The sequence below is a fragment of the Pseudophryne corroboree genome (assembly GCF_028390025.1).
Source record: "Pseudophryne corroboree isolate aPseCor3 chromosome 6 unlocalized genomic scaffold, aPseCor3.hap2 SUPER_6_unloc_4, whole genome shotgun sequence".
NCBI lineage: Eukaryota > Metazoa > Chordata > Amphibia > Anura > Myobatrachidae > Pseudophryne > Pseudophryne corroboree.
The window spans coordinates 329,351-451,246 of record NW_026967605.1 but is presented as its reverse complement, the minus strand read 5'-3'; the positions used below and the strand labels follow the sequence as shown (position 1 = coordinate 451,246).

General features: G+C 48.4%; 1 protein-coding gene and 2 pseudogenes across 3 annotated transcripts; 1 reads left to right on the top strand and 2 right to left on the bottom strand.

Moving 5' to 3' along the window:
* Positions 1 to 530: 530 nt before the first annotated feature.
* Positions 531 to 89,050, bottom strand: ACTL6B (actin like 6B). Of its 3 annotated transcripts, XM_063950441.1 has the most exons (14): positions 26,143 to 26,233; positions 21,837 to 21,913; positions 20,412 to 20,574; positions 18,582 to 18,682; positions 18,069 to 18,166; positions 17,448 to 17,542; positions 17,259 to 17,365; positions 16,858 to 16,947; positions 10,186 to 10,247; positions 8,516 to 8,630; positions 7,881 to 7,961; positions 7,038 to 7,133; positions 1,965 to 2,051; positions 531 to 1,810 (listed from the first exon to the last, which is right to left on the bottom strand). In XM_063950441.1, the coding sequence occupies exons 1-14, from the start codon at positions 26,165 to 26,167 to the stop codon at positions 1,730 to 1,732; spliced, it is 1,278 nt and encodes a 425-aa protein (XP_063806511.1). In that variant the 5' UTR covers positions 26,168 to 26,233; the 3' UTR covers positions 531 to 1,729. The 3 variants fall into 3 exon arrangements, with proteins under 3 accessions (XP_063806511.1, XP_063806510.1, XP_063806512.1); XM_063950440.1 differs by lacking the exons at positions 21,837 to 21,913; positions 26,143 to 26,233 and adding an exon at positions 88,919 to 89,050; XM_063950442.1 differs by lacking the exon at positions 21,837 to 21,913 and having other exon boundaries at positions 26,143 to 26,219.
* Positions 89,051 to 115,900: 26,850 nt separating this feature from the next.
* Positions 115,901 to 116,019, bottom strand: LOC134985625 (5S ribosomal RNA; annotated as a pseudogene).
* Positions 116,020 to 117,568: 1,549 nt separating this feature from the next.
* Positions 117,569 to 117,687, top strand: LOC134985624 (5S ribosomal RNA; annotated as a pseudogene).
* The last annotated feature ends 4,209 nt before the right edge of the window (positions 117,688 to 121,896 follow it).

Below are 121,896 nucleotides of genomic sequence, written 5' to 3'. Positions count from 1 at the left end.
CAGCCAATGTGCTGGTCCCCCTATGCTTGTCTTGTTTAGATCATCTCATGGTTTAGCCTGGATGGCTTAATAGAAATGCATTGAGTCACCTCCCACTGCTCACCGCTGGCCGATCTCTGTGCTAACGCTGCCGAAAGCACGCCCTATCCTCATAGCACAATATCGGGGAGATGTACCAAGCTTTAGAGAAAGTGGAGAAGTCGCCCAAACCGCTTCCAACTGTCACTTATTTGAAATGGCGAAGCTGATTGGATGCTTTGGGCAACTCTCCACTTTCTTTCCAAGGCTTGATACATCCCCCCCTATTGAACGCACTCGGCGCATGCTGTATGAGCATACACTGTCAACAGGAACAGCCCCTGGAAGCGACCGCATTCCAGTTACCACAGGTAGCGGTACACCTGTAAATTCCCGAACACGACTGGACGGTGTCCGCGACAACTGTCGCTCTGTGACCTCCGCACGCCTGCTGAAAGTCCCCCCACTACAGGTCTATTTCTCTGTTCCTTCCCCACAAGAACACACAGCGACAGGTTGCAATGTAAGTTTAATGGCAGAAGACACAGATAATCCTCATACTTCCATCTGCGTTGCATACTGGTGGGAGATCGGCGGTCGGTGCTGCAGGTGGGAGTTACGTTGAAGCTTCTGGTAGATCATAAGTGTGAAGATGAGCGTTGCGGAAGGGAAAGGGGGCTCTAACTTGTGATTGGTAAAGGAAATATATATAAATGAACAACAAAAGGTGACTAATAGCTACTGCAGAGACTACCAGTCATTACATTTGCAGGATAAGCAGATTAGAGGAATTGCTGAGCCTGAATATTGCTCCGTATTGTTACACAATGTACCCTGACACCAGCTCCCAGCCACGGGCTATATCACAGCGGCTTCCATGGAGTTATTTACTTAATGTAAAATGCTCTCACGAGCACCGGGCATAGAGCCACGAAGAGCCTCGTGATAGTGATATAGGTCTACTTATATGGTACCAGCACGATGCAAGTGCAATCATGTGATCATCTACGTAACTGGGACTATAAAAGCCATGGCTGCCGTTTGGAGGGAGGCATATTCTGTGCTGAAGAGCCCCTTGTGTATGTCACCCAGAAATCTTCTAATAAATAACATCGGAGAGGACATTTTCATGTCTGGATGAGAAGGATTTCCATAGCGTGACAGTAAGCGTATTGGAGATATTATATTTGGGGAATGAAGTTAGTTACACAGCAACAATGTATACAAAGGATTGCAAAACGTGTGGAGCTGGGATATCACGGTGGTAGAGCCGGATAGAGTCCTCCGACATCTGATCAGGGGTGGACTTTGAAATGTTAGGTTGTAGCAGAGTCCAGACGGAGCAGGGGTGCTCTATATAGCAAGAAGATCGGCAGGAGGAGAAGAGTAGATGCTGGCTGGAGTAGCGGTGGCTACAAGGCCCTCTGCCGCTAGTCTGGTGTGGCTTCCTACTGGGAGATCGGAAAGTCTGCACAGTACAATGGATGGAAAGGAGGGTGTGGGGTTTGTTCTGAGCAAGTGACGAGTGTTTGGCCCAGCAAGAGACGCCGGAGGACCTTATACAGAACGTATGGCCTTCATTACTATGGAGCAATGTCATATGGGCAGGAGACATCTGGCGGACAGATAGGTGTGATGGTCCTGGTCTTAGCCTCAGGAAACTGGGGTCTATACAGGGTGGCGATGGAGGGGAATGGTGATGGAGAGGGGATTAGGGACACTTCCGCTCCACGCACTGCTTTCCTCCTTCCTCATATTCCTGCTTGGAGATCCACATCTGCTGGAACGTTCCCTAGGAGAAGACAGAGGAACCAGTACTGTATGGACACCACACGTAACAGTTAGTGTGCATCGGACTGTTTGCGTGTTCGGGGCCACCACTCCATAGAGCGGCCAGAGACACATACCCATGCATGTTTATATAGATTTGTATACATGTGACATACCAGGGAGGCCAGAATGGAACCTCCAATCCAGGAGCTGAAACGGCGCTCAATGGTGCTATTACTGGCGATGAGCTTCAGGCGCATACTCTACGGCAGAACACAGAGACCGTGACAGGGCAAATGCTTAATGATAAAAGGAGGAAGAGAGCAGGAGGGTGCGCAGAGATGAGGAGGAGAGAGCACAGAGAGGCGGAGGAGAGAGCAGGAGGGTGCACAGAGATGAGGAGGAGAGAGTAGGAGGGTGCACAGAGATGAGTAGGAGAGAGCAGGAGGTGCACAGTGGCGGAGGAGAGAGCAGGAGGGTGCACAGAGATGAGGAGGAGAGAGTAGGAGGTGCACAGAGATGAGTAGGAGAGAGCAGGAGGTGCACAGTGGCGGAGGAGAGAGCAGGAGAGTGCACAGAGAGGCGGAGGAGAGAGCAGGAGGGTGCACAGAGATGAGGAGAGAGTAGGAGAGTGCACAGAGATTAGTAGGAGAGAGCAGGGTGTGCACAGTGGCGGAGGAGAGAGCAGGAGGGTGCACAGAGATGAGGAGGAGAGAGTAGGAGGGTGCACAGAGAAGAGGAGGAGAGAGCAGGAGGGTGCACAGAGATGAGGAGGAGAGAGCAGGAGGGTGCACAGAGATGAGGAGAAGAGAGCAGGAGGGTGCACAGAGATGAGGAGGAGAGAGCAGGAGGGTGCACAGAGATGAGGAGGAGAGAGTAGGAGGGTGCACAGAGATGAGTAGGAGAGAGCAGGAGGTGCACAGTGGCGGAGGAGAGAGCAGGAGAGTGCACAGAGAGGCGGAGGAGAGAGCAGGAGGGTGCATAGAGATGAGGAGAGAGTAGGAGGGTGCACAGAGATTAGTAGGAGAGAGCAGAGTGTGCACAGTGGCGGAGGAGAGAGCAGGAGGGTGCACAGAGATGAGGAGGAGAGAGCAGGAGGTGCACAGAGGCGGAGAAGAGAGCAGGAGAGTGCACAGAGAGGCGGAGGAGAGAGCAGGAGGGTGCACAGAGAGGCGATGGAGAGAGCAGGAGGGTGCACAGAGATGAGGAGCAGACAGTAGGAGGGTGCGCAGAGATGAGGAGGAGAGAGCAGGAGGTGCACAGAGATGAGGAGGAGAGAGCAGGAGAGTGCACAGAGGTGGAGGAGAGAGCAGGAGAGTGCACAGAGAGGCGGAGGAGAGAGCAGGAGGGTGCACAGAACTAAGGAGGAGAGAGCAGGAGGGTGCGCAGAGGTGAGGAGAGCAGGAGGGTGCATAGAGATGAGGAGGAGACAGTAGGAGGGTGCGCAGAGATGAGGAGGAGAGAGCAGGATGTGCACAGAGATGAGGAGGAGAGAGCAGGAGGTGCACAGAGGCGGAGAAGAGAGCAGGAGAGTGCACAGAGAGGCGGAGGAGAGAGCAGGAGGGTGCACAGAGAGGCGGAGGAGAGAGCAGGAGGGTGCACAGAACTAAGGAGGAGAGAGCAGGAGGGTACATAGAGATGAGGAGGAGACAGTAGGAGGGTGCGCAGAGATAAGGAGGAGAGAGCAGGATGTGCACAGAGATGAGGAGGAGAGAGCAGGAGGTGCACAGAGGCGGAGAAGAGAGCAGGAGAGTGCACAGAGAGGCGGAGGAGAGAGCAGGAGGGTGCACAGAGATGAGGAGGAGAGAGTAGGAGGGTGCACAGAGAAGAGGAGGAGAGAGCAGGAGGGTGCACAGAGATGAGGAAGAGAGAGCAGGAGGGTGCACAGAGATGAGGAGGAGAGAGCAGGAGGGTGCACAGAGATGAGGAGGAGAGAGTAGGAGGGTGCACAGAGATGAGTAGGAGAGAGCAGGAGGTGCACAGTGGCGGAGGAGAGAGCAGGAGAGTGCACAGAGAGGCGGAGGAGAGAGCAGGAGGGTGCATAGAGATGAGGAGAGAGTAGGAGGGTGCACAGAGATTAGTAGGAGAGAGCAGGGTGTGCACAGTGGCGGAGGAGAGAGCAGGAGGGTGCACAGAGATGAGGAGGAGAGAGCAGGAGGTGCACAGAGGCGGAGAAGAGAGCAGGAGAGTGCACAGAGAGGCGGAGGAGAGAGCAGGAGGGTGCACAGAGATGAGGAGGAGAGAGTAGGAGGGTGCACAGAGAAGAGGAGGAGAGAGCAGGAGGGTGCACAGAGATGAGGAAGAGAGAGCAGGAGGGTGCACAGAGATGAGGAGGAGAGAGCAGGAGGGTGCACAGAGATGAGGAGGAGAGAGTAGGAGGGTGCACAGAGATGAGTAGGAGAGAGCAGGAGGTGCACAGTGGCGGAGGAGAGAGCAGGAGAGTGCACAGAGAGGCGGAGGAGAGAGCAGGAGGGTGCATAGAGATGAGGAGAGAGTAGGAGGGTGCACAGAGATTAGTAGGAGAGAGCAGGGTGTGCACAGTGGCGGAGGAGAGAGCAGGAGGGTGCACAGAGATGAGGAGGAGAGAGCAGGAGGTGCACAGAGGCGGAGAAGAGAGCAGGAGAGTGCACAGAGAGGCGGAGGAGAGAGCAGGAGGGTGCACAGAGAGGCGGAGGAGAGAGCAGGAGGGTGCACAGAGCTAAGGAGGAGAGAGCAGGAGGGTGCGCAGAGGTGAGGAGAGCAGGAGGGTGCATAGAGATGAGGAGGAGACAGTAGGAGGGTGCGCAGAGATGAGGAGAGAGTAGGAGGGTGCACAGAGATGAGGAGGAGAGAGCAGGAGGGTGCACAGAGATGAGGAGGAGAGAGCAGGAGGGTGCGCAGAGATGAGGAGGAGAGAGCAGGAGGGTGCGCAGAGGTGAGGAGGAGAGAGCAGGAGGGTGCACAGAGATGAGGAGGAGACAGTAGGAGGGTGCGCAGAGATGAGGAGGCGAGAGCAGGAGGGTGCACAGAGATGAGGAGGAGAGAGCAGGAGGGTGCACAGAGATGAGGAGGAGAGAGCAGGAGGGTGCACAGAGATGAGGAGGAGAGAGCAGGAGGGTGCACAGAGATGAGGAGGAGAGAGCAGGAGGGTGCACAGAGATGAGGAGGATAGAGCAGGAGGGTGCACAGAGAGGCGGAGGAGAGAGCAGGAGGGTGCAAAGAGATAAGGAGGAGAGAGCAGGAGGGTGCGCAAAGATGAGGAGGAGAGAGCAGGAGGGTGCGCAAAGATGAGGAGGAGAGAGCAGGAGGGTGCACAGAGATGAGGAGGAGAGAGCAGGAGGGTGCACAGAGAAGAGGAGGAGAGAGCAGGAGGGTGCACAGAGAAGAGGAGGAGAGAGCAGGAGGGTGCACAGAGAAGAGGAGGAGAGAGCAGGAGGGTGCACAGAGAGGCGGAGGTGAGAGCAGGAGGGTGCACAGAGATGAGGAGGAGAGAGCAGGAGGGTGCACAGAGATGAGGAGGAGAGAGCAGGAGGGTGCACAGAGATGAGGAGGAGAGAGCAGGAGGGTGCACAGAGATGAGGAGAGAGTAGGAGGGTGCGCAGAGATGAGGAGATGAGAGCAGGAGGGTGCGCAGAGAAGAGGAGAGAGCAGGAGGGTGCACAGAGATGAGGAGGAGAGAGCAGGAGGGTGCACAGAGATGAGGAGGAGAGAGCAGGAGGGTGCACAGAGATGAGGAGGAGACAGTAGGAGGGTGCACAGAGATGAGGAGGAGAGAGCAGGAGGGTGCACAGAGATGAGGAGGAGAGAGCAGGAGGGTGCACAGAGATGAGGAGGAGAGAGCAGGAGGGTGCGCAGAGATGAGGAGGAGAGAGCAGGAGGGTGCGCAGAGATGAGGAGGAGAGAGCAGGAGGGTGCACAGAGATGAGGAGGAGACAGTAGGAGGGTGCGCAGAGATGAGGAGGCGAGAGCAGGAGGGTGCACAGAGATGAGGAGGAGAGAGCAGGAGGGTGCACAGAGATGAGGAGGAGAGAGCAGGAGGGTGCACAGAGATGAGGAGGAGAGAGCAGGAGGGTGCACAGAGATGAGGAGGAGAGAGCAGGAGGGTGCACAGATAGGCGGAGGATAGAGCAGGAGGGTGCACAGAGAGGCGGAGGAGAGAGCAGGAGGGTGCAAAGAGATGAGGAGGAGAGAGCAGGAGGGTGCGCAAAGATGAGGAGGAGAGAGCAGGAGGGTGCACAGAGTTGAGGAGGAGAGAGCAGGAGGGTGCATAGAGATGAGGAGGAAAGAGCAGGAGGGTGCATAGAGATGAGGAGGAGAGAGCAGGAGGGTGCACAGAGAAGAGGAGGAGAGAGTAGGAGGGTGCACAGAAAGGCGGAGGTGAGAGCAAGAGGGTGCACAGAGATGAGGAGGAGAGAGCAGGAGGGTGCACAGAGATGAGGAGGAGAGAGCAGGAGGGTGCACAGAGAAGAGGAGGAGGGAGCAGGAGGGTGCACAGAGAAGAGGAGGAGAGAGCAGGAGGGTGCACAGAGAGGCGGAGGTGAGAGCAGGAGGGTGCACAAAGATGAGGAGGAGAGAACAGGAGGGTGCACAGAGATGAGGAGATGAGAGCAGGAGGGTGTGCAGAGAAGAGGAGAGAGCAGGAGCGTGTGCAGAGATCAGGAGGATGCGCAGAGGTGGAGGAAAGAGTAGGAGGGTGCGCAGAGATGAGGAGGAGAGAGCAGGAGGGTGCACAGAGATGAGGAGGAAAGAGCAGGAGGGTGCACAGAGATGAGGAGGAGACAGTAGGAGGGTGCGCAGAGATGAGGAGGAGAGAGCAGGAGGGTGCACAGAGATGAGGAGGAGAGAGCAGGAGGGTGCACAGAGAGGCGGAGGAGAGAGCAGGAGGGTGCGCAGAGATGAGCAGAGAGCAGGAGGGTGCTCAGAGAATAGGAGGAGAGAGCAGGAGGGTGCACAGAGAAGAGGAGGAGAGAGCAGGAGGGTGCACAGAGAGGCAGAGGAGAGAGCAGGAGGGTGCACAGAGATGAGGAGGAGAGAGCAGGAGGGTGCACAGAGATGAGGAGGAGAGAGCAGGAGGGTGCACAGAGAGGCGGCGGAGAGAGCAGGAGGGTGCACAGAGATGAGGAGCAGAGAGCAGGAGGGTGCACAGAGAAGAGGAGGAGAGAGCAGGAGGGTGCACAGAGAGGCGGAGGAGAGAGCAGGAGGGTGCACAGAGAGGCGGAGGAGAGAGCAGGAGAATTTTGGTTATACAGGGTAGATCACTGGGGTCTCACCGGTGGGGTCTTCTGAGACAGCTCGCGATTCAGCCTGTCGTTAAACCCCTGGAGCAGAGTGTTACCTCCTGTGACAATGACACTGCCATACAGGCCCTGTAATGACATATGATAATCAGTCTGAGCTCTGTAAACCCCGGTAACATCACAACGAGCCCTGTGAATTACTCTGCCATAATGGCCGGTGATGTAACTGGGTGACCTGTCCTCACACATGGGTCTCATCTTATGTACCTCCTACCACAGGTTTACATATTGATCTGCCCAACACACTCTGTGCTGCTGTTCCTTAGTCACAAAGGGAGAGATGTACCAAGCCTTGGAGGGAGATAAAGTAGAGCAGTTGCCCAATGCAACCAATCAGCTCTCATGAAATGACAGAAGCTACTTATCCGGCTGCGATACCTGGTCTGTTACCACCATCTCAGGGCAGACACTTCAAACTACAATCTGGGTGGTCCGTTACCTATGTGACCGCTCACTGACCTCTATCGAGATCTTGCCAGTAGTGAGTCATTTTACGTAATGTGAAGGCGATAGTCTAGCACAGGGGTTCTCAACTCCAGTGCTCAGGTACAACCAGCAGGCCATGTTTTCTGGAGGTCTTTAATCAGTAAAGTTAATCTACTTTGCTGGATCAGTAAGGATTCCATCTGAAAACCTGACTTGTTGGGGAAACCGGAGGGTTAAGTAGCCCCAGAGCGGCACCCTGGTGTCGGCTCCTACGCACACCTGTGACAAGCATGTATGTATGGAAGCGTATTAGCCGGGGGCTCAGTAATGTCAGGCACAAGTGGACGGACAGCAGGATATATATATCAGGTAGGTATTACAGATACGTACAGGCCGGATGTCTATGTCACACATCCCAATGCTGCTGGTGACCACGTGTCCCACGCCCAGCATCGTATTACCGGACAGGCCCTAGAAAGAGAAAAAGTATTAACACAGCGCCCCCTACAGGACAGGGTCACAGGGACCAATAGAACAAACACGAGGTGTGAAAAACAACTTTAGAATAAGATCTTCTATACACCTTATGCTGAGAATATGCACCAGTTACCTATGTGAGGTGGAGGCAGCCATTTTGTTACCTCATTGACAGAATGCAGCCACTTGGGAATTACACACAAAATGGCTGCCTCCTCTTCTCATAAGCTTTAAGGGGGAAATAAATTGTTGGTCCTGCAAGCTAAGGCACTGAGTGTATAACACATAGTGACCAATCAGATTCTAGCTATTATTTTCCAGATGGTGCTAGATAAATGATAAGTGGAATCTGATTGGTTGCTATGGGCTACATCTCCACTTATGTACACCCATATGTTAGTAAATATACCCCCTTGGGATTCAGTAAAGAATAGTGGGATATAGAGTGGGGGCTTATAGTAGGACATGTTGTCCCACAATGGCAGCCGGAGCAGTAACGCCTCTGTGTATGGGGAACCTATAGCAGCACCTATATGTACAGGCATCACCTTTACATTGGATGGGTCAAAGAGTCCCTCCGGTATGCGCAGCCTCTCCGCACCGTAGTCTGTGTTGTACCCGTTGGGCATCTCATAATGGACCGTTGGCATCTGAGCAGCCACCCTACAGGGGGAAGTAGACACAGGATGTTCCACCTACGCCTCACAGTTTATACTCGGAGGAATATACCATGTCCTGGGGAATGGGGTGTAACCAGTACAGGAACATACCACATGCCGGGGTGATGGAGGCTATGCCAAATGATCATGTCCAGAGGTTATTACATTGTATGAGGGTAATAACATGTCCCGGAGTATAACAGGCCTGGTGTATAACACATCAGGCTGGTGTATACAGGGTAGTGATATACAGGGTGGTGGTATATAGGGTGGGTGTATACAGGGCAGTGGTATACAGGGTACTGGAGTAAGAGGCAGTGGTAAATAGGGCGGTGGTATAAGGGCTGGTGGTATATGGGGCGGTGGTATATGTGGCGGTGGTAGACAGGGCGGTGGTATATGTGGTGGTGGTATATGTGTCGGTGGTATACAGGGTGGTGGTATATCTGGTAGTGGTATATGGGGCAGTGGTAAATAGGGCGGTGGTATATGGGGCGGTGGTATACAGGGCGGTGGTATATGTGGCGGTGGTATACAGGGTGGTGGTATATGTGGCGGTGGTATACAGGGTGGTGGTATATCTGGTAGTGGTATATAGGGTGATGGTATATGTGGCGGTGGTATATGGGTGGTGGTATATGGAGTGGTGGTATATGGAGTGGTGGTATATGGAGTGGTGGTACATGTGGCAGTGGTATATCTGGCAGTGGTATATGGGGGGGTGGTATACAGAGTGGTGGTATATCTGGCAGTGGTATATAGGGTGGTGGTATATGGAGTGGTGGTACATGTGGCAGTGGTATATGTGACGGTGGTATACAGGGTGGTGGTATATGGGCCGGTGGTATATGGGGCGGTGATATACAGAGTGGTGGTATATGTGGCGGTGGTATATGTGGCAGTGGTATACAGGGTGGTGATTTATCTGGCAGTGGTATATGTGGCAGTGGTATACAGGGTGGTGGTATATCTGGCAGTGGTATATAGGGCGGTGGTATATATGGCAGTGGTATACAGGGTGGTGGTATATCTGGCAGTGGTATATAGGGCGGTGGTATACAGGGTGGTGGTATATGTGACAGTGGTATATGGGGCGGTGGTATACAGGGTGATGGTATATGGGGCAGTGGTATATGGGGCGGTGGTACATGTGGCAGTGGTATATCGGGTGGTGGTATATGTGGCAGTGGTATACAGGCTGGTGGTACATGTGGCGGTGGTATATGGGGCAGTGGTATATGGGGCAGTGGTATATCTGGCAGTGGTATATAGGGCGGTGGTATACAGGCTGGTGGTATATGGGGCAGTGGTATACAGGGTGGTGGTATATGGGGCAGTGGTATATGGGGAAGTGGTATATAGGGCGGTGGTATACGGGGCGGTGGTATACAGGGTGGTGGTATATGGGGCAGTGGTATACAGGGTGGTGGTATATGGGGCAGTGGTATATGGGGCAGTGGTATATGGGGCAGTGGTATATAGGGCGGTGGTATACGGGGCGGTGGTATACAGGGTGGTGGTATACGGGGTGTGCCTGGCAAGACGCGGGATCTGCTTACTGTTCATCATACGGAGAGTCAGACACTTGCAGGACGGAGGCCTGGAAATCCTGGATCACCTCCTGGGAGAAGGAGAGACATACAGGTTATCACATACATGACATCACCCTATAGGTCGCCATCCACATGACGTCAGTTCCTAAACTCTGTACCCGCTTGGTGAAGCCCCTCCCTCTTTGCACATGATATGGCGGATTAGATGTAACCGTATATCAGAATGGGACTGGAAGGGATTTAGTCAGCGCGCTCCTCAGGGGAATGGGCTGGGAATGTGCGTACATCATATCCCACGCTGACACCTCTGTAATCCATGCCAGAGCATCAGGAAGCCATTGTGCCGCTACACCGGGGTGACCTATAATCTGGGTATTCCGGGATTGAGCATCAGGGAGTCATTGTGCCGCTACACCGGGGTGACCTATAATCCGGGTATTCCAGGTCAGAGCATCAGGGAGTCATTGTGCCGCTACACCGGGGTGACCTATAATCCGGGTATTCCAGGACTGAGCATCAGGGAGTCACTGTGCCGCTACACCGGGGTGACCTATAATCCGGGTATTCCGGGACTGAGCATCAGGGAATCATTGTGCCGCTACACCGGGGTGACCTATAATCCGGGTATTCCAGGTCAGAGCATCAGGGAGTCATTGTGCAGCTACACTGGGGTGACCTATAATCCGGGTATTCTGGGAATGAGCATCAGGGAGTCATTATGCCGTTACACCGGGGTGACCTATAATCCGGGTATTCCGGGACTGAGCATCAGGGAGTCATTGTGCCGCTACACCGGGGTGAACTATAATCCGGGTATTCCGGGACTGAGCATCAGGGAGTCATTGTGCCGCTACACTGGGGTGACCTATAATCCGGGTATTCCAGGTCAGAGCATCAGGGAGTCATTGTGCAGCTACATCGGGGTGACCTATAATCCGGGAATTCCGGGACTGAGCATCAGGGAGTCATTGTGCCGCTACACCGGGGTGAACTATAATCCGGGTATTCCGGGATTTAGCATCAGGGAATCATTGTGCCGCTACACCGGGGTGACCTATAATCCGGGTATTCCAGGTCAGAGCATCAGGGAGTCATTGTGCAGCTACACCGGGGTGACCTATAATCCGGGTATTCCAGGACTGAGCCTCAGGGAGTCATTGTGCCGCTACATCGGGGTCACCTATAATCCGGGTATTCCGGGACTGAGCCTCAGGGAGTCATTATGCCGTTACACCGGGGTGACCTATAATCCGGGTATTCCAGGTCAGAGCATCAGGGAGTCATTGTGCCGCTACATCGGGGTCACCTATAATCCGGGTATTCCAGGTCAGAGCATCAGGGAGTCATTGTGCCGCTACATCGGGGTGACCTATAATCCGGGTATTCCGGGACTGAGCATCAGGGAGTCATTATGCCGCTACACCGGGGTGACCTATAATCCGGGTATTCCGGGACTGAGCCTCAGGGAGTCATTATGCCGTTACACCGGGGTGACCTATAATCCGGGTATTCCAGGTCAGAGCATCAGGGAGTCATTGTGCCACTACACTGGGGTGACCTATAATCCGGGTATTCCAGGTCAGAGCATCAGGGAGTCATTGTGCCGCTACACCGGGGTGAGCTATAATCTGGGTATTCCAGGTCAGAGCATCAGGGAGTCATTGTGCCGCTACACCGGGGTGACCTATAATCCGGGTATTCCAGGTCAGAGCATCAGGGTGTCATTGTGCCGCTACATTGGGGTCACCTATAATCCGGGTATTCCAGGTCAGTGCATCAGGGAGTCATTGTGCCACTACACCGGGGTGACCTATAATCCGGGTATTCCAGGTCCGAGCATCAGGGAGTCATTGTGCCGCTACACCGAGGTGACCTATAATCTGGGTATTCCAGGTCAGAGCATCAGGGAGTCATTGTGCCGCTACACCGGGGTGACCTATAATCCGGGTATTCCGGGACTGAGCATCAGGGAGTCATTGTGCCGCTACACCGGGGTGACCTATAATCCGGGTATTCCAGGTCAGAGCATCAGGAAGTCATTGTGCCGCTACACCGGGGTGACCTATAATCCGGGTATTCCGGGACTGAGCATCAGGGAGTCATTGTGCCGCTACACCGGGGTGACCTATAATCCGGATATTCCAGGTCAGAGCATCAGGGAGTCATTGTGCCGCTACATCGGGGTGACCTATAATCCTGGTATTCCAGGTCAGAGCATCAGGGAGTCATTGTGCCGCTACATTGAAGGTTGACCTATAATCCGGGTATTCCGACACTGAGCATCAGGGAGTCATTGTGCCACTACACCGGGGTGACCTATAATCCGGGTATTCCGGGATTGAGCATCAGGGAGTCATTGTGCCGCTACACCGGGGTGACCTATAATCCGGGAATTCAGGTACTGAGCAACAGGGAGTCATTGTGCCGCTACATCGGGGTCACCTATAATCCTGGTATTCCAGGTCAGAGCATCAAGGAGTCATTGTGTCGCTACACCGGGGTGACCTATAATCCGGGTATTCCGGGACTGAGCATCAGGGAGTCAATGTGCCGCTACACCGGGGTGATTTAAATCCGGATATTCCAGGTCAAAGCATCAGGGAGTCATTGTGCCGCTATACCGAGGTGACCTATAATCCGGGTATTCCAGGTCAGAGCATCAGGGAGTCATTGTGCCGTTACACTGGGGTGACCTATAATCCGGGTATTCCGGGATTGAGCATCAGGGAGTCATTGTGCCGCTACACCGGGGTGACCTATAATCCGGGTATTCCGGGACTGAGCATCAGGGAGTCATTGTGCCGCTACACCGGGGTGACCTATAATCCGGGTATTCCAGGTCAGAGCATCAGGGAGTCATTGTGCCGCTACATCGGGGTGACCTATAATCCTGGTATTCCAGGTCAGAGCATCAGGGAGTCATTGTGCCGCTACACCGGGGTGACCTATAATCCGGGTATTCCGGGACTGAGCATCAGGGAGTCATTATGCCGTTACACCGGGGTGACCTATAATCCGGGTATTCCAGGTCAGAGCATCAGGGAATCATTGTGCCGCTACACCAAGGTGACCTATAATCCGGGTATTCCGGGACTGAGCATCAGGGAGCCATTGTGCCGCTACACCGGGGTGACCTATAATCCGGGTATTCCGGTACTGAGCATCAGGGAGTCATTGTGCCGCTACACCGGGGTGACCTATAATCCGGGTATTCCAGGTCAGAGCATCAGGGAGTCATTGTGCAGTTACACTGGGGTGACCTATAATCCGGGTATTCCGGGACTGAGCATCAGGGAGTCATTGTGCCGCTACACCGGGGTGACCTATAATCCGGGTATTCCGGGACTGAGCCTCAGGGAGTCATTGTGCCGCTACACCGGGGTGACCTATAATCCGGGTATTCCGGGACTGAGCATCAGGGAGTCATTGTGCCGCTACACCGGGGTGACCTATAATCCGGGTATTCCAGGTCAGAGCATCAGGGAGTCATTGTGCCGCTACATCGGGGTGACCTTTAATCCTGGTATTCCAGGTCAGAGCATCAGGGAGTCATTGTGCCGCTACACCGGGGTGACCTATAATCCGGGTATTCCGGGACTGAGCATCAGGGAGTCATTATGCCGTTACACCGGGGTGACCTATAATCCGGGTATTCCAGGTCAGAGCATCAGGGAGTCATTGTGCCGCTACACCAAGGTGACCTATAATCCGGGTATTCCGGGACTGAGCATCAGGGAGTCATTGTGCCGCTACACCGGGGTGACCTATAATCCGGGTATTCCGGGACTGAGCATCAGGGAGCCATTGTGTCGCTACACCGGGGTGACCTATAATTCGGGTATTCCGGGACTGAGTATCAGGGAGTCATTGTGCCGCTACACCGGGGTGACCTATAATCTGGGTATTCCGGGACTGAGCATCAGGGAGTCATTGTGCCACTACACCGGGGTGACCTATAATCCGGGTATTCCGGGACTGAGCATCAGGGAGCCATTGTGTCGCTACACCGGGGTGACCTATAATTCGGGTATTCCGGGACTGAGCATCAGGGAGTCATTGTGCCGCTACACCGGGGTGACCTATAATCCGGGTATTCCGGGACTGAGCATCAGGGAGTCATTGTGCCGCTACACCGGGGTGACCTATAATCCGGGTATTCCGGGACTGAGCATCAGGGAGTCATTGTGCCGCTTCACCGGGGTGACCTTTAATCCGGGTATTCCGGGACTGAGCATCAGGGAGTCATTGTGCCACTACACCGGGGTGACCTATAATCCGGGTATTCCAGGACTGAGCATCAGGGAGTCATTGTGCCGCTACACCGGGGTGACCTATAATCCGGGTTTTCCGGGACTGAGCATCAGGGAGTCATTGTGCCGCTACACCGGGGTGACCTATAATCCGGGTATTCCGGGACTGAGCATCAGGGAGCCATTGTGTCGCTACACCAAGGTGACCTATAATCCGGGTATTCCGGGACTGAGCATCAGGGAGTCATTGTGCCGCTACACCGGGGTGACCTATAATCCGGGTATTCCGGGACTGAGCATCAGGGAGCCATTGTGTCGCTACACCGGGTTGACCTATAATTCGGGTATTCCGGGACTGAGTATCAGGGAGTCATTGTGCCGCTACACCGGGGTGACCTATAATCTGGGTATTCCGGGACTGAGCATCAGGGAGTCATTGTGCCACTACACCGGGGTGACCTATAATCCGGGTATTCCAGGACTGAGCATCAGGGAGTCATTGTGCCGCTACACCGGGGTGACCTATAATCCGGGTTTTCCGGGACTGAGCATCAGGGAGTCATTGTGCCGCTACACCGGGGTGACCTATAATCCTGGTATTCCGGGACTGAGCATCAGGGAGTCATTGTGCCGCTACACCGGGGTGACCTATAATCCGGGTATTCCGGGACTGAGCATCAGGGAGTCATTGTGCCGCTTCACCGGGGTGACCTTTAATCCGGGTATTCCGGGACTGAGCATCAGGGAGTCATTGTGCCGCTACATTGGGGTGACCTATAATCCTGGTATTCCAGGTCAGAGCATCAGGGAGTCATTGTGCCGCTACACCGGGGTGACCTATAATCCTGGTATTCCGGGACTGAGCATCAGGGAGTCATTGTGCCGCTACACCGGGGTGACCTATAATCTGGGTATTCCGGGACTGAGCATCAGGGAGTCATTGTACCGCTACATCGGGGTGACCTATAATCCTGGTATTCCAGGTCAGAGCATCAGGGAGTCATTGTGCCGCTACACCGGGGTGACCTATAATCCTGGTATTCCGGGACTGAGCATCAGGGAGTCATTGTGCCGCTACACCGGGGTGACCTATAATCCGGGTATTCTGGGACTGAGCATCAGGGAGTCATTGTGCCGCTACACCGGGGTGACCTATAATCCTGGTATTCCGGGACTGAGCATCAGGGAGTCATTGTGCCGCTACATCGGGGTGACCTATAATCCTGGTATTCCAGGTCAGAGCATCAGGGAGTCATTGTGCCGCTACACCGGGGTGACCTATAATCCTGGTATTCCAGGTCAGAGCATCAGGGAGTCATTGTGCCGCTACACCGGGGTGACCTATAATCCGGGTATTCCGGTACGGAGCATCAGGGAGTCATTGTGCCGCTACACCGGGGTGACCTATAATCCGGGTATTCCGGGACTGAGCATCAGGGAGTCATTGTGCCGCTACACCGGGGTGACCTATAATCCGGGTATTCCGGGACTGAGCATCAGGGAGTCATTGTGACGTTATACTGGGGTGACCTATAATCCGGGTATTCCGGGATTGAGCATCGGGGAGTCATTTTGCCGCTACACCGGGGTGACCTATAATCCGGGTATTCCAGGTCAGAGCATCAGGGAGTCATTGTGCAGCTACACCGGGGTGACCTATAATCCGGGTATTCCAGGACTGAGCCTCAGGGAGTCATTGTGCCGCTACATCGGGGTCACCTATAATCCGGGTATTCCGGGACTGAGCATCAGAGCCCTGTACAGCCATCAGCTGATGTCTCCTATAAAGCCTCAGGAATCAAATGTTCTCTTAGCGTCTGCAGCGTACTTCCACCCCGCTGTGTGCTATTCCTGTAATGTGTACCTCTGCTGATTGCACTGCCAGCGGTGGCCTACGCCTTGCAACCCCGGGTGGTGGCCTCGGATGGTTCCTCCGCGGGCAGGATGTGCTTCACGTGGGTCTTTCCGTACAGGGTATATCATACTACTACACACATGTCAGCTCTCTCATGTATGCACTGGGCCGTTGTATGGCTCATCTCCCACAGTGTAATCTCCGTAGTGCGCCCAACATGGCTGCTGCATCTGGTACGCTTGTGGATGGGATGAAGAATACATGGACCTGACGGTTTTATTGGGATCCAAGGAGACAGGCATTTCCTACAAGATACAGCATCCTATAGACCAGATTCTGCTGGACATCCCTACGCGACGGTCTCTGGCGTACCGTATTTATAAATCAGGTGACTGTTAGCTCTGTTGCCCAGTCACTGTACTCCCTCAGATCACGCCTGGATGTCAAGCAGCCCTCTGGATACCATGTGTGCTAGTTGCCCATCTAGTGGACACAATCTACCACAACTAATACACACCAACCAGGACTATAGCACCACACAGCCTGGCGCACACCGTACACAAAGCGGCTCACATTACTCATGTAATTCTGCCAGGATTTGGTGACCGCCGGTAGTTTGTCTTTCCTCCTCCAGTTTGGGGGCGACCCCTCCCGCACGGGCTCCTGGGGGATAAAGAGCAGAGAGGCGGTAAGTGCCCCTTGTAACCAGGTAATTCTATTTTACCTACCCATAAGAATATCTATATCAGTAGTAATCGCCCACCCACCAGCAATAGAAGGGAGATTAATCACAGGCAGTCAGAGGAGACATTTATTACATCTGAATTATCATCACATCACACTGGGAGGGAATGGAAGAATAAGGAAGAAGATTGGGAGCTGCCACGTATTATGTCGCTGTCACCCGGACTCCCCGACAGAAGAGAGCCCCTAGTGGCCAGATGCTGACACTACTCCCGGCCCTTGCTGCTCACCTTTGATGCGATCATATATGGAGGAACGATTTCCACCCCCATCTCTTGGAATAGTTCCCTGCACTGCATAGTGATGAAGTCTCCAGCCAGGGGGGATTTCACTATACCTAGAGGACAGAGGCAGGCTATAAATACCAGGTAGGTGAGAGGTAGGTGGGAGTCCTGAGGAACCGCGGTGGCATTACTTACCTTGCTGCAGGACGTACCCATCATGCACTGGGAGGGCAGTAGTGTGGGTGGCTCCGCTGTCTAATACTAAACCTGTAGATCGTCCATTAGCAAAACTCCAGAGAACAAAGGGTTAAGGAAACTCCTGAGCAAACTGCAGTGCATTGCACTAACCACCCATAGACTCCAGCACAATATTGCCCCATACACCCCGGTACACCCTGGCACGCCATCACCCAGGCACGCCCTCTCCTTATAAACACTGGTATGTCATCGCCCTGCGGAGCCCATCATCGCCCTATACATCCCAGCACACTATCACACCACTGACTCGAGCAAACCAGCGCCCCATACACCCCAGCATGCCACCGCCCCATACACCCCAGCATGCCACCGCCCCATACACCGCCACCGCCCTATACACCCCAGCATGCCACCGCCCCATACACCCCAGCATGCCACCGCCCCATACACCCCAGCATGCCACCGCCCCATACACCGCCACCGCCCCATACACCCCAGCATGCCACCGCCCCATACACCCCAGCATGCCACCGCCCCATACACCGCCACCGCCCCATACACCCCAGAACACCAGTCTCCCTGTCCAGCCCGGCACACTATCACAATCCGGAAAGATACGCAGTGAGCACAGCTGTCTTACAGAGGAAGAACGCCGGGATATTGTAATGTTCAAACATCAATTCTGTCAGCTTCTCCCGCTTTGCTCTGGCGTTCCACTGAAAGACATAAAGGGAGCAAAGACGTGAGTCACTCCCCCTGCAGGGTGACATCAGTGACACAGACAGAAGGGAGCTGTGAGCTGGCCCCTCCCCCTGCAGGGTGACACAGACAGAAAGGAGCTATGAGCCTCCCCCTGCAGGGTGACAAAGACAAGGGAGCTATGAGCCTGCCCCTCCCCCTGCAGGGTGACACAGACAGAAGGGAGCTATGAGCCTGGCCCCCCCCCCCCCCCCCCTGCAGGGTGACACAGACAGAAGGGAGCTATGAGTCTGTCCCTCCCCCTGCAGGGTGACACAGACAGAAGGGAGGTATGAGCCTGTCCCTCCCCCTGCAGGGTGACACAGACAGAAGGGAGGTATGAGCCTGTCCCTCCCCCTGCAGGGTGACAGACAGAAGGGAGCTGTAACTCACGGGTGCCTCTGACATGAGGATGGGGTGTAAGGCTGGGTCAGACTTCAGGTGCTTGTTGAACGTGTGGTCAAGAATTGCTTGGAAGGAATCCCAATCTTCAACTGTTAAATATGGAGAAACACAGGTGAGAAGAGATGGGGTCACCAACATGGGAGGTAATATGAGGGCACATGGAAGTGGAGCACAGAAAGATGCAAAGATCTACCCATCCCTTGGTATAACCGACTGGACATGGTGCATGGGAGGGGGGTTTCCTGTCGCTTCTGTAGTAGAGATTACTATAAGCAATGGGGGCTCCAGGAATACAACCTAACAGCGCCACCCACAGGGCTATCTCATGGTGGTGGGATACAATGACTGCCCCAACGGGTTTGGGGCACAGCAAGGAAGGATGGTAAAGACATGTCACAGAATCATTATGTGGTGGTAGACTGGTTGGGTAATGCTCTGTGATGGATTCCATACAGATGTCCCTGCAAGGCCAGGAGGTACCAGCAGAAGGTTTGCATGAGCTGCTTTGGTCCCTGTTTTTCTGACAACTGCAATCTCCAGGAGAATGTGACTAAATAGAAGTGGTGTAAAAGGCAACATTATGGCTTAGTTTCTTATTAATCCCTCTCTGGGATGTTGGTGTATGGTGGGAAGTGGAACCACAGAACCTCTTTGCTACAAGCATTCAAACATTGTTGTAGACCATGGATATTCCCTTCCCTATACAATCATCAGAAACATTATGCACCGCCAGGCCAGGGAACCACCAAAACAACAGTCGGAGATTGAACCTTGTCTAGACCAGGTAGCTTCTAGGTGGAGATGTAAGATCCCTATAGGGACGATATGGGGAGCTTTTAAGCATCTCTTGTGTGGTTCTTGGCTCAATATGTGTCTTAGGTCATTAAACAAAGCCTCTATGTATAACGTTGCCCAAGGACGCTAAGCCACAAACAGATCATTTTCATTAGCTGTTGGATCTGTAAGGAAACGTAAAACAGTGAGGGTCCACTTAAGGAGATTCAGGGACTGAAGCCTACACAGGTGGGACTATGATAGCGGTATAGGTAACTGTGTAGTACCCAAATATAATTTGCAGTTAGAAGGAGTAGTGAATGCTTCCTAAAACTGCAACCCTTACCATTCCAGGCTACGAACATCGGTTACAAATGGTCTATATGAAAAATAATGACCTATTATAACCCAAATGGCATCTGATGAGTGGCACAGAGAAAGGAGGACTTCATATTATAAAACTGCCAAGGCTGATGTAGGCATTATATACATTATATACTTTAATACTCAGTCAGACCTCTAATCAGCCAGGATGGATCGTTGTATGTAAGAATGATCGCTCTCAGTAGGAGTGGCAGGAGGTATGGGAGGAATTAAAAAGTTGCAGTCAGCTGATCTCAGCAATTCTCCTATATGGTCAGATGTCAATCTAGCTGTAGCAAGCTTGGAGGTTCTTCTATAAACACAGTCAATAATTCTATCCTACTTAGGTTCTATAAGAGACCACTGTTGCACCGAAACACATGACTGCAGTTACCTGTGGCCACCTCTGGGTGGCAGTTAAGCCCGATGAGCTGAAAGGGCAAAGCTTCAGGTAAGCTTCCCTATCCCATACTGCATATTCTCAAGATGCCCCATCTCTGGGCCAAAATGAAATGAACAAAGGTGTCACACACTACACTCAGTGGATGCTCTCACCAATGACAATGAAGGATTATGGGTAATGGTTGCAGCGTAGCTGTAAAGCACAGGATGGCATATGGTGGGCAGAGATCTGGCACACAACAGACACAGCTTGGCTGAGAGTCGGCACATCAGTCTCACTCATGCCATTCTTCAGGGGGGAGGTGACTTCGGTAAGTGGTCGTGGGACATGTAGGCAGGTTGTGTCTATGTAATACACCCGACTCAGCTTGCGGTCCTTTTCCAGATCGGAGGACAGAGAATCATCAGGAGAAAAAACGCTGAGGGTGGTTGGGAAGTCAGCCTGATGGGGAAAAAGAGAATCATATGAGACAGAACGCAAGACTGAGAAGGTGCACAATGATGGAGCACACGAACAAGGTGATGGGAAGATGATGGACGGAAAAGTGATGGCTTAAAGGTAGAAGATGATGGACAGATACATGATGGCTTACAAGTAGAAGATGATGGATGGACACGAGATAGCTTCCAGGTAGAAGATGATGGATAGATATGTGACTGCTTACAGGCAGAAGATAATGGACAGATACGTGATGGCTTACAAGTAGAAGCTGATGGACAGATATGTCATGGCATACAGGAAGAAGATAACAGATGGACACGTGATAGTTTATAGGTAGAAGATGATATATATGTGATGGCCTACAGTTAGAAGATGATGGACTGATGAATGATGGCTTACAGGTAGAACATGATAGATGGACACGTGATGGCTTACAGGTAAAAGATGATGGATGGACACGCGATAGCTTACAGACAGAAGATGATGGATGGACAGGTGATAGCTTATGGGTAGAAGATGATGGACAGATGTGTGACGGCCTAAAGGTAGAAGAAAACGGTTCAGATACGTGATAGCTAACAGGTAGGAGATGGAGGGTGCGCACGTGATACAGTAGAGGTGAAATATGACAGACACACACATGATGTAGAAGCGGTAGAAGATGATGGACAGATTTGTGATGGCTTACAGACAGAAGATGATGATGGATTTACAGGTGATAGTTTACGGGTAGAAGATGGAGAAATGCGCGACGGCCTACAGGTAGAAGAAAATGGACAGATAGGTGATGGCTTACAGGTAGGAGATTGAAGGTGCACACATGATGCAGTAGAGGTGAAATATGACAGACACATAAATGATGCAGTAGTAGTAGAAGAGGATGGATGCATACATAATAATAATAATAATAATAATAATAATGTTTATTTAAACTGTGATATTCAACAAAATATCTCAAAGTACTCACACCTGCAGTAGAGAAACAATGTTATTACAGAGGCAACCATCTTGGGCGCACATGTGTACCACCCACACGTGTACCAGGTGATTGCATAATGGAGGACAGAAGGTAGATGTATCACTTGAGGCACAAAGTCTGGAGTATGTGGAAATGCACTGCGTTAGTGCATATTCTGCATTACAAGTATATAGCGGTACAGTGTGAGAGAGAGGTGACAGGTGGACAGATAGTAATAGAGAAAGGAGGATATATGAGAGGAACACTGGGCAAGGTGTAAAACATGAATCAGCGCAGAAAGTACCTTGGGACAGTCTTCACCAGCATAACCAGCACGGACTGAATATGATCCAATATCAAATACAAGAGCCCCAACCTCATCTAGGAGAAGATGGACAGAGATAGGTTCAATGGGATAATATAGATGACGTATGGATGGGACGAACAAAAATGAGCAGTAGTGAAATGGATGAGGTGCAGCGAGGACAGGTATAATAGTGAGTAGTGGGGGATGGATGAGGTGTAGTGGGGACAGGTATAATAGTGAGTAGTGGGGGATGGATGAGGGGTAGTGGGGACAGGTATAATAGTGAGTAGTGGGGGATGGATGAGGTGCAATAGGGACAGGTATAATAGTGAGTAGTGGGGGATGGATGAGGTGTAGTGGGGACAGGTATAATAGTGAGTAGTGGGGGATGGATGAGGTGTAGTGGGGACAGGTATAATAGTGAGTATTGGGGGTATGGATGAAGTGTAGTGGGGACAGGTATAATAGTGAGTAGTGGGGGAAGGATGAGGTGTAGTGGGGACAGGTATAATAGTGAGCAGTGGGGGATGGATGAGGTGCAGCGGGGACAGGTATAATAGTGAGTAGTGGGGGATGGATGAGGTGTAGTGGGGACAGGTATAATAGTGAGTAGTGGGGGAAGGATGAGGTGTAGTGGGGACAGGTATAATAGTGAGTAGTGGGAGATGGATGAGGTGTCGTGGGGACAGGTATAATAGTGAGTAGTGGGGGATGGATAAGGTGTGTTAGGGACAGGTATAATAGTGAGTAGTGCGGGGATGGATGAGGTGTAGTGGGGACAGGTATAATAGTGAGTAGTGGGGGATGGATAAGGTGTGTTAGGGACAGGTATAATAGTGAGTAGTGCTTGGATGGATGAGGTGTAGTGGGGACATGTATAATAGTGAGTAGTGGGGGAAGGATGAGGTGTAGTGGGGACAGGTATAATAGTGAGTAGTGGGAGATGGATGAGGTGTCGTGGGGAAAGGTATAATAGTGAGTAGGGGGGGATGGATGAGGTGTCGTGGGGACAAGTATAATAGTGAGCAGTGGGGGGATAGATGAGGTGTAGTGGGGACAGGTATAATAGTGAGCAGTGGGGGATGGATGAGGTGTAGTGGGGACAGGTATAATAGTGAGCAGTGGGGGATGGATGAGGTGTAGTGGGGACAGGTATAATAGTGAGTAGTGGGGGAAGGATGAGGTGTCGTGGGGACAGGTATAATAGTGAGTAGTGGGGGATGAATGAGGTGTAGTGGGGACAGGTATAATAGTGAGTAGTGGGGGTGGATAAGGTGTATTAGGGACAGGTATAATAGTGAGTAGTGTGGGGATGGATGAGGTGTAGTGGGTACAGGTATAATAGTGAGTAGTGGGGGATGGATGAGGTGTAGTGGGGACAGGTATAATAGTGAGTAGTGGGAGAATGGATGAGGTGTAGTGGAGACAGGTATAATAGTGAGCAGTGGGGGATGGATGAGGTGTAGTGGGGACAGGTATAATAGTGAGCAGTGGGGGATGGATGAGGTGTAGTGGGGACAGGTATAATAGTGAGTAGTGGGGAAGGATGAGGTGTAGTGGGGACAGGTATAATAGTGAGTAGTGGGAGATGGATGAGGTGTCGTGGGGACAGGTATAATAGTGAGTAGGGGGAGATGGATGAGGTGTAGTGGGGACAGGTATAATAGTGAGTAGTGGGAGATGGATGAGGTGTAGTGGGGACAGGTATAATAGTGAGTAGTGGGGGAAGGATGAGGTGTAGTGGGGACAGGTATAATAGTGAGTAGTGGGAGATGGATGAGGTGTCGTGGGGACAGGTATAATAGTGAGTAGGGGGGGATGGATGAGGTGTCGTGGGGACAAGTATAATAGTGAGCAGTGGGGGTATAGATGAGGTGTAGTGGGGACAGGTATAATAGTGAGCAGTGGGGGATGGATGAGGTGTAGTGGGGACAGGTATAATAGTGAGCAGTGGGGGATGGATGAGGTGTAGTGGGGACAGGTATAATAGTGAGTAGTGGGGGATGGATAAGGTGTATTAGGGACAGGTATAATAGTGAGTAGTGTGGGGATGGATGAGGTGTAGTGGGGACAGGTATAATAGTGAGTAGTGGGGGATGGATGAGGTGTAGTGGGGACAGGTATAATAGTGAGTAGTGGGAGATGGATGAGGTGTAGTGGGGACAGGTATAATAGTGAGTAGTGGGGGATGGATAAGGTGTATTAGGGACAGGTATAATAGTGAGCAGTGGGGGATGGATGAGGTGTAGTGGGGACAGGTATAATAGTGAGTAGTGGGGGATGGATGAGGTGCAATAGGGACAGGTATAATAGTGAGTAGTGGGGGATGGATGAGGTGTAGTGGGGACAGGTATAATAGTGAGTAGTGGGGGAATGGATGAGGTGTAGTGGGGACAGGTATAATAGTGAGCAGTGGGGGATGGATGAGGTGTAGTGGGGACAGGTATAATAGTGAGTAGTGGGGGAATGGATGAGGTTAGTGGGGACAGGTATAATAGTGAGTAGTGGGGGATGAATGAGGTGTAGGTGGGACAGGTATAATAGTGAGTAGTGGGGGGTGGATAAGGTGTATTAGGGACAGGTATAATAGTGAGTAGTGTGGGGATGGATGAGGTGTAGTGGGGACAGGTATAATAGTGAGTAGTGGGGGATGGATGAGGTGTAGTGGGGACAGGTATAATAGTGAGTAGTGGGAGATGGATGAGGTGTCGTGGGGACAGGTATAATAGTGAGTAGGGGGGGATGGATGAGGTGTCGTGGGGACAGGTATAATAGTGAGCAGTGGGGGAATGGATGAGGTGTAGTGGAGACAGGTATAATAGTGAGCAGTGGGGGAATGGATGAGGTGTAGTGGGGACAGGTATAATAATGAGTAGGGGGGATGGATAAGGTGTATTAGGGACAGGTATAATAGTGAGTAGTGCGGGGATGGATGAGGTGTAGTGGAGACAGGTATAATAGTGAGCAGTGGGGGAATGGATGAGGTGTAGTGGAGACAGGTATAATAGTGAGCAGTGGGGGAATGGATGAGGTGTAGTGGGGACAGGTATAATAATGAGTAGGGGGGATGGATGAGGTGTATTAGGGACAGGTATAATAGTGAGTAGTGCGGGGATGGATGAGGTGTAGTGGGGACAGGTATAATAGTGAGCAGTGGGGGATAGATGAGGTGTAGTGGGGACAGGTATAATAATGAGTAGGGGGGATGGATAAGGTGTATTAGGGACAGGTATAATAGTGAGTAGTGCGGGGATGGATGAGGTGTAGTGGGGACAGGTATAATAGTGAGTAGTGGGGGGATGGATGAGGTGTAGTGGGGACAGGTATAATAGTGAGTAGTGGGGGGATGGATGAGGTGTAGTGGGGACAGGTATAATAGTGAGTAGTGGGGGATGGATGAGGTGTAGTGGGGACAGGTATATTAGTGAGCAGTGGGGGATGGATGAGGTGTAGTGGGGACAGGTATAATAGTGAGCAGTGGGGGATGGATGAGGTGTAGTGGGGACAGGTATAATAGTGAGTAGTGTGGGGATGGATGAGGTGTAGTGGGTACAGGTATAATAGTGAGTAGTGGGGGATGGATGAGGTGCAATAGGGACAGGTATAATAGTGAGTAGTGGGGGATGGATGAGGTGTAGTGGGGACAGGTATAATAGTGAGCAGTGGGGGATGGATGAGGTGTAGTGGGGACAGGTATAATAGTGAGTAGTGGGGAGATGGATGAGGTGTAGTGGGGACAGGTATAATAGTGAGTAGTGGGGGATGGATGAGGTGTAGTGGGGACAGGTATAATAGTGAGTAGTGGGGGATGGATGAGGTGCAATAGGGACAGGTATAATAGTGAGTAGTGGGGGGACAGATGAGGTGTAGTGGGGACAGGTATAATAGTGAGCAGTGGGGGATGGATGAGGTGCAATAGGGACAGGTATAATAGTGAGTAGTGGGGGATGGATGAGGTGTAGTGGGGACAGGTATAATAGTGAGCAGTGGGGGATGGATGAGGTGTAGTGGGGACAGGTATAATAGTGAGTAGTGGGGGATGGATGAGGTGTAGTGGGGACAGGTATAATAGTGAGCAGTGGCGGATGGATGAGGTGCAATAGGGACAGGTATAATAGTGAGTAGTGGGGGATGGATGAGGGGTAGTGGCCACAGCAGACATAACAGAGGGTACAGTGTAAGCATCAGGCAGGTATATGTGATGTGTGCAGTATTTGGGCAGTGTGCAGGGTAATGACTGCATGACATGGAGAGGTGACAGCATGCAGAGAGGGAACAGCAGAGGATGCAGTGCAGCAATTACCTCCCCCATACACTCCTCCACTCATCCTGTCCGTACACCTGAGGACACACTGACTGTATACTGGGGGCACATACAGCCAGCCTGGCCTCACTTCTAGCCATCAGCCAATCGCAGCACAAAAATCTCACACAGACGTGTTCTCATTGGATAATGCTCACATCACTCAAAGATACATTGTATCAGCTAACATTCACCAATAACATTACAGAGGCTCTTAAAGGGACGGATGCCCAATTATGTACTAATGCCGATCACACTGCACTATACAGTGATACTGAGTATGCCCTAATAATGGTAAGGCTGCTTTGTATAATAATACTGAGTATACTCTGATACCGGTCACACCGCTCTGTATAATAATACTGAGTATACGCTGATACCCGTCACACCGCTCTGTATAATAATACTGAGTATACGCTGATACCGGTCACACCGCTCTGTATAATAATACTGAGTATACGCTGATACCAGTCACACCGCTCTGTATAATAACACTGAGTATACGCTGATACCGGTCACACCCCTCTGTATAATAATACTGAGTATACGCTGATACCGGTCACACCGCTCTGTATAATAACACTGAGTATACGCTGATACCGGTCACACCGCTCTGTATAATAATACTGAGTATACGCTGATGCCGGTCACTGTATAATAACACTGAGTATACGCTGATACCGGTCACACCGCTCTGTATAATAATACTGAGTATGCGCTGATACCGGTCACACCGCTCTGTATAATAACACTGAGTATACGCTGATACCGGTCACACCGCTCTGTATAATAATACTGAGTATACGCTGATGCCGGTCACTGTATAATAACACTGAGTATACGCTGATACCGGTCACACCGCTCTGTATAATAATACTGAGTATACGCTGATACCGGTCACACCGCTCTGTATAATAATACTGAGTATACGCTGATACTGGTCACACCGCTCTGTATAATAATACTGAGTATACGCTGATACCGGTCATACCGCTCTGTATAATAATACTGAGTATACGCTGATACCGGTCACACTGCTCTGTATAATAACACTGAGTATACGCTGATACCGATCACACCGCTCTGTATAATAATACTGAGTATACGCTGATACCGGTCACCCCGCTCTGTATAATAACACTGAGTATACGCTGATACCGGTCACCCCGCTCTGTATAATAATACTGAGTATACGCGGATGCCGGTCACACCGCACTGTATAATAATACTGAGTATACGTTGATACCGGTCACACCGCTCTGTATAATAATACTGAGTATACGCTGATACCGGTCACACCGCACTGTATAATAATACTGAGTATACGCTGATACCGGTCACACCGCTCTGTATAATAACACTGAGTATACGCTGATACCGGTCACACCGCTCTGTATAGTAATACTGAGTATACGCAGATTCCGGTCACACCGCTCTGTATAATAATACTGAGTATACGCTGATACCGGTCACACCGCACTGTATAATAACACTGAGTATACGCTGATACCGGTCACACCGCTCTGTATAGTAATACTGAGTATACGCTGATACCGGTCACACCGCTCTGTATAGTAATACTGAGTATACGCTGATACCAGTCACACCGCTCTGTATAGTAATACTGAGTATACGCTGATACCAGTCACACCGCTCTGTATAATAATACTGAGTATACGCTGATGCCGGTCACTGTATAATAACACTGAGTATACGCTGATACCGGTCACACCGCTCTGTATAATAATACTGAGTATGCGCTGATACCGGTCACACCGCTCTGTATAATAACACTGAGTATACGCTGATACCGATCACACCGCTCTGTATAATAACACTGAGTATACGCTGACACCGGTCACACCGCTCTGTATAATAATACTGAGTATACGCTGATACCGGTCACACCGCTCTGTATAATAACACTGAGTATACGCTGATACCGGTCACACCGCTCTGTATAATAATACTGAGTATACGCTGATACCGGTCACACCGCTCTGTATAATAATACTGACTGTACGCTGATACCGGTCACACCGCTCTGTATAATAACACTGAGTATACGCTGATACCGGTCACACTGCTTTGTATAATAATACTGAGTATACGCTGATACTGGTCACACCGCACTGTAAAAATAATACTGAGTATACGCTGATACTGGTCACACCGCTCTGTATAATAACACTGAGTAGACGCTGATACCGGTCACACTGCACTGTATAATAACACTGAGTATACACTGATACCGGTCACACCGCTCTGTATAATAACACTGAGTATACGCTGATACCGGTCACACCGCTCTGTATAATAATACTGTGTATACGCAGATACCGGTTACACCGCTCTGTATAATAACACTGAGTATACGCTGATACCGGTCACACCGCTCTGTATAATAATACTGTGTATACGCAGATACCGGTTACACCGCTCTGTATAATAACACTGAGTATACGCTGATACCGGTCACACCGCTCTGTATAATAATACTGTGTATACGCAGATACCGGTTACACCGCTCTGTATAATAATACTGAGTATACGCTGATACCGGTCACACCGCTCTGTATGATAATACTGAGTATACGCTGATACCGGTCACACCGCACTGTATAATAATACTGAGTATACGCTGATACCGGTCACACCGCTCTGTATAATAATACTGAGTATACGCTGATACCGGTCACACCGCTCTGTATGATAATACTGAGTATACGCTGATACCGGTCACACCGCACTGTATAATAATACTGAGTATACGCTGATACCGGTCACACCGCTCTGTATAATAACACTGAGTATATGCTGATACCGGTCACACCGCTCTGTATAATAACACTGAGTATACGCTGATACCGGTCACACCGCTCTGTATAATAATACTGAGTATACGCTGATACCGGTCACACCGCTCTGTATAATAATACTGAGTATACACTGATACCGGTCACACCGCTCTGTATAATAATACTGAGTATACGCTGATACCGGTCACACCGCTCTGTATAATAACACTGAGTATATGCTGATACCGGTCACACCGCTCTGTATAATAACACTGAGTATACGCTGATACCGGTCACACCGCTCTGTATAATAATACTGAGTATACGCTGATACCGGTCACACCGCTCTGTATAATAACACTGAGTATACGCTGATACCGGTCACACCGCACTGTATAATAATACTGAGTATACCCTGATATCGGTCACACTGCACTGTATAATAACACTGAGTATACGCTGATACCGGTCACACCGCACTGTATAATAATACTGAGTATACGCTGATACCGGTCACACCGCTCTGTATAATAATACTGAGTATACGCTGATACCGGTCACACCGCTCTGTATAATAATACTGAGTATACGCTGATACCAGTCACACCGCTTTGTATAATAATACTGAGTATACGCTGATACCGGTCACACCGCACTGTATAATAACACTGAGTATACGCTGATACCGGTCACACCGCTCTGTATAATAATACTGAGTATACGCTGATACCGGTCAAACCGCTCTGTATAATAATACTGAGTATACGCTGATACCGGTCTCACCGCTCTGTATAATAACACTGAGTATACGCTGATACCGGTCACACCGCTCTGTATAATAATACTGAGTATACGCTGATGCCGGTCACACCGCTCTGTATAATAATACTGAGTATACGCTGATACCGGTCACACCGCTCTGTATAATAATACTGAGTATACGCTGATACCGGTCACACCGCTCTGTATAATAATACTGAGTATACGCTGATACCGGTCACACCTCTCTGTATAATAATACTGAGTATACGCTGATACCGGTCACACCGCTCTGTATAATAATACTGAGTATACGCTGATACCGGTCACACCGCTCTGTATAATAACACTGAGTATACGCTGATACCGGTCACACCGCTCTGTATAATAATACTGAGTATACGCTGATACCGGTCACACCGCTCTGTATAATAATACTGAGTATACGCTGATACCGGTCACACCGCTTTGTATAATAACACTGAGTATACGCTGATACCAGTCACACTGCACTGTATAATAACACTGAGTATACGCTGATACCGGTCACACCGCTCTGTATAATAACACTGAGTATACGCTGATACCGGTCACAACGCTCTGTATAGTAATACTGAGTATACGCTGATACCAGTCACACCGCTCTGTATAATAACACTGAGTATACGCTGATACCGGTCACAACGCTCTGTATAGTAATACTGAGTATACGCTGATACCGGTCACACCGCTCTGTATAATAACACTGAGTATACGCTGATACCGGTCACACCGCTCTGTATAATAACACTGAGTGTACACTGATACCGGTCACACCGCTCTGTATAATAATACTGAGTATACGCTGATACCGGTCACACCGCTCTGTATAATAATACTGAGTATACGCTGATACCGGTCACACCGCTCTGTATAATAACACTGAGTATACGCTGATACCGGTCACACCGCTCTGTATAATAATACTGAGTATACGCTGATACCGGTCACACCGCTCTGTATAATAATACTGAGTATACGCTGATACCGGTCACACCGCTCTGTATAATAACACTGAGTATACGCTGATACCGGTCACACCGCACTGTATAATAATACTGAGTATACGCTGATACCGGTCACACTGCACTGTATAATAACACTGAGTATACGCTGATACCGGTCACACCGCTCTGTATAATAATAATGAGTATACGCTGATACCGGTCACACCGCTCTGTATAATAATACTGAGTATACGCTGATACCGGTCACACTGCACTGTATAATAACACTGAGTATACGCTGATACTGGTCACACCGCTCTGTATAATAATACTGAGTATACGCTGATACCGGTCACACCACTCTGTATAATAATAATGAGTATACGCTGATACCGGTCACACCGCTCTGTATAATAATACTGAGTATACGCTGATACCGGTCACACTGCACTGTATAATAACACTGAGTATACGCTGATACCGGTCACACTGCACTGTATAATAACACTGAGTATACGCTGATACCGGTCACACCGCTCTGTATAATAATACTGAGTATACGCTGATACCGGTCACACCTCTCTGTATAATAATACTGAGTATACACTGATACCGGTCACACCGCTCTGTATAATAATACTGAGTATACGCTGATACCGGTCAGACCGCTCTGTATAATAACACTGAGTATACGCTGATACCGGTCACACCGCTCTGTATAATAACACTGAGTATACGCTGATACCGGTCACACCGCTCTGTATAGTAATACTGAGTATACGCAGATTCCGGTCACACCGCTCTGTATAATAATACTGAGTATACGCTGATACCGGTCACACCGCACTGTATAATAACACTGAGTATACGCTGATACCGGTCACACCGCTCTGTATAGTAATACTGAGTATACGCTGATACCGGTCACACCGCTCTGTATAGTAATACTGAGTATATGCTGATACCGGTCACACCGCTCTGTATAATAATACTGAGTATACGCTGATACCAGTCACACCGCTCTGTATAGTAATACTGAGTATACGCTGATACCAGTCACACCGCTCTGTATAATAATACTGAGTATACGCTGATGCCGGTCACTGTATAATAACACTGAGTATACGCTGATACAGGTCACACCGCTCTGTATAATAATACTGAGTATGCGCTGATACCGGTCACACCGCTCTGTATAATAACACTGAGTATACGCTGATACCGATCACACCGCTCTGTATAATAACACTGAGTATACGCTGATACCGGTCACACCGCTCTGTATAATAACACTGAGTATACGCTGATACCGGTCACACCGCTCTGTATAATAATACTGAGTATACGCTGATACCGGTCACACCGCTCTGTATAATAATACTGAGTATACGCTGATACCGGTCACACCGCTCTGTATAATAATACTGAGTATACGCTGATACCGGTCACACTGCTTTGTATAATAATACCGAGTATACGCTGATACTGGTCACACCGCACTGTAAAATAATACTGAGTATACGCTGATACTGGTCACACCGCTCTGTATAATAACACTGAGTAGACGCTGATACCGGTCACACGGCACTGTATAATAACACTGAGTATACACTGATACCGGTCACACCGCTCTGTATAATAATACTGAGTATACGCTGATACCGGTCACACCGCTCTGTATAATAATACTGAGTATACGCTGATACCGGTCACACCGCTCTGTATAATAATACTGAGTATACGCAGATACCGGTTACACCGCTCTGTATAGTAACACTGAGTATACGCTGATACCGGTCACACCGCTCTGTATAATAATACTGAGTATACGCTGATACCGGTCACACCGCTCTGTATGATAATACTGAGTATACGCTGATACCGGTCACACCGCACTGTATAATAATACTGAGTATACGCTGATACCGGTCACACCGCTCTGTATAATAATACTGAGTATACGCTGATACCGGTCCCACCGCTCTGTATGATAATACTGAGTATACGCTGATACCGGTCACACCGCACTGTATAATAATACTGAGTATACGCTGATACCGGTCACACCGCTCTGTATAATAATACTGAGTATACGCTGATACCGGTCACACCGCTCTGTATAATAACACTGAGTATATGCTGATACCGGTCACACCGCTCTGTATAATAATACTGAGTATACGCTGATACCGGTCACACCGCTCTGTATAATAATACTGAGTATACGCTGATACCGGTCACACCGCTCTGTATAATAATACTGAGTATACGCTGATACCGGTCACACCGCTCTGTATAATAACACTGAGTATACGCTGATACCGGTCACACCGCTCTGTATAATAATACTGAGTATACGCTGATACCGGTCACACCACTCTGTATAATAACACTGAGTATACGCTGATACCGGTCACACCGCTCTGTATAATAACACTGAGTATACGCTGATACCGGTCACACCGCTCTGTATAATAATACTGAGTATACGCTGATACCGGTCACACCGCTCTGTATAATAATACTGAGTATACACTGATACCGGTCATACCGCTCTGTATAATAATACTGAGTATACGCTGATACCGGTCACACCGCTCTGTATAATAACACTGAGTATACGCTGATACCGATCACACCGCTCTGTATAATAACACTGAGTATACGCTGATACCGGTCACACTGCTCTGTATAATAACACTGAGTATACGCTGATACCGGTCACACCGCTCTGTATAATAATACTGAGTATACGCTGATACCGGACACACCGCTCTGTATAATAATACTAAGTATACACTGATACCGGTCACACCGCTCTGTATAATAATACTGAGTATACGCTGATACCGGTCACACCGCTCTGTATAATAATACTGAGTATACGCTGATACCGGTCACACCGCTCTGTATAATAACACTGAGTATACACTGATACCGGTCACACCGCTCTGTATAATAATACTGAGTATACGCTGATACCGGTCACACCGCTCTGTATAATAATACTGAGTATACGCTGATACCGGTCACACCGCTCTGTATAATAATACTGAGTATACGCAGATACCGGTTACACCGCTCTGTATAGTAACACTGAGTATACGCTGATACCGGTCACACCACTCTGTATAATAATACTGAGTATACGCTGATACCGGTCACACCGCTCTGTATGATAATACTGAGTATACGCTGATACCGGTCACACCGCACTGTATAATAATACTGAGTATACGCTGATACCGGTCACACCGCTCTGTATAATAATACTGAGTATACGCTGATACCGGTCACACCGCTCTGTATGATAATACTGAGTATACGCTGATACCGGTCACACCGCACTGTATGATAATACTGAGTATACGCTGATACCGGTCACACCGCTCTGTATAATAATACTGAGTATACGCTGATACCGGTCACACCGCTCTGTATAATAACACTGAGTATATGCTGATACCGGTCACACCGCTCTGTATAATAATACTGAGTATACGCTGATACCGGTCACACCGCTCTGTATAATAATACTGAGTATACGCTGATACCGGTCACACCGCTCTGTATAATAATACTGAGTATACGCTGATACCGGTCACACCGCTCTGTATAATAACACTGAGTATACGCTGATACCGGTCACACCGCTCTGTATAATAATACTGAGTATACGCTGATACCGGTCACACCACTCTGTATAATAACACTGAGTATACGCTGATACCGGTCACACCGCTCTGTATAATAACACTGAGTATACGCTGATACCGGTCACACCGCTCTGTATAATAATACTGAGTATACGCTGATACCGGTCACACCGCTCTGTATAATAATACTGAGTATACACTGATACCGGTCATACCGCTCTGTATAATAATACTGAGTATACGCTGATACCGGTCACACCGCTCTGTATAATAACACTGAGTATACGCTGATACCGATCACACCGCTCTGTATAATAACACTGAGTATACGCTGATACCGGTCACACTGCTCTGTATAATAACACTGAGTATACGCTGATACCGGTCACACCGCTCTGTATAATAATACTGAGTATACGCTGATACCGGACACACCGCTCTGTATAATAATACTAAGTATACACTGATACCGGTCACACCGCTCTGTATAATAACACTGAGTATACGCTGATACCGGTCACACCGCTCTGTATAATAACACTGAGTATACGCTGATACCGGTCACACCGCACTGTATAATAACACTGAGTATACGCTGATACCGATCACACCGCTCTGTATAATAATACTGAGTATACGCTGATACCGGTCATACCGCTCTGTATAATAATACTGAGTATACGCTGATACCGGTCACACCGCTCTGTATAATAACACTGAGTATACGCTGATACCGATCACACCGCTCTGTATAATAATACTGAGTATACGCTGATACCGGTCTCACCGCACTGTATAATAACACTGAGTATACGCTGATACCGATCACACCGCTCTGTATAATAATACTGAGTATACGCTGATACCGGTCACACCGCTCTGTATAATAATACTGAGTATACGCTGATACCGGTCACACCGCTCTGTATAATAACACTGAGTATACGCTGATACCGGTCACACCACTCTGTATAATAATACTGAGTATACGCTGATACCGGTCACACCGCACTGTATAATAATACTGAGTATACGCTGATACCGGTCACACCGCTCTGTATAATAATACTGAGTATACGCTGATACCGGTCACACCGCTCTGTATAATAACACTGAGTATACGCTGATACCGATCACACCGCTCTGTATAATAATACTGAGTATACCCTGATACCGGTCACACCGCTCTGTATAATAACACTGAGTATACGCTGATACCGATCACACCGCTCTGTATAATAATACTGAGTATACCCTGATACCGGTCACACCGCACTGTATAATAACAGTGAGTATGCGCTGATACAGGTCACACAGATACCGGTCACACCGCTCTGTATAATAATACGGAGAGAGAATTGACAGCATAGGAAAGGAATGAGTTAAACATCTTGTGAGGGGTGGACCTAGCTGGAAGGAAAGTACAGCCCTTTGGGAAAAGGGGAGGGCTAGTATATATAGGGAAGGATAGACATCTTGTCTCTCTCTTGTTGGTGAAATTGCCTTGAGTGGGTGAGTGCTGCATAGCAGGCTTACCAACTTCTACTGTGTTTCCCCTGGGGCTCATTAACTTTGGTCCCCTCCTCTGCATTCCCCCCCCCCTCCCTTTTTGACTCTACAGTTCGGCTGGCCTCCACGGGCTCGAGCGGGGCCGAGGTGCGGCAGCCCGGGTCAGCTTGTTGCTGAGTTCCAGGCCGGCTTTGCCGGAGGGGCTTGGGCAGCGGGGTGGGCCAGCGGTGCGTCCCGGCCGCCCGGAGGTGGAAGGGCGGCTGCCCCCACCTCCGAGCGCGGCGGGTGATTAGTGGCGGGTGACCGCGGGCGACCGCGGGCGACCGCATGCGCGCCGCTGTGGGCGCCCGTCCGTGGAGCCACACGGGGCTCATGTGCAGCTCCCTGGGCACTGTACAGGATGGCGGGGCCAGGACGGAGTCGGCTGCTAGCCGCGCGAGGTCTGTCACTGGGCCTCGCGCGGCGGATCTGCAGGGGGATGCGGCCGGCCGGGAAGCAGTGGGACGCGTGCACGAGGTGCGCGCGCACCCACGCTCGCTTCCGGCGTCGCCGTGCGCGCACGGGGGCGCGCAGCGGCGTCGCCAGCCTCACGGTCTCCCCAGCTTGCTCCCCTGCAGCCGGAGTCCGGCGGGGGGCAGGGGGGGGGAGGAGAGGTACGAGGGTGGTTCCCTCAGAAGAGTATAAGCAGGGCTCTGCAGGGAGGGACGACCAGGGGGAACACGGGGGGTTAGAGGCACCAGGAGTCGTAATCACGGCAGGCGGCGCCGTTTGCGCGCGCAGCAGCGCCGCACGTCTCTCTGTCTCCCCAACTCGCTCCCCTGGAGCCAGATGCCAGTGGCTCGCGGGAGAGGGGGGGGCAGGGAAGGGGTGGGGGGGCCGCGGGGCTGCTGCGGGCGCTAACCGGCCTCACCGCAGGTCCCTCCTAGCGGGCGGAGTTGGCTCCGATCTGCGGGGTGTTCGGAGAGCGACAGCAGCGTTGGCGCCGACGGCCAGTCCCTCGGTAGAGACGGGCGCCCCCTCCCCCTTTTTTCCCGCCAAGGCAGACGGGTCGGCAGACGTCGGCCCCCGGGTGACGCCGTCGGGCGTCATGCGGGTAGGCGCGCGGGGGCCCCGGCTGGGGGCACCGGGGAGCCGGCGCCGTGGTTCGGGCCAGTAAGGGCCCCTCCGGAACTCTGGCGTTAGCTCTGGCCAAGGTGGGCGCGGCATTACGGCTGCTGGCTGCGGCTGCATCACCGGGGGTAGCGGCAAGCTCCGACGCGGCCGCGATGGAAGGCGGGTCCGGAAGACGGTCAGCTTCAGCGGCGCGGCGAATTGCCACGCCTGCAGGGAGCTCGGAGAGGCCGCCGCAGACCTGGAACACTGTCCGTAACAGGACGGGCAGGGACGCGCTGCGGGGACAACCCCCTCACGAGTGGCTCGGCAGGCGCCGCAGTTGTTTTCCTGTGTCTTTCGCCCCCCTTTTTCTCTCCTGCAGGGGATCGCGGCGAAGTGGAGATGGTGGAGTACGGGTAAGAAGACGTCGGTTCTGCCACGCCGGAGGATTCCGTGTCGGTGCAGTCGACGGGTTCAGGTGAGGTGTTACAGTCGGTAGCGGGCTCATCCACGAGTCCCAGTTCTCGCAACTTTTCCTCTTCCTCCTTTTCCTCTGCTCTGTCGTCGCAGGCGTCCGAAGTCAGTAGCGCGACTAGGGCGAAGAATCAGGCAACTAAATTCGCCAAAAGGGCGGCGGGGCAGCTGGGAGCTCGAAGAGGCGTAAGCGGATTAGGGAGGATGCTCGCAGGGCCAAGAAACGCAGCGATTTGCACGGGTGGGTGCGCTGCGACTACACTGCAGTGATGCGGGGCCTGCGGGATAGCGGCCGTAGGAAGATTCGTAGTGGGACTTCGTACATGTGTTCGTCTGTACGAAGGAAGCGAAGAAGGAGTATAGATCGGCGGCTGCAAAGAGGGACATCGGGGCCGAGGCCTTCCGTACCTTCGATAACTGGCTGGCCGGTTTTGGGTCTTCACGGCGTGCTACCTGGAAGATAGGCCGGTCGAGCACAGGAACGTGATTCGGTACATGCTTCTCATACATGACTTGCAGCGCACTTCTTCGGGATCGGAATGGCGTAGGTAGAAGCAGGATGGTTAGCGGGTCATGGACTTTGGGTTCAAGGACGTCTAGGTCTGGCTCAAAGTCACTCGGGCTTCGCAGCAGACGGAGGAGCCCCGGAAGCCAGGGGCGGACGGGCACCACCGCGCAGGGTCGTCCGCCCAAGGGTAAGGCGTGGACGGCGGATCGGCCAAATCCAGCTCCTCCTGCTTCAAAGGCAGTCGTCAAGGTACCCGGGGTAAGCAAACTTATCCCAGGCAGGCCGCGGGCGGGAGCGCTCCACAGAGCTCCAACGCCAATTGCTTTAGAAACGATGGGCAAGGGGTTAAATTGGTATCCAAAGAGGGCGGATGCAAAATTTCTGTTTTCCGGTTTTAGTTTTGTTTTCGCGTGCCTGTTGCGAGCGAGGTGTCGGTTCGGGCCCAGTGGATACGGAGGTCATCTCTCCAGTGGGGGCGGTTCCGAAGAAGACTCCGGGCGCTTTTCGGCTTATTCAACATCTTTCTTACCCATCGGGGACTGCGGTCAATGACTTGAGGCCGCCGGATCATGGTTCGGTGGTTTATCAGTCGTTTGACGAGGCATTGGCGCTGGTCCGCAGTTACGGGACTGGAGCACTCAACTCATGGCTAAGATTGAGGTTGAGTCCGCTTTTCGGTTGCTGCCATTACATCCGAACTCATTCCGTTTTTATGGGGTTTCGGATCAGAGCGGGGTATTTCATCGGCAACAGTTTGCCGAGGGGGTGTTCCGTTTCATGCTCGTTTTTCGAACGGTTTAGCACGTTTCTACACTGGTTCGTGGAGTCTTCGCCAAGGGTCATGGGGTCGCCCATTACCTCAATGACTTCCTGTGTGCGGGGCGGCACATTCAGCACGGTGCGGCGACTTGCTGGTCAGCATCCGAGCCCTGTTTTTCTACACTTCGGCGTTTCAGTGGATGAGGAGAAAACTGAGGGACCGTCCTCCTGTTTGTCCTTTTGAGGATCGATTTCGACACAGCGGCAGGATCGGGTCGGCTGCATCGGGACAAGGTGGTGAAGCTCCTCGAAGCTATGGGCCGGTTCGAAGGGTCGCGTACGATCACACTGCCGGAAGCTGAAAAGGGCGACTGCGGGGTGTGCCAGACCACATCATTTCGTGCGATGATCCTCCGAGATTAAAGGGGTTGGAGCAATATGGGCCTCATTCCTGGAGGATCTCAGCGGGGTGTGCATATGGCAGGCTCCAACGGTGGTCAGCGCTAGGATGCAGTTGTTCACCGACGCGGCTGGGGCCTCTGTATACGGATGTTATCGGGAGGGATCTTGGTGCGCGGCTTCGTGGACGGCATCGCGAAGGCGTAACCAGGGACCTTTGGCTTCTGGGGTTTTTCCCCATTATGGGGGCGCTGGAGGTTTGGGGCGAACGGCTGGCTCCTCGCAGCATCTTGTTTAGATGTGACAATCTGGGCGTTGGCGCATGCGATAAATAACAAGGGGGCGAAGTCGCTGTCATGCTGCGGGTGCTGGGACAGTTGCTGTAGACATGCCTACGTCGGAGCGTGTGGTTCCGCGCGCAACAGGTGCCGGGGCTGGAGAACGGAATTGCCGACGCTCTGTCACGAGGGCAGTGGGAAAGTTTTTTTTGTTTGTTGGCACCGGAGGCCGACGAACATGGTGTTTCAGTTTCCCGGGTTATGTTGGGAGGTGATCGGGACGGATTGGAGGGTCTTGCGTTGCGGTCAGTCGCGCCAGCCACGCTTAAGCCGCAAGCTTGGAGCGAGTAGGAGGAGTTTGTTTAAGGACGAATTCAGCAAGGTAAGAGCAGGTATCGGAGGATGCTTTCTTTTATTTGGCAGCTGTAGGTTTCGGGTAGGTCCAGAGCGGTGGTATCCCGGTACTTGGCCAGGATTTCGTTTTTCAGCGGAATAAAGGGCATCCCCGACGTGGCTAAGGGCGGGATTCTGTTGAAGGCGATGAAAGGAGGGGCGCGAGTCGCGCCGACGCCGCCTGACAGGAGGAGGCCCATTAATGCGGCCTTGTTGCTGGAGGCCATCAGGGCGGTTAGAGGTGTCGCGTTGTCCATGTTTTGAATTGCGGTTGTTCTTCAGGTTGGCGTGCTCAATGGCTTGCCACGGGGCTTTTAGGGTTTCGGAACTGGTAGCGCCTTCTAAGCGAGCAGATTCGCGCATGCTGGTCGGGGACGTGGTGGTGGGTGAGAAGTCCCTGCTTTGCAGATTGCGATGCTCTAAGACGGACCAAGTGGGGAGAGGTCAATGGGTCACCTTGGTTCCGGCTCTTGAGGAGAGCATGTGCCCAGTGAGATTGGCGGTGCAATATGAGGCAGTACGGCCCGACGGTCGGGGGTCATGGCCGCTGCACTATGACGGGCTGCCGGTGACGAAGTATCTATTTCATGGGATGCTGGGCTGCTGTCTTGCGAGCTTGGGCCTTCCACCCGCTGCGTTCGGGACGCATTCCTTCCGCATAGGGGCTGCGACGTCGGCTGCGGCGACGGGATTTTACATGGCTGAGATCCAGGCGGTGGGGCGATGGAAGTCGTCAAGTTACAGACAGTATATGCGCTCCGTTGCATGAGATGTTAGCTCGCGCGTACTTGTGTGTCAATTCCAGTCGTTTAATCATGTTATTACAGTTCAGTACGTTATGGTGTTGTGCGTTTGTTTGTCTTCCCCTTTTTATCCTACTCAGGGATTAGCTACTCGCCGTTGCTGGCATGAGCCGGCAGCGGGGGTCTGGAGTTATTTTGAAATTTTTTGCCTGACTTGACGGACTGAATTCTAATCCACAATTTGGCTAATCTGTTCTAATCAGAGTCCCTCAGCAGGTCTTTATGCTTTCACCTCCAGCTGAGTTATTACATGTTTTACCCCTTCTCCCCCCCCCCTCCCCCCTTTGTTATTTTCATCTTTCCCATTTGTGTGTTCATATTAGGCTTCAAAATGGCTGATTGCTCGTGCAGATCGGCTAGGCTGAGACTGCTGCAATATACGACAGCAAAAATTTTTCTTTTTGGCAGATCCTTCAGGTTAATGCAGTAAATTAAACAATGGTATAGATGATCAGGTTGGTTGGAAGATGATTTGCCTATTTTGGTGGTTGGCCACTCTTATGTGTATTGGGCCGCCCAGTGTTGGCCTCGCAGGGGGCACAGATGTTTCCTAGGGCTCGAGAAGTTCGTTGGCTTGGTTGGCAAGGGATGATGTGGACGGAGTGGAGAAGTAGACTAGTGAGTCAGGCCAGCAAGCAGGGCCGGTGCTAGGGTGTTCGGCGCCCCCCTGCAAACTATAAATTTGCGCCCTCCCATATTCCTTTGGCGCGCGTCGGGAAAAGGGGTGTGGTCTCACAAGTAAGGGGGATGGCCACACAATAGTACCCCCATTTAAAATTACGCCACAATGTAGCACAATCTTATTAATCTTATACGTAATGCCCCACCCATAGTAGTAGCGTCCTTATACATAATGCCCCCCAGTAGTAGTAGTGTCCTTATACATAATGCCCCCCCAGTAGTAGTAGCGTCCTTATACATAATGCCCCCCAGTAGTAGTAGTGTCCTTATACATAATGCCCCCCAGTAGTAGTAGTGTCCTTATACATAATGCCCCCCCAGTAGTAGTAGCATCCTTACACATAATCCCCCCAGTAGTAGTAGCATCCTTATACATAATGCCCCCCCCGTAGTAGTAGTGTCCTTATACATAATGCCCCCCCAGTAGTAGTAGCATCCTTATACATAATGCCCCCCAGTAGTAGTAGCATCCTTATACATAATGCCCCCCCGTAGTAGTAGTAGTGTCCTTATACATAATGCCCCCCCAGTAGTAGTAGCATCCTTATACATAATGCCCCCAGTAGTAGTAGCGTCCTTATACGTAGTGCACCCCCAGTAGTAGACGCGTCCTTATACGTAATACCCCCCAGTAGTAGAAGCGTCCTTATACGTAATTCCCCCCTAGAAGTAGTAGCGTCCTTATACGTAATGCCCCCCCAGTAGTAGTAGCGTCCTTATACGTAGTGCACCCCTGTAGTAATAGCGTCCTTATACGTAATGCCCCCCACAGTAGTAGTAGCGTCCTTATACGTAATGCCCCCCCAGTAGTAGTAGCGTTCTTACATGTAATGCCCCCCCAGTAGTAGCGTCGTTATACGTAATGCCCCCCAGTAGTAGCGTCAATAAAGCGTGCGCACAGACATACCTCACACATACACACACACACAATTCACACATATATACACACACATACACACCCACCATATACACACACACACACACACTTCTCTCTCACCCTCCACTTACCTAAGCCAGTCTCCCTCTGTACAGCAGCCTGGTCCGTATAGCTCCGCCCCTTCTGACCCGTTTAGCCACGCCCCTTCCGTACCGTGTAGCTCCGCCCCCTTCTGTCCCGTTCTCGGCGCTGTCACACAGCACAGGTGAGGGGAGGGCGGAGGCTTTTCATGCTGCAGTTGCCCGCTGCCAGTGCCTGTCATACAGTGACAGACACAGCACTGGCAGCAGCAGGGGGGACAGGACGGCGCAGCAGGGAAGGAATGCAGAGCAGGGGGAGCGCCTATCCGTCCCAGCGCCTCCCTGCACTGCATCCCTTCGCTGAGCGGGTAGCGCCGGGCCTGCCAGCAAGCATGTTAGCCCTAGGGTGTTGGTTGTCCATTTAGGTGGCAACGACCTGGGGAAGAGGACTTATTTGGAGATACGGTGGGCCATGATACAGGATCTGGCAAGTTTGGCCGCAGCAATGGACCAATAGTATATTGGTGTTCTCCTTGATGGTGCCAAGGTTGAGTTGGCAAGGTGTGGCGGACGGTCGCGAAATTGAGGAGGCCACGCAGAAGGGGAATGGACCACTTGTATATTGGTGTTTCTTCTTGATGGTGCCAAGGTTGAGTTGGCAAGGTGGCGGACGGTCGCGAAATTGAGGAGGCCACGCAGAAGGAGAATGGACCACTTGTATATTGGTGTTCTCCTTGATGTGCCAAGGTTGAGTTGGCAAGGCGTAACGGACGGTCGCGAAATTGAGGAGGCCAGGCAGAAGGCGAATGGGGCGGTGGCGAAGTGGGTTGTCCCACGGAGGCCAAGTGGTTCGCCACCCTAGGATTCAGTCAGAGACAAAGTCACCTTCTTCGGCCTGATGGTGTGCATCTATCCAATGAGGGGATGATGTTTTTTCCTGGAGGATCTGTTCCTAGGGTTGCTGGAGTTAGGGTGAGGTTATGGTGGCGGTGCGAAGACTCTGGGAAGGAGTCTTTCGCTGTTGGCGGAAAAGAACGGCAGTTGGTGGTTGTATGGTAAGCTGTAGTGATTTACAGTTTGATTTGGTTTAGGTGCACTCACCTCCATCGACTTATTGGCCGCTTGACCACCCGTCCGGGAAGGCAGCGGCAGGGCACCCAGGAGCGGTGGGTAGTTACTGTGGGGGTGGAGTTGTCACCTATTACCGGTTTTTGATAGTTGTAGTAAAATTAGGATGGTTTCGAATTTTTAGTATTTTACGGTTAATTTAGGTTAGTAGAGCCGTTCTTTTTGCTGCCACCATATGCCGGCTGTATCGGCATCTTAACAAAGTTTTCATTTACAGGTTTGCTATGGTTAGGGTCAAATAAATAGCTAGCAATTTTTCTGCCAAATTCAAGTCTTCGTGTCTTTATTTATTGGGTTTAGAGGTAACGAATGCTTTACTTGGAATGAACGGGTCCACCAAATGTCACTAGGATGTTTAGGAGAGAGAATTGACAGCATAGGAAAGGAATGAGTTAAACATCTTGTGAGGGGTGGACCTAGCTGGAAGGAAAGTACAGCCCTTTGGGAAAAGGGGAGGGTTAGTATATATAGGGAAGGATAGACATCTTGTCTCTCTCTTGTTGGTGAAATTGCCTTCCCGCTCTCCCGCCCTGTTGGTAAAGGTTTTTGGCACGGAGTGCCTTGGCATTGAATTGTTGGCTGGTTTTATCGTTGGCTATTTATTGGCGGAAAAGAACGGCAGTTGGTGGTTGTATGGTAAGCTGTAGTGATTTACAGTTTGATTTGGTTTAGGTGCACTCACCTCCATCGACTTATTGGCCGCTTGACCACCCGTCCGGGAAGGCAGCGGCAGGGCACCCAGGAGCGGTGGGTAGTCACTGTGGGGGTGGAGTTGTCACCTATTACCGGTTTTTGATAGTTGTAGTAAAATTAGGATGGTTTCGAATTTTTAGTATTTTACGGTTAATTTAGGTTAGTAGAGCCGTTCTTTTTGCTGCCACCATATGCCGGCTGTATCGGCATCTTAACAAAGTTTTCATTTACAGGTTTGCTATGGTTAGGGTCAAATAAATAGCTAGCAATTTTTCTGCCAAATTCAAGTCTCCGTGTCTTTATTTATTGGGTTTAGAGGTAACGAATGCTTTACTTGGAATGAACGGGTCCACCAAATGTCACTAGGATGTTTATGAGTATACGCTGATACCGGTCACACCGCTCTGTATAATAACACTGAGTATACGCTGATACCGGTCACACCGCTCTGTATAATAACACTGAGTATACGCTGATACCGGTCACACCGCTCTGTATAATAACACTGAGTATACGCTGATACCGGTCACACCGCTCTGTATAATAATACTGAGTATACGCTGATACCGGTCACACCGCACTGTATAATAATACTGAGTATACCCTGATACCGGTCACACTGCACTGTATAATAACACTGAGTATACGCTGATACCGGTCACACCGCTCTGTATAATAACACTGAGTATACGCTGATACCGGTCACACCGCTCTGTATAATAATACTGAGTATACGCTGATACCGGTCACACTGCACTGTATAATAACACGGAGTATACGCTGATACCGGTCACACCGCTCTGTATAATAATAATGAGTATACGCTGATACCGGTCACACCGCTCTGTATAATAATACTGAGTATACGCTGATACCGGTCACACTGCACTGTATAATAACACTGAGTATACGCTGATACCGGTCACACCGCTCTGTATAATAATAATAATGAGTATACGCTGATACCGGTCACACCGCTCTGTATAATAATACTGAGTATACGCTGATACCGGTCACACCTCTCTGTGTAATAATACTGAGTATACACTGATACCGGTCACACCGCTCTGTATAATAATACTGAGTATACACTGATACCGGTCACAACGCTCTGTATAATAATACTGAGTATACGCTGATACCGGTCACACCGCTCTGTATAATAACACTGAGTATACGCTGATGCCGGTCACACCGCTCTGTATAATAATACTGAGTATACACTGATACCGGTCACAACGCTCTGTATAATAATACTGAGTATACGCTGATACCGGTCACACCGCTCTGTATAATAACACTGAGTATACGCTGATGCCGGTCACACCGCTCTGTATAATAATACTGAGTATACACTGATACCGGTCACAACGCTCTGTATAATAATACTGAGTATACGCTGATACCGGTCACACCGCTCTGTATAATAACACTGAGTATACGCTGATGCCGGTCACACCGCTCTGTATAATAATACTGAGTATACACTGATACCGGTCACAACGCTCTGTATAATAATACTGAGTATACGCTGATACCGGTCACACCGCTCTGTATAATAATACTGAGTATACGCTGATACCGGTCACACCGCTCTGTATAATAATACTGAGTATACGCTGATACTGGTCACACCACTCTGTATAATAATACTGAGTATACGCTTATACCGGTCACACCGCACTGTATAATAATACTGAGTATACGCTGATACCGGTCACACCGCTCTGTATAATAACACTGAGTATACGCTGATACCGGTCACACCGCTCTGTATAATAACACTGAGTATACGCTGATACCGATCACACCGCTCTGTATAATAATACTGAGTATACGCTGATACCGGTCACACCGCTCTGTATAATAATACTGAGTATATGCTGATACCGGTCACACCGCTCTGTATAATAACAGTGAGTATGCGCTGATACAGGTCACACTGATACCGGTCACACCACTCCGTATAATAATACTGAGTATACGCTGATACCGGTCACACTGCTCTGTATAATAACACTGAGTATACGCTGATACCGGTCACACCGCTCTGTATAATAACACTGAGTATACGCTGATACCGGTCACACCGCTCTGTATAATAACACTGAGTATACGCTGATACCGGTCACACCGCTCTGTATAATAATACTGAGTATACGCTGATACCGGTCACACCGCACTGTATAATAATACTGAGTATACCCTGATATCGGTCACACTGCACTGTATAATAACACTGAGTATACGCTGATACCGGTCACACCGCACTGTATAATAATACTGAGTATACGCTGATACCGGTCACACCGCTCTGTATAATAATACTGAGTATACGCTGATACCGGTCACACCGCTCTGTATAATAATACTGAGTATACGCTGATACCGGTCAAACCGCTCTGTATAATAATACTGAGAGTATACGCTGATACCGGTCACACCGCTCTGTATAATAACACTGAGTATACGCTGATACCGGTCACACCGCTCTGTATAATAATACTGAGTATACGCTGATACCGGTCACACTGCACTGTATAATAACACTGAGTATACGCTGATACCGGTCACACCGCTCTGTATAATAATACTGAGTATACGCTGATACCGGTCACACCGCTCTGTATAATAATACTGAGTATACGCTGATACCGGTCACACTGCACTGTATAATAACACTGAGTATACGCTGATACCGGTCACACCGCTCTGTATAATAATAATGAGTATACGCTGATACCGGTCACACCGCTCTGTATAATAATACTGAGTATACGCTGATACCGGTCACACCTCTCTGTATAATAATACTGAGTATACACTGATACCGGTCACACCGCTCTGTATAATAATACTGAGTATACGCTGATACCGGTCACAACGCTCTGTATAATAATACTGAGTATACGCTGATACCGGTCACACCGCTCTGTATAATAATACTGAGTATACACTGATACCGGTCACACCGCTCTGTATAATAATACTGAGTATACACTGATACCGGTCACACCGCTCTGTATAATAATACTGAGTATACACTGATACCGGTCACAACGCTCTGTATAATAATACTGAGTATACGCTGATACCGGTCACACCCCACTGTATAGTAATACTGAGTATACGCTGATACCGGTCACACCGCACTATATAATAATACTGAGTATACGCTGATACCGGTCACACCGCTCTGTATAATAACACTGAGTATACGCTGATACCGGTCACACCGCTCTGTAAAGTAATACTGAGTATACGCTGATACCGGTCACACCGCTCTGTATAATAATACTGAGTATACGCTGATACCGGTCACACCGCTCTGTATAATAATACTGAGTATACGCTGATACTGGTCACACCACTCTGTATAATAATACTGAGTATACGCTGATACCGGTCACACCGCTCTGTATAATAATACTGAGTATACGCTGATACCGGTCACACCGCTCTGTATAATAATACTGAGTATACGCTGATACCGGTCACACCACTCTGTATAATAATACTGAGTATACGCTGATACCGGTCACACCGCTCTGTATAATAATACTGAGTATACGCTGATACCGGTCACACCGCTCTGTATAATAATACTGAGTATACGCTGATACCGGTCACACCGCTCTGTATAATAATACTGAGTATACGCTGATACCGGTCACACCGCTCTGTATAATAACACTGAGTATACGCTGATACCGGTCACACCGCTCTGTATAATAATACTGAGTATACGCTGATACCGGTCACACCGCACTGTATAATAATACTGAGTATACCCTGATATCGGTCACACTGCACTGTATAATAACACTGAGTATACGCTGATACCGGTCACACCGCACTGTATAATAATACTGAGTATACGCTGATACCGGTCACACCGCTCTGTATAATAATACTGAGTATACGCTGATACCGGTCACACCGCTCTGTATAATAATACTGAGTATACGCTGATACCGGTCAAACCGCTCTGTATAATAATACTGAGTATACACTGATACCGGTCACAACGCTCTGTATAATAATACTGAGTATACGCTGATACCGGTCACACCGCTCTGTATAATAACACTGAGTATACGCTGATGCCGGTCACACCGCTCTGTATAATAATACTGAGTATACACTGATACCGGTCACAACGCTCTGTATAATAATACTGAGTATACGCTGATACCGGTCACACCGCTCTGTATAATAACACTGAGTATACGCTGATGCCGGTCACACCGCTCTGTATAATAATACTGAGTATACACTGATACCGGTCACAACGCTCTGTATAATAATACTGAGTATACGCTGATACCGGTCACACCGCTCTGTATAATAATACTGAGTATACGCTGATACCGGTCACACCGCTCTGTATAATAATACTGAGTATACGCTGATACTGGTCACACCACTCTGTATAATAATACTGAGTATACGCTTATACCGGTCACACCGCACTGTATAATAATACTGAGTATACGCTGATACCGGTCACACCGCTCTGTATAATAACACTGAGTATACGCTGATACCGGTCACACCGCTCTGTATAATAACACTGAGTATACGCTGATACCGATCACACCGCTCTGTATAATAATACTGAGTATACGCTGATACCGGTCACACCGCTCTGTATAATAATACTGAGTATATGCTGATACCGGTCACACCGCTCTGTATAATAACAGTGAGTATGCGCTGATACAGGTCACACTGATACCGGTCACACCACTCCGTATAATAATACTGAGTATACGCTGATACCGGTCACACTGCTCTGTATAATAACACTGAGTATACGCTGATACCGGTCACACCGCTCTGTATAATAACACTGAGTATACGCTGATACCGGTCACACCGCTCTGTATAATAACACTGAGTATACGCTGATACCGGTCACACCGCTCTGTATAATAATACTGAGTATACGCTGATACCGGTCACACCGCACTGTATAATAATACTGAGTATACCCTGATATCGGTCACACTGCACTGTATAATAACACTGAGTATACGCTGATACCGGTCACACCGCACTGTATAATAATACTGAGTATACGCTGATACCGGTCACACCGCTCTGTATAATAATACTGAGTATACGCTGATACCGGTCACACCGCTCTGTATAATAATACTGAGTATACGCTGATACCGGTCAAACCGCTCTGTATAATAATACTGAGAGTATACGCTGATACCGGTCACACCGCTCTGTATAATAACACTGAGTATACGCTGATACCGGTCACACCGCTCTGTATAATAATACTGAGTATACGCTGATACCGGTCACACTGCACTGTATAATAACACTGAGTATACGCTGATACCGGTCACACCGCTCTGTATAATAATACTGAGTATACGCTGATACCGGTCACACCGCTCTGTATAATAATACTGAGTATACGCTGATACCGGTCACACTGCACTGTATAATAACACTGAGTATACGCTGATACCGGTCACACCGCTCTGTATAATAATAATGAGTATACGCTGATACCGGTCACACCGCTCTGTATAATAATACTGAGTATACGCTGATACCGGTCACACCTCTCTGTATAATAATACTGAGTATACACTGATACCGGTCACACCGCTCTGTATAATAATACTGAGTATACGCTGATACCGGTCACAACGCTCTGTATAATAATACTGAGTATACGCTGATACCGGTCACACCGCTCTGTATAATAATACTGAGTATACACTGATACCGGTCACACCGCTCTGTATAATAATACTGAGTATACACTGATACCGGTCACACCGCTCTGTATAATAATACTGAGTATACACTGATACCGGTCACAACGCTCTGTATAATAATACTGAGTATACGCTGATACCGGTCACACCCCACTGTATAGTAATACTGAGTATACGCTGATACCGGTCACACCGCACTATATAATAATACTGAGTATACGCTGATACCGGTCACACCGCTCTGTATAATAACACTGAGTATACGCTGATACCGGTCACACCGCTCTGTAAAGTAATACTGAGTATACGCTGATACCGGTCACACCGCTCTGTATAATAATACTGAGTATACGCTGATACCGGTCACACCGCTCTGTATAATAATACTGAGTATACGCTGATACTGGTCACACCACTCTGTATAATAATACTGAGTATACGCTGATACCGGTCACACCGCTCTGTATAATAATACTGAGTATACGCTGATACCGGTCACACCGCTCTGTATAATAATACTGAGTATACGCTGATACCGGTCACACCACTCTGTATAATAATACTGAGTATACGCTGATACCGGTCACACCGCTCTGTATAATAATACTGAGTATACGCTGATACCGGTCACACCGCTCTGTATAATAATACTGAGTATACGCTGATACCGGTCACACCGCTCTGTATAATAATACTGAGTATACGCTGATACCGGTCACACCGCTCTGTATAATAACACTGAGTATACGCTGATACCGGTCACACCGCTCTGTATAATAATACTGAGTATACGCTGATACCGGTCACACCGCACTGTATAATAATACTGAGTATACCCTGATATCGGTCACACTGCACTGTATAATAACACTGAGTATACGCTGATACCGGTCACACCGCACTGTATAATAATACTGAGTATACGCTGATACCGGTCACACCGCTCTGTATAATAATACTGAGTATACGCTGATACCGGTCACACCGCTCTGTATAATAATACTGAGTATACGCTGATACCGGTCAAACCGCTCTGTATAATAATACTGAGTATACGCTGATACCGGTCACACCGCTCTGTATAATAACACTGAGTATACGCTGATACCGGTCACACCGCTCTGTATAATAATACTGAGTATACGCTGATACCGGTCACACTGCACTGTATAATAACACTGAGTATACGCTGATACCGGTCACACCGCTCTGTATAATAATACTGAGTATACGCTGATACCGGTCACACTGCACTGTATAATAACACTGAGTATACGCTGATACCGGTCACACCGCTCTGTATAATAATAATGAGTATACGCTGATACTGGTCACACCTCTCTGTATAATAATACTGAGTATACACTGATACCGGTCACACCGCTCTGTATAATAATACTGAGTATACGCTGATACCGGTCACACCGCTCTGTATAATAATACTGAGTATACGCTGATACCGGTCACAACGCTCTGTATAATAATACTGAGTATACGCTGATACCGGTCACACCGCTCTGTATAATAATACTGAGTATACACTGATACCGGTCACACCGCTCTGTATAATAATACTGAGTACACACTGATACCGGTCACACCGCTCTGTATAATAATACTGAGTATACGCTGATACCGGTCACACCGCTCTGTATAATAACACTGAGTATACGCTGATACCGGTCACACTGCTTTGTATAATAATACTGAGTATACGCTGATACCGGTCACACCGCACTGTATAATAATACTGAGTATACGCTGATACCGGTCACACCGCTCTGTATAATAACACTGAGTATACGCTGATACCGGTCACACTGCTTTGTATAATAATACTGAGTATACGCTGATACCGGTCACACCACCCTGTATAGTAATACTGAGTATACGCTGATACCGGTCACACCGCATTATATAATAATACTGAGTATACGCTGATACCGGTCACACCGCTCTGTATAATAACACTGAGTATACGCTGATACCGGTCACACCGCTCTGTAAAGTAATACTGAGTATACGCTGATACCGGTCACACCGCTCTGTATAATAATACTGAGTATACGCTGATACCGGTCACACCGCTCTGTATAATAATACTGAGTATACGCTGATACTGGTCACACCACTCTGTATAATAATACTGAGTATACGCTGATACCGGTCACACCGCTCTGTATAATAATACTGAGTATACGCTGATACCGGTCACACCTCTCTGTATAATAATACTGAGTATACGCTGATACCGGTCACACCGCACTGTATAATAACACTGAGTATACGCTGATACCGGTCACACCGCTCTGTATAATAATACTGAGTATACGCTGATACTGGTCACACCACTCTGTATAATAATACTGAGTATACGCTGATACCGGTCACACCGCTCTGTATAATAATACTGAGTATACGCTGATACCGGTCACACCTCTCTGTATAATAATACTGAGTATACGCTGATACCGGTCACACCGCACTGTATAATAACACTGAGTATACGCTGATACCGGTCACACCGCTCTGTATAATAACACTGAGTATACGCTGATACCGGTCACACCGCTCTGTATAATAATACTGAGTATACGCGGATCGTGTGGTTTTATTCTGTGCACACAACGCTACGCAAGCTTGCGTAATTACGCAAGCGTGCGTAGCTCTATGCCACGTGTGCGGCCTTGCCCCACGTGCACGTTTTGTGTACGCTGTCCTCACGTTCCGTACCACGTGTACTTATGTGCGGACGCAATAAAACAACTCACACAATTTCTATAAATGTGAGCAATATTAACTATAATCGCTCACTTAACACGCCACACAGTTTCTTTTCTGTATAAACCCTTATAATTAGGCCAGACTGCGTTTGTGTTTTACACTTACTTCCTTAATATTTATATTATGAAGCTAGCAATTAGTCCTATGGCAACAATGTGAGCGGGTGTACAGAGAGTATGGGTGTACAAAGAGTATGGGTGTACAAAGAGTATGGGTGTACAAAGAGTATGGGTGTACGCTTTTGTTGCATAAATTCACAGATTTTAAATAGCTTTTTTTCTGTTTACCTTACGAGTTCTACCAGCATCCCTACAAACCATACAGAGCAGACGTTGTCTAATCAGCAAATAAATAGGGTTTCTCAGTGCATCCACCGACCAAGAAAAGGATACGTAGGATACCTGTCCACCCTTTTGCTGATAGGTTAAGTCTGCTGTGACCTGTTAGGCTGTGGATATGTGGAAAACCGGACGATGCCCTCAATTGATAAAGCTGATTATCTTACAGGAAAGAAAGCTATACCTTAAACACACCTTAAATACACTTTAAACCTTTAGCCGCTGCGGCCGCTATACTTAATACACATGCTACGTACTTTATACACTGTTTGCGTACGGAGTCCCGTATCACTGTACGGACTTAGCGTACAAACGCCGCGCTGGGGGTACAAAGTACACACAGCGCGCACACACCCAGAGATACACTTTAAACCTTATACAGCAATGCGACGCATTACTAATACACTCTTAAACCTTAGCAGGAAAAGGAAGACAACACCGATTTGTAGTTAAACCACTGGGTTCCGACACCACAGCGTAATATTTGCTGAAAGAGGGTTTACAATACAAATCATACACTACAATACAAGACAATATAACAGAATAATGGCTACAGTCAATGTACATACGTGATTGGAATCGCTTGCGCAACCCGGTCAGTCCCCGGTCATCTGATAGATAACGTTGTGAGTCTTGTGTGTGGCCAGGCTGCAGCAGGCTTTATGTATACAATTCTTCCAAAAGCAATACAATGGATACTGTAATCCCTTTGTCCATTGGACACGGGAATGCACTTTTACAGTACAGGAGAGGTCATAGGTTGATTTGAAAAGGTGGGCGATGTCTTTCTCAACTGCTCTTGTGGGTGGTCTCCTCTGGATTCCCGCCGCATACATAATATACAGTAAATACAGTTTAAACCTATATTCTGCTTCTGCACATAACTATCCGCAGGAACATGCGATCTTCCGCAGACCAACACCGGAATGTTACCCTTAAAATACCCTACAGCTGGATACCAGACACCACCTTATAACCTTAGTCTGTCCCCTCCTATGCTGTAAAGGTGAATCCTTTAAACAGCTATAACTTACTGATGTGGTGCAGGGAGACTATGTGTACATTGTGCACTATTTGGATTAAATATGTAATGTGTTCTGATGGCCCTCCATGCGTACACAAACTCTGCCATAAATACCCATACCACGCGCCGATGCGCAGGACCGCGGGAGCGACCATACGCAAAGTGCGTACATGTGCATGCACGGCAGAACAAGTGCTCGCGCAGTGGGCATGTGTGTGCAGTTTGTACGTGATGTGTGTTCTGTAATATTTTTCGACTTTGACAAGTCAGACGTGGATCCTTGGGCAATGGAAATTGTGTCCCAAGGCTACAAGCTGGAATTCGAAGACGTGCCTCCTCGCCGATTCTTCAAATCGGCTTTACCAGCTTCTCCCCCAGAGAGGGAGATAGTTTTAGCTGCAATTCAAAAGCTGTGTCAACAGCAAGTGATTATCAAGGTTCTCCTAATACAACAGGGAAAAGGGTACTATTCAACCCTGTTTGTGGTCCCGAAACCGGATGGCTCGGTCAGACCCATTCTAAATTTAAAATCCCTAAACCTGTACTTAAAAAAGTTCAAGTTCAAGATGGAATCGCTCAGGGCAGTTATCTCCAGCCTGGAAGCGGGGGATTTTATGGTGTCACTAGACATAAAGGATGCATACCTTCACGTCCCCATATATCCTCCTCATCAGGCGTACCTGAGATTCGCTGTACAGGACTGTCATTACCAGTTTCAGACGTTGCCGTTTGGGCTTTCCACGACTCCTAGGGTTTTCACCAAGGTAATGGCGGAGATGATGGTGCTCCTGCGCAGGCAAGGAGTCACAATTATCCCGTACTTGGACGATCTTGTCATTTATTTTGTACGCTCTGGACATGGCTACTAATAACAAATGCACAGACAAAATTCTTAAAGCTATGTCTGCAAATGCTAAGAGCTTAGGAGACAAAATTCCAGAGCTAATTGCGATAATGACAAGGGATAACCTGGATTTTGTGGCAATTACAGAGTCTTGGTGCAATGAGAATCATGACTGGGACTTAGCTATACCAGGATACAATTTATTTAGGAAGGATAGAATAGGAAGAATAGGAGGAGGGGTAGCAATGTATGTGAAAAAAAGCATAAATACTACTTTAATACAAAATATTGAAGCCAAAACTGAGGCCCTTTGGGTCACCATAGAAACTGGGAAGAAGGACATTATTCGCATTGGGGTGATCTATAGACCACCAGGCCAGGGGCAGGATTTGGACAGGAATCTATTGTTGGACATCTCTAAAATGGCTTTAAAGGGAGAAGTCATAATCATGGGAGACTTTAATTTACCTGATGTAAATTGGGAGGGGTCTTTTGCAAGTTCAGCTACAAGTGGCAAATTTCTACATTCCTTACAGGGAGCATCTCTCAAGCAATTGGTGAGGGAGCCCACTCGCAAAGACTCAATATTGGATCTAATTCTTACAAATGGTGATAGGATATCTGATATATATGTGGGTGAGCACCTGGGATCCAGTGATCATCAAGCAGTATAGTTTAGTATAAAGACAGGATCCAACTCCTGTCACACAAAAACAAAGGTGTTGGATTTTAGAAATGCTGACCTTGCAAAAATGGGGAGATGTTTAAGTGATTAATTGGCAGACTGGAGGAACTTGGAAGGAGTGCAGGAGAGGTGGAAAAAACTGAAAAGTGCAATACTAAGTGCAACAGACCTTTGTATCAAAATGGTTAGGAAAAGCACCAGGAAAAGGAAGCCAGTGTGGTTCACAAAAGAAGTATCAACTAGTGTGAAAGCAAAAAAGATGGCTTTTAGGAAATACAAACAGACTCAAAATAATAACGACAAAGAGGTGTATCTGGACAGACGGAAGGATGCTAAGAAAGTGATCAGACTTGCAAAGGCAGAAGCTGAGAAGAAAATGGCCCAGTCAGTAGATAAAGGGGGCAAAACTTTTTTTAAGTATATAAGTGAAAGGAGAAAATCAAATGGAGGAATAATAAGACTTAAGACAGAGAGTGAGCATTTGGTGGAGGGAGACAAGGCAATAGCAGATCACCTAAATAATTATTTTTGCTCAGTATTACTATAGAAGAAGGGATGGGGCCACAGTTAAATTGCAAGGACATTCATAAAAATAAGGTAGATGAAAATACATTTACAGAGGAGAAGGTCCTAACAGAACTTTCAAAACTAAAAGTGGATAAATCAATGGGACCAGATGGGATACACCCAGGGATACTCAAAGAGCTAAAAGATGTGCTGGTTACACCTTTAACAGAATTATTTAACCAGTCACTAAATACAGGTGCTATTCCAGAGGACTGGAAAAGAGCAAATGTAGTTCCACTGCACAAAAGTGGAAGCAAGGAAGAAGCAAGTAACTACAGACCAGTAAGCCTTACATCAGTAGTAGGGAAAGTAATGGAAAAACTATTAAAAGAAAGAGTAGTGGAATATCTTAAATCAAACAATTTACAGGATCCAAAACAGCATGGATTTACTGGTGGGAGATCATGCCAAACAAAGCTTATTGACTTTTTTGACTCTGTGACGAAAATAATAGATCAAGGGGGAGCTGTAGATGTAGCATATCTAGACTTTAGTAAGGCATTTGACACTGTCCCACATCGCAGACTGCTAAATAAACTTGAAAGCCTGGGGGGTGGATTATAAATCAGTTAAATGGATAAGAACCTGGTTGCAGGATAGGAAACAGACAGTCGTAGTTAATGGAGTGCAATCTATGGAGGGAAATGTTACCAGTGGAGTACCCCAGGGATCTGTACTTGGTCCAGTTCTCTTTAATATCTTTGTTGGTGACATTGCAGATGGTATTGAAGGGAAGATATGCCTTTTTGCAGATGATACAAAGATATGCAACAGGGTAGACACACCGGGAGGGGTCAAACAAATGATTAATGACCTAGGTAGGCTTGAGAAATGGTCAAGAACGTGGCAACTACAGTTTAATGATAAAAAATGCAAAATCATGCACTTGGGTCTCAAAAACCCAAAGGCTAAGTATAGTATCAAGGGTACTATAATGAAAACTACCGAGGAGGAAAGAGATTTAGGAGTCACTATTTCAAGTTACTTGAAGGCAGGAAAGCAATGCAACAAAGCAATGAGAAAGGCAAGTCAGATGCTTGGTTGCATAGGGAGAGGAATCAGTAGCAGGAAAAAAGAAGTGATAATGCCACTGTATAGGCCATTGGTACGGCCCCATCTGGAATACTGTGTCCAGTTCTGGAGACCCTATCTCCAGAAGGATATAAATACATTAGAGAGTGTACAAAGAAGGGCAACTAAAATGGTGCATGGCCTACATCACAAAACTTACCCGGAAAGGCTAAAAGATCTTAACATGTATAGTTTGGAGGAGAGAAGGGAAAGGGGGGACATGATATAAACTTTCAAATATATCAAGGGTCTTAACAAAGTTCAGGAGGGAAACATTCTTCAAAGGAAAATAACTATTAGAACTCGAGGGCATACATTGAGACTGGAGGGGGGGAGGTTCAGGGGAAATTTAAGGAAAAATTACTTCACAGAAAGGGTAGTGGATAAGTGGAAAAGCCTCCCATCAGAGGTGGTAGAGGCTAAGACTGTAGGGCAATTTAAACATGCTTGGGACAGGCATATGAATATCCTTACAAAGAATTAAGGTTAAAAAAGGGTTGAGATTGCCTAAAGGATAAAATAAAAAAGGGGCAGACTAGATCGGCCAAGTGGTTCTTATCTGCCGTCAAATTCTATGTTTCTATGATCTCCTGATAAAAGCGAGATCAAAGGAACAGTTGCTGAAAAGAGTGCCGCTCTCCCTGAGAGTGCTGCAGCAACATGGCTGGATTCTAAATATACCAAAGTCACAGTTGGTTCCAACGACTCAGCTGTCTTTCTTAGGCATGATTCTGGACACAGAACAAAAGAGGGTTTTTCTCCCGATGGAAAAAGCCCAGGAACTCCAGAACATGGTCAGAGACCTGTTAAAACCGAAAAGAGCGTCAGTCCATCAATGCACTCGAGTACTGGGGAAAATGGTGGCGACCTACGAGGCTATCCCCTTCGGCAGGTTTTCATGTGAGGACTTTTCAGTGGGACCTTCTGGACAAGTGGTCTGGGTCCCATCTTCAAATACATCAGAAAATAACCCTGTCCCCCAGGGCCAGGGTGTCTCTCCTGTGGTGGCTGCACCGTGCTCACCTTCTAGAGGGTCGCAGGTTCGGCATTCAAGACTGGGTTCTGGTGACCACGGACGTGAGCCTCCAAGGATGGGGAGCAGTCACACAAGGAAGGAATTTTCAGGGACTATGGTCAAGCCAGGAGGCTTGTCTACACATCAACATACTGGAATTAAGGGCCATATACAACGGCCTACGACAAGCGGAGAATTTTCTTCGTGACCTACTGGTGCTGATTCAATCAGACAACGTCACAGCCGTGGCTCATGTAAACCGCCAAGGCGGGACAAGGAGCAGAGTGGCAACGGCAGAAGCCACCAGGATTCTACGCTGGGCAGAAAATCATGTGAGCGCTCTGTCAGCGGTATTCATTCCGGGAGTGGACAACTGGGAAGCAGACTTCCTCAGCAGACACGATCTCCATCCAGGAGAGTGGGGACTTCATCAAGAAGTTTTTGCAGAGATAACAAGTCTTTGGGGACTTCCTCAAATAGACATGATGGCGTCACGCCTCAACAAGAAGCTTCGGAGGTATTGTGCCAGGTCAAAGGACCCTCAGGCAGTAGCGGTGGACGCCCTGGTGACACCATGGATGTTTCAGTCGGTCTATGTGATCCCTCCTCTTCCTCTCATCTCAAAAATATTGAGAATCATAAGACAGAAAAGAGTACAGACAATACTCATTGTTCCAGATTGGCTGTGAAGGGCCTGGTACTCAGATCTTCAGGAGATACTCACAGAAGATCCGTGGAGGACCTGTTGCAGCAGGGGCCCTGCGTGTTCCAAGACTTACCGTGGTTACGTTTGACGGCATGGCAGTTGAACACTGAATCCTAGCTGGGAAAGGTATTTCGGAGGAAGTCATCCCAACTCTGATAAAGGCTAGGAAGGAGGTGACGGCGAAACATTATAACCGTATCTGGAGGAAGTATGTATCTTGGTGTGAAGCCAAGAATGCTCCTACGGAAGAGTTCCACTTGGGCCGTTTTCTCCACTTTCTACAGACAGGAGTGGATTTGGGCCTAAAGTTAGGCTCCATTAAGGTACAGATTTTGGCCCTATCTATATTCTTCCAGAAGGAATTGGCTTCTCTCCCAGAAGTCCAGACTTTTGTAAAGGGAGTGCTACACATCCAGCCTCCTTTTGTACCCCCAGTGGCACCATGGGACCTTAACATGGTGTTACAGTTCTTAAAATCTCACTGGTTTGAGCCTCTTCAAACAGTTGAATTAAAATTTCTCACTTGGAAGGTGGTCATGTTGTTGGCCTTGGCATCTGCAAGGCGGGTGTCCGAATTGGCGGCTTTGTCTCATAAGAGCCCCTATCTAATTTTCCATGTGGATAGAGCGGAGTTGAGGACTCGTCCTCAATTTTTGCCTAAGGTGGTTTCATCGTTTCATATGAACCAACCTATTGTGGTGCCTGTTGCTACGGGAGACTTGGAGGATTCCAAGTCCCTGGATGTAGTCAGGGCCTTAAAAATTTACGTAGCCAGGACGGCTCGGATTAGGAAAACAGAGGCACTGTTTGTCCTGTATGCAGCCAACAAGGTTGGCGCTCCTGCTTCTAAGCAGACTATTGCTCGCTGGATCTGTAACACGATTCAGCAGGCTCATTCTGCGGCTGGATTGCCGTTACCAAATGCGGTAAAGGCCCATTCCACTAGAAAGGTGGGCTCTTCTTGGGCGGCTGCCCGAGGCGTCTCGGCTTTACAGCTTTGCCGAGCAGCTACTTGGTCGGGTTCAAACACCTTTGCAAAATTCTACAAGTTTGATACCCTGGCTGATGAGGACCTCATGTTTGCTCAATCGGTGCTGCAGAGTCATCCGCACTCTCCCGCCCGGTTTGGAGCTTTGGTATAATCCCCATGGTCCTTACGGAGTCCCCAGCATCCTCTAGGACGTAAGAGAAAATAAGATTTTAAACCTACCGGTAAATCTTTTTCTCCTAGTCCGTAGAGGATGCTGGGTGCCCGTCCCAGTGCGGACATATTTCTGCATGACTTGTATATAGCTATTGCTTACATAAGGGTTATGTTACAGTTAAGATCAGTCGTTGGCTGATACTGTTTTGTTCATACTGTTAACTGGTTACGTATATTCCAGGTTATACAGTGTGGATGGTGTGGGCTGGTATGAATCTTGCCCTTAGATTAACAAAAATCCTTTCCTCGTACTGTCCGTCTCCTCTGGGCACAGTTTCTCTAACTGAGGTCTGGAGGAGGGGCATAGAGGGAGGAGCCAGTGCACACCCATTCTAAAGTTCTTTATAGTGCCCATGTCTCCTGCGGAGCCCGTCTATACCCCATGGTCCTTACGGAGTCCCCAGCATCCTCTACGGACTAGGAGAAAAAGATTTAGGTTTAAAATCTTATTTTCTGTCTCATTCACATCTCCATGCAAACTCAGTGTTTGGGATTACAACAGGAAAGGCTGCAACACAACAAACAGCCTTCCATCCACCTTCGTTTGCATTTCAAAGATGTTTGGCCACCAAGAGGCCGGCTAATTGACACTTACTTGCACATAGCAAGTCTGGAGCTAGGACAATTACCATACGACTTCCTAGCAGCGATATAACATATGACACATTATTAAACATAGTTTAAATACCCCGTGCCTAGCACCCACAATACATTTAAAGATGACTAGCGCCAGTTCACAGTTTAAAAGTGGCGCCAAGCGCCCATTGTCCTCCTAATGGCGCCGGGCACTAGGGGTTAACCCCTTCAGTGCTGCGGCCGCCATTACACGTGTGGCTGGTTAGTTTCTCCGGCCACAGAAGTAGACAGACTTGAGAATGGTTTCCATCTTCCTATCTGTAGTCTCCTTTAAGAAAGAGACATTGGTTGCTGTAGACGACTTTGTACACTGTACAATGTTTCTGTACGCTCCATGCTAACATGCGATTTCAGTCCTAATTTATAATTTCTGTCTCGGAATTTAAGCCTGCACCTCTTTATTGTTATAAGTGGTTACTATTTGAGTTGGAAATCTGCGCATTCCCTAGGTTAGGAATTGTAATTGTTCTGGTTTAGTTTTTTTTCTCTGTATTTTTGTTTTATTGAAAAACAGAAAATCAATAAAAAATTATTGAATTAAAAAAAAAGAAAAAAGAAAGAGACATTGGCGGAATAAGTACAGTGGATGATCTTACCTAACGTGCTACATGAGAATCCACTGGTGGGAAGTCTCCCACTTTGTACAATCAGTTGCTGGAACAGGGTAGAAACAAGTTAACACTTAGGTAGCGGACCCAGTTGTGGATCCAGAAGGGACGACCCCTGCTCAATTGCTGGTCCTGTAGCCACCAGGTCAGCGACAAGCAAACCTCCGGAGTCAAAGAGATCATTTGAGATCTGACACGATGAGGTAGGCCATTCCATTTGGAAAGAATCAATCTCTGCAGAGGGCAGGAATGAAATTGAGCATACCCCTATCATGTTGAAGGACGACACCATAAGATCGAGTACTTGCATCGCCGACTGTACTGACACTTGTGGGCGATGAAGGTAGTGAGGTATCCTGTCCTGAATTTTCAGGACTGTCTGTGACTGTGAGTGTCCAGAAGTGCCCCTAGGTGTACCATGCTCTGCGATGAAACCAGGGAGGATTTTTTCCAGTTTATTAGCCACCCGTGTGTCTGAAGGAAGGTTACGGTCAACTGTAGATGACGGAGAATTTCCTGTGAATTTGCCACAATCAGAAGATCATCTAGGTACGGCAGAATTCTTATCGATGACGACGGAGGTAAGCCTTTATAAAGGCCATGACCTTGGTAAAGATGCGAGGAGCTGTAGCCAGTACAAATGGCAGAGCCTGGAATTGGTAATGTAGGTTGCCAATAGCAAACCGCAGGACCTGCTGATGCGACTTGGCAATAGGAATATGCAGATACGCATCCTCAATATCCAGGGATACCATATAGTCCCCAGGTTCCATGGCAAGAACTGTAGAGCGCAAAGTTTCTATGTGAAACTTGGATACTCTCACAAACTTGTTCAAACACTTAAGATTGAGAATAGGCCGGTGTGACCCGTTGGGCTTCGGAACTAGAAACAGGGTCTAGTAATAACCTCTGCCCCTCTGGGACTGAGGAACCGGCACAATCACTCCTGTGTGAAGGAGGGATTTGACCACAATTTGTAAATTTTGCGCCTTTACCAGGTCCGATGGAAGGCCCGTGGTGAAGTACTGGTGAGGGGAACGTCCCTTGAACGAGATGGCCCATGAGAGACAACGTCTAGCACCCAAGCGTCCGAAGTGGTCGTGTGCCAAACCTGGGTGAAGTGCAGAAGTCAGCCTCCCACCCAGAGGGAGGCCTGCCCCATCAGGCTGCAGGCTTGTCAGTATTTGTGGCAGGCTAACGAGCCGCCCAGGACTGTTTAGCCTTGGAGGTTTTGGAATTGCTAGACTGTCTAGAGTATGACTGACCTTTTTCTTTTCCATGAGGCTAAAAGGAGCGAAAAAGTGGTACTTTCAGCCTTCTGAGAAGGATTAGTGGGGGGTTAGAAAAGCCGCCAATGCAGATACAATCTTATTTAGTTCTTCCTCAAACAGAATGTCCCCAGTGAAGGGGAGGATTTCCAAGGTTTTCTTGGAATCCAGGTCCACTTTCCACGGTCTCAACCACAGAATATGGAGCACCAGAATGGAATTGGCAGACGCCTTTGCGGCCAACACTCCAGCCTCTCACCATGCTTCCTGAATGTAATAAGAAGCAGTTTTAATATGAGACAGGTATTGTCCACCTTCCTCAGAGATATCCTCAGGTAGCTCATCATCTAGCGCCTGAACCCAAGCTTCTATTGCCTTTGCAGCCCAAGAAGCAGCTACAGTGGGTCTATGAACAGCCCCTGTAAGGGGGTAAATAGATTTTAGGCAGCCTTCAATACATGTATCTGTCGATTCCCTCAGAGGGTGACATGAGAATCCACCAGTGGCAGATTTTCCCATTTATTACAAATCTCTGCAGGCAAAGGATAACGGGCCAAAGCCCTTTTAGAGACAGGGAATTTCTTGCCTGGAGTAGTCCAGGGTTCCCATCAGATGTCCATTTAGCACATCTACGATCAACTCTGAATTACCCCCACAGTCACACACAATGCAAGCAATAATAGGATTTTATATACCTACCGGTAAATCCTTTTCTCGTAGTCCGTAGAGGATGCTGGGGTCCAATTTAGTACCATGGGGTATAGACGGGTCCACTAGGAGCCACTGGCACTTTAAGAGTTTAATAGTGTGGGCTGGCCCCTCCCTCTATGGCCCTCCTACCAGTCTAGAAACTGTGCCCGAGGAGACGGACATACTTCGAGAGAAGGAAATACACAGATAGTGGCGAGATTCATACCAGCTCACACATAACAAAAGGAAAGCCAAGCCAAACAACAAGAAACGATTCAGCAACGACTGAACCAGCAATACTTAACCAAGTAACAATGCAGGAATACGAAGCACTGGGCGGGCGCCCAGCATCCTCTACGGACTACAAGAAAAGGATTTACCGGTAGGTATATAAAATCCTATTTTCTCTTACGTCCTAGAGGATGCTGGAGTCCAATTTAGTAGCATGGGGATGTACCAAAGCTCCCAGTACGGGAGGGAGAGCACGGAGGCTCATGCAGAACAGATTGACCAAACTTTAGGTCCTCAGAGGCAAAAGTAACAAACTTATAGAACTTAGCAAACGTGTTCGACCCTGACCAAGTAGCTGCTCGGCAAAGCTGAAGAGCTGAGACACCCCGAACAGCCGCCCAGGAAGAATCCACTTTACGAGTAGAGCGGGCCTGAACCGATTTTGAAATCGACAATCCAGTCATAGAATAAGCATGCTGGATAGTAAGCCTGATCCAGTGAGAAATTGTCTGCTTAGAAGCAGGACACCCAATCTTGTTGGGATCATAAAGGACAAATAGTGCGTCCGACTTCCTGTTCTCTTCACATATATCTTCAAAGCCCGCACAACATCCAAGGACTTTGAGGTAATAGAGGTGGCAGTAGCCACTGGCACCACAATAGGTTGGTTGATATGGAAAGCCAATACAACCTTTGGAAGAAATTGCTGACGCGTTCTGAGCTCAGCTCTATCCTCATGGAAAATCAAGTAGGAGCTCTTGTGCGACAATGCCCCCAATTCCGACACACGTCTTGCAGATGCCAATGTCAACAGTGTGACCGCCTTCCAAGTAAGAAACTTTATGTCTACCTCCTGTAAAGGTTCAAACCAAGCCGATTGCAAAAACTGGAGCACCACATTAAGATCCCAAGGTGCCGTAGGAGGCACAAAGGGGGGCTGGATGTGCAGAACTCCTTTCAAAAATGTCTGAACCTCAGGGAGAGCAGCCAACTGTTTCTGGAAGAAAATGGACAAGGCCGAAATCTGGACCTTTATGGAGCCCAAGCGTAGGCACACATCCATACCCGCTTGCAGAAAAAGAGAAAACGTCCCAATTGAAACTCCATCGCTGGAAACTTCTTGGATTCACACCAAGACACATACTTCCAAATCCGACGGTAATGCTTAGACATTACTCCCTTCCTAGCTTGGATCAGAGTAGGAATGACCTTGTTTGGAATGCCCTTCCGAGCTAAGATCTGGCGTTCAACCTCCATGCCGTCAAACGTAGCCGTGGTAAATCTTGATAGGCGAACGGCCCCTGTAGTAGAAGGTCCTCGTGAAGAGGAAGAGGCCACGGATCCTCCATCAGTAATTCCAGAAGATTCGCGTACCAAGCCCGTCTTGGCCAGTCCGGAGCAATGAGGATTGCCTGAACTCTCATTCTTCTTATTAGTTTTAGAATCCTTGATATGAGTGGAAGAGGAGGGAACACATACAGAGTTACCAGAGTTACCAGGGCGTCCACCGCCACTGCTTACGGGTCCCGTGACTTGCAACAGTACCTCCGAAGCTTCTTGTTGAGGCAAGAGGCCATCATGTCTATCTGAGGTACGCCCCATCGGTTTGTTACCTCTGTGAATACCTCCAGGTGGAGGCCCCATTCTCCTGGATGGAGATCATGTCCCAGTTGTCCACTCCCGGAATGAATGACGCCCAGACATGACTGAAATCTTTTAGTCTCGCTCCAACCTGCCTGATCTCCAAGATGGGAGGTCCACCGTCATGCCGAAGATTTTCAGGAAGCAGAACCTGGTTTCTGTTCCTGGGAACCTGCTGGTGCAGGTTTTCTGGATTTTCCCCGGCCTCCTCTAAAGAAAGCGGGGGGCTTTTGGATTTTTTAAATTTTGCGGTCCGAAAGGACTGCAGTGGAGGCATAGGATAAGATTTCCAAGCCGGTGCAGCTGCGGAGGGAAGAAAAGTCGACTTACCCCAGTTGCCGTGGAGATCCACGCATCCAGCGCTTTCCCAAACAGGGCCTGACCTGTGAAGGGTAGGTTCTCCACACTTTTCTTGGATTCCGCGTCCGCATTCCATTGGTGTAGCCAGAGACCTCTACGTGCCGAGACTGCCATGGAAGTAGCCCATGCATTAAGCAGGCCAATGTCTTTCATGGCCTCCACCATGAAACCTGCAGAATCCTGTATGCGACGTAAAAACAAGTCAATGTAACCCCTATCCATAGTATCTAAATCCTCTAGTAACGTGCCTGACCACTTTACTATAGCTTTAGAAATCCACGCACACGCAATAGTGGGCCTTAATGCCACGCTTGTAGCAGTGTATAGTGATTTGAGCATAGTCTCAATCTTGCAGTCAGCTGGCTCTTTTAAGGCGGTTGAACCAGGGACAGGTAAAACCACCTTTTTAGACAACTTAGATACAGAAGCATCTATTATAGGAGGGTTTCCCCACTTTTTTCTGTCCTCTTCAGGGAACGGAAAAGCAATGAAACTTCTTTTAGGGATCTGGAATTTTTCTCTGGGTTTTCCCAGGATTTTTCAAACAAGGAGTTTAACTCCTTAGAAGCAGGGAAAGTGAGGGAGGATTTGTTATTTACGGTAAAATAAGATTCCTTCTCCTGCTCAGGTGCCTTCTCAGTAATGTGCAAAACATCCCTAATGGCTTCAGTCAAGGGATGCATCCAGGGTCGGACTGGCCCACAAGGGTACCAGGGAAACCACTCCTTCCTCTAGGGATCAGGTTCCAGACTGTACACTTGTATTATACATGGTAGATATGTTGCATTACACTGCACAAGACTATTGTGTATTTCAAGCCTCTGTGGAGGCTAGTCACACCCTTAAGTATGGGCCCCTATCACGGCATTCCCCCGGTGGGCCCTTCATGCCCCAGTCCGACACTGGATGCATCCCCCCCCCCACATATACCCATCACCGTCTCCTGTATCAGAGTAGGTATCAGTGTCAGCTTGCATTATCTGGGCAAGTGTACGCTTTTGTGGGTTTGTAGGTAGGGTTTTTGATGAAGTAGTGGGGGCCAAACACTGTAAACCCTCCACAGATTTCCTCAAAAACTGCGTCTCTTTCTCAGTATGTGACATCCTTGTAGAAATCTAGGATATCATTCCCCTTAAAGAATCCACCCATGCGGGTTCAGATTCGGAAGGCTGAGAAAAGAGGATTTTGGTACTTACCGATAAAACCATTTATCTGAATCCTCTAGGGGACACTGGAACAGCATTATACAGTAGGGGTGTGAAGCTTGCAACTGGAGGTGTGGCACAATCTAAAATTAAACATTGTCTGCACAGCCGGCTCCTCCCCCTTCATACCCCTCATCCCTCAGTTTGGAAAATTTGACCGAGAGAATAGGACATGAGACTTACAACCAATGGCGAGGAGCCCACCGTACAACAATTCAAACAGCATCCAAGAATTCTGTTATCAGAAAACTAACACTGTTTGCATGAACTGTTATTGAACACAGTAGGCTGACAGCACCGAGGCGGGCGTCCAGTGTCCCCTAGAGGATTCAGAGAAATGGATTTATCAGTAAGTACCAAAATCCTCTTTTCTCTTTCATCCACTAGGGGACACTGGAACAGCATTATACAGTAGGGGACGTCCCAAAGTTACTACCAAGGGTGGGAGTGCTGTCAGAGTCCTGCAAAACTTAACGTCCAAACTTAGAATCTCTGGACGCAAACGTATCAAACTTGTAGTATCTCGTGAACGTGTGTGCTGATGACCACGTTGCCACGCTGCAAAGCTGAGTAGTAGAAGCACCTCTGGCGGCCACCCAGGAGGCACCCACGGATCCGGTGGTATGGGTACCAACCTGAACCCGGTTCACACAGGATAACTATTTCAGAATAGTAAGCCTAATCCATCTGGCCAAAATTTGTTTAGATGCTGGCAAACCTGTCTTTGGACTATCATAATAAAACAAACAAAATGTTCCTACTGTCTGATGTACGACATAACCTGTACGTAAATCCGTAAATCTCTGACAACGTTCAAAGACACGTCCCCATCTGCAACTCCGTGAAAAGATGGAACCACAATTTGCTAGTTTACCTGAAACCCCGAACTATCTTCGGAAGAACTCTGTCGTACTGAGTTCCGCCCTGTCTGAATAGAAATTTAGAAAAGGGACTCTTACACAATAAAGCCCCCAAAACAGAGACCCGTCTGGCCAAAGCTGAGGCAAGTAACAGCGTGACTCTCCAGCAGAGATATCTCAATCCTGCTCTTTCTAAAGGTTCTAAAGCCGATCTGATATAGGCCAACCCCCAGGTTAGGTCCCACGGTGTCGTGTGAGGACGGAAAGGAGGTTGTATACTCAGCACCTCCAGAAAGAAAGTCTGAAAATCCTGTAGAGATGCTAAGCGCTGTTAAAAGAATGATGGAGAGGGCCGAAATCTGAACCTTCAAGGAGCCTAAACGTAGGCGTCCATGTAAACCGGCCTGGAGAAAATGTAAAAGTCTACACAGGAGGAATATCCTGGAAACCAACCCTCGTTGACGCCAGTCTATGCTGTCATCCATATACTGTAATAGTGACCGGCTTCCTAGCTGCTATTGTTGTAGGAAAAGCCACATTTGGTATTTCTGTCTTTCACCATATCTGGGACTCAATAACCATTACGTTAAACGCAACCTGATCAAGTCTGGGTGGAGGAACTGCCCCTGTGATAGCAGGTCATCTCGCTGAGGTAGCCTCCAGGGATCTTCCGCTAGTAGCCTCTTCAAATCAGAGTACCAACCGATGCGGGGCCAGTTTGTGCAATGAGAATTGCCCACACTCTTATCCGTTTTGGCCTCCATTATTACCCTGGGTCTGAGGAAAAGGTTCTGTAAAACCAAGGAAGTGTCAATGCGTCCACTCCTTCTGCTGCTGGATCCCTCTTTCAGGTCACATACCTGGGCAGTTTATGGTTGTGTCGTGATGCCAAGAGGTCTACTCGAGGTAGGCCCCATCCTCCTACAACTATCTCGAAAACTTGTGGGTGTAGACACCACTCTCTTGGATGCATGTCCTGGCGACTGAGATAACCTGGTTCCCAGATCTCCACTCCTGGAAAGAACTATGCCGAAAGAACGCAGTTGCGCCTTTCTGCCCAAAAACCAGATCAAAATGCCATCTTGTGCCTTGGTCTTCCTGGGCGGTTTATGTATGCCGTCGTTGTGACATTGTGCGACTGCATTTGCAAGTGGTGACCCATCACTAAGCCTCCAGCTAAGAGAAGTTACATTGTAATTGCACCCAGCTCGAGAATCTCCATGGAATAGACTGCTCTCTCCTGAGGTCCCTCTGTTCTGAAACCGATGTTCCTTAGGGACGGCACTCCAACCTCTGAGACTGGCATGCGTTGCGAGGATCCTCCAATCCCAAATGCAGAATCTCTGGCTGCTTTGCAAGATTTCTATGTAACGACCACCAAATTAGGGAAGGTGGGACCCGTGTAAAATCCGCAATTTGCGCTATAGAAACTAGTACGAACCTGTTCCCTGAGCAGTGAGGTTCCTGAAATCTGTCATACTGTAGAGCCACCCAAGATGCCACCATCTTCCTTAGCAGATGCACACCCAGGTGTAGGGAAACCAGCTGTGCCTGTAATACTTGAGCCACCAGCCTCTGTATGACATGGATCTTGTCCTCTGTGAGACCTAGAAATTGAGTCCCTTGAGTTAGCATTAGGTTAGATTTCTGGAAATCCAGAATCCACCCATGTTGAGTGAGAAATTGATGGGTCGTCTGAGCATCTTTGCCAGCTGTTCTGAGAGGAGGCTCTGATCAGCAGATCGTCTCGGGTCCAATTGATACACCAAATGGCAAGGCTCGTAGCAGGTAATTATCCTTCACCAGTACGACTCGTAAGTATGCTTGGTGGGGAGTCCAAATCGGGATATTGAAGGTATGCATTCTCTATGCCCCCAGACACCCTGAACTCCCCTTATTGTAGGCCAGTAATGACAGATTGGATTGATTCCATCTTGAGTCTATAGGCCGTTAGAACTGGTTAAAAACTTTTAAATTGAGTATCAGTCTGACCGTCTGGTATTTGGTAGTAAGTTCTGAATCTTCGCGAGTAATTCCTATCGCTTTTGAACGGAATGACAGATTGGGCATTGTAGAGGTCTATTGTTAATGTAAGGAGACAAACCCCCTTTAAGTCTCGGACCCAGGCTCCGCCTTCCAACCCCTACCCCCATAGGAGGTCTAAGGTGAGATATTGTAGAGACCTGATTACTGGCTATTTGGAACAGTCTCTGTTTTCCGAGACTCCACCAGAACCAGACTGGGAACCAAACTAGTTGAATAATGGACCAGGGTAACTTCTATTGCCTATTGGCCCAGTTCTATGATACCCGGTAGGCAGAAATTCTGTCTGACTCTCTTTTGGACCCAGGAAAGCTTCCCTTCCCAGGAAAAAGTCTTTCAAACCGGTAACTCTAGCCTCTTTACCGAAACACGAACATCCTAGGTCCGTTTGAGATGGTCTTGCACTTAGAGGTTGGATCGCTATGTCAATTCCAAACTACATATGCCTGTTCTTCAGAGGGACTATAAAAAATAAGAATGTCCCCTTTACAGACTAGGCAGAGGTGAGCCCATCTGTGGAATCCAAAATTCTGTAAGTCACCGAACCATTTAGGCTATATATCTGAGATAGGGATGCTAACCTCCTTAGTATGCCCAATCAGGTCAGTCCTTTGTAATGCCAGATCTATAAGAAACAAGACTGCAACAATTGCTGACCTTATTGAATCTGCAGATCTAGCCTGTATTACAGAGACCTGGCTAGATAAAAATGCAGCACCTATATTGGAGGCTGCAGTACCAACAAACTACTCTGTCATCCACAACCCAAGACTGGACCGCAGGGGTGGCGGGGTGGCTATCTGCTTCAAAAAAGAACTTAAACTTAGGGTCCACCCTATTGAAACTACTCGCTCATTTGAGTGCATTGCTGCCCGGAGTTCGACAGGATTAGGTTTCAGAGTACTTCTCATTTACCAGCCACCTGGAGATGGAAAGATATTTCTACAAGAAATTCCAGACACTGTTGCTGGCCTGGTTCTGGAACATCAAAGATGGCTCATCCTTGGGGATTTCAATGCATGGGTGGATGATGAGCTCTCACGCCTTGGCCAAGACCTCCTGTGCACAATGAACGGTCTGAGCTTCACACAGGTCATTCCTTCTGCCACACATAAAAGTGGTCACACTCTCGACCTTGTCTTTCAGATTGGATTAGAAGTCACTGACCTAAAAATAAACCCAGTCATCTGGTCAGACCACTACTCCCTCTGGTTCTCAGTTGCAACCCCTCAATTAAGATCTCTGCCCGTGGAGTTGACCAGGTATCGTCCAAGGAGGGGTATGACTCCCCAGGCTCTTGCAGCAAATCTGGATCTCTCTGCTATACTGGGTGCCTGTGAAGATCCCTGTTCCCTAGTCCGTTATTATAATAGGGATGTTATGGCTGCAATTGATATTATCGCCCCTGTGCGTTTAAGACCTCGTAAACTACAACGTCGAGCTCCATGGTTCGACAACAGTGTTAGTGAGCTCAAGAAAAGGGGGTGTAGACTGGAAAGACGATGGAGAAAGACTAACCTAGTGGATGACAAAATAAAACTAATAAAGCATACCGAAGAATATCAATCGACAATCACTCGTAAGAAAGCACAGTTCCTGTCAAATGAGATCACAGCAGCAAACAATAGGCCAGCTCAACTTTTCCGCACAGTGGAGATGCTTTGCAAGCCAGCATGCCTGCAGACTGATGAGACCCTCTCCCAGGCAAGATGCAACGAGTTTGCAAACTTCTTTGCAGATAAAATATCCACCATCCGGGCTGGAATCTCCACAGTGCCATCAAAGGAGTGCCAAACTACAAAGCCTGCCAATATAAGCTACCTGCCTTCATGGACCAGCTTTGATCCAGTGGATGTAAAGGACACTGCTGAAATTGCTCGGATTTTGCGTCCCACCACCTGTGATCTGGACCCAGCCTCAACCAAGCTTCTAATAGGTTGTATGGATATAATTGGTCCTGTCTTTACAAAAATTGTTCAATGCTCTTTGCAGACAGGCATTTTTCCTGAACCCCTAAAGGAAGCAATTGTTAGACCGCTTCTTAAAAAACCTAATTTAGATCACAACTGCATGACCAACTACAGACCGGTATCAAACCTTCCTTTCCTAGGAAATGTTATTGAGAAAGTCGTTGCAAATCAACTGGAAACCCACCTGACAACCCATGATATTTATGATCCATTTCAATCAGGATTCAGGAGAAGACATAGCACTGAAACAGCCCTGGTGTGTGTGTTAAATGATCTTCTGATGGCAAAAGACAGGGGTGACTGTTCAATATTAATCCTTCTGGATCTCTCGGCAGCATTTGATACCATGGACCATGGGCTTCTGATTGAGCGACTGAAACATTTCTGTGGTCTGGATGGCACAGTCCTAAGCTGGTTCAAATCATTTCTCACAGGCAGGTCACAGAGAGTATCATCTGGATTATACTCATCACCATCAGTGCCATTGCCATGTGGTGTCCCACAAGGTTCTATACTATCCCCCATGCTTTTTGCAGTATACATGCTCCCATTGGGCGAAATAATCAGGCGCCATGGCCTGGTCTACCACTGCTATGCAGATGATACACAACTGTACTTGTCCTTTGCTCCGGGCACTGATAACCCAATAGCAACCCTAAATGGCTGTCTAGCTGATCTACAGGAGTGGATGAGCGCCAGTTGGCTGCGACTGAACCCGGATAAAACAGAGGTCCTTATGATACGACCGCAACATCAAAGGACAAGACTGCAGCATAGCCAACCAACTGGACTTACACTCGGGGACTCAGAATTACAGACCAGTGATCATGTGCGGAATCTTGGCGTTGTCCTGGATGGTGGCTTGACACTTAAACATCAGATATCAGCCACAATCAAATCCTCATTCTTTCACCTGAGGAACATAGACAGAACCAAGCACTTAATTCCCTCAGATGATATGCCAAAAGTCATACATGCATTTGTATCATCTCGTTTAGACTACTGTAATGCCCTCTACCTTGGTCTACCAGCAAAAGAATTGCAGCGCTTACAGCTCGTGCAAAACACAGCTGCCAGGCTATTAACCAACCAGCCCCGTTCTAGCCACATAACACCCATCCTCTACTTCCTTCACTGGCTGCCTGTACGATGGCAAATCTTTTTCAAGATTGGCTTACTGAGTTTCAAAGCATTACATGACCAAGGCCCAAGGTACCTGAAACAGCTTCTGACCCCATACTGCCCCACTCGATTACTACGATCTGTAGATGAAGGACTTTTAGCAGTACCTAGAATCTACCGTAATTCATCTGGGGGTGGAGCTTTTAGTCATGCGGCTCCGACTCTATGGAACTCACTTCCCCGCACAGTGCGAGAGGCCCCAACTATAGAATCCTTCAAAAGTAGACTCAAGACTTTTCTGTTTACTCAAGCATTTCCATAATGTCCCTTTTAGTATCTTCATGCTTCTGTATTTTATGAAAATGTACTTCATTATTTTCTGTACTATATTATGCTATGTATCTGTTAAGCGCCTTGAGTCATATTGGAGAAAGAGCGCTATATAAATAAAATTATTATTATTATTATTAGTAGTAGCCTGATAAGTATACATAGCTAACTCTCAGATATGCTCCGCTAGTCAAAAATTGTGTTTGGGTAACTTAGAAGCCTTTACCGGCCGCCCACTCTTTACCTCAATTAATTTTCGCCTCTAACGGTTCGCCCTCCATTACGAAGCCACCGTCTCTCCCCACTCTTACGCTAGGGTAGGAAGGGGATTACCATTTTCGGCCATCGTATTATACCTGTGTGGACAGAGTAATTCTAACTATGAATTCCTCCCCGTTTTAGGATGGGTCCTCAGCCCATACTTAAAAGTTTTCTGCCCATTCTCAACTGTTGCGCACCCCCGGGCTGTTTACCGTATTCCTCACTGATTTGAGCAACTCCTTCCTTTTTACTTAGATAAACATATACATGCCACTCAGCCGGACTTTCACCTGTGAGAATAGGAGGAGAAAAGCCGTAGGAATATTGGGAGGTCTGAAGAGTATTTTCAAAACCGCTGAAGAATAAACACTTTATTAATATAAATACTCCAACTATCACCTACAAAGCCACCAACTGCTGATACAGGTAGCACTGAATTGGGTGTCAGTATCTGAAGCTCCCACCTCCATCGGACCTGTCAGCAGCGTCCGTTGAAGACATTATGTATATACATCTATATTAGATGTACGCCAAAGGTAACTGGACTTAACGTGCTGGTAATATGGCTTAGCGGGCTTGTTTTGTGCATTTGATGTTGAAAATGCACCCCCACAAAATACATTGCAGTGTATTTTATCTTTACAATAGGCAACGGAATACCGTAGCGGATGACGGGAACAAATGTACACTGGATTCACCTGGCTGGCTTCATTGAGAAAATAAATAAATAAAAATGATTTTAAACAACAGCCTCGTTGCAAACCGCGTACACCCAACTGTGATTCAGTTCTGAGGTCGGGTTTGATATCCAGTCATTCCCATTATTTTCACAGGATCTTTGTATTAGAAGTCCCTTGAAAATGATTAAGTATAACATGTCTAGCATGTCTGATTGAAACACGTGGAAAATCCTTTGCATCAGTCTATCTACAAGCAGCCAGCAGAGGGAGTATTCAATAATAAAACCCCTCCCCCTGATCTGACTGGCCAGGAAATATGGCACCACTGATGGGGGCGTACAGCCCTACTGTTCAGCATTCTGGCGCCTTGAACTTATTTAAAAATGGTCACCACTGAAAATTAAAGTACACCTTGTCTAAACCCAGTGTTTATAAAATCATATGCTCGGTGGCCTCTAACCCAGGGCCTTGGCCTGAGCGTCCCTGTGTTAAACCACAATACTGAGGATACTTCGTATCGGTGGCTGGAGCCCAGGTCCCGCTGTATACTGGAGTCACTGCTCCTCTCTTGCCTCCTCCGGCGCTCTGGGTCCACTGCCCACCCGGGTACTGTAACGCCCAGCGCGGATTAAACCGGGTCCCTTGCCGCGCGTACCACTATCCCCCTGCTGTCCCCGCCGAACCTCCGCTTGATGTGCTGATGGAGGAAGGGCGCGTGGGACAGTGTACGCTAAGAGCGGCATAGGGAGATGGATGCCGCGGCTGCCAGCCGTGGGAGACACTGACAGAGCCGGTGGGTGGAGGGGGGGAGGGGGGGAAGCTGCGCTGCTAGACTGTCTGTGTTAGTGAGAAGGCAGCAGTGCACTCTATGCTGTAGTTAAACAGGGCTGCAGGACAGGAGCCCTAACCATTAGGGTACAGGAGCTCCTTGGGACTAATACGAACTGGGTCTTGTTACCACCAGTACTCACTGTACTTGTAATCCTGATGTTGCATCGGATTTTCCAGTTGAGAGATGTAGATCCCTTTAGCTGGGATCCTTGTCTCTCAATTCTGAAGACACTTGTCCCCCTTTTAGTAGGTTGACGTAGTCCGAACTTCTGTTAGTAAAGCCTGCACCCTCCTTTCATTTAGGAGGGATTGGGCCCCTTTTTGTTTTGATAAAGCCTGCAACCAGGGCCGGTGCTAGGGTGTTCGGCGCCCCCCTGCAAACTATAAATTTGAGCCCTCCCATATTCGCGCCGGGAAAAGGGGTGTGGGCTCACAAGTAAGGGGCATGGCCACACAATAGTACCCCCATTTAAAATTACGCCACAATGTAGCACAATCTTATTCCTCTTATACATAATGCCCCACCCGTAGTAGTAGCGTCATATGTAATGCACCCCAGTAGTAGTAGTATCCTTATACATAATGCCCCCCCAGTAGTAGTAGTATCCTTATACATAATGCCCCCCAGTAGTAGTAGTATCCTTATACATAATGCACCCCAGTAGTAGTAGCGTCCTTATACATAATGCCCCCCAGTAGTAGTAGTATCCTTATACATAATGCCCCCCCAGTAGTAGTAGTATCCTTATACATAATGCACCCCCAGTAGTAGTAGTATCCTTATACATAATGCCCCCCAGTAGTAGTAGTATCCTTATACATAATGCACCCCAGTAGTAGTAGCGTCCTTATACATAATGCCCCCCAGTAGTAGTAGTATCCTTATACATAATGCACCCCCAGTAGTAGTAGTATCCTTATACATAATGCCCCCCAGTAGTAGTAGTATCCTTATACATAATGCACCCCAGTAGTAGTAGCTAGAGATGAGCGCCTGAAATTTTTCGGGTTTTGTGTTTTGGTTTTGGGTTCGGTTCCGCGGCCGTGTTTTGGGTTCGAACGCGTTTTGGCAAAACCTCACCGAATTTTTTTTGTCGGATTCGGGTGTGTTTTGGATTCGGGTGTTTATTTCAAAAAACACTAAAAAACAGCTTAAATCATAGAATTTGGGGGTCATTTTGATCCCAAAGTATTATTAACTTCAAAAACCATAATTTACACTCATTTTCAGTCTATTCTGAATACCTCACACCTCACAATATTATTTTTAGTCTTAAAATTTGCACCGAGGTCGCTGTGTGAGTAAGATAAGCGACCCTAGTGGCCGACACAAACACCGGGCCCATCTAGGAGTGGCACTGCAGTGTCACGCAGGATGTCCCTTCCAAAAAACCCTCCCCAAACAGCACATGACGCAAAGAAAAAAAGAGGCGCAATGAGGTAGCTGTGTGAGTAAGATTAGCGACCCTAGTGGCCGACACAAACACCGGGCCCATCTAGGAGTGGCACTGCAGTGTCACGCAGGATGTCCCTTCCAAAAAACCCTCCCCAAACAGCACATGACGCAAAGAAAAAAAGAGGCGCAATGAGGTAGCTGACTGTGTGAGTAAGATTAGCGACCCTAGTGGCCGACACAAACACCGGGCCCATCTAGGAGTGGCACTGCAGTGTCACGCAGGATGTCCCTTCCAAAAAACCCTCCCCAATCAGCACATGATGCAAAGAAAAAGAAAAGAAAAAAGAGGTGCAAGATGGAATTGTCCTTGGGCCCTCCCACCCACCCTTATGTTGTATAAACAAAACAGGACATGCACACTTTAACCAACCCATCATTTCAGTGACAGGGTCTGCCACACGACTGTGACTGATATGACGGGTTGGTTTGGACCCCCCCAAAAAAGAAGCAATTAATCTCTCCTTGCACAAACTGGCTCTACAGAGGCAAGATGTCCACCTCATCTTCACCCTCCGATATATCACCGTGTACATCCCCCTCCTCACAGATTATCAATTCGTCCCCACTGGAATCCACCATCTCAGCTCCCTGTGTACTTTGTGGAGGCAATTGCTGCTGGTCAATGTCTCCGCGGAGGAATTGATTATAATTCATTTTAATGAACATCATCTTCTCCACATTTTCTGGATGTAACCTCGTACGCCGATTGCTGACAAGGTGAGCGGCGGCACTAAACACTCTTTCGGAGTACACACTTGTGGGAGGGCAACTTAGGTAGAATAAAGCCAGTTTGTGCAAGGGCCTCCAAATTGCCTCTTTTTCCTGCCAGTATAAGTACGGACTGTGTGACGTGCCTACTTGGATGCGGTCACTCATATAATCCTCCACCATTCTATCAATGTTGAGAGAATCATATGCAGTGACAGTAGACGACATGTCCGTAATCGTTGTCAGGTCCTTCAGTCCGGACCAGATGTCAGCATCAGCAGTCGCTCCAGACTGCCCTGCATCACCGCCAGCGGGTGGGCTCGGAATTCTGAGCCTTTTCCTCGCACCCCCAGTTGCGGGAGAATGTGAAGGAGGAGATGTTGACAGGTCGCGTTCCGCTTGACTTGACAATTTTGTCACCAGCAGGTCTTTGAACCCCAGCAGACTTGTGTCTGCCGGAAAGAGAGATCCAAGGTAGGCTTTAAATCTAGGATCGAGCACGGTGGCCAAAATGTAGTGCTCTGATTTCAACAGATTGACCACCCGTGAATCCTTGTTAAGCGAATTAAGGGCTCCATCCACAAGTCCCACATGCCTAGCGGAATCGCTCCGTGTTAGCTCCTCCTTCAATGTCTCCAGCTTCTTCTGCAAAAGCCTGATGAGGGGAATGACCTGACTCAGGCTGGCAGTGTCTGAACTGACTTCACGTGTGGCAAGTTCAAAGGGCATCAGAACCTTGCACAACGTTGAAATCATTCTCCACTGCACTTGAGACAGGTGCATTCCACCTACTATATCGTGCTCAATTGTATAGGCTTGAATGGCCTTTTGCTGCTCCTCCAACCTCTGAAGCATATAGAGGGTTGAATTCCACCTCGTTACCACTTCTTGCTTCAGATGATGGCAGGGCAGGTTCAGTAGTTTTTGGTGGTGCTCCAGTCTTCTGTACGTGGTGCCTGTACGCCGAAAGTGTCCCGCAATTTTTCTGGCCACCGACAGCATCTCTTGCACGCCCCTGTCGTTTTTTAAAAAATTCTGCACCACCAAATTCAAGGTATGTGCAAAACATGGGACGTGCTGGAATTTGCCCATATTTAATGCACACACAATATTGCTGGCGTTGTCCGATGCCACAAATCCACAGGAGAGTCCAATTGGGGTAAGCCATTCCGCGATGATCTTCCTCAGTTGCCGTAAGAGGTTTTCAGCTGTGTGCGTATTCTGGAAAGCGGTGATACAAAGCGTAGCCTGCCTAGGAAAGAGTTGGCGTTTGCGAGATGCTGCTACTGGTGCCGCCGCTGCTGTTCTTGCGGCGGGAGTCCATACATCTACCCAGTGGGCTGTCACAGTCATATAGTCCTGACCCTGCCCTGCTCCACTTGTCCACATGTCCGTGGTTAAGTGGACATTGGGTACAACTGCATTTTTTAGGACACTGGTGAGTCTTTTTCTGACGTCCGTGTACATTCTCGGTATCGCCTGCCTAGAGAAGTGGAACCTAGATGGTATTTGGTAACGGGGGCACACTGCCTCAATAAATTGTCTAGTTCCCTGTGAACTAACGGCGGATACCGGACGCACGTCTAACACCAACATAGTTGTCAAGGACTCAGTTATCCGCTTTGCAGTAGGATGACTGCTGTGATATTTCATCTTCCTCGCAAAGGACTGTCGAACAGTCAATTGCTTACTGGAAGTAGTACAAGTGGGCTTACGACTTCCCCTCTGGGATGACCATCGACTCCCAGCGGCAACAACAGCAGCGCCAGCAGCAGTAGGCGTTACACGCAAGGATGCATCGGAGGAATCCCAGGCAGGAGAGGACTCGTCAGAATTGCCAGTGACATGGCCTGCAGGACTATTGGCATTCCTGGGGAAGGAGGAAATTGACACTGAGGGAGTTGGTGGGGTGGTTTGCGTGAGCTTGGTTACAAGAGGAAGGGATTTACTGGTCAGTGGACTGCTTCCGCTGTCACCCAAAGTTTTTGAACTTGTCACTGACTTATTATGAATGCGCTGCAGGTGACGTATAAGGGAGGATGTTCCGAGGTGGTTAACGTCCTTACCCCTACTTATTACAGCTTGACAAAGGGAACACACGGCTTGACACCTGTTGTCCGCATTTCTGGTGAAATACCTCCACACCGAAGAGCTGATTTTTTTGGTATTTTCACCTGGCATGTCAACGGCCATATTCCTCCCACGGACAACAGGTGTCTCCCCGGGTGCCTGACTTAAACAAACCACCTCACCATCAGAATCCTCCTGGTCAATTTCCTCCCCAGCGCCAGCAACACCCATATCCTCCTCATCCTGGTGTACTTCAACACTGACATCTTCAATCTGACTATCAGGAACTGGACTGCGGGTGCTCCTTCCAGCACTTGCAGGGGGCGTGCAAATGGTGGAAGGCGCATGCTCTTCACGTCCAGTGTTGGGAAGGTCAGGCATCGCAACCGACACAATTGGACTCTCCTTGTGGATTTGGGATTTCGAAGAATGCACAGTTCTTTGCTGTGCTGCTTTTGCCAGCTTGAGTCTTTTCATTTTTCTAGCGAGAGGCTGAGTGCTTCCATCCTCATGTGAAGCTGAACCACTAGCCATGAACATAGGCCAGGGCCTCAGCCGTTCCTTGCCACTCCGTGTGGTAAATGGCATATTGGCAAGTTTACGCTTCTCCTCCGACAATTTTATTTTAGGTTTTGGAGTCCTTTTTTTACTGATATTTGGTGTTTTGGATTTGACATGCTCTGTACTATGACATTGGGCATCGGCCTTGGCAGACGACGTTGCTGGCATTTCATCGTCTCGGCCATGACTAGTGGCAGCAGCTTCAGCACGAGGTGGAAGTGGATCTTGATCTTTCCCTAATTTTGGAACCTCAACATTTTTGTTCTCCATATTTTAATAGGCACAACTAAAAGGCACCTCAGGTAAACAATGGAGATGGATGGATTGGATACTAGTATACAATTATGGACGGGCTGCCGAGTGCCGACACAGAGGTAGCCACAGCCGTGAACTACCGCACTGTACTGTGTCTGCTGCTAATATAGACTGGTTGATAAAGAGATAGTATACTCGTAACTAGTATGTATGTATAAAGAAAGAAAAAAAAACCACGGTTAGGTGGTATATACAATTATGGACGGGCTGCCGAGTGCCGACACAGAGGTAGCCACAGCCGTGAACTACCGCACTGTACTGTGTCTGCTGCTAATATAGACTGGTTGATAAAGAGATAGTATACTCGTAACTAGTATGTATGTATAAAGAAAGAAAAAAAAACCACGGTTAGGTGGTATATACAATTATGGACGGGCTGCCGAGTGCCGACACAGAGGTAGCCACAGCCGTGAACTACCGCACTGTACTGTGTCTGCTGCTAATATATAGACTGGTTGATAAAGAGATAGTATACTCGTAACTAGTATGTATGTATAAAGAAAGAAAAAAAAACCACGGTTAGGTGGTATATACAATTATGGACGGGCTGCCGAGTGCCGACACAGAGGTAGCCACAGCCGTGAACTACCGCACTGTACTGTGTCTGCTGCTAATATAGACTGGTTGATAAAGAGATAGTATACTCGTAACTAGTATGTATGTATAAAGAAAGAAAAAAAAACCACGGTTAGGTGGTATATACAATTATGGACGGGCTGCCGAGTGCCGACACAGAGGTAGCCACAGCCGTGAACTACCGCACTGTACTGTGTCTGCTGCTAATATATAGACTGGTTGATAAAGAGATAGTATACTCGTAACTAGTATGTATGTATAAAGAAAGAAAAAAAAACCACGGTTAGGTGGTATATACAATTATGGACGGGCTGCCGAGTGCCGACACAGAGGTAGCCACAGCCGTGAACTACCGCACTGTACTGTGTCTGCTGCTAATATATAGACTGGTTGATAAAGAGATAGTATACTCGTAACTAGTATGTATGTATAAAGAAAGAAAAAAAAACCACGGTTAGGTGGTATATACAATTATGGACGGGCTGCCGAGTGCCGACACAGAGGTAGCCACAGCCGTGAACTACCGCACTGTACTGTGTCTGCTGCTAATATATAGACTGGTTGATAAAGAGATAGTATACTCGTAACTAGTATGTATGTATAAAGAAAGAAAAAAAAACCACGGTTAGGTGGTATATACAATTATGGACGGGCTGCCGAGTGCCGACACAGAGGTAGCCACAGCCGTGAACTACCGCACTGTACTGTGTCTGCTGCTAATATAGACTGGTTGATAAAGAGATAGTATACTCGTAACTAGTATGTATGTATAAAGAAAGAAAAAAAAACCACGGTTAGGTGGTATATACAATTATGGACGGGCTGCCGAGTGCCGACACAGAGGTAGCCACAGCCGTGAACTACCGCACTGTACTGTGTCTGCTGCTAATATAGACTGGTTGATAAAGAGATAGTATACTACTAATATTATATATACTGGTGGTCAGGTCACTGGTCACTAGTCACACTGGCAGTGGCACTCCTGCAGCAAAAGTGTGCACTGTTTAATTTTACTATAATATTATGTACTCCTGGCTCCTGCTATAACCTATAACTGGCACTGCAGTAGTGCTCCCCAGTCTCCCCCACAATTATAAGCTGTGTGAGCTGAGCAGTCAGACAGATATATAATATATATAGATGATGCAGCACACTGGCCTGAGCCTGAGCAGTGCACACAGATATGGTATGTGACTGACTGAGTCACTGTGTGTATCGCTTTTTTCAGGCAGAGAACGGATATATTAAATAAACTGCACTGTGTGTCTGGTGGTCACTCACTATATAATATATTATGTACTCCTGGCTCCTGCTATAACCTATAACTGGCACTGCAGTAGTGCTCCCCAGTCTCCCCCACAATTATAAGCTGTGTGAGCTGAGCAGTCAGACAGATATATATAATATTATATATAGATAATAGATGATGCAGCACACTGGCCTGAGCCTGAGCAGTGCACATAGATATGGTATGTGACTGAGTCACTGTGTGCTGTGTATCGCTTTTTTCAGGCAGAGAACGGATTATAAATAAAACTGGTGGTCACTATCAGCAAAACTCTGCACTGTACTGAGTACTCCTAATGCTCCCCAAAATTAGTAAATCAAGTGTCTCTCTAATCTATTCTAAACGGAGAGGACGCCAGCCACGTCCTCTCCCTATCAATCTCAATGCACGTGTGAAAATGGCGGCGACGCGCGGCTCCTTATATAGAATCCGAGTCTCGCGATAGAATCCGAGCCTCGCGAGAATCCGACAGCGTCATGATGACGTTCGGGCGCGCTCGGGTTAACCGAGCAAGGCGGGAAGATCCGAGTCGCTCGGACCCGTGAAAAAAAACATGAAGTTCTGGCGGGTTCGGATTCAGAGAAACCGAACCCGCTCATCTCTAGTAGTAGCATCCTTATACATAATGCCCCCCAGTAGTAGTAGTGTCCTTATACGTAGTGCACCCCCAGTAGTAGTAGTATCCTTATACATAATGCCCCCCCAGTAGTAGTAGTATCCTTATACATAATGCCCCCCCAGTAGTAGTAGTATCCTTATACATAATGCACCCCAGTAGTAGTAGCATCCTTATACATAATGCCCCCCAGTAGTAGTAGTGTCCTTATACGTAGTGCACCCCCAGTAGTAGTAGCGTCCTTATACATAATGCCCCCCCAGTAGTAGTAGTATCCTTATACATAATGCCCCCCCAGTAGTAGTAGTATCCTTATACATAATGCACCCCCAGTAGTAGTAGTATCCTTATACATAATGCCCCCCCAGTAGTAGTAGTATCCTTATACATAATGCCCCCCCAGTAGTAGTAGTATCCTTATACATAATGCACCCCCAGTAGTAGTAGTATCCTTATACATAATGCCCCCCCAGTAGTAGTAGCATCCTTATATGTAGTGCGCCCCCAGTAGTAGACGCGTCCTTATACGTAGTGCACCCCCAGTAGTAGAAGCGTCCTTATACGTAATTCCCCCCTAGTAGTAGTATCGTCCTTATACGTAATGCCCCCCCCAATAGTAGTAGCGTCATTACGCGTAATGCCCCCCTGTAGTAGTAGCGTCCTTATACATAATGCCCCCCCCAGTAGTAGTAGTATCCTTATACATAATGCCCCCCAGTAGTAGTAGTATCCTTATACATAATGCACCCCAGTAGTAGTAGCGTCCTTATACATAATGCCCCCCAGTAGTAGTAGTATCCTTATACATAATGCCCCCCCAGTAGTAGTAGTATCCTTATACATAATGCACCCCCAGTAGTAGTAGTATCCTTATACATAATGCCCCCCAGTAGTAGTAGTATCCTTATACATAATGCACCCCAGTAGTAGTAGCGTCCTTATACATAATGCCCCCCAGTAGTAGTAGTATCCTTATACATAATGCACCCCCAGTAGTAGTAGTATCCTTATACATAATGCCCCCCAGTAGTAGTAGTATCCTTATACATAATGCACCCCAGTAGTAGTAGCATCCTTATACATAATGCCCCCCAGTAGTAGTAGTGTCCTTATACGTAGTGCACCCCCAGTAGTAGTAGTATCCTTATACATAATGCCCCCCCAGTAGTAGTAGTATCCTTATACATAATGCCCCCCCAGTAGTAGTAGTATCCTTATACATAATGCACCCCAGTAGTAGTAGCATCCTTATACATAATGCCCCCCAGTAGTAGTAGTGTCCTTATACGTAGTGCACCCCCAGTAGTAGTAGCGTCCTTATACATAATGCCCCCCCAGTAGTAGTAGTATCCTTATACATAATGCACCCCCAGTAGTAGTAGTATCCTTATACATAATGCCCCCCCAGTAGTAGTAGTATCCTTATACATAATGCCCCCCCAGTAGTAGTAGTATCCTTATACATAATGCACCCCCAGTAGTAGTAGTATCCTTATACATAATGCCCCCCCAGTAGTAGTAGCATCCTTATATGTAGTGCGCCCCCAGTAGTAGACGCGTCCTTATACGTAGTGCACCCCCAGTAGTAGAAGCGTCCTTATACGTAATTCCCCCCTAGTAGTAGTATCGTCCTTATACGTAATGCCCCCCCCCCAATAGTAGTAGCGTCATTACGCGTAATGCCCCCCTGTAGTAGTAGCGTCCTTATACGTAGTGCACCCCCAGTAGAAGAAGCGTCCTTATACGTAATTCCCCCCTAGTAGTAGTATCGTCCTTATACGTAATGGCCCCCCCAGTAGTAGCGTTGTTTCACAAAATGCCCCCCCAGTAGTAGTAGCGTCCTTACATGTAATGCCCCCCCCCCCAGTAATATCGTCATTATACGTAATGCCCCCCCAGTACTACCATCCATAAAGTGCGCGTACACAGACATACCTCACACACACAATTCACACATATATATACACACACACACACACACACACACACACACACACACACACACACACACACACACACACACACACACACACACACACACCATATATACAAACACACACTTCTCTCTCACCCTCTACTTACCTAAGCCAGTCTCCCTCGGTACAGCAGCCTGGTCCGTGTAGCCACGCCCCCTTCTGGACCGTTTAGCTCCGCCCCCTTCCGTCCCGTTTAGCTCCGCCCCCTTCCGTCCCGTACACAGCCGCTGCCACACAGGGGAGGGGAGGGAGGAGGCTTTTCACGCTGCAGGCTCCGCTGCCAGTGACTGTCACAGTCATACAGTGACAGACACAGCAGCAGCAGGGGGGCCAGGACGGCGCAGCAGGGAAGGAATGCAGAGCAGGGGGAGCGCCTCTCCGTCCCAGCGCCTCCCTGCACTGCATCCCTTCGCTGAGCGGGTAGCGCCGGGCCTGCCTGCAACCTCCTTTTCGATAGGAGGGATTGGGCCAGTCTTAATGACTAAACACACACAAAAAATAAAAAAATAATTCCCCATGTGCTTCTTTCCTCCTAACACAATTTTTCTAACTGAGGGATGAGGGGCGTGAAGGGGGAGGAGCCGGCTGTGCGGACAATGTTTAATTTTAGATTGTGCCACACCTCCGGTTGCAAGCTTCACACCCCTACTGTATAATGCTGTTCCAGTGTCCCCTAGTGGATGAAAGAGAAAGTACATTGCAGTCCTGAGTACATGGAATAGACTCCTCAGGAGAAGATAAACACTCTGCAGCGCAGGATAGAGCCCTTAGACATGGTAATGTGGATATATATATACAGACTGACATACACACAGGAAAATGTAAGACACAGTCTCCTCCAGAGTACCTTCAGAGAGACACAGAGTATAAGGAGCCAGCCGCACCGCACCCCAGTAGGCAGTTATTATGATAAAAGCCCGGCGCATACTAACTATCCTTAATAGGGTAGTTAGTCCTGATATAACACCCCCCCCCCTTCCCCGTCTATAACACCCTGGTACCGCAGAGTACTTGTGGAGTTATGTGGAGGGCAGCACTCCCTGTCAGCCTCTCTGTCTGATCTGCAGGTAGAAAATGGCGCTGGTGAGTGCTGGATCCGCTCTGAGAGGAAGCCCCGCCCCTGTAATGGCAAACAGCTTCCCGCACTTATTCTTTATACTGGCCTGAGGTTTTGTGTGTTAACAGCGGGATTAGCCCCTGTTAACAATGTGACCAGTGTAGGGTTAATTGTGCTGGCTCAGGACGCCCCTCCAGCGTCTACATCTGTACATCTGTACATCCTCCAGGAGCGCAGCCTGTCAGAGGTGCGCTCCAACCCTCGTGCCGCCATACCCGCCGGCGACCCGCTAACCAGGATGCCGGCGCTGTACTCACCGCTCTTCTATCTTCTAGCTCTACAAGGGGGTGGCGGCCGTGCTGCGGGAGTGAGCGGTCACCTCGTGGGCTTGCGATCAGCACCCTCAGCTCAGTGTCCTGTCAGCGGAGTAGAGAACCATTAACTGTTCATTAAGTTGGTTCCTACTCCCCCCCCCCCCCCTGTGACAGGACGGTACCGTACGAAAGCACTCGCCGCTTTCGCGTCCCGTTGGCTGCGCACAGAATGGAAGGTCAAGCCGGTTGAGGCCTGACCACATAGGGGATTCCCGCTTACCGTCAGTAACTGCCTGTTACTGACTCCACCCACTGCGCTGTGGGCGGGTTCTCGCTGCCACCACCAAACTCCTAACCTGCCGTGGCGTTTGGAACCACGGTTCTGCTCTGTATGTGCCGACGCACTGCCTTACCACAGCTGTGTGGTGCTGACGAATCCCCACTAGCCACTTGCTAGGCCTCTACCGGTAGCTGGCGGAAGGCGGAGCTTGGAGACGCTAGGTACTTCCCTGGACAGCCGGAGGACGGGGCTAGGTTTGGCCTAACCCTGTTGGTCACAAGATGAAGCAGTCTTCTTGAGGCAAAGATGTTTATTGCTCAATAACCTTTAAAAAGGCTCCTCCCTATTGCTAGGGGTAACAGCATACAATCAGATGTTTTCAGCAGAATAAGATGGAATAATACACTCTGGAGGCACGCAGGTCTCCTTTTTATGTCAATTTTCCACACAGTATCACAGGGGGGTAAGCCCTCCCTGTCTTCTCCAACCAATCAGGTTATTTTACAAAATACCAATAAATCACATTTTACAAGGATATAAGTGCAATAAAACAGTATCCTCCTTCCTGTGACACAGACGTTTGGTATCAGATTAACATTCACTATTGATAAATTTATCACATAGCTTCAAAATACAATGTTTCTGTCTCATTCACATCTCCAGGCAAACCCAGTGTTTGAGATTACAACAGGAAGGCTACAATACAAACAAACAGTCTTCCTTCCTGCATCGGTCGTTCGTATGTCAATTAAATCAGGTACATGAAACAAGTTCCAAGCCCATAGACCCAGTGATTAGCATCTCTCTCTAAGGAACTTACACATCAAAAGGTATTGTCCTTCACACCTCTCTGATAGGAAGTGGCATGCTAATGGCCCTGTCCTATTTCCAGAGGATAAGAGACATAGGCGTGCGCAGCTAATTTTATTAGGGGGTGCACCCCCAGAGGGGCATGTCTAGCACCGCCTTTTGGGCGTGTCTACTGTCTAGCATCACCCAGGGACATGTCTAAAACTATTTTACATTCTCTCAGTAAAATCACATGGTTTAGTCTAATTTCTCCCTAATAATAAAGTAGATATAATACACCCCAGAGAAAAAAAATTAAACATAATGGTGCAACCACCAGGCAGTACTGATGGTCCACTACGACATAACCCTGAGTGCTAGCTGCCGCTGTACCCTATTCCCTGCTTACACTTCCCCAATGTATCCCTGACCGAGTGCCGGAACTAGAGAGTGGTGTGCCTAGGTGCATATGCAATCCCCTCCCCACCCTCCACCCCACACACACCCCTTGCACCCCCCAGCACTACACCCTAATTTTGAGTGGGTCACTCTGAAAAGTACAGGAGATTTATTGAGCCAAATGGGAGGCGATCACGAGACCGCCTGTCGGAATACCGTCGCCACAGGCTTTTCTCCCTCTGTGGGTGTCCACGACACTCACAGAGGGAGAATAGATCCTGCGGCGAGCGCAGTGAGCCTCCGTACCCGCAGCGTGGCCTGTGCAGTGAGCCCGCAAGGGGCCTTCTAGCGTGGCGATCCCGGCAAGCCTGCAAGGGGCTTTCTAGCGCTCGCTCCGCTGCCAGCATACTGGTGGCCGGAATCCCGCTGTCGGGATCATGACAGTTAGGATCCCGGCCGCCTGTAAGAGGTATATATTTCAGGACAAACATTTCCATTTTAATATAAAACAAGTTTATAATTTACACTTGTGCAATCAGAGCCACATTTGCCCCTTTCTTTGCCATCAGACTAATCCTCCACACGACACCAGCATTTGTCACAAATGTCCCCATGCTCACCAGTCACTGACAGTAGTGCCCCTTATTCACATTACGCCACACAGCATGAGCCAAAATTCACATTACATCACACAGCATGAGTAAAAATTCACATCACACCAAACAGTATAAGCCGAAATTCACATTACGTCACACAGCATGAGTAAAAATTCACATTACGCCAAACAGTATAAGCCGAAATACACATTACGTCACACAGTATGAGCCAAAATTCATATTACGCCACACAGTGAGAGACAAAATTCATATTATGCTACATGGTATGAGCCGAAATGCACATTACACCACACAGTATGAGACGAAACTTACATTATGCCACCCAGTATGAGACGAAATTCACATTATCCCACACAGTATGAGCCGAAATTCACATTATGCCACACAGTATGAGACAAAATTCACATTATGTCGCACAGTATGAGCCAAAATTCACATAATGCCTCACAGTATGAGCCGAAATTCACATTATGCCACACAGTATGAGCCGAAATTCACATTACACCACACAGTATGAGCCGAAATTCAAATTATGCCACCCAGTATGAGCCGAAATTCACATTATCCCACACAGTGTGAGCCGAAATTCACATTATGCCACACAGTATGAGACAAAATTCACATTATGCCGCACAGTATGAGCCGAAATTCACATAACGCCACACAGTATGAGCCGAAATTCACATTATGCCACACAGTATGAGACAAAATTCACATTATGCCACACAGTATGAGCCAAAATTCACATTATGCCACACAGTATGAGCCGAAATTCACATTATGCCACACAGTATGAGCCGAAATTCACATAACGCCACACAGTATGAGCCGAAATTCACATAACACCACACAGTATGAGCCAAAATTAACTTTATGACATACAGTATGAGCTGAAATTAACGTTACACCACACAGTATTAGCCAAAACTCACATTATGTCACACAGTATGACCCGGAATTCACATTATGGCACACAGTATGCCCCCAGCAGTGCCAGATACACATAATACCCCCCGTAGTGCTCACAGTTATTATAAAAGTATAACACATTATTAATAATAAATATTTTGAGGGATATAAATAATCCATAGTAATAAAAAATCCAAATTTAACATATATTAAACAGAGATGTCTCAGTGACACAGACAGATAGCGTGTCTTACCCTCTCTGCTGAGTGCTGAACTGTCTCAGGGTTGCTCAGCTGTGTCCTCTGCTCCGGCGGCGGCTCCGATTCCTCCTGAGAGGAACGCTGCCTGGGCAGGGCCTGTAATGTTGGCATGGCTGGTGGCGGCAGTTGCAGGACAGTGAGGACATGGCACAGGGGCAGTTGCAGGATTTTTATGGGGAGGGGGGTTCCGAACACACACACACTCATATATATACTGTTACTGTATATATACACACATACACATATGTATACTCACATATAATATATATGTATATATATATATATATATCTATACACAATACATACACATAGGAGACTCATATAATAGTATACATACACATACATGATATACTAACATACACAGTACACAACATGCATATACAGTAGACACACAGAGTAGCATACAGATACACAGCAGACATTATACATACTGTACACACACGCATATCTTTCCCCAAAAAATAAAACACAGCCACCATAATTGCTGCCAGCTCCTGCCAGGTCAGTGAGAGTCCGTCTGGCCAGCATCTTTAATTAAAGCCGCCCGTGTACCAATCCCCCCCACCGGACCCGCCACTACCGCCGGCACTCCTGACATGCATCTCATTCTTGCAGACAGGAGAGGAGACGCGGCATCCGTCCAGCCCCATGAGAAGGGAAATACCTGAGGAACCCCCCCCCCAGCGTTCGCGTAGCCGCGGGAGGAGACTGGTGAGCACGGGCGGAAGGCGGAACTTGAACTTCAATCACCCCCTCTGCGCCACTGGGCAGCCTCTAGTGACAGCAGCATGTGCGCGGCGACGGCCAGCAAGCGCAGCAGCCCAGTTGGTCAGTGCAGCAGGCGTGGAGTGCGGGGGGTGCCGGACATTAGGGGGTGCCTGTGCGCACCAGGCACCCCCCGTGTGCACGCCTATGATAAGAGATGATTATTCAGACATCTATAAGAGTAAGTACATTTTCCTCTTTAAATATACAGATGACCACATCTTGAATATAAAATAAATACAGTTAAACATGCATTCCTGCAATTGTGCATAGAGCACTACATATGACATGTTAAAACACATCATTAAACAAACTTTTAAACAGTCCGCGCCCAGCGCCGTAAGTACGTTTAACAGTGACGCCCAGTGCCCATTGTCCCTTAATATTGCGCCGGGCACGAGGGTTAACACCTTCAGTGCCGCAGCCGCCATTACACGTGTGGCTGGTTGGTCTCTCCGGCCACACTCCTCCCCCCCATTCAAGCGGGTCAACCAGGGACCCATGTCCCAACGATTTGGGTCCTGGTCCCGCAGTCCGTTGGGGTGAAGGGGACGCTACCTGGGATGTGTAGGCTCTGGCCTAGACAGTTCATCCATAGTGTAGTGGGCCTCTCTTCGTGGGTGCACAATGTTCAAATAGTCCACCTGAAGTCCAAGTTCAAGGCTCCACCACAAAAGTCTGTCCAATTCCCCCAAGGTAGGTTGCAGCCACCTAACAGGTAGGTGGTAAGTCACCACGGTGGGGGGCCGGTTACAAACAAGTGCCACCCACGGTGTCCCAACTGTGGCATACCCCACCTCCCACAATAGCAGTATACTGCTCAACCAGGCCACAGGGTGCTCCTGCCCATATGGCTCTTTCTGGCTCGGTACTGCTCCCAGTCCGTGCAGTGGCGCAATAGTTCGTAACACACAGTCCTGGTCAAGAATGTGCGCCATCAGCACTGGAGCGGGTACCCGAGCCTCCTTCAATGACTGGAATGCCAACTCGCAAGCGGGTGCAAAGTCCACTGACTTGGGAATGCCCTTCCTAGCCATCTCTGTCAAGGGGTTCACTACAAGACTAAAGTCAATGACAACATGTCCGTAGGGCCTTACAGGTTCTAAGGTCAGTACCGGTCTGGGTGATGTGGGACGGGGACAGCCTCTGGTTGCCTCCACCCCCTCTGGTTTGGGCCTACCCCTGTCTCCTCCCACATGGTGCCCCAGGCACTGCACCTCCGTCATACCTATCTGGCAACTGTCTGCCCTAACTGTCTGTCAAAGTCAGAAAAATATCACTATGCACACTGCCATATTTGCACCTCATATGTGTCCCTGCTGCGCATGCGTGCGCTCTCCCGTGCGTGCGCATACTCGCTGTTGCGGGCACCCGCAGGCGCACGGTATGCGCATTTACGGTAGAGATTGTGTGCGTCTAGCGGGCGACTCTTTCGTTACATATTTTCACCATATAATGTATTTTGTAGATTATGGTCCCTTTGATAGAATCTGAAAGTTTGGTTAATGTAGAATGTTCATGGACGGAGAAATCCCTCTTTGTTTGATACGAAGGGTCAGACAGGAGTAATACAGTGGTGTTTAGTATCCATCGGAAGAGTATTTAATTAGCAATATTCCGGTGTTGGTTTGAAGCGAATTAATCGCTCGTGCGAATAGTTATGGACATAAGAAGTTTATGTCCATTTACTATTATTTGCACTTACTTAGCCATGCGGCGGGAAACCTAGTTTCCCACCCACCTGAGCAGTTGGAAATTGCCACAGCCCACCTGTATGAATCAACCTATGACCTTTTGTTATAATGCGAAGAGGAATTCCTGTGTCCAATGAACAATGAGATTGTAGGGACCATTGAATTGTATTGTGTGCAGTGTATATAAGGGTCACCGTCCCCAGGCCAGCCGGTACTCTCTCTTCAACAGTTATCGCTGATAATTGGAGGACTGGATTCCGGTTGCGCCTGCGTGTGTTCCCCGTATGGTATGTTTCTCTGTTGCCACTTTGTTACCCGTATGTAGTTAGCCATTCACACTTAGTCTCTGTATTTGTAATACGATCGTTCTCTATTGTGCATGTTACTGTCTAGATACTTTGCTAGAATTATATGTTAGTTTGTAGCGTATGACTTGTGAACTGTTTCCCCTTTTGAAGTAACTTTAGATATGTGTTAGTAAAAGGTTTTGGACCCTTAAAACGGTAGTGTGTATTCGTTATATTGCAAGGGGTAATAGGAGCGTCTCGATCGCTCGAACAGTTTTAGTATCTATAAGGTTAAACAGCGTTGCATAACTACAGTGGTTCTAGTACACGGTATACAGCATAAGAATATCTTTCCAGCGTGTTACATACAAGTTTTACTGATTGTTATCCAGTTAGCGTCTGCGCCGCTCGTGATCTCCTCGTGGTCCCGAGCGTCCGCTACGCTAATAGCGTAGCATTACGTTAGTCGCTCACCTATAGTGTGCCCGACACCACCAACGTATTCTCGCGAGCGTTTGTGTCGCCCGAGCGGCTCGCTCCCGATTTAGCGTCCGCTACGCTAAGAGCGTACCCTTACGGTACCTCGTACGCCAATTGCGTACTGTGTCTCTTAACCTCTTAGAGTGTTTAATAAGGTAATCAAATCAGCATTCTCAATTGAGGGCTCGTCCGTCCTCCACACATCCATCCGCACTAGCTAAAACAGACTTTATCTGTCAGCAAAGGGCGGGAACGCAGTATCCTTTCGTATCCGTATTGGTGGTGAGGGATACAGTAGTGCTGGCTAGATAAGCGTCTGTTTCGCTACGCTGTAGGAGTGCTGGGGTGGAATCCGGAACCGGAGGTAAGAACAATACGCTATTTACCTTTTAAAACTGTTTATTTCTGTTTTTGCATACGCACGCACACATCTACATTGTTACAGCTCACTTTCTTGTTGCCATTAGAAATTGATTATTAGATACATGCTGAGGAATTTGTGCTATTTAGTTAAAAATACAAAAGAAAATTGTTAAGGGTTTAAGTGTAAAGAACACACACACAGCATAACAAATACTGTGTGGTGCACTGTAAACGATTTCTGTTGAGTATTGTTTACATTGATAGAAGCGTGTTGATTGTGTCGCTGTGGGCGTATCTGCACTCTGTGCATAAGTGTCTCGGACAACGTGCAAAAGCACGTACGTGACGCAAAGGCATACGCACGTGGCGTGTTTTACGCAACGGAACGTACGCATACGCCCATTGAGACTCAAATCACACAATAACCTTGTTTAGGGTGGGCGGTATAGTATAGCCACCTGGTAAATAGCACACAGTTGTTCAGTTCAAGTTTACTAAAAGTATTAGTGAAAAGAAAACCTTTTTCTACTGCAAAACCCAGGGATTGGACTCCTACCTGTATGAAAGGAATTTCTGTACAGAAAGATTAAAAGTGTATCTGATTGAAAAGGAGTGAGTGTGGAATTTAAGGTATTATTTTTGTGAACCCACAAATCGGGATCCCGTCGGAGACCACATCAGGTGAGTGGACACTTGGTGGCGTGGGACTGGCTTGCCCGCGTCAACATTATATAAGGTAAAGGAGCAAGTAGTTTCCGCAGACAAAAGGACTGCGAGGTATTTAAGCGCAGCCCCGGGGGTTTTGCGTAGCACCCATATAGTCAAGGTAAAGCTCCGGCTGAAGGTTTCGCAGCCTAAACAACCGATTCCATTGGTCGTAAAGCGTATAAATATTTAGTTACTTATACGCAGTGCGACTGGACCGCACGTGATTGTGTGCATTTAGTTTGTTACCTTGATACCCATTAACAATTTATTGTGGGATCATAAACGCTATTTGTACATTCTAACGTGATTTGTGTAGGTATTTGTTATTTTAAGGGAGATTCGCTGTTCACTAAGCAAATCTCCAACAACCAATATTTGCTGGGGAGGGATCGCATACTCCCACACGCCCCAGTAAATAGAGGTTATCAGAAAGCAGAAGTGAGTGAAGGCACTGGTTTAACTTTCACCGTCGCCTTACCGCGGGCAAATTTTGTCTGTTTGTAAGAATTAGCTAAGACAGCAATATCTACAAACGATGGGGGCCAGTTGTTCAAAGAAGGGACGTCCAACAAGGGTTCACGTTGGTGGTTGCTGGCCCAAAGGGTCAGCACGGTATATAATGTGTGAAAAATACGGATCACACACACAGGTATTATGCAACGAGTGGGAACGTATGACAGAGGATGATGGGGAACAGTTTCCCCGGGTAGGCAGTCTGAACCCTGAGGTATTGCAGAATTTAAGAAAAAGGATAGGTCTAATCAAATCTGCAAAGCAGAGGATCAGACATTATGATTGTTTACTGATATGGCAACAGGAAAGTGAAATACAACAAGAATTAGCTCAAAAAGCAAATTCCTATCCTGGTAGAAATCTAATAGCAACGGCACCACCACCATATATATCGGGGGACAAAGTGGCTGCAGAGAATGACATGCGGGTTTGTGATAAGGGTGCACTTAATAAATGTATTAGTAATGACAAAATTAAGATGAAAATAAATGCAAAATGTTGATACTAATGCTAACCCATGCAAGTTGTATCCTATGTTAAACTTCCCCCAGGAATACGACCAAGAAGATGAGCCCACTACGATTTCAGCTCTCTCTCTAGCGGCCACCATAAGCGATACTCCAGTAGGCATCGCCCAACCACCAAGGGAGGCATCAAAAGCCCATAGCTCAGGGACAGGTGAGGTAGTGTCTACAGGTAAGTACGGCACTGTACAATATGCTGAAACTAGTGCACCTCACACTGAAGAATCAAACCAGAGCGAAGTAGTTCAGATTAACCCTGTTAGAGTAATAGCGGTCCCCAATGGTAAGACTGACACAAATGGAGCCACACCCATTAGAAATATTGCAATGCACTGTCCCTGGTCACGAGCAGAATTAAGAACAATTTTGTCTGAATTTCCTGATCCCAGGAAAGATTTAGCCGCATGCCAAAGGTTCATTAAGGACCTAGGAAATTCCACTGAACCAAACAACAAAGATTGGAGAACACTACTGCGGGCATGACTGCCCTCTAGTGTTGACCCTATTAAGTTTATAGCTGACTGTAAACTAGATCAGGAGGTTCCCCTTACGGATGCATATAATCAAGAAAATGTAATCAGAATCAATCTGCAACTGGGAATATATTTCCCAGCCGTAGTAAAATGGAATAAAATATTCTCCATTAAACAAATGGAAAGGGAAACTGCCCCCGAATATTTCCACAGAGCATTAGAGGAAATGGCTAAATACACTGGGATCATGGACATTGAGGCAAATATACACCATAGAGAGGTAGCGGTGTCCGTACTGATGGACGGTTTAAAGGAGGTATTAAGGAGTAGGGTACAAACTACTCAACCCAACTGGAGAGGTATGTTGGTGGCCGCCTTAAGAGAGACTGCTGCTGGGCACGACAGGAATATTACAAGACACAGGGAGTCACAGAGTGATAAACTGATGGCAATAAGTATCCAGGCCCTCACAACAAGGCCGCCTCAGTCCAGATCACAGGTCCCTGGTGGTAAGCCGCATGTGGTAAAATGTTACAACTGTAGCAGGGAAGGACATTTTGCACTTAACTGTACAAATAACTCACATAATGCACATAAAAACCCTAGACAACGACAGGACATACGAAATTGGGATCAGGGACCACAGAGACGGAGTTATGAGCCACATGCAGGGGAAACAAGAAGGTATCCCCCAAAAAGAGACTGGCAAGTCTCTGATAATACCCACTCACCCTCTCCACAGGTGATAGCCGCAACTGCAATGCAGGGGGGTCACCATATCCAATAGGGGTGTGGCCATACCTGTAATCTGCAGCCAGTAAAATTGATTGCAAATCTTGGAAGTGAACCCGAGATTGCAATAAATGTAGCTGGTAAATCATTAAACTTTCTTGTAGATACGGGGGCGGCCAAATCAGTGATAAATTCGACAGTGGGCATGAGAACCACTGGTAAGACAATACCAGCCATGGGAGTAACAGGAGTAGTCCAGCACTACCCTGTTAGCAAACCAGCCGAGATTACAATAGGGCCTTTACATACCAAGCATTCCTTTTTGCTGGCTGCATCGGCACTGACTAATCTCCTGGGAAGAGACTTATTGTGTAAAATGGGGTGCGTCATTTATTGTACTCCTGAAGGTGTATTCTTGGACATACTTGAGAATCACGCTCAGGAAGTGCGAGACATGTTAGACTCCCCATCAAAATTAATGTCACATACCATTATGACAAGTAGGACTCCATCCCAAGTAGAAGAAATGACATCCCAGATACCAGAGTCACTTTGGACTAAAGATGGACAGGACACTGGATTAATGGCAAACGTAGCTCCGGTAGTTGTACAAGTAAAAGATGGTACGATAGCTCCAAAAATCCCACAGTACCCTCTGAAGCCAGAGGTGGAGTTAGGAGTGTATCCCGTAATAGAGCGCTTGCTACAACAGGGCATTCTGGTAAGAACGTCCAGCACTGCCAATAGTCCCATCTTCCCTGTTAAAAAGAGTGGGGGGAGGGGTTACAGGCTAGTGCAGGATCTAAGGGGGATTAACAAAATAGTTGAGAGTCAGTTCCCCGTAGTGCCAAATCCAGCTGTCATCCTTATGCAAATCCCTCCCACTGCGAAATTTTTCACTGTTATTGACCTCTGCTCCGCCCTCTTTTCGGTACCTCTGCACCCTGACAGCCAATACTTGTTTGCATTCACATACAGAGGAGTCCAATACACATGGACTCGATTACCACAAGGTTTCATAGACAGTCCAAGTATATTTTCCCAGGCTTTGCATGATTGTTTACAGTCTTTCCAACCAGAGAGTGGATCAGTATTAATACAGTACGTGGATGATCTACTACTGTGTTCTGATTCAGTGGAAGCATCCCTGAAAGATACGAAACAGCTCCTGTTTCATCTTTCAGACACAGGACACAAGGTTTCCAAAGACAAGTTACAATTATGCCAAACTAAGGTAAAATATTTGGGACACTGTCTAACACAAGGACTGAGACACCTGACCGCTGATAGAATTCAAGCAATTAGAGACATGACTCTGCCACAAACCCAGCAACAGATCAGAACATTTTTAGGAATGTGTGGGTATTGCCGTAACTGGATCCCAGGATTTTCCATTCTAGCATTACCTTTGCAGGAGATGGTCTCCTCAAACAAACCTGATCGGATTTCGCATACAGACGAGTCCGAGATGGAATTTGAGAGACTTAAACAGTGCCTAACGCAGGCACCAGCATTAGGTATGCCAGACTATGGGAAACCCTTTGAGCTGTACAGAACAGAAAGTGCTGGTTGCGCGGCAGGCGTCTTAACCCAAAAGCACGGTGATGCCAGCAGGCCAGTAGCATACTATAGCGCTCAGCTAGATACGGTAGCGCGATCCCTCCCCACATGCTTGCGAAGCGTTGCTGCGATAGCATTGCTAGTAACGAAAAGCGAAGATGTAGTGCTTGGTCACAACCTCACAATTCATACACCACATGCAGTGTCAGCCTTGCTAAATTCTGCCCAAACCAGGCACGTCTCATCAGCGTGGTTTACAAGATGGGAATTGGCACTAATGGCCCCCGTAAACATCACCATAAGGAGATGCAGTGCATTAAATCCTGCAACATATCTCCCAGGTGTGCCTGGACAGGCACAAAGGGTGGAGGATGAGAGTGGTGGGGAAGGAGGATTTAATACAAAGGAGGACACACATGATTGTATGGAATATTTGACCCAAAATTTTACCGCAAGGCCTGACATCAGTGACAACCCACTGGAAGATGTAGATCTAACTTTCTACACGGACGGTAGTTGTCACAGACAGTCAGACTCGGGAGACTTGTGTACTGGATACGCAGTCGTAGATGACCAAGGCACCATAGAAGCAGAACCGCTAGGCCCACCTCACTCAGCCCAGGTTGCTGAACTGGTCGCCCTAACCAGAGCATGTGAATTGGCTAAGGGCAAATCAGCCAATATCTACACCGACTCTAGATACGCATTCGGGGTAGTCCATGATTTCGGAGCCCTATGGCGCCTCAGAAATTTCATGACGGCAGCTGGTACACCGGTAGCGCATGCAGCTCACATAAAAAGGCTTCTAACAGCGATACAGGAACCCGACAGAGTGGCTGTTATCAAGTGTAAAGCACACACATATAGTCAAGATCCAGTATCACTTGGTAACAGCCGAGCAGACGAAGCTGCTAAGTTAGCAGCCGGTACCCCCAGACAGACAGACACCACACAACTGATGGTATTTAATACCATCAACACACAGAAGTTGTGTGAAATGCAAAATTTGTGTTCCACACAGGAAAAGGCAGTCTGGAAGGCAAAGGGATATGGCCAGGAGTCCTCAGGACTCTGGACGGATGGACATGGTAAACCGGTGGCCCCCAGAGCATATCTTCCATGTTTAGCTGAGGCAGCTCACGGGCTGACTCATCTGGGCAAGGAAGGAATGTGCAAGTTGGTAAGAGCATATTGGTGCGCCCCAGGATTTTCATCTCATGCAGGTAAGAGAGCAATGTCATGCCTTACCTGTTTGAGAAAGAACATCGGAAAGGCAATACCAACAGAACCATCTCATATCCCACCTGCAGGCGGCCCTTTCCAGGTAATACAGATTGACTTCATTCAATTACCCCCTTGTCGAAATTTGAAATATGTACTTGTTTGTATAGATGTTTTTTCAAATTGGGTCGAAGCATTTCCTGCGGCCACAAATACCGCTATGTTTACTGCTAAGAAAATTGTGCAGGAATTTGTATGTAGATATGGTATCCCTAGAATTATCGAAAGTGATAGGGGTACCCATTTTACAGGTGATGTCTTTCAAGGAATGTGTAAGTTGATGGGAATTGATAGCAAGCTGCACACTCCATACCGTCCACAGGCGAGTGCGAAGGTGGAAAGAGTGAACAGCACTATTAAAAATAAACTGAGCAAAGTTATGGCAGAGACAGGATTGACATGGCCAGAAGCTTTACCCATTGTACTGTACAGCATCAGAACCACTCCCAGGTCCCCTCTTAATCTGTCTCCCTTTGAAATCTTGTTTGGTCGACAACCGCATGTTATGATTAACCCTCAGGATGATTTGAAATGTAACAATGAAGTGACTGTAAAATACTTGATTAACATGAGTAAACAGCTAAGGAATCAAAATGATAATTTGAAGTTGGTGATTCCTGATTTACCAGATAGTAATTGTCATGACATTGAACCTGGGGATTATGTAATGATACGGAATTTTCTACGCTCAGGTTGCCTTATTGACAGATGGGAAGGACCATACCAAGTCTTATTGACTAGCACTACAGCATTGAAGGTTGCCGAGAGAGAGACTTGGGTTCATTCGTCCCACTGTAAGAAGGTTGCTGATCCAGAGAGGTCCCGTGATAAGGAACAGACGGTAGAGGAAGTTGTATCACTGGAGTGTCTGTTCCAGGAGGACTGAGGCGGCACCTGAGCATTGAAAATCACAAGATCAAAAGCAGTTGTCGATTCCCTGTTCCCTTTTATTGTTTTTCTCCACTTCCCATCCCCTCTCCCTCAATTATTTTTTCCCCCTTCTCATTCTTCTCCGTTTCCTCCTATAAGATGGACTTGCCCCAAGAGACTGTGATCCGGATTTTCCTGTTGACCATGATGTTGACCAGAGCAGTCTGTTCCGGCGAGAGTACCATGGAGGTCGAGAAAGGTTCTGGAATGGGTTCTGATGACAAAGATGGAGGCGTAGTTTTCCAAGAACAACTTAATCAACAAGTAAAGGCGAGTATCAGAAAACGATCCGATAGCATTGACAATAGAAGGAATTGTGAAGGATTGTTAGCTGAAGAAAACTGTATCTGTAGGCTCTGTGACAACGTAGTTGAGGATGGGTGCATTAAGAAATGCCAATCCAGTTTTAATATCCACATGGACCGGCATCCATTGAGTGACTATCACTCCTTAGTGGGTAGTGTGTTAAATCAAACAGATTGTTGGGTATGCTCTCAAGTACCTCAAGGTCATAGCAAATCAGGACTAGTACCATTTCCTTTAACGATAGGGGAGGTACTTGAGCTAAAGGGTGGGAGACCGGTGGACAGGAGGTTTAATATCTCCAGTCCTCCTAGTTTGAAGCTCCACCAATATCATGTGGATAGATCCCTAATATGTTTTAACATTACCAATCCCCGAAAGCCGGGAAGTTGGGAAGTGTCATGGAGCAACCAAACCATGACCTTTTCATATAGAGCAGATAGAATGCCGACAGATACAGAGCTTATACGCCACATAGCCAGTAGAGAAAAATCTTTCCGATATAGGTATACCCTAGGAAGTAGGATTACGAGAGTTGGAGAGGTATCACCAGGATACTGCGCACATATCGTACAAACTGATACGTGTACTAAACAGATGGGAGCATTAGGGTTAGGAGATTTCACATGGAAGATGTGTAATATGGTTATGTCCTACTCCGTCCCATATGTTCTCCCCGATTATGCATATTTCATATGCGGGAGGAAGGCGTATAAGTGGCTTGCCCCAAACTCTGAAGGATTGTGTTATATTGGAAAAGTACTGCCTGAGGTAATGACTGTATCACATGCCAAAATGAAAGATATTCACCGTGTTGCCCAAGCTCCTTATACTCATACCCACTACGAGCACGTAGTTAAACGGCACCTGATAGAAAGAACAGAGCATCCGGCCTCTGACATGATCCATGAATCCACCGGGATTCAGTTTCTAATCGCGGTAGATTTCACTCGCACCGCCAGAGGAGTGTTGAATTATAAATACATATCTGCGCTCGCAAATTTGTTAGATAATATCACAGAAATGTATGATGACACGTTTAGGTATACTGGAAGAGAACTTCAAGCTTATAAAACAGAACTGGTCCAGCATAGAATGGTTCTTAATTATCTCACAGCAGTGACAGGCGGATATTGTGTCACACTGGCAACGCAGTACGGCGTGAAATGCTGCACATATATAACGAATAGTACCGAGGACCCGGTCGAGGTCATAGACCAAAAGATGGACGATATTCTCCAATTGAAGTGGGAATTTCGCAGGAGACACAATCTCACTCTTGCTGCTGTAGGTAATAAGCTGACTGGTTGGGTGTCATGGTTGAACCCGCGAAATTGGTTCCCTGGTTTAGGAGAATGGGCTCAAGGAGTCATAATGGATGTTCGGAAGTTTCTTCTATGTATCTTAGGTGTTGTCATATCCATTGGCTTGATATTTAGATGCGGTCAGGCTTTAATGAAGTGCAAACGAAGTACCAGGGTGATGAGTTTAAGGAGTGAGGAAACTGTAATTCCAATGGATTTAATTTATGACCCAAATGTAGAAACAATGATGTGATGAAAATGCGATTTCTACGGTCCGTTTCTTTCACCTGTTTTTCTGGTTTTTCCAAGGTAAAAAGACCCACTTTTGACGAGGAATTTGATGATCCTGTATACAGACAACTGATGGATTAAAGAAGAAGTTTTGACAACCTTATACACAGATATTTGATGAACAATGCCATAGACCCCCAGTTTCCCTAGAAATTTTAAAATTACGCTAGCCCAACACTTTTGTAAGCCTATGGACATTGACAAAGCTTTTTGCCCACACGCCTTTTGGCAAAAGCACAAAGAAGACTGCATTCAACAGACCCCGAACAAGACTTCAACCGACAAATGTTCATTAACCTGACATAGAATACCACTGCATTTACCATAAGTGTTCTTTTTCTTCATCTCTACAACCTTCAGGTAATGACACACATAGTCGATAGGGAATACAGGCACAGATATCAGCAATCACATATTCCCCCATTCATGTATCATCAACTAAAATGTGCTCCCCCATTTTGTTACAACCACAGCCGAAAAGAGCTCGGTAAAGTTTGACAGCCCATCCACAGACCCGTACCACGGGATAAGAAGGAATTCAAATGTATACTTCGCAATACCTCGAAGCTTGATTTAAAACACGTACGGCACGATGATACATGACCCCCCAAACATGGATTCATACACACATGCTTCTACTATCCCACTAGGTCATACCCTCTTCACACCTTCTCCTCTCTCCTCCCTTACCCAACCATGGAAATGTATTAACCCCTGACATATATTTTTCTCGTTTTGAAATGTTTTAGGAAGTGGCAGTTGTTGTTGACTGCCAAAGGGTGGACTGTCAAAGTCAGAAAAATATCACTATGCACACTGCCATATTTGCACCTCATATGTGTCCCTGCTGCGCATGCGTGCGCTCTCCCGTGCGTGCGCATACTCGCTGTTGCGGGCACCCGCAGGCGCACGGTATGCGCATTTACAGTAGAGATTGTGTGCGTCTAGCGGGCGACTCTTTCGTTACATATTTTCACCATATAATGTATTTTGTAGATTATGGTCCCTTTGATAGAATCTGAAAGTTTGGTTAATGTAGAATGTTCATGGACGGAGAAATCCCTCTTTGTTTGATACGAAGGGTCAGACAGAAGTAATACAGTGGTGTTTAGTATCCATCGGAAGAGTATTTAATTAGCAATATTCCGGTGTTGGTTTGAAGCGAATTAATCGCTCGTGCGAATAGTTATGGACATAAGAAGTTTATGTCCATTTACAATTATTTGCACTTACTTAGCCATGCGGCGGGAAACCTAGTTTCCCACCCACCTGAGCAGTTGGAAATTGCCACAGCCCACCTGTATGAATCAACCTATGACCTTTTGTTATAATGCGAAGCCGAATTCCTGTGTCCAATGAACAATAAGAATATAGGGACCATTGTACTGTATTGTGTGCAGTGTATATAAGGGTCACCGTCCCCAGGCCAGCCGGTACTCTCTCTTCAACAGTTATCGCTGATAATTGGAGGACTGGATTCCGGTTGCGCCTGCGTGTGTTCCCCGTATGGTATGTTTCTCTGTTGCCACTTTGTTACCCGTATGTAGTTAGCCATTCACACTTAGTCTCTGTATTTGTAATACGATCGTTCTCTATTGTGCATGTTACTGTCTAGATACTTTGCTAGAATTATATGTTAGTTTGTAGCGTATGACTTGTGAACTGTTTCCCCTTTTGAAGTAACTTTAGATATGTGTTAGTAAAAGGTTTTGGACCCTTAAAACGGTAGTGTGTATTCGTTATATTGCAAGGGGTAATAGGAGCGTCTCGATCGCTCGAACAGTTTTAGTATCTATAAGGTTAAACAGCGTTGCATAACTACAGTGGTTCTAGTACACGGTATACAGCATAAGAATATCTTTCCAGCGTGTTACATACAAGTTTTACTGATTGTTATCCAGTTAGCGTCTGCGCCGCTCGTGATCTCCTCGTGGTCCCGAGCGTCCGCTACGCTAATAGCGTAGCATTACGTTAGTCGCTCACCTATAGTGTGCCCGATACCACCAACGTATTCTCGCGAGCGTTTGTGTCGCCCGAGCGGCTCGCTCCCGATTTAGCGTCCGCTACGCTAAGAGCGTACCCTTACGGTACCTCGTACGCCAATTGCGTACTGTGTCTCTTAACCTCTTAGAGTGTTTAATAAGGTAATCAAATCAGCATTCTCATGTCAGACCTGCCCTCCAATCCTCCTCCGTCGACCTATGACTCGGGAAACCTACCCTGTCACCTAGGCCTACTCCTTCCTCCTCGTCCGCTACCTGTGCCACAGTGATGGCGGCCAGACCACCAGCCTCTGGATCCTGTGTGGCATCCACTACAGGGAGGCTGCGTGTCTTCCCCGATCTACTGCGCACAGGCAGGGGACCTGCTATGTCCACAGCAACTTGCTGCAAGGGTTCTCCTATGGGCAGAGGCCCAGAGACAACACAACCGCTGGAGTGCCCCGGCTGCCAACGCATGGCACCAGCCTTACAGTTGGTCTGGGCGTCATCCGACATTCCAGACCAGGGTAAGCACTGTGTCAGGCACTTCAGGGTACGGTCTGTCTCCGGGTTACTGTCCAAAGGGGTTTCGCTGGCAACCGACACCGGTTGCGCAGGAACGTTCCCTGAGGGGACCAGTTGGACACATTCCCTATCTGGTCTATCCCCTCCCACTTTCCTGTCTACCCTGTACCTTAACCCTTCCCGCCAGGTCAAACTTCCTGCCCCAACCCTGTCAAGGCCGCTGCCAGAGTGGCGCCTCATGCCTTTCGGGGATGTGTCAGAGAGTTGAGCCTCCCTAAACTCCTGCCTGTGGCCCTCAATCTCTCCTAAATTGGGACACTCTACAGGGGGATCTAGGTGGGGACTACTAGGGTCAGTCTGGTAGGGGTCAGTCATGGAAAAGTCAGTGTGGTTTCTCATACTCACCGCCGGAGTTGGCAAACCACTTGGGTCAGGAGCATCATTGGGCACCCCCACAGGATCAAACGAGCTGGAACCGACATCCTCTGCATTGCTAGTGGACGTAGGCATACCAGAGGCAAAAGGCATGCGGGGTCGATGTGCTGATCTAGCCGCTGTAATCTTTTCCTCTGGGCTGGTTGATGCTGTGGTTGGCTGTGCTGGCAGTTGTCTAGCAGCTCTAGTCTTTTCCTCTGGGCTGGGCTGTGCTGTAGTAGCTGATGTCAACGGTGGTTTTGGGACTTGACTCCGGGGAATGGCGCCAACAAACGTAGTGACGATCCCACCACCCAGATCATTTCCTAGGACCACATCAGTTGGGAGACCATCCATGACGGCAACTTCTCGCAACTCTGGTCCAGCTCCCCAGTCCAGGTAGACTCTTGCCATGGGAACCGCTTTCTCTGTTCCTTCTGCCAGGGTGACCGTGGCAGTGCGACCCTGCAATACTGCAGCAGGATCTATAAGGTGGGGGCTCACCACAGTGATTGAGGCCCCAGAGTCTCTTAGGCCTTCTCCCTGCAGGGGTCCCACGTGGACTGGCTGCAGGTGCCTCCACATGTTGTGTAGGGGCTGTTTGGCCATGCAGGTGACTCTCTCCGCAGAGTGCACCTGTCTCTCGCCACACTCCATCGGACTGACTGGAGGGGGAACAGTCTCTGTAGGCTCATCTCCTCTCGTCAAACAAGCGAGCCGGGCTCCAGCACTCGGATTTGGGGCACGAGTCTGGGGTGCTTGGGATGCAGGACAGTTCATCCTCAGATGTCCGATTTTCCCACAGCCGTAGCACTTCTTCTCCAGTCGTGGCACCGATGATCTCTGATCACTTGCAGGGACGCTGCGGTGCGGTTGCTGGCCAAGAGCACCCGGGTTGGAAGATGCTTGTCTTTGGGGGTGATGAGCTGAAGAGGGGGGTCCCCTTGGTGGTGCAGTCTTTTGGAGCTGGCTGCTGGCTGGGCGCTTCTGCCCCTGTGGCCGAATTGCCACATACTTGTCTGCTAATTGGGCAGCCATCTTTAAGCTGGGTGGCTCCCGATCTAGCACCCACTCCTTCACTTCTTGGGCGCACCTGCGGTAGAACTGCTCCCTGCAGATCAGGTCGAACAGTGCGTCCCATGTAGTGGCTTCAGAATCCTTCACCCACTTCACCACGTACTGCCGCAGCTGGGTGGCGAACTGCTCATGGGTGCTGCTAGGATTCTTGGGCAAGTCTCTGAACTTCTTCCGGTAAGACTCTGGAGTGATGAAGAATCGCTGGAGGAGGGCCTTCGCGACTTCGTCGTAGTTCCCACAGTCCTCCGTGGCCACTCCTCGATAGGCCTCCAAGGCCTCTCCATGCAGAGTGGGCACAAGGTGTCTCACCCACTCTGACTTGGGTAGATCGTGTAGTTTACAAGTCCTTTCAAAAACTTGCAAATGTCCATCAATGTCCCCATCACTGTCTGCAAACTTGGCAAACTGAATACGTCCTGATCTGTGTACAACAGCTGACAACGGCTCCCGGGGTACCACGGCCATTGGTGCCCGCTCCGCATGCCACATCCGAATGACAAGCATGTGTTCTTGCTCCATTGCCCTTTCCCCCAATTCCGCTAGCCGATCTGCTAGGGTATCCGTGCCGCCCCCCCTGGGACGTTGGGATCCTGGCCCTGCTAGGGATTGCTGGGAAACATTGCTGCTGTGAGAGAGGGTGGGGCTTGTGGGTCTCACCGGTTCCTTACGAAGGTCCACTGTTGGGCCGTCCTCTGCGATGCTGACGCCGTCAGTGCTTTTCACCTCCCCCCGATGGGACTCCTCCCAGCTCCTGAGCGCCGCCTGCATGACGCTTCTGGACGCGTTGAAAGGGATATCCACTCCCTTCTCCTGGCATACGATCTCCAGATCATCCTTGGACATTCCGCTGAATTCCGCCATCTTGTGCGTTCTCCTGCGCTGCAGTTACTCCTCTCCTGAGTAACTCGGCTTCTCCAATCGGGTGATGAAAAGCCGCCTGGGAATATCCCACCACTATGCCACCAATTTCTGTGACAGGACGGTACCGTACGAAAGGACGGTACCATACGTCCCGTTGGCTGCGCACAGAATGGAAGGTCAAGCCGCACGAGGCCTGACCACATAGGGGATTCCCGCTTACCGTCAGTAACCGCCTGTTACTGACTCCACCCACTGCGCTGTGGGCGGGTTCTCGCTGCCACCACCAAACTCCTAACCTGCCGTGGCGTTTGGAACCACGGTTCTGCTCTGTATGTGCCGACGCACTGCCTTACCACAGCTGTGTGGTGCTGACGAATCCCCACTAGCCACTTGCTAGGCCTCTACCGGTAGCTGGCGGAAGGCGGAGCTTGGAGACGCTAGGTACTTCCCTGGACAGCCGGAGGACGGGGCTAGGTTTGGCCTAACCCTGTTGGTCACAAGATGAAGCAGTCTTCTTGAGGCAAAGATGTTTATTGCTCAATAACCTTTAAAAAGGCTCCTCCCTATTGCTAGGGGTAACAGCATACAAGCAGATGTTTTCAGCAGAATAAGATGGAATAATACACTCTGGAGGCACGCAGGTCTCCTTTTTATGTCAATTTTCCACACAGTATCACAGGGGGGTAAGCCCTCCCTGTCTTCTCCAACCAATCAGGTTATTGTACAAAATACCAATAAATCACATTTTACAAGGATATAAGTGCAATAAAACAGTATCCTCCTTCCTGTGACACAGACGTTTGGTATCAGATTAACATTCACTATTGATAAATTTATCACATAGCTTCAAAATACAAATGTTTCTGTCTCATTCACATCTCCAGGCAATCCCAGTGTTTGAGATTACAACAGGAAGGCTACAATACAAACAAACAGTCTTCCTTCCTGCATCGGTCGTTCGTATGTCAATTAAATCAGGTACATGAAACAAGTTCCAAGCCCATAGACCCAGTGATTAGCATCTCTCTCTAAGGAACTTACACATCAAAAGGTATTGTCCTTCACACCTCTCTGATAGGAAGTGGCATGCTAATGGCCCTGTCCTATTTCCAGAGGATAAGAGATGATTATTCAGACATCTATAAGAGTAAGTACATTTTCCTCTTTAAATATACAGATGACCACATCTTGAATATAAAATAAATACAGTTAAACATGCATTCCTGCAATTGTGCATAGAGCACTACATATGACATGTTAAAACACATCATTAAACAAACTTTTAAACAGTCCGCGCCCAGCGCCGTAAGTACGTTTAACAGTGACGCCCAGCGCCCATTGTCCCTTAATATGGCGCCGGGCAAGAGGGTTAACACCTTCAGTGCCGCAGCCGCCATTACACGTGTGGCTGGTTGGTCTCTCCGGCCACACCCCCTAACTCCCACGAAGCAGGGAGGCTGTTGCCAGCTGCCTTCCTGTAAAACAACAAACTAAATTTTAATAAAAAAATAAAACTAAGAAAACTCCTAGGAGCTCCCCTAGCTGTGACCGGCTCCTCCGGGCACATTTTCTAAACTGAGTCTGGTAGGAGGGGCAAAGAGGGAGGGGCGAGCCCACACTATTAAACTCTTAAAGTGCCAGTGGCTCCTAGTGGACCAGTCTATACCCCATTGTACTAAATTGGACCCCAGCATCCTCTAGGACGTAAGAGAAATAATATTAATGCTGCAAAGGACCCTTCTATCACAACACAGCCCTGAGGCTGGAGGATAATGCAGAAAACTTGTACAAACTAACTGCAGGGAACACTTATCAACTATCACTGCCTTATGAGACAGGTAGGATGCTGAAGTGTATGTAAGAAGCAGTCCTGTTCAGGCGTTTCTACAGGGAGACATTGCCCAGCAATCCCGGAGACATGCTGCTGCTATACTGCAAGATGGCTGCCCTGTGTCTCCTGTGAGGGAAGAGGGAGAGTGAGGCAGCTCAAGGGCGGGAAATCTGCAGTAGGCGGCACCCAGAGCCGGAGGAGGGGCTACAGGTCAAGTGCCACCTCAACTATGCTGGTCTTCCAACCCATGTACTATAGGGCCTCATTAAACAAGTATTAATACTAGACCTGTGCCCTTACTGGCCTGGTCCTGCTAGGAGACCCTCTTACCTGCCCCCAGTGACGGCCACGGGATCCTAGGAAGCGCCCCACAGTGGTGCCTTTTCGCCATGGACTTCCCCCCTCACAAGTACCCGGGCAAGGCAGCAGGAGTATGCAGCGCCATGTGGGGGGTGATGGAACTGCAGCGCTGAAGTCACTCTGACTTACAGCGCTGCTGGCTCATGGAAAAAAGTCAATTTCAGTCAAAATAGACGTTATGGTAAGAACTTGTCGTTGATAACGTGATTTCTCTTATGTCCACAGGTATCCACAGGATAACATTGGGATATGCCGGAGCGACAGCGGAAATGGCACCAACACGGTCGCGAGCTTTCTGGCCTCCCAGGATGCATCGGGGCTTCACCATATAATCCCGCCCACTGACTCAGTCAAATCAGTTCTTTCCACAGCGATTTAGGCAGGAGCATCAGGTAGAAACCTATTTAGGCGGTAAGAACACACATGTACACCCTTCCATACAAGAAGGAAGAGGTTTAGTGATTGTCAAGATCCTCAAATCAGGTGCGTCAGGGTGGGACCCCTGTGGATACCTGTGGACATAAGAGAAATCACGTTATCAACGGTAAGTTCTTACCATAACGTCTATTTCTCTGGCTGGGTCCACAGGATTATTCACAGGATAACATTGGGATTCCCAAAGCCAGTTTTAGTGGTGGGGACGCTCCTGATTACACAGGAGGACCTTTCGCCCGAAGTCTGCGTCATGAAAGGCAAAAGTATCCGAGGCATAATGTCTAATGAATGTGTTTATGGAAGACCATGTGGCTGCCTTACAAATCTGTTCTGCTGAAGCACCCTGTTGTGCTGCCCATGAAGGACCTACCTTACGTGTAGAGTGTGCAGAGACATTAGCCGGAGTAGGGAGAACTGCATGAGAATAAGCTTCTGATATTACCATTCGGAGCCATCTCGCCAGCGTCTGTTTACTAGCAGGCCATCCTCTTCTATGAAATCCGTAGAGGATGAAGAGAGAATCTGCTTTCCTGATGGCACTAGTACGATCTACGTAGATTCTTAATGCTCGGACTACGTCCAGCGACGCTTCTCCCGCAGAATGTCCCGATACCTGAAAAGCTGGGACTACAATCTCTTCGTTAAGGTGAAACTTTGAAACCACCTTTGGAAGATAACCAGATCTCGTTCTGAGAACTGCTCTGTCTGGAAAAAAACTTAGGAAAGGAGACTTACATGATAATGCTCCTAAATCTGACACTCTTCTGGCTGATGCCATTGACAGTAAAAAAAGAACTTTAACCGTTAACCATTTAAGATCTGCTCTCTCAAGTGGTTCAAACAGAGGATCCTGGAGAAATTTAAGAACTTAATTCAAATCCCAGGGAGCTGCAGGAGGAACAAATGGAGGTTGAATATGTACTACTCCTTGAAAAAATGTACGTACATCCTGTAAATCAGCAATCTTTCGCTGAAACCATACAGTTAATGCTGATACTTGAACTCTCAAGGAAGCCACTTTCAAACCTTTATCCAATCCTGCTTGAAGGAAATCCAAAATCCTGGATACTTTAAAAGATCTTGGATTCAAATTTGTTCCAGTACACCAATGAATATAGGCTTGCCATATTCTATGATACACACAAACTGAAGAAGGCTTTCTTGCTCTAAGCATAGTTTGGATTACTTGTATTGAAAATCCTCTAGCGTCTAGGATAGAGGTTTCAACAGCCACGCCGTCAAAGACAGACGATCCAGATGACTGTGACAACAAGGACCCTGCATTAGCAGATCTGGACGTCGAGGGGGCAGTATTGGTGCTTCCACGGACATCCTCAGAAGATCTGTGTACCAATGCCTTCTTAGCCAAGCTGGAGCCATTAGAATTATTGCTCCCTTTGCTTGCTTTATTTTTCTCACTACTCTGGGTAACAGAGATATTGGAGGGAACAGATATGCCAGATGAAATTTCCATTCTACTGACAGTGCGTCTACAAGGACCGCTCCGGGATCCTTTGTTCTCGATCCGTACTTCGGAACTTTGTTGTTTAGACGAGACGCCATTAGATCTAACTCTGGTAGACCCCATGTGTTCACTATTATCTGAAACACTTCTGGATGTAATGCCCATTCGGTTTCCTGAATGGTGTGTCGACTGAGAAAATACGCTTCCCAGTTCAGTACACCTGGGACAAACACTGCTGACAATGCTGGAAGATGGAGTTCCGCCCATGTTAGAATGGGAGTTACTTCCTCCATCAATCTTTTGCTGTGAGTTCCTCCTTGATGATTGAGGTACGCTACTGCTGTCGCATTGTCTGAGCGAATCTGGACCGGTCTTCCTTGCAGACTGTCCTTTACCTGAACTAGAGCCATATAAATGGCCCTTATTTCCAACAGATTTATTGGCAGGCGACTTTCCCTTGCGGTCCATTTTCCCTGGAACCAAAGGCTTCCGAGTACCACGCCCCAGCCTTGTAGGCTGGCATCTGTTGTCAGGACTTGCCATTCTTTTATCCAAAAGGGTCTCCCCTTGTTTAAATGGTCTGTCTGTAGCCACCACGCTAGAGACCTCTTTACGTTTACTGGAAACTTTATCATCTGCTTTTTTATCGTCTGATGATTTCCGTTCCATTTGGTCAGAATAAGGTGCTGTAATGGTCTGGAGTGGAACTGCGCATATTCCGCCATGTCGAAGGTTGATACCATCAGACCCAACAGTCGCATTGCTGCATGGACTGACATTGTCTGGACGTGCAACGCTTCCTGAGTCATGACCTGCATCTTGACCATCTTTTTCTCTGGTAGAAAAACTCTTTGTAGATCTGAATCCAATATGGCCCCCAAATGGACCATCCGCTGTGATGGATTCAGAGACGACTTTTCCCAATTTATGAGCCACCCGTGTCTCTGTAAACAAACTATTGTCTGTTGAAGATGGTTCAAAAGTAACTCCTGCGAATGTGCTAGGATTAACAGGTCGTCAAGGTATAGGAATTTTCTTATCCCTTGCTTGCGGAGATAAGATGCCATAACCACCATAATCTTGGTAAACACCCTGGGTGCTGTTGCTAACCCGAAGGGCAAGGCTTGGAACTGAAAATGTTCCTGGAGGATGGCAAACCTGAGATAACCCTGATGAGACAGTGCTATAGGCACATGTAGGTAAGCATCCCGTACATCCAGAGATACCATGTAATCTCCCGGTTCCATAGCCAACATTATGGAGCGTAACGTCTCCATGTGGAACTTCGGGATCCATATGTATCTGTTCAACATTTTCAGATTTAGAATTGGTCGATATGACCCATTTGGCTTCTGGATTAGAAATAGATTGGAGTAAAACCCCTGTCCCCTTTGTGATGGAGGTACTGGGACAATCACACCTGACTGCAGTAATTTTTGGACTGCTTCTTGCAGGGCATTGGCCTTCGACTCTATACGAGACGGGCTGGTGCAAAAAAATCTTTGAGGAGGCTTCCTCCTGAATGGGAACCCATACCCTTGAGATACCACCTTCTGCACCCAAGCATCTGCTGTTGACTGTTGCCATATGTGTGCAAAAAGAAGGAGTCGGCCCCCAACCCTGGAATCCTCCAGGCGGAGGCCCGTCTCTTCAGGCTGATGGTTTCTGTTCAGGCTTGGAAGCTGGCTTTCTACTGGCCCATTGCTTCCTACCCCTGCCGATCTATTGGACTGGGGTTGCTTAGGCTCCTCTTTAGCTTTGCTTTGCCACCGAAATGAGCGAAACTTTGAACCCCTAGTCTTAGGGTTATAAGTAGCCGGAAATCTGACCTTTTTTGATTCAGCCTCTGATTCTAGGATATCAGATAATGGTTTCCCAAATAATATATTACCCACAAAAGGCAATGCTTCCAATTCTTTCTTGGATTCCGCATCTGCTTTCCAGGTACGTAGCCAAACTGCTCTGCGAGCGACTACTGTCAAGGCTGAAGCTTTAGAAGCAACTGTACCTACATCAATTGCTGCTTCTTCCAAGTATTGGGCAGATTGCCTTAAACGGCTTAAAAGATCCTCTTGCTCCCTATTAGGAGAGGAGAGGCCATTCTCTAGTTCCTCTATCCATTCGCCCATTGCCTTTGCTACCCAGGCCAAAGCCATAGCAGGTCTTACCACTGCTCCTACTAGAGAAAATACATTTTTCAAGAAACTACCCTTCTGTCTGTGACATCATTTAGTGAGGTAGATGACAGTGGTAAAGCAGATTTATGCACAAGTCGCAGCACATGTGCATCTACTTTTGGAGGAACTTCTCTCTTCGAACAATCCACAGCAGGAAATGGATAATAAGAATTCCATCTTTTCGGAATCTTATATTTTTTACTGGGCGTCGCCCAAGACTCATCCATCATTTCCGTCAGCTCATCTGACGCTGGGAATTCAGTTTTAACTGTCTTTGTTCGTTTACACACAGGTGCTTTAGATTTTGACACTGTCTTGGCTGGATCTTCCAAGGAGAGAACAGCCTTCACAGCATTAATAAGTTCAGCGTTCAGCTACATCCTCTGAACTAAAACTCTGCGACTGATCATCATACGGAGTATTTGAATATACTGTATCATCATCTGTTGTATCATTTTGTGTAGTCTGCCACATAGACGCATCTGTCTTAGTCTTACCTGTCCCCTGGTTGCTTGTAGAGGCTACTGGAACCAAGCCGTAGGAAGGGAGCTGCATGTATGGGTTCATAGTGTAACCTAACCCTTGAGGTGGTGCTACCGGAGTTAACCTGTCCGCTATTGAAGATACAGTCTTTGCGAACATATTCCATGGTGGCTCTGTTGGTTGTTGAACCAAATCCTGTTTTTTTACTTTGCTGAAAAGCAAAACAGTTCGCACACAACCCCTCATAAGTGACCAGCTGGTTCATACCAATTAACCCTGTCTTACAAGATAAGCATGTTAGGGATATAGGAGTGCCTGATAAAGTCTCCTCGTCACTTTTGCCGCTCACAGACATGGTAATATTCTGTTAGTGACTACACAATTTGTGACTGAAAATCACCTATATATGGATATACAGAAGTGAGATCAATCTGACCACAGAGCACCTGATTTGAGGGTCAGAACAGGACTGACAACATAGAAAAGTCAGCACACATACTAGCAGTCAGTCACATGTTAAAGCATTAGACATTGTCATATGAGAATACAACCCCCATAACAACTTACACGTAAGTAGGAAAATTGTACTTCTGTTTTTAACTGGTTTTTTTTCAAACATAACATGCAAAAACCACAGTAATATACAGATCTCATACGCAATATGTACTAAAAATTAACAATTCATACTAACAAGTAGAGAGAATTTTTAGTACTGTATACCCTTCCTCCGTAGAGCGGGATACAGGGAGACTCACCACACTTCCATATCCACAAATACGCTCGCAGACGCTGAGTGGATTCAGACGCTACTGGTGTACACTGCCTTTCGGATAACTGATGAGAGACACGGACGCTCACTGACGGACACTCAGTGACTTACATGTGTATACAGAGGCTAAGACCTGCGACTCGGTCTAGGCGGGTTCTCTAGTGTACACAACAGAAGCGTCTAAGCTGCGACCGAGTACCCTCGTGGTAGTATCTGGGGCGGAAGTGAGGTCATTCAGTTCATGGACGGGAGACACGCGGAAACTGGTCATGAACTTGGAGGAAGGACTGCCAGGAGAGCGTCTGAATCCCCCCGTTGACTTAAACTTTAAGGATTGTGGCTTCAACCTAGTCCTGGCGCCTATGATCCCTGGAGCATAGCTCTGTCGCACTCGAGGTGTTCGGCGCATCAACACACTGATTGTAGTCTCCACCAATACAGTGTAGCTGTTTCCGGACCCACCTAGTAAGAGGAAATCCATAGACTTACCTTCCCCCATGCTCCGGCCACAGCCTGGTTACGTCTGCTGGACCTGCTAGAACATCCGACACAGACGCCCGTCGATACAGCACTGTACCGCGAAGGTAAGCGTTGTTGCGACCCGGTGGGGAGTTGTTGGAGCGACTCTTTTTAATATGCGTTTAAGACGCTGTTAGGAAAAAGTCGCTCAAAAAAACATAGTAAGACTATAAAAATAAAATAATAAAAAGCTTCAGGCTGCTTTATCTACAGCAGCCCTGTGACCATGGTCCGGCTCCTGCCGCACCAAACAAAAAACTGATTTGACTGAGTCAGTGGGCGGGATTATATGGTGAAGCCCCGATGCGTCATGGGAGGCCAGAAAGCTCGTGACCGTGTTGGTGCCATTTCCGCTGTCGCTCCGGCATAACCCAATGTTATCCTGTGGATAATCCTGTGGACCCAGCCAGAGAAAAGACAAAAACCCTTCAGGGCTGCCCAGTCCTGTTTAGTGACCTGCTACTTCAGGCACCAACTTCAAAACTGAGCTCACAGTGCCTGGAGGCGGGGTTATAGTGGCCCCAATGCCTCCTGGGACAGCTAAAGCTTTAACCTATTGATGCCCCGGACCCAGATCCATCTCTACACCCCAAAGTTTCCCTGTGGAATCCTACGTACCCTGCTCAGAAAAGATATTTCTAATATATTCTTTGTATTTTTCACATACTTGATATTGTGGAAACTCTGGCGTGTACGTTAGTATAAGGAAAAAAGGAGCGACTGGGCACTGGTATATAATAAGTTGTAGCTAATATTGGAAAAACCAAGGAGGTCATTCCGAGTCGTTCGCTCGGAAAATTTCTTTGCATCGCAGCGTTTTTCCGCTTAGTGCGCATGCGCAATGTCCGCACTGCGACTGCGCCAAGTAAATTTGCTATGAAGTTTGGATTTTTACTCACGGCTTTTTCTTCGCTCAGGCGATCGTAGTGTGATTGACAGGAAATGGGTGTTACTGGGCGGAAACAGGCCGTTTTATGGGCGTGTGGGAAAAAACGCTACCGTTTCCGGAAAAAACGCGGGAGTGGCTGGAGAAACGGAGGAGTGTCTGGGCGAACGCTGGGTGTGTTTGTGACGTCAAACCAGGAACGATAAGCACTGAACTGATCGCAGATGCCGAGTAAGTCTGAAGCTACTCTGAAACTGCTACGAGATGTGTAATCGCAATAATGCGAATCTTTCGTTCGCAATTTTAAGATGCTAAGATTCACTCCCAGTAGGCGGTGGCTTAGCGTGTGCAATACTGCTAAAATCGCCTTGCGAGCGAACAACTCGGAATGAGGGCCCAAAGGCGGACAGTTACAATTGTGAGAAAGGAAGATAGAACCTTTCAATTGTGGTCCCTGTTGGTGGTGCGCCCAGAGCTAGAGAGTACAAGGGGAGAAAGAGAAAGCTCTGGTGTGGGCGCACTCTTGGAAAGGAAGAGAAATTCTTCAATTGAAAAAAGATTATGTTAAAACATATATTTATTAATCTAAATTAAAACAATTACCCATCTACGATCCAAAAATATGAGAAAATATTAGGAATGTTCTGGTCTATTAATCATGAGAGAAAGATTAGAAAGGCTGCAGACACTGAATAGTCTGACACCCGTTTCTCCTGACCAGTACAGATGTTCTGTATTAATGGGACCGGAAGAGGAGGTCAGTATACGTATTTTGTCATAGAAAGACCACCTAGATTAGGTCAATACTATACACTTTACTCATTACCCGTGAAGCCATATGGCATAAATTCGAAATGTATATCATGATATCCTTACACTAGAGAAAATGTAAGAAGAAAAATAGGAGAAAAAGGCAGAAAAAGATACAGTTAGTGGTGATACTGCTGTTGGTGTCCACCCTTCAGAAGAAGGGGAATAGTTCCTACCCTACAACACCGGGTATTCCCAGGGAGTCTCCTCTCAAGGTACTGACCCAGCCCGACGCTGTTTGGCTTCCAAGATCGGACGAGATCGGGCATAAGCAGCGTGGTATGATAGTAGAGAGGATATCTACCATTGAGAGTGCACCTATATACGAAAATGAAAGATTTAGAAAAGATAAACCGTACAGTACGTGGATCTGCTTTCCACGTTAGGCAGGGTAGAACAACTGTCACTCAGTGGCGTTGTGTACCCTGGATCGGGGATGAGAGTCCACTGGACAATAGTAAGTTAAGAAAGGAATTAGATATGTAGATTGGAACTTATAGAGTTGGGTGACTATTAGATATCCAAAGAGCAAATGTCAAATGCAGGAGTAAAGTATCGGGTAAGTTCGTGAGCAAAATGCAAATTAACTATACATTCTTTATACACAGACAGTATGAATATATGGCAAAAAAAAGAGACCCTTGCGTAATTATAGACAAAAATAAGCACGTATGATAGAACGTACTGCATACAGCAGATATAGGTCAAATTCAAAGGGTAGGTGATGACCGATGGCAAAATAAGCACGTATAATAGAGCATGCTACATAAAGCAGATATGGTCAGGCAGTGTACAGGGAATAGAATCACCCTCTAGTCACTAAAATAAATGAGCTAAGTTATACACAGAAAATTGTGACTGCCTCATCTGACAGGTATTACACATGCAAAAAAGAGATAAGTGCCTGTAGAGAAAAATTATCACAACAGTAACTTATGTTAAAAATAAGAGCCAATATACTCATAGAGTCAAATACAACAGGTAGGTGATGACCGATAAAGCCTCCATGGGAAGGTCCCGCTGTAGAGTCCATGGAAAACGCGTTTCGCCCGTGGGCTTGTTCACTTCCGGGATCAGATCCCACGGGCGAAACGCGTTTTCCACGGACTCTACAGCGGGACCTTCCCATGGAGGCTTTATCGGTCATCACCTACCTGTTGTATTTGACTCTATGAGTATATTGGCTCTTATTTTCAACATAAGTTACTGTTGTGATAATTTTTCTCTACAGGCACTTATCTCTTTTTTGCATGTGTAATACCTGTCAGATGAGGCAGTCACAATTTTCTGTGTATAACTTAGCTCATTTATTTTAGTGACTAGAGGGTGATTCTATTCCCTGTACACTGCCTGACCATATCTGCTTTATGTAGCATGCTCTATTATACGTGCTTATTTTGCCATCGGTCATCACCTACCCTTTGAATTTGACCTATATCTGCTGTATGCAGTACGTTCTATCATACGTGCTTATTTTTGTCTATAATTACGCAAGGGTCTCTTTTTTTTGCCATATATTCATACTGTCTGTGTATAAAGAATGTATAGTTAATTTGCATTTTGCTCACGAACTTACCTGATACTTTACTCCTGCATTTGACATTTGCTCTTTGGATATCTAATAGTCACCCAACTCTATAAGTTCCAATCTACATATCTAATTCCTTTCTTAACTTACTATTGTCCAGTGGACTCTCATCCCCGATCCAGGGTACACAACGCCACTGAGTGACAGTTGTTCTACCCTGCCTAACGTGGAAAGCAGATCCACGTACTGTACGGTTTATCTTTTCTAAATCTTTCATTTTCGTATATAGGTACACTCTCATTGGTAGATATCCTCTCTACTATCATACCACGCTGCTTATGCCCGATCTCGTCCGATCTTGGAAGCCAAACAGCGTCGGGCTGGGTCAGTACCTTGAGAGGAGACTCCCTGGGAATACCCGGTGTTGTAGGGTAGGAACTATTCCCCTTCTTCTGAAGGGTGGACACCAACAGCAGTATCACCACTAACTGTATCTTTTTCTGCCTTTTTCTCCTATTTTTCTTCTTACATTTTCTCTAGTGTAAGGATATCATGATATACATTTCGAATTTATGCCATATGGCTTCACGGGTAATGAGTAAAGTGTATAGTATTGACCTAATCTAGGTGGTCTTTCTATGACAAAATACGTATACTGACCTCCTCTTCCGGTCCCATTAATACAGAACATCTGTACTGGTCAGGAGAAACGGGTGTCAGACTATTCAGTGTCTGCAGCCTTTCTAATCTTTCTCTCATGATTAATAGACCAGAACATTCCTAATATTTTCTCATATTTTTGGATCGTAGATGGGTAATTGTTTTAATTTAGATTAATAAATATATGTTTTAACATAATCTTTTTTCAATTGAAGAATTTCTCTTCCTTTCCAAGAGTGCGCCCACACAAGAGTGTACGTTAGTATGACAGGAAAAGCTCTGCCTCATCGCACGTCACTGGTGTGTGTAGTGTTAGCCTTTTATAAATATAGATGCTGTATATGTGTAATGGGCAGGCTATAATGATGCTGCACTATATATACCAGCACTGGTACATGTACACTCACCAGTCCCCGCACAGCTCCCGGCCAGGCTGGGGGTAGAGGACACCAGTAGCCACAAGCAGCTGGCCAGAGAGGCCTGGGCATGGCCTGTGCGGGGGGGTGGGAGGGGCAAGCACAGGACCCCGCCCCTTAGTTGGCGTGCAGTATATATAAAGCAGCTGAGCTGATTATCTGCCTCCTCCTCACCCTCCTCATCATCATCCTCAGCCCCAGCACCTTCTACTCCCACATCATCTGCAGCCCCAGCACCGACCTCTCCTTCTCCCGCATCATCTGCAGCCCCAGCACCTTCTCCCGTTTCATCTGCAGCCCCAGCACCGACCCCTCCTTCTCCCGCATCTTCTGCAGCCCCAGCACCGACCCCTCTTCCTCCCGCATCATCTGCAGCCCCAGCACCGACCCCTACTCCCGCATCATCTGCAGCCCCAGCACCGACCCCTCCTCCTCCCGCATCATCTGCAGCCCCAGCACCGACCCCTCCTCCTCCCGCATCATCTGCAGCCCCAGCACCGACCCCTCCTCCTCCCGCATCATCTGCAGCCCCAGCACCAACCCCTCTTTCTCCTGCATCATCTGCAGCCCCAGCACCGGCTCCTCCTTCTCCCGCATCATCTGCAGCCCCAGCACCGGCCCCTCCTCCTCCAGCATCATCTGCAGCCCCAGCACCGACCCCTCCTTCTCCCGCATCATCTGCAGCCCCAGCACCGGCCCCTTCTCCTCCCGCATCATCTGCAACCCCAGCACCGACCCCTCCTCCTCCCGCATCATCTGCAGCCCCAGCACCGACCCCTCCTCCTCCCGTATCATCTGCAGCCCCAGCACAGACCCCTCCTCCTCCCGCATCATCTGCAGCCCCAGCACCGACCCCTCCTCCTCCCGCATCATCTGTAGCCCCAGCACCGACCCCTCCTCCTCCCGCATCATCTGCAGCCCAAGCACCTTCTCCTCCCGCATCATCTGCAGCCCCAGCACCGACCCCTCCTTCTCCAGCATCATCTGCAGCCCCAGCACCTTCTCCTCCCGCATCATCTGCAGCCCCAGCACCTTCTCCTCCCGCATCATCTGCAGCCCCAGCACCTTCTCCTCCCGCATCATCTGCAGCACCAGCACCTTCTCCTCCCGCATCATCCGCAGCCCCAGCAACTACTCCTCCCGCATCATCCGCAGCCCCAGCAACTACCCCTTCTCCTACCGCATCATCTGCAGCCCCAGCCCCTTCTCCTCCCGCATCATCCGCAGCCCCAGCACCGGCCCCTTCTCCTTCCGCATCATCTGCAGCCCCAGCACCGACCCCTCCTCCTCCCGCATCATCTCCAGCCCCAGCATCGACCCCTTCTCCTCCCGCATCATCTGCAGCCCCAGCACTGACCCCTCCTCCTCCCGCATCATCTGCAGCCCCAGCACCGGCCCCTTCTCCTCCCGCATCATCTGCAGCCCCAGCACTGACCCCTCCTCCTCCCGCATCATCTGCAGCCCCAGCACCTTCTCCTCCTGCATCATCTGCAGCCCCAGCACCTTCTCCTCCCGCATCATCTGCAGCCCCAGCACCTTCTCCTCCCGCATCATCCGCAGCCCCAGCACCGACCCCTTCTCCTCCCGTATCATCCGCAGCCCCAGCACCGACCCCTTCTCCTCCCGCATCATCCGCAGCCCCAGCACCGGCCCCTTCTCCTCCGGCATCATCTGCAGCCCCAGCACCGACCCCTCCTCCTCCCGCATCATATGCAGCCCAAGCACCTTCTCCTCCCGCATCATATGCAGCCCCAGCAACGACCCCTCCTTCTCCCGCATCATCTGCAGCCCCAGCACCGGCCCCTTCTCCTCCCGCATCATCTGCATCCCCAGCACGACCCCTCCTCCTCCCGCATCTGCAACCCCAGCACCGACCCCTCCTCCTCCCGCATCATCTGCAGCCCCAGCACCGACCCCTCCTCCTCCCGCATGATCTGCAGCCCCAGCACCTTCTCCTCCCGCATCATCTGCAGCCCCAGCACCGACCCCTCCTTCTCCCGCATCATCTGCAGCCCCAGCACGACCCCTCCTCCTCCCGCATCATCTGCAGCCCCAGCACCGACCTCTCCTCCTCCCGCATCATCTGCAGCCCCAGCACCGACCCCTCCTTCTCCCGCATCATCTGCAGCCCCAGCACCGGCCCCTTCTCCTCCCGCATCATCTGCAACCCCAGCACCGACCCCTCCTCCTCCCGCATCATCTGCAGCCCCAGCACCGACCCCTCCTCCTCCCGCATCATCTGTAGCCCCAGCACCGACCCCTCCTCCTCCTGCATCATCTGCAGCCCAAGCACCTTCTCCTCCCGCATCATCTGCAGCCCCAGCACCGACCCCTCCTTCTCCCGCATCATCTGCAGCCCCAGCACGACCCCTCCTCCTCCCGCATCATCTGCAGCCCCAGCACCGACCTCTCCTCCTCCCGCATCATCTGCAGCCCCAGCACCGACCCCTCCTTCTCCCGCATCATCTGCAGCCCCAGCACTGACCCCTCCTCCTCCCGCATCATCTGCAGCCCCAGCACCGACCCCTCCTCCTCCCGTATCATCTGCAGCCCCAGCACCGACCCCTCCTCCTCCCGCATCATCCGCAGCCCCAGCACCGACTCCTTCTCCTCCCGCATCATCTGCAACCCCAGCACCGACCCCTCCTCCTCCCGCATCATCTGCAGCCCCAGCACCGACCCCTCCTCCTCCCGTATCATCTGCAGCCCCAGCACCGACCCCTCCTCCTCCCGCATCATCCTCAGCCCCAGCACCGACTCCTTCTCCTCCCGCATCATCTGCAGCCCCAGCACCGGCCCCTTCTCCTCCCGCATCATCTGCAACCCCAGCACCGACCTCTCCTCCTCCCGCATCATCTGCAGCCCCAGCACCGACCCCTCCTCCTCCCGTATCATCTGCAGCCCCAGCACGACCCCTCCTCCTCCCGCATCATCTGCAGCCCCAGCACCGACCCCTCCTCCTCCCGCATCATCTGCAGCCCCAGCACCTTCTTCCGCATCATCTGCAGCCCCAGCACCGGCCCCTTCTCCTCCCGCATCATCTGCAGCCCCAGCACCTTCTCCTCCCGCATCATCTGCAGCCCCAGCACCGACCCCTCCTTCTCCCGCATCATCTGCAGCCCCAGCCCCTTCTCCTCCCGCATCATCTGCAGCCCCAGCACCGACCCCTCCTCCTCCCGCATCATCTGCAACCCCAGCACCGACCCCTCCTCCTCCCGCATCATCTGCAACCCCAGCACCGACCCCTCCTCCTCCCGCATCATCTGCAGCCCCAGCACCTTCTCCTCCCGCATCATCTGCAGCCCCAGCACCTTCTCCTCCCGCATCATCCGCAGCCCCAGCACCGGCCCCTTCTCCTCCCACATCATCTGCAGCCCCAGCACCGACCCCTCCTCCTCCCGCATCATCTGCAGCCCCAGCACCTTCTCCTCCCGCATCATCTGCAGCCCCAGCACCGACCCCTCCTTCTCCCGCATCATCTGCAGCCCCAGCCCCTTCTCCTCCCGCATTATCTGCAGCCCCAGCACCGACCCCTCCTCCTCCCGAATCATCTGCAACCCCAGCAC

Bases quoted from the DNA above. Each gene is read 5' to 3' on its own strand.
- ACTL6B (XM_063950440.1), bottom strand. From the start codon at position 89,035: ATGCCAACATTACAGGCCCTGCCCAGGCAGCGTTCCTCTCAGGAGGAA. The intron at 8,631-10,185 runs GTAAGCAGATCC...TTCCCCCTGTAG, and splicing joins GACTCTCCGTATGATGAACA to GGTGGCTGCTCAGATGCCAA. The intron at 7,134-7,880 runs GTACGTATCTGT...ATGTCATTACAG, and splicing joins GTGACATAGACATCCGGCCT to GGCCTGTATGGCAGTGTCAT.